Consider the following 144,179-nt stretch of genomic DNA (forward strand, 5'->3'; position numbering starts at 1 on the left):
TGCACACGTCCGTCAACCTGAGTAGAAAGGAAAGCATTCTCCTGGAGTCTGTCAAATCTTCTGCTTAGGAGAGACTAATATCCACCTGGCCTCTCTGCTACTGTCCTGATCTGGACCACTTTGGCTCTCACTGGGTTATGGCAATACCCTCTGCGAAAAGAAAAGCAGCAAATTTAGTGGAGGTTTTTTTTTTTTTTTTTTTTTTTTTTTTTAATTTAAAATTTATTTTGGTATTCCCTCCAAAAGTTGAACCCTGGGGCATTTTACCACTGAGCCTTTATTTTTTATTTTGAAGGCCGGGTCTTACTAAGTTGCTGAGGGCCTTGCTAAGTTGCTGAGACTGGCCTTGAACTTGTGATCTTCCTGCCTCAGGCTCTCAAATCCCTGGGGTTACAGGCCTGTGCCACCATACCTAGCAATTTAGCAGAGTTTAATTGAGCAAAGAATGACTCATGAATTAGGCAGCCCTGAAAAGCAGAAGAGGTTTAGAGAACTTGAACCTGCAATGTGGTCAGGCAGCATTTATGGACAGAAAATGGGAAGTGAGGTAGAGAGGCAGCTCGATTGGCTATAGCTCGGCCTTTGCCTTATTTGAACCTGGTCTCAGGAGGTGGCCACCTGTGGTTCCTGAAGCTCGGCTGCTGATTGGCTGACTCAGCTATTTGTTACAAAAGCACACTGGTAAGTTATGGGTTCAGAGAGTTTGCATACAGTTAGGATGTGGTTCACTCTGTAGGACGCCCAAATGGAGTCCACATTTGGTTTTTAACACCTCCTGATTTCTCAATATTTACCTTTACTTCCACTTCCCAGGTTCTTCTCAACACAGCACAAAAATGATCCTCTAAAAATATAATTAAGATTATGTTACTCCTCTATGGCAACACTCCAGTGGCTGTCATCTTGCTCAGTGTTGTAGCCAGAGCCCTTACCTTGGTCCCCAAAGCCCTACATGACCTGATCCTCCACTTCTCACCTTCTCTCCCTCACTCTGTTCCAACCTCACTGGCCTCTGTGATGCTCCTTGATCATACCAGTCCTGCTCCTGCCTCAGGACCTTTGCACTCACTGATCCCTTTGATTATTGAGCTTTTGCCAAGGGATTTACATAGCATGCTTCTGTATTTTCCTCAATTTTGTGCTCAGCTGTCACCTTTTGAATGAGGACCTCCTCAACTCCAAGTAAAAGCACGTTCCCTACTCTGCCATGTTTAACCCTCCTGATTCTACTTTATTGTTCCCTGTAGATTTTCATCATAAAATAAATTTATGACTTACTTATTTTGTTCATTGTCTGACCTTGTTGTTCTCATTACCATTGTTCAGGTAGCAAAGCAGCATGTACAGAGCTGAAGTTTGAGGGCACCGGATGGTAGCAGCCATGATGTCCACCAGGAGTTAGGGATAGTCAGGGACTGCATATTTCATAACTGAAATCCTAGAAAATGTTGGGTTTTTTTTTTTTTTTTTCCTTCTTTCAATTGTTTATGATCTCCTTCTACAAAGATGCAAGCTCCGTGGAGAACTGCAGGATTGCTGGGCAAAGCACTGTATCCCAAGCGTTTACAGTAATGACTGCCAACAGAGCCAATGCTTGGCAAATAGTAATTAAGTGAATAAGGGGGTCGGTGTTTATTTTCCCTTCTTTCCCGCTAAGAAGACAAGGGATTTGCACAAACATGGAAAAGACACCAGGGTGACGCATGGAGCCGGCTGCAGCAGCCCACCAGGTTGAGAGGCTGCAAGGTGACATCAACCCAGTCTCCAGCTGTCAGAAGAGCCGTGACTCCTCCCCGGGAGCTTCAAGTGCCCCGGCTGAGCCAACCTGCGCGTGCCCTCTGCTGTCTCCCTCATTCCTTTCTTGGCTCCGCCCTGAAGGCTGAGTGACGTTCCAAGAGGAAATGTTTTCTCTCGGGGAACAGCCCTCTAGGATTAGTTGTTGCAGAAAGAATGACCGGGGAGGACCCTGAGCGTGGAAGGTAAAATGGGCAGCGGGAGGAGAGCTGAAGGCGCGCGAAGTCACTTTGAAAAACGCTTTGCGCTTTGGGACTGGAGATGGAAGGGGCTGGGGCGGTGGAAGGAGTGGGCAGAGCGGCCCCTCCCAGGAGCCCCGGGGACCTGGGCCCTTTCTTGCAAGCTGTGACAACCCAGGCCCTATTTAGTTAAGTCCTCTGTAGATTCTAGGGTTTCTCTGATCACAGGGGAAAATGAAACTGAAAGCAGGACTTCCTTTTCTGTACTCTGTTTTGCTCAGGATTTCCTGATTTTCTTTCCTTCTCTGCTCCTTTATGGATTCCAGCTCTCCTTCTATTCCATGTGACCGGGACGGTCTACACTAACTTTGCTTCAAAGATTTCACTGCCGGCTGATCGTGTTTAAGTTGCACAACTGATTAGATCTCAAAAGGGTTGGCTCTGAGAATGCTGTAACCGGTGCCGTTATTTAAATTTTCAGAGACTGACTTGATTGAATGAGATCTTGGGTGTTCAGAGCTGAGCGCAGTTGGACGAAGGTGACAGGCCTGCCACTCTGTTTGTGTAGTACGGATATGCAATGGGTGGGGAGGTTAAGATTCATTACATTTTTTTTTCATAAAGGGACATGATTAACTCTGCAATTCATGGAGTGCCTGATATTTGCTACATGCTGAACTTTAATGCACTTTACACACATGACTGTGTTTATTATTGTCCCCATTGGAGGAAGTTGGGACTGAACAATCTCAGATTACACAATCAGGAAGTAACAGTCAAAAGTGATACTACCACATCCTCAAACTGAGAGCTCACTGGGTCAGAATTCAAGTTCTTTCCACTCCTACTTTGAATAGACACTCATAGGTGTACAAAGAGGACATGCACCCAGTCAACCAAGGTAATAAAAGACATGCAAATGAACAAAAATCATGAGGTACACTTTTCCTATTAAATGAGTTTTTTAAAAGAAACTATCTTTTGTTAGTAAATGCTTATTTAATGTTGAAAGAAATTTGTTAATATGGATTAAGAATGCTAAATGCAACAAAACTTTTGACCAGTCATGCAGTTCTTTGAAATCTACCATAAGAGCTATCAAAAGTTAACGAGTTAAATGAGCTGAGTTTTTAAAAAATATTTTTAGTTGTAGATGGACACAATACTTTTATTTTATTTATTTTTATGTAGTACTGAGGATTGAACCAGTGCTTCACACGTACTAGGCAAGCGCTTTATCACTGAGTTACATCCCCAGCCCAAATGACATTCATTCAGAATTATTTAAAATTTTTAATTAAAAAATATTATTTAAAACATTAAAAAAGCAGTCATAGAGAAATGAAACAACTCTATGATGGCCTATTACATACCACTAAAAATGTTTAAAAAGATTTTGTAACAGGAAATTTTGTATTGACATTAAATGGAAGGAAGCAGGATGCAAAGTTACTTACCCAGCATGATTATGACTGTTTTTTTTGAAGTCCACAGAAATATAGTAAAATATTATTCATGACTGTCATTTAGATATATACACAATATTCTGTAAGTTAGAAGTTCTGTAATAAGTAAGTAGAGGTGTTTACAACAAGTTGCTAGGAAAACTAATGTCTGTGATTCAAATGTGTTTTCCCTGTTCTGAAAGGACACAGTGCCTCCCTTGTGTCCAGGTGGGCTGTCAGAAGGCTGAGAGCATCCTTCTTCCTACTGCTGGCTGCAGCCAGGTAATCCTAGTGTGTACGCCAAGCCTGTGATCAAGTCCCAAGGAGAAAAGCTGTCATTTTCTGAAAGAAAACACAAAGAAGTTGCAGCCAGTGGCCTTTACCACCATGGAGACCAAGGATGAAAAGGCCATCCAGGAGGAACCCACGTCCTCCAGCAGTGGGACAGCGACAGTGGAAGACAAGCTTAAGGTGATTAAAGCTGTTAAAAAGGAAGATGCAGATGTCAGTGAAATCCAGCAGTTGCTGGACGGAGGGGCTGATGTCAACTGCCAGGAAGAGGCGGGCGGCTGGACGCCTTTGCATAATGCAGTCCAATGTGGCAGGGAGGACATTGTGGATCTTCTGCTCCGTTACGGTGCCGACCCTCACCAGAGGAAGCAGAATGGGGCCACTGCCTTCATCATCGCTGGCATCGTGGGAAACGTGGAGCTGCTGCAGCTTTTCCTTTCCAAAGGAGCAGATGTCAACGAGTGTGACTCTAATGGCTTCACAGCGCTCATGGAAGCGGCTGGGCGTGGTCACGTGGAAGCCCTTCGATTCCTTTTTGAGAAGGGAGCCTCGGTGAATTTGCATCGGAACACCAAGGAGCACCAGAAGCGGCTTAGGAAAGGCGGGGCCACCGCGCTCATGGATGCTGCCGAAAGTGGCCACGCAGAGGTCGTGAGGCTTCTCCTCGAGGAGATGGGGGCGGACGTCAAGGCCAGGGACAACATGGGCAGAAATGCCTTGATCCACGCTCTTCAGAGCTCCCCCGATAGCCATGTGGAGGATGTTACCCGCCTTCTGCTGCGTCATGGGGCTGATGTCAACGTGAGAGGAGAGAGAGGGAAGACGCCCCTGATCCTCGCGGTGGAAAAGAAGCACGTTGGTTTGGTACAGATGCTTCTGGAACAGCAGCACATAGAGCTTGATGATACCGACAGCGAGGGCAAAACAGCACTGCTGGTTGCCGTGGAGCTCAAACTGAGAAGGATGGCGGAGCTGCTGTGCCAGAAGGGGGCCAGCACCGACTGCGGGCCGCTGGTGAGGATGGCGAGGCGGAGTTACGACCATTCCCTGGTCAACCTTCTCCACCAATATGGAGCCAAGGAACAGTTCCACCCGCCTGCCGAGGACTGGCAGCCTCAGAGTTCACGCTGGGGACCAGCCCTGAGAAAGCTCCACGGAATGTACCGCCCTATGATTGGCAGACTCAAGATATTTATGGATGACGACTATAAAATTGCTGACACTTCTGAAGGGGGCATCTACCTGGGTTTCTTTGAGGAGCAAGAGGTGGCTGTGAAGCTCTTCCCGGAGGACAGCGCGCATGCAGAAAAGGAAGTCTCCTGTCTGCAGAGCTGCCGGGAGAACAGTAACGTGGTGACATTCTACGGGACAGAGAGCAACAAGGGCTGTTTATATGTGTGCATTGCCCTCTGTGAAGAGACTCTGCAAGAGCACTTGGATGTGCACAGAGGGGAGGCTGTGGAGAATGAGGAAGACGAGTTTGCCCGAAATGTCCTACTATCTATATTTAAGGCTGTTTTTGAACTGCACTCGTTGCATGAATACACGCATCAGGATCTGCAGCCAGGCAACATCCTGATAGGTGAGTCCCTGTCTCAGTCTTTTTGTGTGCTGCTAAGACAGAAGGTCACAGACTGGGTAATTTAATAGAGATTAAGTTCGTATGGTTCTGGAAGCTAGGAAGTTGGGGCTGTGTGTTAGAAGAGCGATGAAGTGTTCCAGTTAGGCCCCTTGGGATGCAAGTGCAGAAAACTCAACTCCAAGTGACTTCAACAATGAAGGAAGTTATTGGTTCCAGTTACTGAAAACCATCCCTGGATTTCCATCCACACCCTGTCTGCCTCTTCGGACTCACGTGAGCTACTTCCTGACCTTGTCCCTGTTCTCTGGACCCTTGGACCTTCTTTCCATCAGATTGGAATTCTCCAGGTTCCTCTCAGTTCTGGGAATTCCAGTCTGGAATTCTACTTAGCTTTTTAGTCTAAGTGTTTCTTCCTTAAGAAAGACCTCCCAACACACGCTAATCATGTAGCTTCCCTATGGCTAACGAGCAACCAACCAACAATGCTCTACATCCAAGACTGTCTTGGCATGGCGTTCCCCTAAATTAAGCCAACCAGCCACAGCCCACCTTGACATTTTAGATAGTAATCACAGAGCATCCTGTATTTGCTAGTATTTCCAAAATTGCAATGATTTTCACATTTATTTGTGTACTTACTCATTTAATATCTGTCTCCTTGTTTGGAGACAAATCTTAAACTCTTGGATGGTGTTCTTCTTCCCCCATCATTTTGACTCTCAATAAACACATTGAATAATTTAATGAATTCATTTTGGTTGAGCTCTTGATTCCCACAGTTTGAATGTCTAAGTTTGGAATCAAAGGGGTTCTAGAGGCAAGTCATTGCACTGGCCCTCATCTTGCTTGGGGTTACCCAGTCTTCTTTCTCTGACTCCTTCAAGCCAGAAGCAGGGACCATATCCTGAGGGATAAATCACTACCCTCCTTTTGTCTTGTTCCTGACCCCTCACATCCACCATCCCTCTGTCTGAGGGCTCAGTTGCTTTCTTCTCGGGAAGAAGAACCTGAGGGGACAAGGAATCAGGGACTCATCAAATGCACATCACTGACCCTTGGTAACTGCCTAAATTGTCAGAGTGGCAGTGGATGATTGGCTTAGTCTATGGATGGCTCTGCCAAGATGGTCTTGTGTGTAGAGTCTTGCTGGCTGCTGTTTGTTAGTCATAGGATGAACCCTTAACTCTCTCTCTCCAGCAGCTGCTTTACAAATCTGTCGTGCTTGCCTCAGGAACTGCACAAATGGGAAGCTGATTAAATTTATCTTCATCCTTTCCTACTCTCTGGCCTGGAAAAAATAAAATTATATCCTGCCCCTGGCAGATCCCTAGTAAATCAAATGTTAACTGCACAGGACAGTTTTGGAGGCGTAAATAACATTATTATTTACCTTCTTCAGAGAAGATGGATTATACCTCATGTTACATGTTTATTTAAATCAATTGACTGTTGCATCATGCAGAACGAATATTTTCCATGCGCTTCTTTGTACTATCCCTTAGATTCCAAGAATGCTGTTCGCTTAGCAGATTTTGATCAGAGCATCAAGTGGACTGGAGACCCGCAGGAAATCAGGAGAGACCTAGAGGTAATTTCTACAACCCGGTTTTCTTTTTCTTCTTTCTGCTTCCTTGTTTGTTCATTACCTGAGTGCCTATGGCCAATTAGAGGAAGTTACTTTTTAACCAGAAAGGAAAGAACTTTCAAAGTCCCTGGCTCCCAACACTCTGTCTTGCTCACTATCCTCCTCGGCAGTCACTGGCACGTTCTCGGGCATCTCCCACAGGGCTTTTGCAGTGCAGAGGAGAGGCGTGATGGCGGGGTCTGTGTGGCACTACCTGTCACCATGGCCCTTTTCTTGTCTCTTATTATCTCTCTCTCCCTCCCTAGCTAAATAAGTAACTAAATTGAACATTCTATTCCTTTTTTCTGAATAATTCCAGGAGGTATTTCCAAATATGGTCACAATTCCTTCAGGAGGGATTTTCTGCCTAAGGATAAGATGAACGAGACTTCTTTTCCCACTCTGTTCAAACTCACGTGCTCAGTTCCAAAGAACGTTAGCTATTGAGGCGCCAAGAAAACTCCAGGAAGGAATGGGGTCCATCCCCAACTGGAAAGAGACAAAACTTGGCCTAAAACTTCAATTCCCTGACATAACTGTTGCTCCTGACAGGACATGGAGCCTGGCCCTGCAGACCTAAGCCCCTGGTGGATCTGGCTCCTGTGGGGCAGTTCTTTTCTGGAGAGTAGCCATGGGCCCTTCACCCATGTGTCTGGCCTCTTGGTTCAGCAGCTGCAGATGTCAGCTCCTCCCATGACTGGTGCCTAGTGCAGGGGTCCTAGGCTGGCCTCCTTCTCTGTCTCTTCTCCCTGCCATGGTTTAACCCCTGGACCGCACTGTACTGTTTCTCACCTGGACAGTCTCTCTCATCTGCTGCCTTATGTAGGCCTGGACCCAAGATCCCAGTTCCCAGCCAGTCCCTCAGTATTTAGCTTGTTTAAAACCTTCTCCCTTCTCTAATTTCTCTATATTCCGTCAGTTCCTTTGACACCCAGCTCCAGCCTTACCTCCTCCACGTAACACCCCCTGAAAACTGTACCCTGGGATTACCTTTTAAACTGTGTGGACTGTACACTGCTTTGAAGAATTCCATGCATGAATCTGTGTCTTCTTTCCCTAACAAGCCTGAAGGCTCCTTCCAGCACACACTATCCAAGCTTACCAAAATCAAGAGGTTCTTCATAAGACCCTTTGGCTTGATTTGTGGTTTTTGTGTAGGCTCTTGGACGGCTGGTCCTCTATGTGGTAAAGAAGGGAGAGACTCCTTTTGAGGAGCTGAAGGCTCAAAGCAATGAAAAGGTGGTTGAACTTTCTCCAGATGAAGAAATTAAGGACCTCATTGATCACCTGTTCTGTCCTTGGGAAACCGTGAAGGACCATCTGGGTGACCTTCTGAGTCATCCTTTCTTTTGGACTTGGGAGAAGTAAGTGGAACTCAAGTGTGAATCTCAGGCCTCAGAATGGACAGGGTGGGGTGGTACTGGCAGGGGTCAGGGCCAGGAATCGGCAGATCCAGGCTGTTCTCTCTGCTTGGCATATACAGCTGTGTGACCTTAGTAAGGCGATTTAACCTCCTTTATTCTGGTTTCCTCTTCTGAAGAATAGGGGAAAGAAAGAGCTGCCTCTTCTATCATGCAGAATTTTAAAAACTTTATTGTCTTTATTAAAATCCAAAATCTAACAGTTTTCTCTTCCTGCAAATGATGGGAAGAATGGAATGACCATGATGATTTTGTCCTTCTTAGACGCTATAGGGCACTTCGGGATGTGGGAAATGAATCTGACATCAAATGTGGAAAAACTAAAAGTGAGATCCTCAAACGACTAAAACCTGGGTCATCTGAACCTCCCAGAAGTTTTGACCAGTGGACATCTAAGGTATGAACAATTTCTGTGGTGCAGGTGTTATTTGGAGATGAATCCATGTGATATTTTATGTTTTTTTTTAATACCAACCAGGAAGTGAAAGGATGATCATCCCTCCCTCCCTCTCCATCCAAGCCCCCCATCTCACCCCCAGCTCTTTCAGGTCTCTGCTCCCACTTCCAGAGACCAGCCTGTGACAGACTCCTGTTCCAGCTCCTCTGTGGGATGTCCTTGACCCAGCCCAGGAATCTTTCTCTCAAGCCTGGCCAAGGACCTATTACCATAGTGACAGCATGACTGATGGAACAGAGCCTAACGGAGACTGATAGAGCACACACTCTACATGGGGCACTTCCGCCCAGGGAGGCGGTTACCTCCTTTGCCTATGAATGCCTAGCTGTGGGCATCCACATACAGACCCACATGCTGCCCGAAGAAGCACACTACACAGAAAAGATGATCTTTCAAATTCTCCCTCTTCAAGAAAATCCGCTTGATTTGAACTAAGTGTAGTGAGTTCTACAGAATCCATCAGCATCTCAATCTGGCCTTCAGCATCAGAACTTTCATTAGGGTGAATTAACAAACATCATATAGGCCAAGGCAGATGAAGCTGGGCAGACAAAGCAGAATATGCCCAGTCCTTGTGGGGCTGGATACCTGCAGAAATAATGCTGTGTGACGTGGGCTGGGTGCCCCACAGACTGAGAGATCCATCCTGAGGCCTTCAACTAAACCAGCAGCTTCCCTGCCCCAGGCCTCTGCTTCCCCCATACTCTTTGCTTCTGGTTCTCTTTTTGCTTTTCTGCCCTCGCTTGTCTCTAGACTACATCTTGCACTCGTAATGGCTAGCTTAGCATCTGCTTTCTTTGCTAATCTCTAAGTTCCACCATGTCTGCTGTCTCACTCGCCTGAAGTAGGTCCGCCATGACTCTTTGCTAAATGAACATCTGTAAAACTTTATCTCAATCTTATGGAAACAGAGACATTTAAACTGGAGCAGATGACAGGGACAGTTGACAATTATGTAGCTCTTGACTACTATGTGGTGGCCATAGTTCTCAGGACTTGAAGTCACCATGTTTAATCCTTAGAAGAGCTTCTGTGGTAATAATCTGTTTTGCAGATAGGGAAGCTGAGGCATAGCCAAATGGTCTTTCAAAGGCAGAATGAGTAAGGGGTGCAGCAGGATTTGAAGCTGGGAAAAATGGCTGCAGAGGTGGAGTGCTTAAGACACTTCAACCCACGTGCTGGGATGACCTCAACTCCACCAACTCCTTTAATCGTGGAGGAAAGCGAGGCCCAGAGGTGGTAGCTAAAGTCCCTGGGCTGGGGCAGCGAGAGATTGGCAAAGCTGGGAAGAAACACCTGTCCCATTTTTTCCTAAATGCATTGGTTCTTTTCCCTAAATTTTATTGACTTATATTGGATTTTGATTGAGTTCAAGTCTTACCTTGTCATTCCCATTTCATTTATTTGTTTATTAGTACTTTACAGTTATATGTAATGGTGGGACTCATTGTTACATTTTCCTGCATGCACGCAACATGATTTATTCAATTTTGTTCCTGAGTACCTCCTCTTTCCCTACCCTTCTCCCCACCTTGGTCCCCTTCCTCTACTGGTATCCTTCCCATTTTCATGAGATTATCCCTCTCCTTTTCTTCCTTTCCCTCTCTAGCATTCATATAAGAGAAAACATACAACCCTTGACTTTCTGAGTCTGGCTGATTTCACTTAACGTAATGGTCTCTAGTTCCATCCATTTTTCCTGCAAATGACATAAATTCATTCTTCTTTATGGCTGAGTAAAACTCCATTGTGTATATATGCCACATTTTCATCGTCTGTTCATCTGTTGAGAAGCACCTAGCCTCGTTCCATTCCTAGTCTTTGAGGAAATTCCATACTGATTTCCATTGGGGTTGAGTTAATTTACAAGGCCAACAAAATTGTATATAATTGCTCTCTCTCCCCCTCCACATCCTCTCCAGCATTTATTATTTGCATTCTTGATTACTGCTATTCTGACTGGCGTTAGATGGAATTTCAGTGTAGTCTTGATTTGCATTTCCCTGATTGCTAAAGATGTTGAATATTATTTTTTTCATATATTTGTTGACCATTTGTATTTCTCCTTTTGAAAGGTGTCTAGTTCTTTTGCTCATTTATTGATTGGGTTATTATTATTATTATTTTGTCATTAAGCTTTTTGAATTCTTTATATACTTAGGCTTTTACTTTCTTGTTGATTTGCATGACTTGCTCATTTTCGTGGTCACATGGTTGTTTTCAAGAGCACATGTCTAGTGCCCGAGTTTTCCAGACCTTCTACGGCATGTGTTTCCCAGCCTGTCCACACCATCACCCTACCCTGCTCAGCATTCTCTCGAATACTCCCACAGAGAGCACTTGGGCACTCTTGGCAGGGTCCCCTTAGGGTTGGTCCAATCACCAGTGGCTCTTCTTAAGTGACTCTAGCTTCATGGTTGTTTCAACTTCTTCTCTTACCCCAAACTCTTTCCAAATGTGGGGATACCTACAGGGTGGCAGACATGAATATGAAGATGTAATTTTGGGACACTAGAGGCAAAGAGAAGTCTTGGAAATATACTTTAAAAAAACAGACAAAAAAACAACCATGCTAACTTTGGATGTGGCCGCCAGGCCTGCTCTCCATCTGAACAAGCCTCTTTAAGGAGGAAATGTAATCAAGTGTGAATTTGGAGGGACAGCCACAGGATAAAAATATGCATAGTTTAATGAGCAGATTTCCTACTGTAGTAGTCAAAGATGTTTTTAACCATGTTTTAATGTATTTAACTTCTTATGAAAACAATTCACTTGGAAAATTTAGGCACAAATTTAAAGCCACTTCTAATCTGCCATCCAAACAACTACATTTGACATTTTGGTGTAAAGCATTTACTTGCATTCTTTTCTTTATATTAATTTGTGTTAGCAAAGAGTAAAAGGCACCATATATTCAAATGTATATTTTGCCTTATGGTATTAACATGTCATCAGAATTTATTTGTGTCGCCACTACATTTTTGTGTAATGTTTCATTTTTTAGATTGACGAACATGTTATGAAAGCCATGAATAAGTTCTATGAAAAAAAAGGCAATTTCTACAAGGACACTGTGGGTGATCTGCTGAAGTTCATCCGGAATATGGGAGAACACATTAATGAGGAAAAAAACAAATGGTAAGGTTTTTTAGTTTTCCATTCTTATGGATCGTAAGTGAATTGAGAGTAACTGGCAGGGAGGATCCTGCAGCACTGTGACCCTGCTGCTGGAGAGCGAGCAGTTCCGGATGGAGCTGCCCAGGCGTCGGCTGTCGGGTAGGGCAGCGGGTACGTGACCTTGAAGCAGTATCACTGTCAGACTACACCTGCGTGGAGGAAGGTTTCTGTGGAAGCCATCGAGCCCTCAGACAAGTGTCTGTTGAAAGCAATGGCTGAGGAAAAGAGGATCAGCTCACGGGGGAGCTCCAAAGAAGTGTATGAGCTTCTGGTGGCTCATCCAAACCTCCCCAGAGCTTGCATGGATGTGCTGAAGGACAGACCAAAAGACCCCAGGAAGAGCAAAGCAGCCCAGCGAAGGGCTCCTGAATTCCCTGCTTTTACCAAACCACTGAATTACCATTTTTCCTCTTGTTGATAGTTTTGTCCATAAATTGAAGTTTCTGGTTTGCCCATTGACAACTGTTTTCATGTGATATTAGGCTCATTTTGGAGAGAAGAAAGGTTGCAGTGTTTACAAGATAGTTTTGGTAAGAAACGAGTTTATTTCAGATCTGTGGTGCATGGTTATACATTCCTAAATTATGGTTAACTAAAGTCTCTAGTCATTTCTATAAAGAGCAATGTGTCATTAAACACCTGTTTATCAGAAAAAAAAATCCAATTCTAAATTCATATCTGCATGGAAAGAGGGAAATTTATTTTGATAAATGCAATTCCTCTGCTCTTTTGGGAAAAGGGAGATCACTGTGGTCTTTCATCCTCCATCTTAGCTTTTGCTGTACCTCACTGAACAGAAACTAGTGACTTCTTATGTGACTAACACAGGGGATGGGACAGCTGGAAAAAGTGAATGAAGAGTTATAAAAGCCTATCAAAAGTTCCATGTTAGTTAAATCAGTTTTTTTTTTTTTTTTTTTTTTTTTGCAAAAAACATTAGCTGCAAACTTATGTGCATACACAAAACCTTGCAGTTCAGGGATCTTTCAGATTTGGGGATTGTACATAAGGGATTGTGAAATTGTATCATTTCCATTTTATGAATGAAAAAAACTGAGGTTCAGAAAGATCAAATGGCCAAAGTTTGCACACTTACTAAGGAGTCAGGACATGAGTCTGGCTCTGTCACTTTCCCAAGTCCTTTATTCTGCCGTGGAAATTAAGAGAGCAGAGAGTCTCCTGGACCATATGCTGTGAAGTGCTGAAGAAGATCTCGGGCAAGCATACCAAACCCCTTGTGTTTCATTTCAGGATGAAGAAGAAAATTGGAGATCCTGCCTGTTATTTTCAGAAGACATTTCCAGATCTGGTCATCTACGTCTATAGGAAGTTACAGGACACAGAATATAGAAAGCATTTTCCTCAGACCCACAACCCAACCAAGCCTCAGTGTGACAGAGGTGGCCGCAGAGAGGCTGGCCAGCCCTAAGGGCTGAGTCTTTCAAGTTCAAGGAGCCACTTATGAGCTGTGTGGTTCCTGGCAATCACAACTCTCTGAGCCTCTGAGCTACCCCGGTTGCTTGTGAGGGATGAGTTGGACAGCATGTGTCAGTTTCTGGCACAGGCATGCCACACATTGGTAACAAAAGCAGTGTATGTCCAGACGACACTAGTCCATTATAGTGGGCGAAGCTTATTGGCAGGGACTGGGAGGGCACCCTGCTAAGTTTCCTCTTGTCTACTTCAACAAAGGAACAAGTGCCAAGACCTCTCGGGCCACGTGTTTTACAATGATTATTCATTTAATTCTCTGAATGACCTCACATAATAGTAACCAGAATTTATTATCCCCATCGGAGGACCTGAGTCTCAGAGTAGCTCAAACTTGCCTGAGATCATACAACCTGCACAGAGCAATGCATAATTGAGTGTGTTGTTATCGTTACCTCTTACTTGGGTACTTTTAAAACTTAATTAGCAGCCCAGGGCTTCCTTGGATGAGACCCTAAAGGAATATGCCAAAAGAATCCCAGAGGCTCATTCATTCACTCACGTGTGTACGTCTAGGTACTAGTTGTGTGAATTCATTCCTATAAGCACCTGCACTGGTGTTCCATGACCTCAAGGTAGTAGCTCTCAACTGGGGCAATTTTGCTCCTCAAGGGGCATTTGTCTGTGGCTGAAGAAGTCTTTGGTGTCACAACTCTGGGAGAGAATGACACTACTGGCATTTAGTAGGTAGAGGCCAGAGGTGCTGCCAAACATTCTTTGATGCACAAGACAACGCTCCCCCTACTCCATTATGAAATACCCAGATCCGATCGTCAGCGGTGCTGGGATGGAGAAATCCTGTCCTAAGGCGCTGAGACCCTTCAGAACCGGCTAGGGGCACCCAGCAGAGGAGCGACTTGGGATTTCTTTTCTTGCTGCTATGTCTGTAATGGAGCAGCTCCTTCTGCTGTCGACCCCTTGGGAAGTCCCCCTCCACCCCCATCCCATGCCCCACTCCCTGCTCAACACATGCTTCCCTCCACCCAGTAGCTTCGATTTCCCGACTGGAATTGAAGTTCCTGAGGGCCAATGACCATCTATTTTGGAATTTGCGTCTTCACTGCTTAACAAAATAGCTGTCTCATGGTAATGCTCAATAAATAGCCATTGAATAATTACTATTTATTATTGATCATGTACAAAGAAGGAGCCACCTTTGTACATGAATAATAATGCTACTTTACATGTTTTATGGTGCTTTCCAATTTATTCATATCTCATTAGATTATCTCATTCGATTTTCAAATGAGATAATCTTGTCAAGTAAGCATTGAAATCCTTGTTTTGCTGATGGGGACTCTAGGGTTAGAAATACTTTGATGCACTCTAGGACATAACCAGGGAGTTGCCACTGTCTTTGAATAGATTTTCCGGCACTAAGTTTGGTGTTTGTTCCACTTACCATCATGGTGGCTAAGCTAAGACAGAGCTTTGGAATGGGAATATGATAGTATCTTAGGCTCTCTGTGTAAAGGAGGTGTTCAATGCTGGATAAATTGTTGTGCTAAAGAGAGGTAAGATGTGCTAGAAGAAACAAACTGAAGGACTTTTTAAAAATGAAGGTCTTATGAGCAGCAAGATTGCTTTAGGTTTCAAAATTAAGTATTGGTTTTCTAATATATAATGAATATTTGAATATGTCCGTCAAAATGCCCGTGTGTGAAAGGTACTCAATAAAATTTTGAATCATCTTATTAAATTTGATTTTCTTTGAGTGACACTTCTACTTTGGAGACTACTAAATAAGCAATTCCAGAACGTTTTAAGCAAGGACATCTTATTCTTTAAAAATGTGAAAAGGAGCCTATTTTCAGGCCTCCAGTAATTCTGGAACAATGTAGGTCCTGGGTGTTTTCATGCGGAGAGAAGGAAAGAATTAGTAATTTTACCCTCTGCTTATACTCTCCGAGATTTTTCTGTTGGTGCTCTGCAAATATTTCCCGTTCAGTTGTCATTACCACAACCAATTTTATTTTCAAGCACATAGCTCATATTAGGCCCGGTGATTCTGTGCCTGGCTTGCCATGCGGAGGAATCAGTGACACCCAGAACATACTGGACAAGCAACATAGGTGAGATGCTGATGGCAGATTGATAAAGCTGCCACTTGCTGAGCCCCTTCTGTCTTCTCGTATGTGACGGCCAGCGGTGTCCTTGACTGTGCTATGTGATTATTCTCATTCTATAGAAGAAACAGCGAATGCTCAGGAAGGCTCTTTAAGATGCCCCAGAGTCCACAAGGTGGTAAGCTGAGAGGCAGGATGCCAACCCAGGTCCGTGAGTCCGTAGGTGCGGTCTTTCTGGATGCCAAAGAGTGAGTTCAGACAGGCGGGACCAGTCACGGTTCAGATGTACAAGGGCTTTCGTCCATTCCCTTCCAGTGAAGCCTGAGAGGTCAGCATTACCAGTGACTGTCACAGAGCCAAACCCCTGGGTCCTCCCTCCCCCCAACACCGGCCTTCATTAACTTCACAGCGGCAGGTGAGCCCTCGCGTCCCCTGCGTCCCTCGAAACTCTTCTTTGGCAGCCTCTACCCCGCACTCACCTGCCTTTCCTTCCCACTAGGTCCTGTGCACAGCATCCTTTGTCAGCTCCTTCTCTGCTCAACTGCTAAATATTGAGTGCTCCCTACCTAATCCTCTTTTTGACCTTTGCCCTCAGATGATATTTTTGAACACCATGACTAACATCATCATAGGACAGGCAGGGGATTTCCGGGTCTTGAGATTTAACTTCCACCTCTTGATGTTACCACCACCCACCAGTTGCCCTTACATCTTCAGTGTTGTTTGACTGACACTGAAAATCAGATCAGGTCCCTTCCCAGCTTAAAACCCTCCAACAAGTGCTGGGGAGAGAGCTCAGTTGGTAGAGTGCTTGTCTCGCAAGCACAAGGCCCTGGATTCAATCCCCGGCACTGCAAAAAAACAAACAAACAAATGAAAAAACACAACCCTCCACCAGCTTCCCATTGTGCTTAGGAGAGCTCCTGAACTGTTCTCCACCCAGTCCATGAACGCACGGGCCAAGTCTATAGCTCCGCGCTCCTCACCTGGCACCTGCTTACCCTGAAGGCTAAACTTCATCTGTTGTGACCTTATCTCTGTTCACCATGAGTGCTGGGGCCACAACCTCATTGGTTTTGGGGTTCCCTCTGCTGGGAGCTTTAGACTGCCAGTTTCTGCCCGCTAGCTCCTTCTATTTTCTGGGCCTCAGCTACAGTGTGACTTCCTTAGATGAGACTTCCTTATCCAAAGTTGCTCCCAACCCTCATTATAGCTCTAATCACTATCTAAAAGTATCAAATTTTCATGTTTCTGTGTTCTTAAAAATATACATCTATCCCTCACCACGATGAGAACCTAAGTTCCATGTGGCAGTGATGTTGTCTTATTCCCCACCATATCCAACCCCCATTATCTGGTGCAACTTCCAAAACAAAAGAGCTTCCAATAAATATTTATTGAGTGGGCAGATAAAGGCTTCTATGGTTGTAATGCATCACTGTGTTATAACTACCTAGTTAGAAACTTGTGTCTTTAACGTGTGTGTTTCCACACACATTTCAGACAGAGCACTCATCTCCAAAGTTTATAAAGAACTTCAAAAACTTTACACCCAAAATACAAAATACAAATCAATAAATGGGCTAAGGAAATGGGCAGACACTTCACTGAAGAAGATATACAGGTGATCAACAAATATATGAAAAAGTGCTCATCATCCCTGGTAATTAGAGAAATGCAAATTAAAACCAACCTAAGATTTCATCTAACTCCAATTAGAATGGCTATTATCAAGAACACAAGCAATAGTAAGTGTTGGTGTGGATGTGGGGGAAAAGGTACACTCATACATTGCTGGTGGAGTTGCAAATTGGTGCAGCTACTCTGGAAAGCAGTATGGAGGTTCCTCAGAAAGCTTGGAATGGACCCACCATTTGACCCAGCTATCCCACTCCTCGGTTTATACCCAAAAGACTTAATATCAGCATAGTACAGTGATACAGCCACATCAATGTTCATAGCAGCTCAATTTGCAATTGCTAGATTGTGGAACCAACCTAGATGCCCTTCAATTGTTGAATGGATAAAGAAACTGTGATATATATACATAATGGAATATTATTCAGTCATAAAGAAGAATAAAATTATGGCATTTGCTGGTAAATGGATGAAATTGGAGAATATCATGCTAAGTGAAATAGGCCAAGCCCAAAAAACCAAAGGCCAAATGTTTTCTCTGATAAGTGCATGACAATATATAATGATGGGGGGTAGCGCGGGAAGAGAAGAATGAAGGAACTTTGGATGGTGTAGAGGAAAAAGGGGTGGGAGAGGCTGGGGATGGAAAAAAAAAGTTGCATGTTGAAGGTCATGACATTTTCTCATCCTTTGTGTTTGGCATAATATAATCCATTGCATTGAATGAGTTGATTCCCTGCTCATAGGGACATCTGGCATATTAAGCTGGTATTTTAATGAAGGAAGAGTTTTAGGACCCCAATAAAAAATATTTGGAAGGTAGACCTCGAGGCATCATGGCTGAAGGGAGGGAAGGGTATTTGAATGTTTTCTGGTACCCCCCCACCCCGTTATTTCATGTAGGCCTCTGCAGGTTAGAGCAGCAGCTCTCGAGTCCTTTACGCCCTTGGGCTGTGGGGCATCCAGGAAGTCCTGTCGCCAAGCTCCTGGTCTCAGTCAGGTTTCTTCTCACCAGCCCAACTTCCTCTTACGTTTCAGTTTGCAGATGATATTTCTTTCTTCGGATGTCACTCTGCTCTTTGAGGCAAATCTCTTCCTCGTGTGCTGTGTTCAGCAGTGATTGGCATTCATGCCCATCTCCCAACTGGCCTGGGCGGGCAGAGGCCATATCCCAGGGCCTTGCCCAGTGCCAGTGTGTTCTAAGTGCAGAGTGGACGCTCCTTGGATTCACTGGAATTGAGTAGCATCTGAAATGGGAGGTTTGGTGGGTCCCTGCTGGAGCTGGAGCCTGGGAGAAAGGTAAGTCCTGAGACGGACTCCAAGGCCAGCTCTCCACCCAGACCCGCTTTAGAAGACTGTGGGCTTCAAGGCGTTGTGGGTAAAGGACAGCAGAACCTCTCTCCAGAGGAGAACTGGGAAATTCAGCTTTCCTTTTTCCCTTCAATATGGAGATTCTCTCTCAGGACTGTCTGTCTAGAACAAGCCTGCAATATTCTAGACACTCAATTTTAGTTGTGGCTGCTCTTAATCGCTGCTAGAGAGTGAACCATGTCTCCCGAAATTCACATACTGAGGCTCTCACCCAGTGGGATGTTATTTGGAGATGGGGCCTTTGGAAAGTAATTAGGGTTAGGCGAGGTCGTGAGGGTGGGCCCCCTGGTGGGACTAACAGCCTTTAATGAAGAGGAAAGAGGCTCTTTCCTGGCTCCCTGCCACGTGGGCACATAGCAAGGAGGGAGCTCTCTGTAAACCACAAAGAAAATCCCCCATCAGGAGCCCAGTGAGCAGCTCCTTGATCGTAGACTTTCAGCTAAACCGTCAGAAATCAATGCCTGTTGCTTCGGGCACTCAGATTTTGTTATTGCTGCCCAAACTGACCACGCCAAGCCCCTGGCACATGATGGGCTTGCAGCAAATGTTTCTGACCTCCTCTTCTCCCCTGTCACAGGAAACAGGAAAAGAATTAAAGAAAAATGGGTGCAACTTCTCATCTCCCAGTGAATTTTCATTTGCATGATTTTCAAATTGACTACGGTCTGTATGTCTGAGAAGAAATGAGAGGTGAAGAAAAACCTAGGGAATCCTGACTTTTTTTTATTTTTCATTTTTTAAATAATTAATTAATTTTTTATTTTTACAGACTGCATTTCGATTCATTGTACTCAAACAGGGTGCAACTTTTTGTTTCTATGGTTGTGCATGATGAAGATTCGTACCATTGACTTTCTGAGGTTCTAGAAAACCATTAACAGGAATAGATAGATATGTTTATTTTTATTATTTTGGGGGCTTCAAAACATAACGTCATGATGTGGTTCACCAACGTTGGCTGATAAAAGCTGCCACGAGAATCTTGAAGTGATTTACTCTCCACCGGAAGGTGAACTCAGAGCAGTGAGCACCATACACACGGAATTTCACTTTTTTTTCTCCTGAAAATTCTGAATATTATTAGGCAGGAGGCTTTTGTATTTTGGGATTTTTAAAACACATGTTTTGTAAAATTGAGGCAATCAGGTGTCGTTTGTTTGGTGGTGACTCACACAGGCAGAGCTGTTTTCTCCTGTGTCAGTCTCAGCAGCTCGGCTGTGCAGGAAGCGGGTGCCATGCCGTGAGTCATCTGGAGAGCAGCAGTTTCCTACCCTGGGATCTAAATGCCGGAGACACCACCAGCAAATCAGGTCACAACCCCTCCTTAAGAGGCCTGGACTGGTCAGGGCGGGGTGGGGTGGTGATGGAGGGAGTGTAGAGATGTATCGATAAAGACACAGCACAGTAGGTGGGGATGATACCAGGAAGAGAGTGAAGTAGGGTAGGGGGCTGGGCAGTGAGTGAACAGGGATGAATTTAAATGTGGTAATCAGCTGGGCCTCATCAAGAAGGAACTAATTAAGCAAAAATTATAGAAAGCGAGAGAGTAAGTAAGCTTCAGAGATATTTGAGGGAATAAGGAGAGGGAACAGTAAGTTCAAAGGCCCTGGGGCATGTTCATACCTGACCTTGAACTAGCGGGACTCAGAAGCGGGAGAGAAGGAAAACAGGAAACTAGACAGGGAGGGCCCCAGGGCAAAAGAAAGGGTTTAGGTTTTTACTAGGAGAGATCAGAAACCCCTAGTTGACTGTGGGCAAGGGGTGACATGGTGTGGTTTAAATTTTACCAGAGTCCCTCTGGCTTCTGTGTGCAGAGGGGAAGAGTGAAACAGGACCTGAATTAGGAGATCACCAAACAGGGCGTGCAAATGACTTGGTGGCTTCTGTTGGGTGACAGGGTGGAGTTGAGCTCAGGGAGTCAGACCATGGATGTGTTTGGAAAGGTGAGCCCTCAGGATTTGCTGACAGGGAGGGCTGGTGGGAGACAAAGGGGGATCCAGGACAGCAACAAGCTGTGACCTGAGCAACAGAAGGAACGAGGCGCCCGGTGACAAAGACAGAAATGTCCTCGGAGGTTTAGGGGAAGACTGGAGTTTCCTTTTGGACGTGCTAGATGTGATCTCCCGGTTAGACGCCCAATGCAGATGCCAGGTGAGGTTAGCGTGCGCATCAGGAAGTCGGGAGAGTCCGGCTGGGGATAAATCTGCTGATCAGCTAACGGCCGTATTAAAAGCTCTGTGCCGAGAAATGATTGTGTGGACGATGAGTACAGCCAGAAAAAAGAAAGAAGAGGCAGAGAGAGACAAGGAATCGCTTGTGTCTCTGCTGCTTACGTTCTTCTGGCCAGAACTTCATTACGCGACCGTACCTGGCTGCGAAGGAGGTTGGATGAAATTTCTACTAGGATAACCAGGCACTCAGCTAAAACGCAAGGATTCTACCACTAAAAATAACAAGGAGGGGTACTGAGGGGTAATGAGCAATGGCTTCCAGCCTGGGGTTTATGATGCTCAGTTGAAATAGGATCTTTGTCTTTGCTTTTCCTTTGTTCTCTTTAGGTTGCTGCTGGGTTCTGTGGATAGGCTCTGCCACCCTGGAGTGCAGCCAGGTGGTCAAACCTGGCCTGTGGGACAGAGCGGAGGTGGGGCAAGGAGCACTACCGGGCTTGTGCCGCCTGCAGTGGCAGGGCCAGGATGGTTTGAGAGGCAGCAGCAGACGCTGTCATCGCCCTGTAGGGACCACAGATCTGCTTCTGCAGCTGCTGCCACTCTCGCCTTCCCTACTGCAACCAAGGCAACTGTTGCTGCTTCTCCACCTGCTGCTCAATGGCTCACGGCCATCGATCACTGCTGCTGTTTCTGCCATTGCATGGGCAACTACTACCATCGCTCTGGCAGCTTGTGGCTGCTGAGAATCTCCGAAGGATCTTCCCGTAGCTTCCTGGGTGGTGGTGGTGAGTACCGCCACCATCTCATGCCAGCAGAGGGCACATGGATGCAATGTGCATGTGTTGGTCATGCAGACTCAGGTACCAGGAGCAAAGACCCAGCACCATGGTGCAGAGACTCCACCAGCAACAGCTGACTGTGCACCTGCTCTTTTTGCCTTCACTCTTCATGTCCTTAAAGAACCAATCTGAGCACTGTTTCCCTCAGGCTTGAGCATGAGCCTCAATAAAGGCTTATGGTCTCGTCTCTTGCGTTTCTACCTTGAGCTGGTAACATGAGAAGCTGGTAACAACAGAGACATTAGCACGAAGAGCCACTAACACTGTGCTGATAACACTGAGAGCCAAGAGCCAATAACAGTAAAGGGAACTGTACTTTGCCTTTCTGTGATTTCTATATGAATTGGGCTAAAGAACCCGCAGGCTATTGGTAACCAAACAAAAAGAGGGAACAGAAGGCCAAGAAAGGGTTGACAAGAATAGGAAGAGCAAGAAGATGGGGTTGAGGGGAAAGAAAGTTGGGGGAAGGAAGAGAGGAAGCAAGGAGGATGGAATGCAGGGAAATCAGAACATGGAAGGAAAAGGACAGGTGAAGCAGGCCAAAGAGGAAGGAGGGAAAGCGTTAGGGAAAGATAGAGGGGAGAGGAAAAAGGAGAGAGAGGTGTGACTGAAAAGAAGAGACAAAAGATTAAAATGAAGCAAAGAGGTGGCGAAAATATTCTAAAAAGGGGAGAGTCAGAGGGCTCCAAGATGGTGGAGGTAAGGTAGGCTGTGGATCTCAAATCCTCCTCAGTTTGGAATAAAAGCAGTGAGAGAACAGCTCAATTGGAGAGGCAATGCTCTGATTCACAATATTGAAAAGTCGGGGACTTGGAGACATTAGAAATTCTGGCTACTGGAACAGGAAACAGGAAAGAATTTGCTAAACTGGAACCAGCACCTGCACCATCAGGGCAGGTCTCGGGGGAGAGGTAACGAAGGGAGAGAGAGGGAGGCAAAGTCGGTAAACTTACTTGGAAAGCAGATAGTCAGGCTGAGTTAAGCTGGGAGGGGAACTAACTGCAAAGCCACCTGTGAGGAGAAGTGCTCCACTTTTCTCAGTTTGCTAGTGGAGAACCTTGGCAGGCAGCCATTCTGAAGAGTCCACATCTAAGCTGACAACATGGGAGGCAATGAAATCTCTACAGCTTCATCCCACAGAGAGTACCTAGAGATACCAGCTAATAATAAAGGAAATATATTTGCAGTTGGCCAGCAGAGTAACCTGTGTAGTGGGATTGCTGCAAGCTGGGGGCTGCTGAATCCTCCACATCAGCCTTAGAGTCTGGAGTGGAACAGAGTAAAGATACTGACAGGGAGCCAGACACCTGGTGAGCAGTGCGTGTCTCTTTATGGTGGGCCTCTGCCCAATGCCTCTGTCAGGGAGGGTGGTGCACAGTGTGTGTGTGCATCTCTGCCATTGGCTGCCTCTGTGACTCCCAGTGTTGGCAGTGGCTGCCCCAGGTCCCAGACCCAAGCTCTGGCCACTGCCCCACACCCCAGCCAGTGCCCCACATGGTAATCTCTGGCCACTGCCCTGCACCTTAACTTTTGGGCTAGCCCACACCCCTGCCATGTAGGGTCCTGTCCCAAACCCTGAAAACTACAAGGGTGTTCTATAACTACCAAACCATGCAAAATAAGTGTCTCCATTTGAAATATCTCAACAAGGAGAAAACTGAATCTTTCTATGATCATTGATGCATTTGCTATTTTGTGTGAAGTGTTTTATCTTCTCATTAACTATCTTTTTATGGTTCTAACTAATTTTATGTCTTCTTTCAATTAATAAGATTTTTTTCTTGGTACTTCTTTTCTTCATTCTCATCTCCATTCCCCTCTCTTTTCTCTTTTCCTTCTTTCTCTCCCTCATTTTTCTTTTGTCTCCCTTTCAGCTTCACCCTTTCTTTCTTCTCTCTCTTCTTCCAATAGAACTTAGTATTAAGTATACTATCATTAATGCTTAACTTTTAACCCTGTTTTATACTAATTCTCACCCACTTTTCTCATTGGATAGAGAGTTGTAGATATCATTAATAATACAATTTTTAAGTATATGTTGAAATATGATTTGCTTTTTTAATTATCACTATTACTGGAGGTTGCCTTCTTGAAAAGTGATCCCTCAGTGGGAGGGAGGAGGTGGACAAGGGGAGGTACTGGGGGATTAAACAGATTAAATTATATTATGTGTATTTATGAATATGACACAATGAATCCCACTACTATGCATAATTACTACACACCAATAATTTTTTTTAGAAAGGGGAAATTTGACTAGTGGGCATCTGCTAATTATCTCTGTTTACATGGCAATGATGGCTTGCATTTTACTGTTTTTTTCATAATTAAATTCATCTCACTGATATGCAGTGAGCACCTGAATTTGCTGTGTCCTGAGCTCTGAGCACACAAGAATGACAGACAGCATTTGCTGTCAGAAAGCTCTCAGTCCATCAGGGTCCATCAATTTTTATTTGTTTGTTTGTTTTTTAAGATAAGGCACCAAATGTACAACTTCAAAAAATTAAAAACTTGACTATACCACAATCAAAAACTTTTTGTGCTTCAAATAATGCAATCAAGAAAGTATAAAAACAACCCACAGAACAGGAGAAAATATTTGCAATTCATGTCTACTAAGTGAATCGTATCTAGATAATACATAGAACATTTACAATTTAAAAATAAAAACACAAAAACAATCTAATTAAAAAATGGGAAAATAATTTGAATTAACATTTCACTAAAGAAAATGTACAAACAGCCAACAGACAGGCATAAAGTTGTTCACCATGATGATCCATTAGGGAAATGCAAACCAAAACCACAATGAAGTCCCACATTGTACTCATCGAGTGGACATAATAAAGAAGACAGAAAATGAAAAGTTTTGGTGAGGTTGTGAAGAAATTGTAACTCTTATACATTGCTGGTGGGAATGTTAAGTTGTATAGTTGCTCTGGAAATCTCTTTGACAATTCCTCAAAATGTTGAACATTGACATCATGTAATACATATATACACACACATATATATGTATATATACATATACGTATATATACATCTACATATATATATATACATACACACACACACACACAGAAGGAAAATGAAAACATACCTCAATACAAAACTTATACACGAGTATTCATACCAGCATTATTCATTATAGTCAAGAAAGTGGAAACAGTTCAAATGTTCACCAACTGATGAACAGGTAGATGGCGTGGTATATTCACACCACGAGACATTATTCAACAACAAAAAGGAATGAAATACTGATAAATGTTACAACTTACAGAAACATTGTTAAGTAAAGCATTCGATAAATGAGAGAAGCCAGTCACAAAAGGTCATATATTGTGTGATTCCAACTATGTGAAATGCCAACCTATAGACTTGAAGTAGTTTAGTGGTTGCGTAGAGCTGGGGAGAGTAGGGAAAAGAAGTGGGGAGTGACTGCCAGTGGGTATGGGCTGTTTTTTTTTTTTTTTTTTTTTTAAGGGGCAGGCAACAAAAATGTTCTAATGTTACACTGTGTTTGTGACTATTCGACCCTGTGCATACTCTTTCAGAACTTTGGCTATACAATCTAAATGGGCCAATGGTTTAGTAGGTTAAATATACTTCAGTAAGTTTGTTAAGAATCTTCCAAAAAATAAAAATGTGACATTGCTTATATTCTTTAGGGAGTACCTGCTACAGTCTTCTTTCTCTTTCATTTTCTTTTTAAAATTGGGGAAAGTTAGGTGAAGTCATAGAAAACTATTTAAATTTACCAGAGCTATTATAGTATTATCCAAGTAAAAGGCCACAGAGATGGTGTTAAATGGAGAGACTATATAGTCGTGAGAAAAAGGCAGAGACATTTTGTTGGGAGAAATAAATCATGCTGATTTTTAAGAAGTTGGTAAGTTTGTACATTTTTTGTCATGCACTTGGTCAGAACTCTGGAGTCATGTAGACTAAGGACCAAGGCAAACTGTCACTGTTCTTGAAACCACAGAAGTGTTGAGTGAGTATCAGGAAGGAAGCTTTTTGCGTTAGTAGCAAAGTCTAAAACTATCTACTTCTCTCATTCCTGACATAAACATGCAGACGGCACTGAGAAGGGCAGAGCCAGGAGTAGAGCAACAGCCATACGGACATTTCTTTTATAGGACCCCAAGAACTGGAGCCAACCAGAGAAGGCTGACCAGGGTGATTAGAGGAAAAGAACTTTGTGTCTACTGCACACATCAGTAGTTCTCCACCCTGGCTGCATGTTAGAAACACTTGTGTCCCAGCCCAGGCCACTGACATCAGAACCTCAGCTGGGCCCCAGCTGGTATAATTTAAAAAAATCTTCCAAGGACTCCTGATTTAGCATACAAGGAGCTTAGATGTCCTCACCACATCATAACAATAGCTAAATAGTCAAACAAACTGAAAAATAAACAGCTCTTCTTAGATCCTGCGTGAGGATCCTGGAGTGAGGTTATAAAAAAATGCTTGCCCCCAAACTGGACAGACAGACTTGGCAAACACAGAGAATCACAATTTATAGAAGAAACCCATCTCAGTGGGAACAAGTTCTGGGTCGGAAAACCTAAGCTGCAATTGACAAATTGCTGGAGGTTCAATGTGGGCAATTCTGAAAGAGAATGATGTCAAGAGGACCCAGTCCTGGCAGAGCCCCCATGCTTTGTAAGATCTACCTCCAGGAGCTCTATGGTTCTTACAGTGAAAATTAGAGAAAAAAAAATCCCATCAGGTTCCTAACATGGGATGGATTTTCTCCATTTTGAAATAGGCCAGAGCATTCTGCTCTTCTTAAAAAGCTCAGCCCTCAAGACAATAAACTATTTTCCCAGAATCTAACATACTAGGGTCTTATTAAAATTTAACCAACCCCGTCTCCTCAACCATGGTCTACTCTAACAATCCTGTAAACCTAAGAAAGTGGAAAAAGGAAAAACCTAGACGCACCTGTGAGGTTCACAGGGCACAGACTTAATGAAAGCCTAGGACCTAATCATGGACCTCTGGGATGCTTCCTCTCCTCCCACACCTTATGGCTACACTATAGAAGGCTTATTTACCACATTTTCTTTTACCTAGTAGATTATGTTTAGCTTTCAACAAAAAATTACAAGGCCCACCAAAAGGTGGGGGAGCATGGTTTAAAGAGACATAAGAAGTATTAGAACCAGACCCAGATATGACAGGGATGCTGGAATTATCAGACTATGAATTTAAAACTATCAATAAGATATTAAGGGGTTGAATGGAAAAAGTGGACAACATATGAGAACAAATGGATAATGTAAGTAGAGAGAAATGTTTGAGATAATAAAATAAAAATGACAGATTTCTTTGATGGGATCATTAGTGGATTGGATGTAGCTGAGGAAAGAATCTCTGAGTCTGAGGCTTTATCAATAGAAACCTACAAAACTGAAAAACAAAGAGGAAAGAGACCAGGAAAAAAAAAACAAACAGAACAGAAAATCCAGAAGGCATAACACACACATAAAGTAACAACTAAAAGAACATAAAGAAGGAACAGGTATAAGAAATATTTAAAGCAATAACAGCTGGGAACTTCTCCCACAATAAGAAAAAAAAAGTTTAGAGAATACCAAACAGACAAAAATCCTACAATTATTCACATCATATTCAAACCGAGGAAAATTAAGGATAAAAAAATCTTGAAGGAAGCCAGGGTTAAAAAAATTCTTACTTTAGAGGATCAAAAATAATAATTATATCTGATTTCTCCTGAGAAACATTGCAAGCTGAAGAGAGTACAATGATCTATTTAAAGCCTCAAAAGAAAAAACTCACCAAACAAGAATTCTATAGCCTGTGAAGCTATCCTTCAAAAATAAGGATAAGTAATTTCTTAGACAAACAAAAATTGAGGCAATTTGTTGCCAAGAAATCTTGAAAGAAGTTCTTCAGACAGAAGGGAAAGAATATGGGTCAGAAAAAAAAAAAAGAATATGGGTCAGAAACTCAGAATTATATAAAAAAGGAAGAGCATCAAAGAATGACCAAGTGAAGATCAAATAAAAACTTTTATTTTTCTTATTCTTAATTGATCTAACAGACAACAATACGTTATAAATGATAGCAACAATGTATTTGAGGCTCAAAGGTTATGTATAAGTGAAATGAATGATAGAAATTATATTAAAAATGTGAGGGATATAGTAGGAATATTTTACCACTGTAAGGTACTAACACTACTCAGGAATTGGTATACTATTAATTGAAGCATCTTGAATTAATTGTAAATGTATTTTGCAAAGGCTAAACTCCTAAAAAAAGTAAAAAGAGAAGTGAAATTGCTATGCTAAGGTGAGAAAATGAAATAATACGAAATGCTCAATTAAAATCAACAAAGGCAAAAAAAAAAAAAAAAAAGAGTGGAAGACAAAAATGGGACCAAAGAATTAGAGCAACAAAGAAAAATCAGCAAGAAACATGGCAGATGTTAATCCAGATATATCAATAAACATTTACATATTAGTGGTCTAAAGACACCAATTCAGAGATTGTCAGAGTAGATAAAAAAAACAAGACCCAACTATATTTTGTCTATAAGAAACCAGGTGTCAGAGCAGGGAACATTGATTAGGAATAAAGAGGGGCATTACTTTGTGATAGAGGGGCCAGTTCTCTAGGAAGACACAACTGTTCCTAATGTATAGGTACCCAACAGAGTGTTAGAATAAGAGGCAAAGCCAAAGTTAACTGCAGGGAGATGGAGAGGCTTTCACCACTATAGGGGAGACTCCAACACTCCTCTATCACAAGTAAATCCAGCAGGCGGAAGATCAGGAAAAACACTGTTGAAATCAACACCACCCATCAACTGAATACTCTGCCATCTGTAGGCTACTTCATGTAACAGCGGCAGAATACACTTTCTTCCCAACCACAAAGTAGACTACATTCTGGGCCATTAAGCACATTTTATCAAAATTTAAAGAATAGCCGGGCACGGTGGTACACACCTGTAATCCCAGTGGCTCAGGAGGCTGAGACAGGAGGAATGAGTTCAAAGCCAGTTCTAGCAATGGCGAGGTGCTAAGCAACTCTCTCTAAATAAAATGCAAAATACAAAAACAAAACAAAATAAAACAAAAAAAAACCAGTACTGGGGATTGGCTCAGTGGTTGAGTGTCCCTGAGTTCAATCTCTGGTACAAATAAAAAAAAAATTAGAGAATAAAAAATCTTACATGGTATGCTTTCAGAAATTACACTAGAATTCAAAAACAGAGAGATAGCAGGAAAACCCCCAAAACTTTAAGAATAGGAAACACGTTCTCTCAAGTTAGTCCCCAGAAGACTTTAGGAGGTACCTGTTATCAACTCCATTTCATACACGGGGTATTGGGTCTTGAGGAGGGTGAGAAATTCTGAGATCACAGAGTTACTCAGGAGTAAAGGTGGGAGCCAGCCTGCCTTGTGGAAAACCTTGAGCTCTGAAGGCATGCCAGCAGAGCCTCCTGGTCTGGATGGGGGTCAGGGGACAGTCATGTGCCAAAGCCCCTGGAGGAGACTGTCTGGCCCATGTTCTTGATGCGGGATGGGAAGTGTCATGTCCACTGATCTCTTAATTGGAAAAGATCCCAGGAGCCTCTGGGAAGCTACGTGTTGCTGCCCCTGAACCCCTTCTCTTAAGAGGAGCGTGGTAGGCCCACAGTGGTGAGTATGGACTTGATTTATTTTGCCTAGTGACCCACAGCCCTGATGGAGGTGTAGGGGTAAGGACTGGCACTCTGAAGTGCTACGTACGTGGGCCACCCCCTTCTTGGATTGACACTTGGGACAGTTGGAGCCACTCGAAATGAGGGGCAGATATTTTGTTATAGTTCTGTAGAAAAGGGGGAGATTTCATATCACCCTCTGACACAAGCATCTGCAAAGACTTCTCTGAGGGTGAAGGCAGATCTCTCAGTTCCTCTTGTTCTTTCTTCTTTCCTCTTCCTCTTGCGGTCACTCTTTAGCGTGAATGGGTTGTTTGTGCTTCCTAAAAAATAAAAAAGCTCTTAAAGCATCAAGAATTATTGGAACATAAAAAGTTTCATTAGGAAAACAGCATTTGAAGAACAATTTTTAAATTAAAAAAAAAAAGAAAACAGCATTTGATATTTCTTCTTTCTTGTGCTATCACAATTGTACTTGACGGTTGATTTGATTTTCTGGTAATAGCACTGCCTAAGGTCACCAAAGGCATAAACTTCACAGTCTGTTTCTTCTACATTCCCAGCAACCTGCACAATCCATTCACTCATGCATGCAATACATACCGACGGGGCAACTAGTACATGCATGCCACAGTGTTCAGTGCTGGCGGTACAGAGAAAAACAGGACACACCTCTGTCCTCAAAAGTACGTGATCTAGGTCTGTAAGGGTGTAAGATCACTATTTATCCTGTTAATAAAAGCGGGATCATTAGTATAAGTCACACTTTCTACTCTTTGCTCCCTCCAAATCAGACCATTATTTTATTATTTTCTCCTTTATCTCAAGTCTCTTTTTTTTTAACTTTAAACAAATTTTTATTACACAAAGGTTGCACATAATTGGATATTTCTTCTACTTTGTACACAATTATTCTTATTCTCCAGAAAGGCTGCTTCTGAACTTCTCATCTGATGATGGCAAGCACTAAAATCCTGTTTTTAGCAGAATAGTAGTAGAAATGCCTCAGTGATTTAAGTTGAAAGCAGTACACTGGTACATGGCTCTTGCACCCAGTATCAGGAATGTACAAATGTCTTTTTATTCAAAAATACAAAATAAATTATCTGTAGGCATGGACAATGACAGCAGTAAACCATTATATGTTGTCAACTGAAACCAGTAACTGATGGTTATAGTGATTTTCTTAAACATCAACCAGCCTTTTCTTCAGTCATTTTCTTCACTGACTTCTCTGAAGTTATTGGTGAGGAACCCTGCCTTGAGCTTCCTGTCACAGTTCATTAATAATGGTAAAGCATTATTCTGAGAGTTAGAACATGCCACCTCCCATACCACCTCCCATTCCACCCATTGCACCCATTCCAGGGTCCTTTTCCTCTTTAGGAATTTCTGTAACTACAACTTCTGCTGTAGTTAACAGAGAAGCAACTCCAGCAGCATCCAGTAGAGCAGTTCTTACAACCTTTGTTGGGTCAGTGATTCCTTTTTCCACCATATTCACAAAATCTCCAAGCATAGCATCATAACCAACTTCTGAGGAACTCTGCAGAATTTTCTCAACTATCAGAGATCCTTCAACACCTGCATTCTTAGCAATGGTCATTGCAGGAATTTTGAGTGTTCTTTTAATGATTTCTATGCCAATTTTTTGATCTTCATTAGCTGGAGTTAGTGAGTCCAAGACTGGAATGCACCGAAGCAGAGCACAACCCCCACCCAGAACAACGCCTTCTTCAACAGCAGCTCTTGCAGCATTGAGGGCATCTGTAACTCTGTCTTTCTTTTCATTCACTTCGACATCACTTGTCCCACCAACCTTCAGCACAGCTACTCCATCTGAAAGTTTTGCCAGTCGTTCATTTAGTTTTTCCTTTTCATATTCACTAGTTGTGGTTTCTAATTGTTCTGCAATTTCTTGAATACGCTTTTCAATTTGAGCTTTATCACCTTTTCCTTTCAAAAGCATGGCATCATCTTTGGTGACAATGACCTCTCCAACTTTTCCTAAGTCGTGAGGCTGAACATCTCCAATATTTAGGGTCAAACCCTCCTCACCAAACACTGCCCCCAGTAGCAATAGCCATATCTTTAAGTTGGTTTTTTTCTGTTGTCACCAAAACCTGGAGCTTTAACTGCAACAACCTGAAGACCAACTTTTAGCCTGTTCAAAACAAGTGTACTTAGAGCTTCTCCATCAACATCTTCAGCAATTATGACCAAGGGTTTCTGGTGAGCATTGGCAATTTCAAGAGCAGGTACGATGGACTGGACACTAGATATTTTCTTTTCACTCAATAGAACATAAGCATCCTGGAATTCACATTTCTGACCTTTTGATGTATTAATGAAGTAGGGAGAAATATAACCTCGATCAAACTTCATGCCTTCGATAATTTCTAATTCATCATTGAGTGTTTTTCCATCCTTTACTGTGATCGCACCCTTTCTTCCAACCTTTTTCATTGCGTCAGAAATGATGTTGCCAATTTCTTTGTCTCCATTTGCAGATATCGTAGCAACCTGGGCAATTTCTTCAGGAGTTGTCACAGGTTTAGACTGCTTCTTAAGTTCCTCAATTACAGCATCAATGGCTAACATCACACCTCTTCTGATTTCCACAGGATTAGCACCTTTGCTAATCTTCTCGAAGCCTTCCTTCGCAATAGAGCGTGCCAGTACAGTAGCAGTGGTGGTACCATCCCCGGTCTCTTCATTTGTGTTATTGGCAACATCCTGAACAAGTTTAGCTCCAATATTTTTGTATTTATCCTTTAAATCAATTGACTTTGCAACAGTCACACCATCTTTTGTTACTTTGGGACTTCCCCAACTCTGTTCAGTAATTACCGTTTTTCCCTTTGGCCCCATTGTAACAGTTACAGCATCGGCTAAAAGGTCTACACCTTGAAGCATTAAGGCTCGCGCAACCGCACCAAATTTTACATCTTTGGCATAAGCCCGAGTGAGATGAGGAGCCAGTGCCCTAGACACTGGTCTCATCTGGCGAAGGACTGTGGGTAATGGAAGCATTTCTGCGGGGCGTTGGCAGCGAGTGCACGCGGCAAGGCAGGCCGTCTGGGGTGAGTGAGGGCTATCTCAGGTCTCTTATGGAGGTGGTCTCAGGCTGAAGGAGTCACACTCCAGGTCTGTGTCATGTGATTTAGAAAAATCTTATTCTATGTATTCAAGTGATCCCATTTTTCCTTAGTCAAACAAGGATATACATTAATTTTTCTTTTTTCAACTCAAAACTAATTCATGGGTTTGCTTAATTCTACATTGTGATTTTTCCATGGGAATTGATTTTCATGTTGCTGAATACGACTGATGTCACCAGGAGGACTATGGAAGGAAAGGGCATTTTAGACAATCATGTTTGTTGGAGAGAGAGAAAGAGAGAGAGGAGAGAGAGAGGGAAAAGAAAGAAATGAACCTGGAAGCTTGCATTGGGGTCACATTATCCATGGCCTTGTGTTCTCCAAAAAAGAATGGAAGTTTTTTCATTCAGGAAAAGAAGGGGGATACATAGTTTTCTACATGGAACAGATCAGAGTTGGTCTTGAGGTGTGGGGTGAAGTAGAATGTGTTGGGTGTGTGTGGAGAGAGGAGCAAAGAGGCTAAGACTAGTAGGTGACTTCCCAGTGCTGGTGACACAGGTGAACTAGGCTGGATAGAAAGATACCTCCAGGACCAAATCACTAGGACTTCCTGCTTCCACAGCTGAAGTGCAGGAGGCAAGGCTGTGGGATGTGCTGAAAATGATGCTTATGTTTTCTATCTGGGCTTGAGAAATGGAGTGAAGGAGCCAAATCCAGTTTGGGATCTATTAAATTTGTACTGTCCCATGATGTAATGGGAAATTCGGATTCTAAGCTTGGAGGAGATATGGGGAGTAGGGGTTTCTATCCAATGGGAGAATGTGCATTGTAAGAAGAGAAATTCAACAGTAGAGTCATGGGAGCCCAATATCAGTGGAAGAAGCAGGAGAAGTTAAGGAGACTGAGAAAGGATAATCAGAAAGATATGGCAAGAAGACAGTGGTGTTCCCAAGGGTCTCGGAGCAGTGATGGCATCGGAGTCCTGATTCTGAGTTCCACATTCTTTTCTTTTCTAGGGAGGTTATTCTAAGGACTGTAGTAGGCAGTCTTTGTTGTGGCCACACCTAATCCCTGAAACCCATTAATATGCTGCCTTATATGGAAAAAGGAATTTGGGAGATGGAATCAAGGATAAGAACCTTAAAACAGAGATTATCCTGGATTATCCAGGGGCTCTTACAAGGGTATTTGGGAGGCAGAGGAGGAAGGAGGAGAGGAGTGAGGTGGTAGAGGCAGGAGAAACTGAAAGCATGAGAGGAACTTGATTTGCCAGCACTGATCCTAAAGATGGGGGAGGAAAGGAGGAAGGAGGCCATGAGCTAAGAAATGCAGGTGGCTTCTGAGTGACTGCGAATGGCTTGAGATGATGCCAGCAAAGGGATCTCATAGCTACTCCTGCGAGGACTGGGTTTTGCCAGCAACTTGAATCAGCAAGGAAGAGGCTCCATCCCAGGACTTCCCAGGAAGGAACACATCCCTACTGACACCGTGACATCAGCCCAGTGAGTCCCAGGTTAGACTTCTCTTTCTTTTTTTTTTCCTAAATAGAAGGTGGGCGGGGTTGGCTGGCCAGAGCTGGTTGTCACGGTCCCCTTAAAGACATGTTCTTAAGTTTACCACAGTCTCTACCACTCCCTGTTGCCTCTCATGGGCTGCTTTACTCATTTATGTCACCTCCTGCACTCTCTAGGGGATCACCTTTGTGATAGCAACCTAAACTGGTGTTAGAACATGTTAGAACTGGCATCTCTCAAGTGACAGTATGAGAAATCTGAAGAAGTAATCAACAAGGCTTGATGAAAGAGCAGATTCTTTTCCTATCTGGGGGTGGTCCTAGCAAGTGTCACCAGCCCTTTTAAATAATTTGGTTGTGTGTCCTTCCATACCTGCATCTGTGTATACTCAAGGTGAATGTGGAGAGGGAGGCAATTAAGAAATGGGAAAACTCAGTTTAAAGTGAGTCAGTTACACTCCTTTTTCATTCTTGAGTTGAATCTGCCTCCTGTCAATCTGTGGGTTCAGCCATGCCTGAGTCCCATACCTGAGGGCTTTTAGGCATGTGACCCTGGGTCAGTATTTTACTGGATCAATCACCTTGTTGCTGGCTTTACATTCTCTGTAGTCCAATGAGCAGGGCTCTTGATATGCTTCTTTTTTTTTTTTTTTTTTGGTCCTGGGGGATTGAACTCAGGGGTGCTTTACCCTCTGAGTCACATCTCCAGCTCTTTTTATTTTATTTTGAGGTGGGGTCTCTCTAAGTTGCTGAGGGCCTCACTAAATTACAGAGGTCAGCTTAGAGGTTGACTTTGAACCTGCGATCCTCCTGCCTCAGCCTCTGGAACCACTGGGATTAGAGGTGTGCACCACCATGGCCCATTGACTTGTTCCTTGTTGATCAAGCTCTTTCCTGGTACCTCAGTTCCATAACTGGACTCTTCTCCTTTCCTTTCCCGGCATCACGTCTAAGTCTTGGCCTGATTTTTAGGTATTCTTTTTCTTAACCACTTTTCCTTTGATTAACTGAAGTCCTGCTTTGGAGACCTGCCTCTGTCCTCATTTGCTGCTTCGAGGCCTTCCTCTGGAATGCTTGCCTGGCTGGGCCTTCTTCCTGGAGCCCCAAGGCACCCCCAGCTTCCTTGCATACCCCACACCTCCTCTGAAGTCTTGTCTGCCCACAGTCTAGGACTTCCTGAAATGACAGCCCCACTAGGTGATGTCAGCCCTGTTTGGACATCACAACATTTTCATCTTTTGGAAAAGTCTAGGAAATAAAGCACATCAGCCTAGCAGTGCACTTTGGCTGGAAAATTGAAAGGACTCTCCAATAAGATTTCTAGTCCTGCTGAATTCTGCAACCTACAGAGATGTCAAGCCAACCTCTCCTCAGTTATCTCCAGGTCTGAGACTGTTCAGGGAACCATGCCATTGTACTTGTGACGTTTTTTAAAAGATAGAAAATGAGCCTAGTTACTCTAAACATTAAGACTAGTGTTCAAGTCTTTAGGTTAATAACTTTACAAGGAACCTATGAGTCAGCAAGTGAGCAGAATTCCAGGGCAGAGCTATCTATTGGGCATGAAAGTTTGCATGGGTGGCTACCATAGAACAGGAGCAGAAGAGTGTGCAGACTGCCATTTATCAAGATCCCAAGTGATCTTGGGAAAGTGACTTGCCTTCTCTGTGCATCAGTTTTTTCTTCATCTCTTTGAAAACAATTGACTTCTGACATGGTTGCTCAGAGGGTGGTTGTGATGACTTACTGAGACAATGGATGAGAGATTTCAGCATTAAAAGACCCCCCTCTGTTATTGCTGCTGAGAATAACAGTCCCTTGCTTCCCATTGTGTTCAATGACATTTCCACCCATTGGTCACGCGATTCTTTAACAACCCTGAGCCAGGGTTCGCACAGGGCCATGCAGCTGCAGAGTGAGCCTGAGAGCCCAGGAGCCCAGCTCACTGTGGAAAGACCATCTCCAAGAGGACTCTCAGGCTCAGCGAGGCCAGGAGCACTCTCTTATGCTCTCTGCCCACATCTTACCCACTACAGTATGCTTCTGCCATGTCTGAGCTGTTGTTCTAGTCACTTCTTGATTTTTCTAGGGGTAGATGGCACAGGGCATTTCATTTCTGACCAGAAAAGGTTCTGCTAGCGTTGGGAGGCCTCTGAGAGATGATTTGCCTCAGTGGGGCTTGACTTGATTATTTTTCTTTTTGGGTTGGGGCAATTTTTGTCTCAAAGGAGAGAAAGAATAGCCAGTTATCACAATGGCAACAAGACGACTGGAGTTGTTCTGTCTTCTAGTTTATTGTCATTTTTTTTTTTTTCTAAGAAATAACCATGGCCAGACCTAGAACTCCTTGCCTTCAGGATGGGGCTTCCCGGAGGCTCATTCTCATCTTCCCACAGTTTTTAACCTCTAAGACTATGCATTTCTTTCCCAGTGTAAAGAGCTTCAGAGTTACCCAGATGATTCCCAGGCACCACCACTAGCCAATGACACCCAGGAAGCTCCAAGTCTTTACTGGAGCTTTGAAGTTGGTCAGAGAAAGTGGAATGGTTGCCAAGAAAATAGGCCTGCCATCCTCGGAGGTGCTGTCTATAACCTTGAACTTCAAGCACCTCTGCTCGGCTGTGGTTTCCATGACCCCTGAACCCTAACTTAGCATCAGTTTCACTTTTGATGACTGCACAGAAGTGAGTTGGACTGAATCTGATTTTGGTAGGCTCAAATCCTTTCTATCCTTATTGCCAATGTCCTGCCACAGAGCACAGCTTTGCTTTCTTTCCTACCTTACACATCTTATCCTAAAGAGCTAGATCAAGTGGGAGGTTGGGAATAATCATCTGGAACACTCTTTCTTCAGCAATAGTGTTCTGTTAGAAAGTGGGGCAGGGACTCCAGCTTCCTAAAAGTGCCTGTCCCAGTTCAAGGTGAGCAAGGACCCCCCTCAGAGAATTCCCTCCCTAGCTGACCCTATTCCAGGTGCCCCGCAGAAGCAGCAAGGTCAGCCAGGTTCTACATGTGGGAGTGTTGGAATGCGGAGTCTATTTCATCTCCCATTGTATTCTTGGACAGAGCACCTCTGAACTGAAGATTTCCAGCTTATGCCTACCCCTGGACAGGAAACAGCTGCACGGAAGATGTTCTCAGTTGGGTAAGGTTGCCAGATGAAGCTAGACAAATACAAAGAAAAACTTGGTTAAAACTCATGACACAGACTCCATCACTTGGGGACCTGTAGTCTGGGGAGGAACATTCAGGAGAACTTCCAGGGAACCCTCCAGGGGAGGTGTTGGGAAAGTAAGGGTAGAACCGTGATGTTCCAGAGATATTCAGGAGATCTGGTTTTCATGCTGTATTATTTTTTGTCTCTACTATATAGACACAGGGAAGTAAAATAAGATTAGGCCAGATGAACTCTAGACTCACAAGACCTTAGGACTGTTTGGACCCCAAGGGTCCTGGGCAACATTCCATAGTGACCTCCCCCATTTAGTTATGACAGAACATACAAAGTGCAGTTCATTCAAGCTGGCATTTCATGCCTATGAGAAGCAGAAAATCAGTATCCCCACCTTCTTTTCCAATTAAAAACTGATCATTAGTATAGAAAGGAAAGGTTTATTGGGAGAGGTCATATGGAAACTAGGTAGGTCTACTGCTTCAGAGTGGGGTTGACTCTTTGTCAATAAAACTGGGGGGAAAAGATATAACATGCCCCCAACACGGTAGGCAAGGACCATGGGGTTTGCTACAGGGATGAGAAGTCAGTAGCAGGAGCCTCCAGAAAGAGGACACATAGGACAGAAGCACTGTTCAAGCCAGCAGTTGGTCTTGGTGTGTGGGGAAATAGCTACTGGTAGTCTCTTAAGGCTTGTGCCTCATGCCTGAATTGGGCAGAAGAGTTAGCAGAGACAGAGAGAAGCTGAAGGTAGCTGTGTCAAGGGGCTAAAGAAGAATCAAGAAAACACAATTATTCAGATAATAGTTGTGTGTGGAGCCCAGGAAGTAGGCCAGGAAGAACCACTTTTCTCCCCATCTCTGCCACTCACAAGCTCACAACCTCGAGCAAGTCACTTTCTGCTTTGGGGTCTCAGTTTCCTTCTCATCAATTAAGTGGGTAGGCCCAGTTGGCCTAGGCCAGCCTCTAATTGAGTAGTAGTGGACTCTTGAGAGCAATGGATTTCCAACTCACAATTTTGGACTGAACTTGTATCCCCTCGCTGTTGAGGCCCAAACCACTCCACACCTCTGAGCAGGGTGAACCTTAGGATGCCTTGGTCTCCTGGGGAAGGAGGAAAGGAGTATGTTAAAAACCCTACGACACCTAAGATGATGAATCTTCCTAAGCAAGCAAAAAGCCCTTCTCTAACATTTCTCACATTGCAGGATGTAAGTGATAAGACATGATCTAAATACAAACCTTTGTATCTTAAATCCAGCACTGAGTGGGAAGAATCCTCAAAGTCCCTCAACCCATTTGAGGATTCTCTGGGTCTGGACCCTGATTCCTTAATTCTGGAAATTCCATTACTGCCTTCTCTCTTTTGATATCAGAGAAGATTTAGGGATTTACTTCGCTGAACTTAGTTACAGTAAATATGCCGGAGGCTGGGAGCTCTTCGGTTACCACTAGAGAGCACGGTCTCCTTCTCTGCATGAATATGGATTACTTGCCTTGCCTATCTGCTTCTCTCTCTTTAACCCTTTCCATTTTCTTTGTTGTCCTCCATCCCCACCTGACACTGTCTAGGGGTGCTGGGTCCATGTCTCCATTCCACAAAGAATTGAAGAACAGGACACAGAGACAGCAGGCAAGCAGCAGGTTTATTGCAAAAGTGACAGAGATAGACTTCTCCGAAGAGAAGGGCCCTGGAATCTGGTGGAGGAGTTTTGGCTTGTTCTTTTCATGGTCTCTGGAATTTCTTCCTTTCCTTATCTCCTCCCCTGTCCATACTCTCCTCACTATTATTGATCCGTGTCCCCTCTGTCCACACGCCTGTTTTAGTTTTTCTATCGGATCCCCCACCTTGGAGCACAAGTACAAAAGTATCTGACTGGGTCCACCCGTTGTGCCCACGAGCACTTCTGTTAACCAGGAAGTTGACCTCATTAGAAGACCTTCTCCAGGCTCCTTTGTTTTGCCCTGACTTCCGTGCTCGCCATCTTGCCCTGACTGCCTGAGCCCTTCTATATCTCCAGTTCCCATCTCAGTGAATACCCTGATTACTCTTGGAAGTTGGGTTGATGACTGCTTTAGCTATTTCAGGCTGACAAGGGGTGTCATTAGAGTAATCAGGATATCCTTCTGAGGAAGTTCTAGGGCAAGAGGGAAGCAGCAGGCTGGTCCAGAGGCCAACACTGATGATACACCTCAGTGGGTCTCTCAGTGGGTCCGTGTTAGAAGTCTGGAGTGATGTCCATTAGGGTCTCCGTTTGTAATACCATCTGAAGTTTTGTTGTATCATCCTCTATGATCTAGTTGGTATCCTTGTGTTACAGCCTGTTGAGCCTCTTCCATCGAGTACTGAGGGCATTCAGAGGACAGAAAAGAATTTTCCCATAGGAGAAGGGCAACTGTGGAACCCTGTAAAGCAACTGCCTTGGCTGCTACATCTGCTGTCCTATTTCCTTTAGTTAGTGTGTTCTCTCCCTTGTGATGTCCAGGAACATGGATAACTGCTACCTGAGAGGGCAGGAAGATCGCCTCTAAGAGGCAAAGACTCTCCTTGGCATGCTTAACAGAATCGCCTCTAGCAATAAGCAATCCTTGCTCTTTCCGGGTAGCTTTGTGAGCTTGAAGTATATGGAAGGCATATTTAGAATCTATTGACTCTCTCATCTTTAGAAAACTCCAGTGCCCAGGTGAGGGTAACTAATTCTGCCAGCTAAGCACTGGTAATTAGTAGGAAGTGACCCTGACTCAAGAACCTCAAAATCTGTGCCTATTGCATATCTGGATCTCCAAGTCCCATCAATCACGGATGAACTCCCATGGGTGTATAGAGTGAGATCAGGATTAGCTATAGGATGATCAGATATATCTGGTCTGGCTGCACAAGTTAACATTAAATCTTCTTCACAAGAATGGAAAGGTCTTTCCACTATCTCAGGTAAGAAAGAAGTTGGATTGAGGTTATGAAAAGTCCTCTTTTAGGGAGTCCTCTTTTACAGAACCATTTGATCAGGGGTAACTATTCTGATAAGAGGGACAAGATCTCCACATAAGGAAATGTGAATTAGGAGCGACTTTGTCTCAACTGACATGTGGTGTTCCCATAAGGAGGAAAAGAAATGTTGCTGATTCTGTCGTGGACTGTGGGGCCCATTATTCGTGTTTCTGTCTGAGAGGTGAGAAGGAGAAAAAAAACCAGTCGGTCTGGGAATTCGGCAGTGCTAGTCCTGGCTGGGGGCTTCCTGGCCTCAAAGAGCCACAGAAGTGATGGCTGATCAGTGGTCACTTTCCAGGTCTCATCAACTATTTAGCATGATTGTTACTAACCTTTGATTTGATGGTTTCTATCTCGGACGAGCCCCCAGTTCTGTTACCGCCTGGGGTTGCTGGGTTCATTGTCTCCATTCAGCAAAGAATTGAAGAACAGGACAGAGACAGCAGGCAAGCAGCAGGTTTATTGCAAAAGTGACAGAGACTTCTCCCGTGGCTTGTTCTTTTCATGGTCTCTGGAATGTCTTCCTTTCCTTATCTCTTCCCCGTCCGTGCTCTCCTCACTATTATTGATCGGTGCCCCCTCTGTCCACATGCCTGTTTTAGTTTTTCTATTGGATCCCCCACCTTGGAGCACAAGTACGGAAATGTCTGTCTGATTGGGTCCCTCCTTGTGTCCACGAGCACTTTCGTCAACCAGGAAGTTGCCCTCATCAGAAGACCCTCTCCAGGCTCCTTTGTTCTGCCCCTGGCCCGACTTCCTCACTCAACATCATGCCCTTGCTGCGTAAGTCCTTCTACATCTCCCTCACCCCCATCCTAAATAAGCCCTCTTGTCCACAAGGACACTTTGCCCCACGTATTGAAGAGGTTCCTGATTTCTGGCTGCTGACCTAACATTTTGCAAGGCACAAGGCTACTGAGGTGGCATCCACTGTGCAGCTTCAGCCAGGGAGGCAGGTGATGGGCTTCCTAGGGGCTAGAGTCCTATCAGAGGAGCAGGAGTCAGGCCCTGCGCGGGCCCAGGGTCACCTCCCCGGCTGTTCCCGAGGGCCTTGGCCAGCAAGCTAAGAAGCAGGTGTGACGTAGGTATGTGAGAGCTGACATGGGAGCAGGGATAGGTCTAGCAGGGATAGGGGTCTGGGAAAATGGATCTGAGAATAAAGCAGGTTTCAGCCAAATCAAGAGAATGTTCTGCTCCATCATGGGACCAAGTTCCTGTTTTTAATATTCCTGTCCTACCCCTGGTTTTGTTCTGATGCTAGTCTTATCCCTAGATTCACAGCTGATTTTTAGAACTTTCCACTGAGAGACATCCAACTTTGTCCTCACTGTGCACTGACCCGTCCCACACTCCTCTCTTCATTAAAATTCCCTTGCACTAAAGTACTAATCTTAGTTGTATTTCCATTTTAGGAAAGGGACTGGGTTTAATGGCTTTGTGCCAAGAAAACGTGTGTGTGTGTGTGTGTGTGTGTGTGTGTGTACACGATTACACATATATATAGATTATATATAATAAATGTATTTATTTGCAAATATTTATAAATAAGTATACATATATAAGAAGGGATATATATGCTTATTTATTTAAATAATAAATATAATATTTTATAAAATATATACTTTATACTTATTTATAAATATATACTTACTTAAGTATATGCTTAAATAAGTACATACACTTATTTATATTTAAATGAACATTAATAATATATTTTAAATAGTGTGATATATTACAATGCTATTTATTATGTATAATTTTAAATAAGTATATGAATAATACATGATTATATGATATATAGATTAATAAATATACAGAATAATCTATATAGATTAATCTATATAGATATATATAGATTAATTAATCCCTCACAATCACACCTTCAAAAGATAACTCTGTTGACACTTTTATCTTTATTTCTAAGTTTTTTCCTATGCTTTTATACAATTACATGTAACTGTAACAAGATAGCTATATATAAATATGTATCATATTAAAACTATGCCACTAATACAATTTTAAATTTTTTCCTCACTTAACTCTTTAAATTAAGTGGTTTTCAAATGGTAGGGTTTAATGGAGATAGTAGGGGCAGGGAGCCTCTTAAACAGCAGTGAAGCAGGTCACTGCCTCCAGGTGCCACCATGTGGACTGTGGCAGCCATGCCCAGAAGCATCATGGGAGCCAGTGCTGGGAAGCAGTAATGGATGGCTATTCCCTTGCTAGTACTGGAAGCCAGAGATAACACATACTTTTCCCTGAGTCCTCCTGCTTCTCTAAGGACCAAGTTCAGGAGCTATCCACTGTCCAGCAAACACCCTGTGCCCTGTGAGTCTGACAGCTGGCTCTTCAGGCCCTGCTTTCTCTTCACAAGTCTAAGTTGCCAGAGGGTGAGGATGAGTGCTTACCTCCACTCCCAGGAGAGCTTTTGTACACAGGTTTAGGAGCACTTCTTCGATCTTTGAGCGACTTTCCTGTGTACTGCAAGTAAGAGCGGGCAGCCTTCCAAATACAAAACCTGTGGGCAGAAGGGCCTTGGGTCACAGGGAGAAAACCACCAGCTGGGGGCCAGAATGAAGAGGCAAGCGGAACCTGAGTGGGACCAGTCCTCATGGGAGTGTGGGGTGTCCAACAGAGAAGAGCAGAGCGCCCGGCCTCCAGTGTTATTCTCAGAGACCCTTCTGCTGAGGTCTCCTCTGTCCAGACCTGACTTCAGCAAGGGCCTGGCCTGGGCAGCACACTGGGACTTTCTTCTGGAACCACCAGTGAATGGAGTTGCTAAAGAATCAACCGTGCTGGGGCGAGGTTAACTCTTAGGGCGCTTGCTTGAGTGTCTGACTATAAAATCTTCATTTAGCCCCAGCTGGTGCAGCCGGAATGTCCGACTGTGCTCCATCTGCCCCTTCCTGAGGTCCCGGCTCTCCTACCTTATTCTCATCAGGCCTTTCTCTGGCACAGACTGTGGCTCCTCAGGCTCCTGAATCACTGTGACCTGAGAACTGTTGCTCCCTAGCACCCCTGAGCATTCACCATGGTTTCCTCCCCGGGCCCTTCCCTCCACCCTACCCCCAGCTAGTCCTTGGGTTGGACCCCTTGGCCAGTCGTGGCTAAGCTGGATCTATTCTCTTTGCTCCCTTGGCTGGGCAGTCCTGCCTGCGGCGGTCCTCGCCACTCTTGAGGGGCAGCTCTGCTATCCAGTTGCTTTGTCCCATTCCACCTGCCACTCGGTGTTCCTCCCCACCAACCTTCCAACATGCTACAGGTACATTACTTATGCTGGAAAGAGACCAAGAGAACTGGTTTCTAATCCTGGTTTTACCACTTACCAAGTGGTCCTGGGCAAGTCCCTTAACTATGCTGTGCCTCAGTTTTCTCGTCTGTAAAACAGGAGTAATAATGCTTTGCCCCACCCACCTCACAGCGCTGTTAACAGCTTCTTCGAGATAATATACGTGAACACAGTTTGCACAACATGAATCTCTTTGTAAGTGTATAAAGCAAGTAAAGAACCAACTGCGAGAGGATTAAGGATTAAAAACCTCCTGAAGCAACTGTAATCTTCCTTAAGACGGAGTGGGGAGTTGAGTACTGAGTTGAGCCAGGAGAAGCATTCTTCAGAAGTTTCTAATCCCCAAAAAGGATGAGTTTCTATTGAGTCCTGATTAGGAGAACACTAAAATTAGGTGCCATCAGATAGCAATTGGTATTTGAAAGGTTAATTAAATACCAATATGGATTATGATTTTTATATTTCTATAAATCTGTTTTAAATAATTTATTATTTTAGGGATTTTAAAATAAAGGTTGGTGATTGGTAGGCAGATTTTACAATTTTATTTTACTAACGTCGCATTTGGGAAGGAAGGAAGGGAAACTAAGGAGACAGAGTCAAATAATGATCCCCATTAGCCTCGTCTGGGGAAATAGCACAGTTGTCATTGCCACACACTGTGTGGAAGACATGAACGGGGACTGTGGCAGAACACAGGAGACTTGGGAGGACTGAGGCCCGTCTGCCAGTGCACACCTTGGGGCAGGTTAGGAGTCAGTGGCCACGGGTCGCCTTTGGTCTGTGGATATTTTGTTCGTTTTCATGTTTTGACCTTTGTAGGCTCCTCGCCATGTTTTTGTTTTGAGTTAGTTGCCACATTTGCCACTTTAACCTTGGAAGAGATGTCATAAAATTGAATTTCTACTTCCTCTTGAAAATGGAAATATTTAGCAGATTATCTGTGGTAACAATTGGGACACAGCAATAAAATGCTTCTGTCTGGCTCCCTGCACGAGGCTCCCAAGCACAAGCAGCTGTGTTCGTCCGCTTTGACACCATTTCTCCCCACGGAGCTACGGTCCTCTTCGCCCTTGGGTGAGAAGCACAGGCCTGAGGAAAGCTCACACTCTTACTCTGAGCACACACAGGAAGAGGAGAGCAGAGGACTAGCGTTCTGTTCCCAGGCTCACCCTGCCTTCCATCCTCCAATTCAGTGTTCAATGTGCAGCAAGGGACAAAGTACAGCAAGCAGGAGAAGAAGAACCATCCTGTTACCCACAAACCGGAAACCAAGCCCCAGAGGCCCAGAGGGAGACAACGGTCTGTCCAGAAAGCTAAGTGTGTTTTCCTGACTTGGCAGTTGCCAGGTAAAGGGAGATGGTTACCTTTTCCAGAAGTACATAATGACGGGGAAGACGGACATGACAGCCCCGTGGAAGGTGGTCCGATCTAGGTGGCCCTCTGTAACGGCAGCAAGGATGGCTTCCTTCTGGGACTCAGAGATATTCACCTACCCACAGAATGGGAGCCTGTCACCAACAGAGCTTCCAGGAAAGGCAGGCCATCTCTCCAAGACCCCAGGACCCTCAAGACCACCCCTTTCCAGAAAGCAGAGCTTTCTGTGGGCTTGCTTCATAGGACATTGAGTTGGTCCAAGACTTAGGACCTGCCTGGCAATTAGCTTTCAGGGTCATTATGGGGAAAATGCTTCTTGGTGAATGGCAGAGGAGAGTGGGATCCCTCCTTACCCTCAGCCTTGGAGGGATGTCGGAATTCAGGAAGAGCCTTTGGATAATGTTAATCTTGGCCCGCAGCAGCTGTATATCATTCTCAGTGTATGTCCGGTTGACCTGCAGCATGTAAGCCGAACTCACCAAATCATTAAATCTAAAAGAGACATGAAGCAAGAAATCACAAGGGGAAGACGAGAGCAGTGACCGTGGCGGGCGCCAGACCCATTCCTGGCTTATAAAAGGCAGGGTCAATTCTGGGCCAGGTTGTGACTTCATTCAATCTTAAGGCACTCATTGACAAGTATTAACTGAGCACAGAGGACATGCTAAGTACTCTTTCAAATGCATTTTTGTTTTTTTAAAGGAGATTTGAGGAGATTACTGCTTGGTAGGGCCAAATCACTACACTTCTTACACCAAACCACTCTATGCTGGGAGGTTTGAAGGATGGAAAGCCAGGGGAGGAAGGAGAGGAGGAGAGATGGGAAACTTACTTCTCCATTTCAGATAAGAAATATAAATCATTAATTGCAAAGTTGACGGTGATGACCCTGTGGCCATATATACGGCGCTTCATAAGGATCATATCTCCATTTTCCAGGTCTGCACTCCGGATATTTGTGGACAATGAGATTGGACGTAACGATGTATGGGGTGACGTGGAGAAATCTGGGGGAGGGATGAAGTAATTATAATCTGGTTTGATGAAGTCACTCTTAAGTCTGGAGTTTTCAGCCTGGGTATAACTACAGTGAAGAAAGAAGCTGTGGACCCACCTTTGAGCCTGTTGAAATAGTCACTCCCTCCCACTGGGCGACAGCCTGTTACTTAGACTTGAAGGGCTCCTGAAAAATTCATCTGCTCAGATGATGTGACAAGGCTCAACTGAGCACCAAATGATATTTTCAAGGAACTTGTCTAGGTGAAATAGAATCGCAAGTGTAGTTATGCTAAATCTTAAGGTTTCTGCAGAGACTGTGAAAACTGAACATGCAGACTTGACCTTCTGCTTATCAAGGAAGCAATTTGGAGTAAATGGGGAAAGAACATAAAGGAAAAGGCAAAACAAAAAAGTGTATTAAAGAAACTGAGGGTAGAGAGCTAGAGTAGAAAAGAGGTAAGAATAAATAAAGGAGAGCATAGAAGTTTCTAGAATATTTGGATTGTTTCAGAAAGTTCTCAACTAGGATATGTCCAAAGAAATCCACGCACAGGGATTCATGTCTGAGAAGAGGCTGGATCCGACAAGCAGACCCTGGTTAGTTGCCCGGCTGGGGTTAAGAAAACTGTCTAGCCCATCTCTAGAGTCCACGCTCCTTTCTACAAATCCTTTATTCTGTGGTCCTTCGGGCATGACTGATGTGGGTGTGGTGCTCCCTGTGGTACAAGCAGGATTCCTTTTGGACATGTGGGATGGGAAGGTGACCGCAGCACCCAGCGCTTGTTCTGTCCCAGGTTCTATGCTGGGTCCTAAAGGCTACTGCTGCACCGGATAAGGCCCCTGCTCCCTGATCTATTTATTATCTTACAATCTCTGCATTTTCCCAGCCACTATCATCATCTTTCAGTTACTGTAAAAATCCCCGAATGTTCTCAGGGTCCAGCCTAGGTAAGGAGACCGAGGTGCACAGGACACAGGCCTGAAGGACACACCCTCACTCAAGGTGGTACGAGGGCAGAGTTGGCCCTTGTGTGACCCTGACAGTCACAGCCTTCTTAACTTCTATATGCCTTATATGGCCACTGGCCTCACCCTGGTCCTTGCCCTGGCTGTTCTTCCTCTGTTTTGCTGCCTTGCAGTGCATTCTTTACATTATAGTCAGTGCAAACATTCTAAAACATGAATTGATAAACAGTCTGGAATTTTCTTATAAAGTTAACACACAGTTAACACATGACCCAGCAATTCTGCCCCTAGGTATTCACCTAAGAGAAATGACATATCTACACAAAGACTTCTGCTTCAATATTCACAGCAGCTTTGTTCACAGTAGCCCCAGAGTGGACACAACCCAAATATCTATCCATTGGTGAATGGATAAACAAGTTTTGGTATGGTCCAGCGGAATACTACTCAGCAACCAAAAGGAATGAACTCCTGAGACATACGATAGCACAGAGGACTCTCAACAGCCTTATGCTGTGTGAAAGGAGCTAGCTTGATTCCATTTATACTAAATTCTAGAAAAGGCTAAACTATAGTGAGAGAAAGCAGATCAGTGGTTGCCAGGCCAGGCTGTGGGAGTAGAAAGGGGAGGATGCTGACTAACGAGGGGCTTGAAGCGATTCTTTGTGGTGACAGAAACATTCAACAACGTGATTGCAGGAGTAGCTGCATTCACCAACACTCACCCCCTTGCACACCAACGCTCACCCCCATTCACAACCGGTGAATTTTGCAATATGCAAATTACGGTTTAAAGAGTGACTTTTGAAAGTCATCTAAAATTAAATGGGAAGAAAAGAAAAAGAAAAAAAGCAGCCCACATGCATAATTCTTGAGAGTTTTCGTTCAAAAGGGAAATGAACAAATGTGCCAGATAACTGGAGGGGAATATATACCAGGGAGAAATTCTTATTAATTTTTAGTTGAGAGGTACTGGGCCATTATTGGTGCTAATTCAGAAACAACCACAAAGCAAAATAAAAACAAACAAACAAACAAAACCCCTAAACTCATGCAGGAGAACCAGCAAAACTGGCTCAATTAGTGGCCTTGGGAAGATTCGAGTGGAGCTTGCTCACTTCCTCCCTGTGACAAGAGAGAGCATTGAGTTCAGGGTTGCCGAGCAGGCAACGTGGTGGAAGAAAGCTCTAGAAGGTCTCTTCCGGTTGCTTCTGTTTTCTCAGGTAAAACAAAAAGCACAAACTGGCCTAAGAAAATCAGTAATAGGAATGGAGCAGAGGTTCCAATGGGAACGGAACTTGTATTAGTCAGGATACTCTAGGAAAGGTATGGAGACACGTATACATTTTAAAAGGCAAACAAACACTATGTTCAAGACAGCGGTTCCATCTGTGGTGGGTGAAGGGGAGCATGGAGTGCCATCTGAGTTACCCACTTTTCTATTTCTCTAGAAAAATGGACAAAGGACACAAAAAATCCAAAAAAGAATACAAATGACTAATAAATAAAAAGGCTTAACTACTGGAGAAATATAAATCGAAATGGTACATTATTTTTCTTTTACGAGCTGGCAGTTTTTAAAAAACATTTACTACTCCATGTTGGTGAGAATTTGAGGAATCGGACACTAGATGATGCTGTTGGTGAGAGTATACATTCATACGATGGTTTTAGAGCACCAAAATTAAGCCATGTTTAACCCTTTACCCAGTACTAACATTTTAAGGGATTTATTTCAGAAAAACACACACAGTTTCACTTTCTCTCTCTCTTGTAATTTTAAGTGCATGATAGAACAACTCAAAAGTCCTCAAGAGAAACAATTCATCTCTGCCAAACTCTTGAGTCTCATCTTGGGGACTTTCCAAATTGCACTGCTCTAGTTCAGCTGGTCTGATGCAGTTCCTGATTTGCCCACCCTCTTTCTTATTCTAGGGTCTTGAGTAGGTTGACCTAGCAACCCTTGCTTCCATTGCTTCCCTTCTACCCAATCTGCCTAGCTTGCTCATTCTGAAAACTCAGATTTATGCTGTTTTCTGGGAGGAATCTTCCCTGAGCATTCCCTCACTGTTAATTAGGGTCTCCCTATAACTCTCACTGGGATCATGCATCAAAATTATGTAATAATAGTAATAGTCTGGTTAGCCTTTTAAAGCACATGCTATTGCCAGTAGTTCTAAGATGTTTTAAATGTACTACCTCAATTCATCTTCACAACAATAATTATTCCTCTCCTATGGATTGGGAAACTGAGGCACAAAGTCACTTTCCCACGTAATTGAAACCAGGCAATGCAGCTCTAACAGCTGCGGCTCATACTTTCTATTTGAAAACTCCAGGTGCCTTAAGGGCAGATCCCTTGCTGCATGTTCACCCCTGCATCCCCAGCACCTGGAGTGTGTGTCAGAGTGGAGTCTCAGAAAGCATGATGAGTGAAGGAACTGATGAATGAAGCACTTAAATAAATTCATACAGTGGACACTTTATGACAGTCCAAACAAGACAGACGTATGTATACTGACATAAAATGACATCCAAGGTATGATGTTAAGCAAAATGAGCAACTTATAAACAGAGAGCACATGCATTTTGGGGGAAAAATATATATTAAGACATATATAAAAAATAACCAGGAAGTACTGATTTGCAAAGCAGTAACAATGTTATCTCTTGAAGGATTTTCACTTCTATCCTATATATTCCAGTAATGTTTATAACCTCTTTATTAATATTATGTATTAATTTCACGAGCAGAAAAGTTTAAAAAAGACTTTTGAAAGACCAAATTAAGCAGCAACAGGAAATCATTTTATAAACTGTGAGACCTCACAGAACCTTAGATTACTCATCCTCCAAAGTTGCCAGTTCCCTGAGCAGAGGTCACTGTCCAGGCAGGCCTGGGTGAGACTTAATACTCAGAACCTGGGGCTCTTGCTAGACCCCAGGCTGACAGAGGCATGACACAAAACAATAAGCACAAAGTTTCTGATAAGAAGCTGAACTATGGACATCCCTGTCCAAACAGAGAAGTAACTTACTTTCTTTGGTATTGTACATTTCCAAGTGAAGATAGTCTATAAATTCCTGGAGCTTACTGGGACTTAAAATAAATTTGCGGTATTTGCAAAAGCTCTTGATAAAGCTGATCATTTTCAGCCACCCTTTTTTCTGGGAAAAGAGAGAGGAATGTTGCATTCATTAGCAGAGTTGTTCACTGAGAATCTTCTGTGTGCCAGAAACTTAACATTCATTACATCTAATCCAACATTCCTACAAAGGAATAATTTTTAGTTCCAATTTCACGTAAGGAAACTCAAGTCAAGGAACTTATTTAACCTGCCCCAAATTAAGCAGCTGGTGGGTGGGAGTCCAGCTTCCACTAGGTGTAGCTGGGGCTGTTGCCCACTCTCCTACCAGTCTTTCAACAGTGACTGGAGAGACCACTGGGTGAGGGGGCATGAATCTCAATACAGGAGGAAACACAGGACATAGAGGGCAGCTTACAAGAAAGGCATGATGGTTCAGGCAGATTTTGAAATGCCGAAAAAACAAGGAAATGAACAAAACCATTGCCAAGCCTTTAAAAATGAAAAATATGATTGTATGCACCCACTAATATCCCCCCACTCACACCCAAAAAACTGCACCCATAAATTTTAAGTTTCTTCACGTCTCTGTCTGTCTGTCTGTCCCTCTTTTTGGTGGCCCACACAGGGAGTGAATCTTCCATCTCTTTTTAATAGGTACCTAGTCATCATTCTCCAGTTCATTAACCCCTAGGTAAATGGATATTTATAGCCAGAAAGAATCTCATTGATCAATAACTAGCTCAATTGTCTCATTCTACAGAGAGGGGACTGTCGCGACCAGCGCAACCAAACTCTCGGGTCCAGTGAGGGGCAAAGGGGGATTGGAAAATAAAGATTCACAGACACAGATCTTGAAGACTAAGCTGGAATCAGGTGGAGCCTGCTCTCTGATGGAGACGCAGGTCTAAAGGGTTACACCAGCAATCTTTATTTATATACGTCTCATTATCAGGTTAAAGACTAAGCAACCATTATTCTTTGTATTCAGGAAAGTTACAGAAACTAGGATATCTATGTAGCTTTTCCACAGTTGCAATCCACAGTTGCAGAGTGCAATGTTAGCAGCTCTGTGTAGCTCTCAAGAAAGTCCATGGTTTAAAGTTACTGTAGGGCTTGCAGGAACTGGAGAAGGGAGTCGGTGAAACATTGTGGTTGTCTAGCATATGAATTCCTTTCTTCCCGGGAGCTGTGTGCCTGAGATCAAGGTTAGAACTGACAGGGCTCTTGCACAGCCTCCTCATGCAGGGCATTGCCACAGCAGCTAGGCATCCTGTGCCCTTGCACAGAAACATTCCCAGGAACCAGGCATGTCACAGCCATGAGGGCATCAGAGACCCCTGATCTGAGTACCTGCTCTCCCATCCTTTGTCACCACTCTCAACAGGGGACCTCAGTGTAAGCCTGACTTTAGACAGCCATAGTGAGGTATGAAAAACACAGGATTTGGGATTAGAAGCTTTGAGTCTGGAGCCTAGCTTCTCCCTAATTATGTCATTTAGTTCAATTTCCTTGACCTGTACCCAAATATCACCATGCATAAGATAGAAACATAGCCTTCAGTGTAATGATGAAGATTAGTGGTTACAAAGGAAAACCCTAACACAGAGCTTGGCACAAAGTAGGTGTTAGAACATGTTGGTTTCCTTTTATCTTAACTAAGAGCAACCGGAAGACCTGAAATGAAAGCCAAGTGTCCCGGTTCTGAGAACGGTATTCTTTTGAACATCCTAGGTAGTTGTTCACAGTGCCCCGACACAGAGTCGATCCAGATGGAAGAAAGGGAGAAGAGAAAGGAGAGAGCAGCACATTTTCATCTCTGGAGTTTTGGATCAATGAGCTTAGGCACTATTTTCAGAGATATCTTAAACAGCTGGGCTCAAATTTTTATGATTCTAACCAACTATAAAACACATTGAACAAGTAATTATTTAAGGGGCCTGTGTCTTTTTTCAAGCCATATGAAGAGATTTTCCCGAGTAACATTCTGGCCTCTTTTTCCCTTTTTTTCTTCCTGCTGGGAGAGAGAAGTGAGCGAGACAGCTGTGTGCGAGAGAAGGAACCGGGCATGCGCTGCTCTCAGCCCCTGGCATGTGCCTCTGGGATTTGCTCCTCTATTGAACTCTTGTTTCAGGCCCCCCCTTGTCATACAGTTTGGGGCTCACCCTGGTCAGTGGAGGCTTAACTTGTCCTCCTATGCCAGCGACTAAATGTGGAAATCAGTCTAACTGGGGTGCATAGAGGATGGTAAAACCACCTGGCTACAGGGCCAACCACGTCCTCCAAACCGCTTTTCAGCAGTGAAAGACTGACAGTGTGATCCTGTGTGTCCACCTCTTGCGCTTGTCATTCAGCTGGTTCTAATCACAGGTAGAGAAGGAGGGACTTTAAGTTTCCAGTGTAACCATTTCTCTGAGCCTCAGATTCCTCCTTTTCAAAGTGGGGATTTAAAAACCTCCCCCCAGGGGTCACTCTTTGGGGCAGTGGCAATCATGTACAGCTGACCATGCCTAGGCAGGGGCTTTCTGGTCTCCAATGTCTGCTTTTCACTCTCATCTCACTGACCTGGGAATCCTGCAGGTAATCTGTTATCTTTGAGGGCTTCTTAGGCAGAGGTGGTACATCAGGTTCCACCTCCGGAGGATGAAATGGGAACATATCTTGGTAATCTTTAAACCTGCCAGAAGGAAGACCAAGAATATCAAATAAGGCAAAACCCTGGGACAGAGAAATGAACGATTGAGGCGAACCTAGCTCAGCTTTTGGAGGGAGTGCGGTGGGAAACGGGGAATGGCGAATCACTCAGAAATACTCTTCTCGCCATTTCAATCCTCTGCAAATGCCAGTCTACCTTTACGGTCAATACTGGAGCTCTTTAAGGCAAAGGAGCAGAAACTCTGCATGTGTCTGTGTCTGTGTCTGTGTCTGTGTCTGTGTCTGTATGTGTGTGTGTGTGTGTGTGTGTGTGTGTGCGCGCGCGCGCACGCGCGGGCAGCTATGCGCACAGGTAGAGGGTTCAGACAAGCTTGGCTTTTTCTTTGCTCCCGGGTCTGGGGCAATGAGCTGTGAGAGGGGATTGTGAGACCCTTGATTCACATGGCTTTGAAAAGCCAATGAGTGGTTGCGGAAAGAATCCTTGCCTTCGCACTCACCACTTTTCTTCCAGAGATCTCATGACGTGGCTCTGGGCCATTAACAACGTGCTTGCCGTGACATTACGCATAAGGGGGATTTCTTTGATGAGAGGGACATCACACTGCAACATTTCTTCTAAAAAATTGCAAGAAAGAGAAAAGGGGGCGTCACCCTCGTGCCCCCCCCCCCCCCCCCCCCGTCCTGAGGCAGGGGGTGCTTTCATGGCAGAGGCTCCCAGTCCCCTCTCTCAGTCTGGTTTGACTCTGAGCCTTCCACAAGGTGAAAATCTAACAAATCTATTGGGAATGGGATATGCGAGTGTATTTGTGGATAAAACAACTGTCCTGGTTTCGTTCCATTCATATTTCAAAGATGAGTGCTTAAGGGAAGACAATTTTTTTAATTTAAACTTTTTCCCATATTTTGGGAAAATAAATGTTTAAAGGACTCATTTCTGCAGCTGGTGGGAATTTTCAGTTTCGGGGCACTGCATAAAAGTGAAGGACTAAAGTTAAATTGGCAGATGGGGAATCCAGGATTAGCAAAAGGTTGGGTAATGGCAGTTGGTGCTCCGGGGGCCAGAGACTGCTCTGGGCTCAAGGGTGGACCAGGAACGTGATCTGCGTACTCCTCTTTCTCTTCTGGTTCATTCAAAACCATGTATAGAACTCAATATCCTGAGGCTCCACAAAAAAAGTATTTCTTACGAATAAAGACTTTACCCTCTTTTTCTATTTTCCTATTTATGCCCTAAACTTGGTTAACTAAAAGCAAAATGCCCACAAATCCCATTTCTGTTCATCTGTGCTTAAATGGGAAGCTCTGCTTTCATTATTTTTCTGTGGATTTGATTACCTCCAGGATGGAACTGTTCTCACCCCAGAGTCAGTATTTTATTTGCAGCCAGTGCTTCTGGCCAAGGTGAATTTACATGGGTCAGGTTTACCCTCCTGTCTTAGGCAAGACAACAGGACAAAATCTGTGGAAGATTTTCAGCCAGGGAGTTCTCTCTGATTGGACTGGAACAACTGTCTTTTCAGTTCACACCAGCTGGGTGGGGGGTGGGGGAATGGGGGGGTGGCAGGGGTAACACTCCAGCTTTGCATATGGCTAGCCTTGTCTTCACATCGAACTCGAGCCTAGTTGATTTGATGATCAGGTGACTTGGTTCTGAACTCAAGTTCTACTAAGCTGGTTCTATAAGCTGGTTAACTTTTCATCTTCATTTAGAAAATGCAGTGAATTACTCCTGCCTCATAGGGATTAAATAAAATTCTGCTTTTAGGATTAAATAAGACCAAATGAGAGGATATACGTGAAAGTATTTTACACTTGGCTTCTTTTTTTATTTTTAGAGACTGCATTTTGATTCATTGTACACAAATGGGGTACATCATTTGGTTTTTATGGTTGTGCACGATGTAGATTCATACCATTCGAGTAATCATACATGTACATGATGTCTGTCTCATTCCACCATCTTTCATACCCCCCTCCCTCTCATTACCCTCTACGTAATCTAAAGTTCCTCCATTCTTCTCTCACCCCCACCCCCTCCACCCTCATTATATATCATCATCCACTTATCAGGGAAAACATTCCACCTTTGGTTTTTTGGGATTGTCTTACTTCACACTACAGAACACTAAAGAAAGAAATTGAAGAAAACCTTAGAAGATGGAAAGATCTCCCTTGTTTTTGGATAGGCAGGATTAATATTGTCAAAATGGCCATACTACCAAAGGCGCTATACAGATTCACTGCAATTCCAATTAAAATCCCAATGACATTCCTCATAGAAATAGAGAAAGCAATCATGAACTTCATCTGGAAGAATAAGAGACCTCGAATAGCCAAAACGATCCTTGGCTTCTTTTACTAGTATTACAACTTTGATTTAATATTGTTCTCTCACTGTCCCTCTTGGTCTTTGTCTCAATTCTGCCCCCCTGTGGCCACTGCTCTGTTAGGCTCTCTCAGGGACTTATGTGAGACAGGTTATTTCTCTGGACACTAAAGGGAGAAGAAAACAGGATCAGGAGAAAAAGACACATACCAGGAGGCAGTTTGCCGTGGAAGAAAGTCTTGATTATATTTTCCAGTGTAGACTTGTATGTCTTTTCACTGGATTTCATATTCATCTTCTGTACCGCTATCAGGAATTGCAATGGGCCTTCCGCGTTGTGTTCTCTGAGGAACTCCTTGAAGAGCTCCAAGTGCTGTGAACTTAAGAGGACTTCTGCCAAGTTCCTGGAAAACAAGAGAGCCTGGCTTGTGGACAGGAAGGGATGACGGCCCTGGGTTCTGCTCCTATTAGGGACAGGAGGGCATCTCTTGGGCTGCAGAGCCTTCAGCCACGTGTGAAGAGCATGGCTGAAGAATTGTATAACTGATTCCTTGGAGATGAACTTGAATTTTCATCTGCCCTTCCTAAACCTGGTCCAATGGTTTGACAACCAGGTCGAAGAGGAGGGGAGGTATTTTAAAGAGTGGTAACTTCTTTTTAAGGAAACTCTTTTCACATTATGGATTCAAAGCTACTCCCAATTGGCACGGTCATTTCTGTTACCCGGAGCGTAACTGATCAGCAGTTATTGGTCCATTATTTCAAAATTTCCTACCTGATTCCTTCTTTCACTGCTCTTTAAATACAAGTGACTTTAATGTTTCATTTGCAGTCCTCTTTCTTTTTGCCTTATGGTTTTTCTTTCCTTTTCTGGGTAACCTTTGGGTTTCAATTTTCATGGATGTGGTGAAGCTATATTCCCAGTTCTCAGAAGCTCCACTTCCACATTGAAATCGTCCACTGAACCTCATCTTTATATCACAGCTATTATTTAAGCCTCTCTATATGCAAATATATATTGATCAATTAATTTGTTTTATGTACCTATTTTATTATGTGTGATATCAGTTACAGGTTTTTGATAGATGCCCTTTTTCAGAATGAGATAGTTATTTTCTATTCTAATTTTATTTAGATTTTCATCATGATGAGGTGGTGAATATTGTAAAAGGTTTTTTCTGTAGCCATGGAGATAGTCAACTTAGTATTATCCCTTAATTTTTAAATATGGCATATTATTTTAATTGGTTTTTGGATGTTATACCAACCTTCCATTCCTTGGCTATATTATGCTGCATAATCCTTTTTTTAATATGTTAGTAGGTTTGGTTTGCTAATACTTTATTGAGGATTTTTATACTAAATTCAAAGGGCTATTACTTCATGGTTTTATTTTTTTATGATGTCTTTGTATGGTTTTGGAATCCAGAAAAAACTGGCTTCATAGAATAAGCAGGCACATATTATTTATTCCTCTATTTCCTCAAAGAATTCTTGGAATATTGGTATTATTTATCTTTTAAATACTTCATAGACTTTTTCAGTGATGTCATCTATGTCTGGGCTTTGTTATGTAAGAAAATTTTAAATTACTAAAAACACCATTTGATACAGTTCAAAGAAGGAGACTCAATTTTGTATCAGTACTTATTCTGATTTTTCAATTGTTTGTTGTTATAGGTTTATTCATGTTTTTTACTTCTCCCTGAGTCAAATTTAATAATTCAGGCATTTCTAGAATATTATCTATTGTATCCATGTTGTTTAATGAGTCCCTTGCATTTCCTTATAATCTTGATGATTTCTGTAGAGTCTTTAACACCACTGAAAGTCTTCAAATACTGTCTTTTTATTACTAAGTTTATTTTGTGTCATTTCTTCAGCATGTAGGTAGGGTTTAACCTTACCCACAAAATACTCCTATTTCCTTGCAACTAAATTTATACATGCAGTCCAGGGTCTCTTCCAATAGTTTTTTTTTTTTTTTTTTTTTTTGGGTGCTGGGGATCGAACCCAGGGCTTTGTGCTTACAAGGCAAGCACTCTACCGACTGAGCTATCTCCCCAGCCCCGCAATAGTTTTAAATTGTCCTAATCTAGACTCAAAATTTCTTTCTCTTTCTGCTATACCCCTAGAATAATTAGTCAATATTTTATGAAAACATTTTAAGATGAGCCTTGTATTTTACTTAGTTATATATTCAATTAGGGGCAAGGGCTATGTCTTATTTTTGTTTATTAGCACTCAGAGTGTCTGGGACATAGTATATGATTAATAGCTGTTTATTACATTGAAAGAGGATGAGGGACAAGGCTTAAGAAGATCACAACTATAGCATCCCTGATCTATTCTGTTGTGATCCTAACTGAAGTCATAAATCTGGACTACTTCTGCGATAGTCATATTCAACTAAGTTGGAAAATTGGCATTTATGTAGACTTGGTAGAGAACAGAGGAGGTGGACAGATTGGTTGAGGCTGACTCTCAGATTGGTTCAAAAGGGAAATGCAAACTGAACTAGAAAAGGAATAAATGATTGAGCTTCAGGGGAAGAGGATCTATTTCATGAGAAGGAAAGGCATTCCAGAGCGTTTGAGAGAGAAACTTACCACCTCCAATGAATGTTATCAATAATTGAAAGCATTCCTGTGGGAGGTCTTTTTTCTATGAAAATATTCTATCAGAGATTGACCACCAAATTCAAATGTACTACTATATTCTCATAATCTAGAAGATGACCTTTCAGGTATTTAGCCATCAATAGAAAATAACTAAGTACAAAAATGAATGAATGCATGAATGGTATGAACTAGGAGAAAACTATAGTCAAATTATAGTCAGAAAGGAAGATAACATATCTAAAGCATGAAAAGTACTAAAAATAGTACATGGTACATTTTGGTTTATACTTTAGGGATGTAGGGTTTCAGAGGGGAGGAAAGTCCTAGCAACCTTGAAACTTGGAGAACTTTTCATGTGTAGGTGTCACTTGCTCTAAGAGGAATGAAAGGTGGGTGGGAAGCTCTGAAAGAAAAGACCACAGATTCTTTGCCTAGCATAGTCTGACTCTCTTATTGATTAGAAAGTGGGGAGACATGAAGTAGAGAACCAGTTAGGAAGTTACCACAGTAGTACATAATCCAGAAATAAACACAAATGGGTAAGGATACATGTACCAAGAATGCTTATTAGAGTACTATTTATAGTGGTACAAAATTAAAGACAGTGGAAATGTCCATGTTATGGTTTAGATCTGAAATGTCTCCCAGGAAAACTCATGTGTTAGGCAATGAGCAATGTTCAGAGGTAAAAAGACTGGGTTATCCATGTTGGACTAGAATGGAGAGAACCTTATCAGTGGATTAATAAATTTGAAAGATTAATAATTTGAATGGACTACTGGGTGGTAACTATACACAGATGGGTTGTGTCTGTAGGAAGTGGATCACTGGGAGCTTGTGGCTGGGGACAATATCTTATCCCTGGCTCCCCCACCTCTCTCTTTGCTTCCTAGTCACCATGAACTGAGCAACTTTCTGCTGCCACAAACTTCCACCATAATACTTTTGCCTTCGAGCTGACCAACCATGGATTGAACCTCTAAAACCAATAAGCCAAATAAATCTTTCCTCTTCTAAGTGGTTTCTGTCAGGTATTTTGATCATAGTGGTAAGAAGCTAACAACAATCCATAAAAAGAGAATAGTTAAATCACACAACGTTCATACTATGGAAGTAGATCTATACATAGTGACATAAAATGATGTTCATGATAGTTTAAGTTAAAAATTTTATTGCATGATATATATCACATGGTGCCAATTTTAGGAAATAAACAATAATTTAAAATGCAAAGTGTGTTTGTTCATACACGTATGATACATGGGAAAAGGTCTGTAAACCTACATACAAAAGGAAAAATTGTGCCTGGAGATATTGCTATAACCAGATCCTACATCTTACCTGGGTCTCACTGAGGGCTTCCTTAAACCAGCTCTTTTGAGGAAGGATAGTTTCCTTTGTGGGGGTGCAACCCCCTTTGGTTCCTTGACAATTTGCACCTTAAAATCTAAGAAAAATTACAAAGTTGGGTAAAATTACATGATAAGGAATTAAAGACTCCCTCTGAAATTAAGGGAATCCCTCTAAAATTAAGGACGACTTCCTTAGACTGAAAATAAAAGAATCTCCAAATTGTTTTTAACTTCTGACTTCCTCACACAGAGAATAGGGAGGTTACCCAAGTGACATTTGCCAAAAGCATTTAAAGGCACAAGTACTGCCCATAGTAATTTGGGCCTAGGAACAATAATTGGGACAGAATTAGATCAAAAGTTGGAGCCAAAAAAGATGAGGGTCAAAGTTGGATCAAAAAGTTGAGGCTCGGAAAGGAGATGAATAAGATAATAAAGGTTGTTAAAATCCTTATACAACCAGAGATTCCAGAAGCCCATAAACATGTCCAGAACAGGATGCATGCCAAGAAAAGGCATTAGAAGACCCCAAACTTCTGGAAATGTTTTGGAATAATAATAATACAAACTGCTGCTTATGATTGAGAAAGTAATATGATCCAGACAGTGTTAAAAACTGTTTGAAAGATCTCTTGGAAGCATCTTGGGAAGATTAAGAGCAGCCATTACTGAGCTCATTGGAAGAGGAGCAATGAGCTCAGTGAGGTCAAGAAACTCAATGACATCTTTAGAAGTAAGTGATAAACTAAGGACCTCAGTTCTACCAAACCCCCAAGACCATGTTCTTATCTGTCAGCTGAGTAGAAGTGCTATAGAAAATGGTAAGATGCTTAGCACTCAGACTGGAAAGAAGTTGGAGAATTGAGATCACTCATGTTTGACAAGAATGGAGAGAACCTGATATCCCCATGTCCTGTTCTTGGACAGGTAAGTTTGTGCATTTGTGCATCTATTTTGGATGTGAATTTGACAATAAACATCCAAATCATATTGCATATACACAAAAGAAGACCCCAAACCTCCATCTTGCTGAATTTTAGGTTCCAGGCAAGAACTGTCAGTGGTCTGGTTAAATGTGAAATGTTGAAAGAGTAACCCAACATGGAACCAATTTGAAAAGACCAGTCAATTTTTTTCCCCCTTTTTTGGCTCCTGGAATTTAAGGAAACTATCAAAATACTACTTGAAAACAAGCTAAGAGAACGTAGATTTTAGCCTCATCATACAATGAAGGATACAGACTTTATAAAAGACATTGAGAAAAGTCACCAAACAAGTAAATACTACCACCCACAAAAGCAGTAACAAAACTCTGGGGAAAGCATGGAGAATCTGATTTCCAGAGATGCCACATCATAATGTTAAAAACAACAAATCTTCAACAACAACAAAACAACAATAACAACAACAAAAGGAAAACTTTGAGCATACAAATAAGAAAATGTGACTCACTCATGTTGCTCAAAGGAACTTAGTAGTCATAAGTGCAGATATTAAAGAGAAGGTGCCACATCGACTTTAGGAACTAGATAGGCTTACATTTTCAGGAACTAGATAAAGAAAGCAAAGGTAAACTCAAAGCTAGTGGAAGAAAGGAAATAATTAGAGAAAAGAAATTTGAAAGTGAATGTGTTCAAATGAAAAGTTTGATAATTGCAACTGTTACTAGTTTCATAGGCTTTAATTCTAGTATGCATTAAATATCGGGTGAAATTGCACTTGATGAATTTTTTTGAAGAAAAGTAATTTACTCTGTCAAGAAATTAAGAAAATAGGCTTTGTGTATGGTTAAATGATAAATCTTATGTTTACAAAATACTGTAATTTTCAGGGAATCACTGTATTAGGAATGTTTAATGACATATAAATAAAAGTCATTTTTAAACCTGAAAAAAAAATGGAGAAAAGAGTGGAGATGAAAAAAAAAAAAAGAGATAATAGGAAAGCAGTAGAAGCAACATAATGAACAGTTTTTTTTTTCTTTAAAAATTCAACAAAATTTACAGACATTCAGTAGGCTTATCAAGATGAAAGACTCTAATTACTAAAATCATAAATAAAAGTAAAGACATTACCAACTTTACAGAAGTAAAAAAGATTATAAAAGAGTACTATAAACAATTGTATGCCAACAAATTAGATAATCTAGCTAAATGGACAAATTTCAAGAAATGCATCAACTACAAAAACTGACCCAAGAAGAAATAAAAATTTGAAATGCTCTATAATAAGAGATTGACTCAGTAATCAGAAAGACAAGCCTAAGACCTGATGACTTCATTGGGGAATTCTACATAAGATTTAAAAAGAATAATTAACAACAATCCTTCTTAAATTCTTCCAAATTACTGAAGCAGAGGTGATACTTCCTAACTCATCCTGGGAAAATGGCAGAGACCGGCTCCACTCTTTAAAAAAACTGAGAGATCCAAGATGGTAAGCTAGAGGGAGGCTGCATTTCTTGTCTCTTTGTAACTTAGGTTTCAAGCAGAGGATATCTGTTTCTCTGTGAGGCAGTCTTCGCTGCTTATTGATCCCCTGCTGTTTACCCCATTTGTCCACTATGGTCACCTGCAGTCTGCCAGCATATTGACTACTTTTTGAGTGCAGATTGCTCACTGACCAGCACCTATTATCCACCATTTGCCTGTTTGCCTGCCTCTTGCCTACCCATCACCTCCTTTCACCTACTCATCACCCACTGCCCAAGGTCCCCCTGCTGATCATCCACTGGTAGCCAGCAGACTGACTGTAGACTGCCAGTAGATCACCAACTGCCTGCTATTGCCTGGAAGTCCATTGTCACAGTACCCACAAGTTTGGTTACACATGGCTGCCGCCATTTTGAGACAATAGCCAGGACCTGAAGGACCCTGGGCCGGACTGACTGCACCCCATCTCCAGGACCCCTGCCCAACCAAACACATCCCACCTTCAGGACCCCTGGCTGACCACACCCATGCCCCAAGCTGCAGCTCCCATTTCCCAACACATTTGGAAGTCAGTGTGGTCATCTTGGATTATCCTGGAAGTGGAAGCTCCCATCTTTAGGAGGGGCAAATCCCATCCTGAGATGCCTGCTGGAGACTGGAAGTTCATTGTCAGGAACCTCTCATGCATCAGGCTACTGAAGACTGGGAGGTTTGAATACTATATGACTATTATAGTGTAGGTTTTTTTTTTTCTTTTTCTTTCTCCTTCTTGAAAATTTTTAAGTTTTTATTTCTTTACTTTTCTTGCTCTATTTTCTTTTGTTTACTTGTTTCCTTAGAGTCTAGTTCTCCCTTTTCTCATGCTAACAACCAACTTACTTTTGATTACACTTTCACTCCTTTCTATGATCTAGAACTTCTATATATTCTTTTTTTATCCCTTTAACAGTTACATCCTACTCCCCTCCCCATCTTCTTTGTTCTCCATTAGAAACTGAGACCTTATTGAAAATCTATTTGTTATACTGTAGATAATAATTGAATTCATTCTCTCCATTTATTATGACAATATTGTTAAAGTCTTCATAAGGGCTATTTGGTTTAGGGCTGCATATTGTCTGTACTGGGCACTGCTAATATTGATCTCCCCCTTAAAGAAGAGGTTTTGGAAACCTATAGAGTCATTATAAGCCTATAGGGGGAAACTGCAATACCCCAGATCTGCACTGCTAGAGGGGAAGGTACATAAACAACATGAAAGAACAAGGAAAGAAAATGTTCCAAACAAACCTAGATTCTATATTAATAGAATACAGTGACAGCATGGTAGAAGAAATGCCAGAAAATGAGTTCAGAATATACATGATTAAAATGATTCATGAAGCAAAGGATGAGATAAAAGAGCAAATGCAGGCAATGAATGATCACGTCAATAAACAGCTGAAAGAGCAACTGCAGGAAGCAAAAGGTCATTTCAACAAAGAGATAGAGATTCTCAAAAAGACCCAAACAAAAATCCTGGAAATGAAGGTAACAATAAACCAAATAAAAAAACTCAATGGAAAGCATAATCAACATGCTAGATCACTTGGAAGACAGAACCTCAAACAATGAAGACAAAATATTTAATCTTGAAAATAAAGTTGATGAAACAGAGAAGATGGTAAAAAATCATGAACAAAATCTCCAAGAACTATGGAACATCATGAAAAGAGCAAATTTAAGAATTATCAGGATTGAGGAAGGCATAGAAATATAAACCAAAGGAATGAACAACCTATTCAATGAAATAATATCAGAAAATTTCCCAAACCTGAAGAATGAAATGGAAAATCAAATATAAGAGGCTTACAGAATACCAAATGCACAAAATTATAATGATCCACACCAAGGCACATTATAATGGAAATGCCTAACATGGAAAAATAAAGATGATTTTGAAGGCTGCACGAGAAAAGCATCAGATTACGTATAGGGGGAAACCAATTAGTATATCAGCAGATTTCTCAGCCCAGACCCTAAAAGATAGAAGGATCTGGAGCAACATATTTCAAGCTCTGAAAGAACATGGTTGCCAACCAAGAATCCTATACCCAGCAAAACCAACCTTCAGATTTGAAGATGAAATAAAATCCTTCCATGATAAACAAAAGTTAAAAGAATTTACAAAGAGCCTGCACTACAGAGCAAAATATTCTATGAGGAGGAATGAAAAACAATAATGTAGGTCAGCAAATGGAGGAACTACCTTAAAGGAAAAACCAATCAAAGAGAAAGCAAGTCAAGTTAAAAACCAAAAATAAGCCCAAATGACTGGGAATACAAATCATAACTCAATAATAACCATGAATGTTAATGACCTAAACACATCAATGAAAAGACATAGACTGGCAGAATGGATTAAAAAGAAAGATCCAAAAATATGCTGCCTGCAAGAGACTCAGAAAATGACATCCACAGACTAAAGGGGAAAGGATGGGAAAAAACCTACTATGCACACGGACTCAGTAAAAAAGTGGAGGTTTCCATCCTTGTATCAGATAAAGTGGACTTCAAGCCAAAGTTAATCAGAAGGGATAAAGAAGGACATTTCATACTGCTTAAGGGAACCATAAATCAGGAAGACATAATGATAGTAAATATTTATGCCCCAAATGATGGTGCATACATGTACAGCAAACAAATCCTTCTCAATTCCAGGAATCAAATAGACCACAACACAATAATTCTGGGTGACTTTAACACACCACTGTCACCACTGGATAGATATTCTAAACAAAAACTAAACAAAGAAACTGATCTCAATAACACAATCAATAACTCAGACTTAATAGACATATAGAGAATATTCCGTCCATCAGTGAGTGAATACACTTTCTTCTCAGGAGCACATGGATCCTTTTCTAAAATAGATCATATGTTATGCCACAAAGCAGCCCTTAGTAAATGCAAAAAAGTAGAAAGACTATCTTGTGTTCTATCAGATCATAATGGAAATTAAAAATCAATGACAAAATAAAAAACAAATTACTCCAACATCTGGAGACTAACTAATATACAATTGAATGAAGCATGGATAACAGAAAACATCAGGGAGGAGATAAAAAAAAATTCTTAGAGGTAAATGAGAATGATGATACAACATATCAAAATCTATGAAAGCAGTACTAAGAGGAAAATTCATTGCATGGAGTGCATTCAAGAAAAGAATAAAAAGTCAACAACTAAATGACCTAATATTACATCTCAAAGTCCTAGAAAAAGAAGAACAGAACAACACCAAAAGTAGTAGAAGACAGGAAATAATTAAAATCAGAGCTGAAATCAATGAAATTGAAACAAAAGAAACAATGCAAAAAATTGACAAAACAAAAAATTGGTTTTTTGAAAAAGTAAACAAAATAGATAAACCCTTAGCCACACTAACAAAGAGGAGAGAAAAAAACTCAAATTAATAAAATTTGTGATGAAAAAGGAAATATCATGACAGACACCACTGAAATACATAACATAATGAGAAGCTACTTTGAAATCTATACTCCAACAAAACAGAAAATATCAAAGACATTGACAAATTTCTAGAGACATGTGATCCTCCCAAACTGAACAAAGAGGACATACACAATTTAAACAGATCAATTTCAAGCAATGAAATAGAACAAGCCATCAAAAGCCTACCAACCAAGAGAAGCCCAGGACCAGATGGATTTTCAGCCAAGTTCTACAAGACCTTCAAAGACGAACTCATTCCAATACTCCTCAAAGTATTATAGGAAATAGAAAAGGATGGATCCCTTCCAAACTCATTCTATGAAGCTATTATCACACTGATACCAAAACCAGACAAAGACACATCAAGGAAAGAAAATTTTAGGCTGGTATCTCTGACAACTATCAATGCAAAAATCTTTAACAAAATTCTGGCAAATTGCATACAAAAACATTTAAAGAAGATAGTGCACCACAATCATGTGGGGTTCATCCTGGGGGATGCAAGTTTGGTTCAATATCCAGAAATCAATAAATGTAATTCATCACATCAATAGGCTTAAGGTTAAGAATCATATGATTATTTCAATAGAAGCAGAGAAAGTGTTCAACAAAATACAACACCCCTTCATGCTCAAAACACTAGAAAAATAGGGATAGTAGGAACATAAGTCAACATTATAAAGGCTATTTATGCTAAGCCCACGGCCAATATCATTCTTAATGGAGAAAAACTGAAAGCATTCCCTTTAAAAACTGGAACAAGACAGGGATGCCCTCTTTCACCACTTCTATTCAACATCATCCTTGAAATACTAGCCAGAGCAATTAGACAGACCAAAGAAATTAAAGGGATATGAATAGGAAAAGAAGGAGTCAAACTGTCATTATTTGTGGATGACATGATTCTATACTTAGAGGATCCAAAAAACTCCACTAGAAAACTTCTAGAACTAATAAATGAATTCAACAAAACAGCAGGATATAAAATCAACATGCATTAATCCAAAGCATTTTTATTCATAAGTGATGAAACATCTGAAAGGGATGTTTATTGATTGGGTTATTCACAATAACCTAAAAAAAATAAAATAAAATACTTGGGAATCAATCTAATTAAAGAAGTGGAAGATCTCCACAATGAAAACTACAGAATATTAAAGAAAGAAATTGAAGAAGACTTTAGAAGATGGAAAGATCTCCCATGTTCTTGGATAGGCAGAATCAATATTATCAAAATGTCCATACTTTCAAAGGTGCTTTACAGATTTAATGCAATTCCAATTAAAATTCCAATGACATTTCTCATAGAAATAGAAAAAGCAATCATGAAATTCATCTAGAAGAACAAAAGACCCAGAATAGCCAAAGCAATCCTGGGCAGGAAGAATGATGCAGGAGGTATCACAATACCAGACCTTCAGCTATACTACAGAGCAATAGTAACAAAAACGGCATGGTATTGGAACCAAAATAGACAGGTAGACTAATGGTACAGAATAGAAGACACAAAGACATACCCACACAAGTACAGTTATCTAATACTAGACAAAGGTGCCAAAAACTTACAATGGAGAAAAGATAACCTGTTCAACAAATGGTGCTGAGAAAACTGGAAATCCATATACAGTAAAATGAAATTAAACCCCTATCTCTCACCCTGTACAAAACTCAACTCAAAATGGATCAAGGATCTAGGAATTAGACCTGAGACCCTTCACTAAATAGAAGAAAGTGTAGGCCCGAATCTCCATCACGTTGGCTTAGGACCAGACTTCCTTAACTAGACCCCCATAGCACAAGAAATAAAAACAAGAATCAATAAATGGGATAGATTCAAACTAAAAATCTTTTTCTCAGCAAAGGAAAAAATTAATAATGTGAAAAGAGATCCTACAGAGTGGGAGAAAATCTTTTCCACACACACTTCAGACTCCAAAAGTTTATAAAGTTTATATCTCCAAAGTTTATAAAGAACTTAAAAAACTTTACACCAAAAATATATAGAACCCAATCAATAAATGGGCTAAGGAAATGGGCAAATACTTCACAGAAGAAGATATACAGGTGATATATACAAATATATGAAAAAGTGCTCATCATCTCCAGTAATTAGAGAAATGCAAATTAAAACCATCCTAAGATTTCATCTAACTCCAATTAGAATGGTTATTATCAAGAACACAAGCAATAATAAGTGTTGGTGTGAATGTGTGGAAAAAGGCACACTCATACATTGCTGGTGGAGTTGCAAATTGATGCAGTCACTTTGGAAAACAGTATGGGCATTCCTCAGAAAACTTGAAATGGACCCATCATTTGACCCAGCTATCCCACTCCTTGACCTATACCCAAAGGACTTAAAATCAGCATAGTACAGTGATGCAGCAACATCAATGTTCACAGCAGCTCAATTCACAATAGCTAGATTGTGGAACCAACCGAGATGTCCTTCAATTGATGAATGGATAAGGAAATTGTGGTATATATACACACAGTGGAATATTACTCAGTCATTGAGAAGAATAAAATTATGGCATTTGCTGGTAAATGGATGAAGTTGGAGAATATCATGCTAAGTGAAATAGGCCATGCCCAAAAAACCAAATGCTGAATGTTTTCTCTGATAAGTGGATGACGATACATAAAAAGAGGGGAAGGTGGGGGGGGGAGATAAGAATGAAGGAACTTTGGATGGTGTAGAGGAAAATGGGGTGGAAGGGGGTGTGGGAAGAAAAGATAGTAAAATGAGACAGTATTACCCTATGTATATGTATGATTACATGAATGGTGTGAATCTACATTGTGTACAACCATAGGAAAGAAAAGTTGTACCCCTTTGTGTATAAGGAATCAAAATTCAGTGTGTAAAAATAAAAAAAAAGTTAAATAAAAATTAAAAAAAATAAATGAAATGATGACTTTATAGTCTAAACAATTAAGTTCTGAAATTATTAGGGCGGAACAAGTAAGTGATAACACCAAACGGAAGAACGAACCAAAGTAACACAGAAGGATGTCCGATCCCAGGTAGGGTGAGAAGAACTTCCCCATGAGACTTCCCTGCCCTGGGTTCTGAAGCCCAACCAGGTGAGTAGGGTCAGAACTGAAGCAGGATGAGCAGGACATAATGGAAATTCTGGCCCCATGTGGGGAGTCTGAGTCGGGCGAGATGAACTCAGGCTGGAGTACAGGGGGCAAGCCGGTGCGCGGTACTGGAATTTGGGCAGAGTGAGAAGGATATCCCACTCGGTGTGGCCCATGAGGGACCAAAACCTGCACAGGTTGGGACTCCATTTAAAGGGCTAACTTGGTGAAGGGTGACAGAGTAAAAGCGGAAGGAGAAAAGCATCCACAGAAGGAACGGATAAGGCCAGGCATGCGGAAGGTGACCACGCAGAGTGGTGGCCCGGCACAGGTAGTCAGAGGGAGCAGAGTGAGGAGGGATCTCCTCAGAGAAGGTGCCTGGAGGTGCTCGGGCACCCGTGCATGGAGCCCAGGTAAGGGGAAAAGAGCATTTGGGAGGAGAACAGGGTGGAGTGGAGACAGAGGATCAGTCACAAGACGAGGGTGAGTCAATTAAGTAAAATTGAGAATATGGGAGTCAGGTTTCTCATCGTCAGAGAAGAAATATGGAAAAAGAGAAAACTAGAGTGAGCCAAATAGTGTTGGATTGAATCGAGGGTATTAATGTTAGCTCAAAACTTTCAATGTATGGAGAGGATCAGAAGTAAGCACAGACATCAATTTATCTCTATGGGCACACATACGTATACATGCTCTCCGGCTCTGTCCATTGAGAAGAACCGATTGCAGCAACATCCTCAATAGCACAAAAACCCAACTAGACAGGATCAATCAGCCAGTTGATGCCAGCAAGTCTCTGAGCCCATTAACAGTACCAGTACCTAGATGGCCAGGATGGAGTGTTCATAGGGTTGGCTTAGCTATGGCTGCTGCCAAACATTCAACCTGCCACCAAGAGTGACAAATACAGAGCCCCCAGTACATTAGCATCCATAACAAAGATAATTAAAATTAATTCCACCCTTTTCCTATAAGCTACATTTCTACTTTCATTAGACCAATTATCTACTTGGTGATAAATAAATTACCCTTGCATCCCTTACAGTTCATTACCATTGCATCCCTTATAACCTGGAAGGAGTAGCAATTCATCTCCACTGAAACTGAGAAGGAGGCCTACTTGCAAGGCCTCAGTCAGCACTGTTCTCCAGGGCTGATGAGCATTTGATCCCTAGACAGAATCTCACATAACTCTCACCAGAGAATACGCTTGCAGCAAAGCAAGCATGCAATGCCACTAGGTCCCAGCATGATGGGATCTGCCTGTTCTTTGAGAGCTGCTGGCTTGATAGGGTGATAGAGTTATTTTTTGAAAGTATAGCCACGAATCTGGTTTGGAGACGATACCTGGGTAAAATGGAACATCAACCCCTAGAATAAATCAAAGACTATATGAAGCACTGTATCCCTAGCAGGTAGAGTACATGGTCCTGAGAACCAAAGAATGAAAGTAGAAATGTTCCATTTACCAATAATCAGTGACTTACCTAGAGAAATCTGTCATCCTCAAAACTTGAGGTTCTTTTAGGTCTAAACTAGTGCTTTCCAATAAAATATTGTGTAAGCTACATATATGATTTAAAATTCCCAGGAGACACATTTAAAAAATATTACAGGAAAAGGGTGGAATTAATTTTAATACCATATTTTATTCAACCCATTTTTTTCAGTCACATTTCAAAAACTCAGTGACCACATGGTGTGTGGATCCTGTATACAGTGCCAGTCTAGAGATTCTGCTTCCTTGAGAGGGAATGTTCCTAGAAGACAGAGTAGGTGTCCATTCACTTTAAACTCTTCATGCCAAGAGGCCAGCAGGCAACAAAGGTCATTATACTGATAGAATAAGTGACCCTAATTACTGGGATCATGAGAATTCACTTGTCACTTGTGGTACTCTCTAGTTCAATTTTGATTATAAATTGATGAAGGAAGTGTCCATAGCCCAAGAAGTCATGATGACCAGAGGCTCAGAGACATCAGGGATGAAACTCGTCCCCGAAGACCAGCAGAGATACTGGTTGTCCAAGAGGAGAATATAGGATGGAGGAGAAGAGAAGAATTAGCATTAGAAAAATTATAGTAGTGTAGGCCAACCTTTCTAGAATAAGTTCCCAAGGAAAAGAAACCAACCCAGTCCCCAGAGAAGGTATTCTGGGATGGGATGAAATTACTATACAAAGCAAGCAGGCGGTAGTAGGTGCTACTGAATGCTGTCTACGTCCTCTCTTTAGGATCAAAGCATTCACCCCTAACTGCCTGGAGTGCTGGCTGCTGGTGGTTCCCACTGAGCTCCCTCTGGGAGCTGCCCAGCCAAAGGAAACTGGCTGACCCAAATTATATCCGCCCCAGAGGTGTCCACCTCCCATCTGGGTCCACGTCAAAGTTCAAAGACTCAGGTCCCTTGCTCCAGTGAGGGACAACTCTGGAGGGCCATCCTAGCTTTGGGATTTCCTATGTGATCTGCCAACTGCCTCACAGTTGACAGTCCACCTCTACCTCTGCCCAGTGCTGCTCTCCTCACTCCTTTAGAGGAGCTGTTCCCAGGAAGACCCCTAACAAACGTCCTTCCACAATCCCTGACTCCAGGAAACTTGGCAGGAGAAGAATACACAGCATGTGAAACCCCTAGTCGACAGGAAATTAGGAATGAATAATCTTAATCATCACTATGTTTGATAATTTATAATTACATCTCATTTTCCTAATACCCTCCCCTATGGTGTTGTGGGAGGCGAAAAAGAAAGAAAAAGGGAGGAAGGAAGGAAGGAAGGAAGGAAGGAAGGAAGGAAGGAAGGAAGGAAGGAAGGAAGGAAGGAAGGGAGGGAGGGAGGGAGAGAGGGAGGGAAGGAAGGAAGGAAGGAAGGAAGGAAGGAAGGAAGGAAGGAAGGGAGGGAGGAAAGGGAGGGAGGGTCAATACCTTTTGACCACATCTCCGTGACAAAGTATGGTTCCTCTTTGGATTTTTGTCCCCCGAGTTTGAAAATTTTCTTAGATTTGAGAAAACCTAATAGCTTCAAATCTACCCACGAGTTTAAACACTTGCCTAAGTTAGGTACTTTCTCACAGTATAATTTGTAGTCCTCACTGATCTTCTTTATGGCCAGCTTTGGATACTTAAAGCAGAGTTCCTCGAAGGTCAATTTGTTTATGTCTGTGAAGTAAGAGAAAACAGAGATAGTGTCTAGTTATCCACTCCAGGTTCAAAGACTTATTTACTTTTCTTGGGCATATGGCTGTAAAACGTAACTTAAATAGGACAACAGTGTTTTGGTGGAAGGCTTACATAAAGAACACAAGAGTTTTCTAAGCCAAATTAGGAGCAAGGAAACACAGGCTTCTCCCCTCTAGAATGGGAGGATTCTGCCCTCTGGAGGGCCTGGCCCATGGAGATTTTCTGCCTGAGAGAAGCTAGCATACAGATACATGATGTAGAAAGAGCTACTAATTGTTGACGCATATATAAGAGACATCTCATTCAGATGACTGGTGACCATTCAAAGCAACCATCTTTTGTAAGGTGGAGTTTGGAATGACTCTCAAATATTTTGCTATTTCTTCAGAAATTTGATGTACTTAAGGATAATACATGGCAAATAATGTGAGGACCATTCTTGTTCTTGGCCTTGACTTCTGGAATTAATTTTAGAACTGGCAGTTCATATATCCAAATAGCATCAATAATGGCAAATCATTGTACTTTAGGGTGTTTTTTTTTTTTTTTTCTTTCTAAAAACAGCCATACATGATTTCTGGTAATGCATTGTGAATTGAGAGGTAATATCTTTGTATCAAAAATGTGGTGGGACAAGAAGGCTGAGCTAGCAAGGGAAATTTTAGAATGTTCTGGACTGTAGAAACAAAAACGCAGCACTTGGTCTCCTCGCAAGAGGAATCCACTGCTTTGTGTTGACTTCTGGTGTTCACAGTTCATCCAGTTGCACAGAGTTCTTCTGGATGGCTCCACTCAGTCCAGTACTTAATGCCACTCTCCTCTTGTCATTCCCGCCATCTGTCGGTCAGGACCATCCAGCCACCGCGGTGAGAGTGGCAGGTTGTTTCTCAGTGGATCCAGGTTTCTAGGCCCGGGTCAAACCCTCCCTCACCAAGCAACCTTGGCAAAGTCCCTTCACCTTCCTGGGACTCTGTTTCTCCACGTAAAAGGTGAGAGCATCCTAGCTCTGGCGCTCTGTGACTTTATAGTGCAGTGTGAGTGGAAGCTTCAGCCTGCCTGGGATTCAAGGCCCCGATTTGAACAAATACAAAGAAAGTCTTCATCAGGGCAGACTTGTGCTCCCGGGAGCAGTGGTAAAGGAAGTGAAGCAGCTTGCTGAGAGAGGAAGGAATCTGTGGAGCACGGTTCTCCCTCTTCCTGGCCATGCCTGACTCTCCAGAGGCCCCCAGCTAATGCCCATCACCCAGCATGCTTGTGGTGTTGTTCACCGCCATCCTGTCTTCCACTTTTGTCATGGTTTCTGGGAGAAATTCTGGAAAGTTCAGGTTTCAGAGGGAAGGCATAACTGCTGAGGTAAAAAAAGAGGGCCTGTTCATGCTAGATTTAAATAACTATGCCCAAGCATGGCTCCAAGGGGTGATCTTACCCAGCATTGAACTCAGAGGCACTTAACCTCTGAGCCACATCCCCAGCCCTTTTTTACACTTTATTTTGAGACAAGGTGTCATGAAGTTGCTTAGGGCCTTGCTAAGTTTCTGAGTCTGGCTTTGAACTTGCAATCCTGAGCCACCTGCTTTCTTTTATTACCACTAATCTTCTCAGTGACCCAGCCAACTACAGGCCTTTCTCCCTATTCTATAGCTGCATAAGTGAAGTTCAGAAAGATGAAGTAACCTGCCCAAGGTCACCAAGTAAGTGGCATTTACAAAAACTTCTGCTTATTCCTACTTTGACAGTGTTTTTCAGAGTATAGGTCAGGACTTATTAGTATGTCCAAAGATGAACTGAGGCATCGTTAGCTTTTACAACATGAAATAGGATCAAACAGAATGCTAGATACCTCTTCTTATGTAATAAGGGTAACTATTACTTTGTGAAAAAATTTTTCCGTGTATGTGCATACATTTATGTAGTCATATATTTCAGGAATCGTGAGGTCAGCTGTATTTAATGTGGATTGAAGTTTGAGAAATCTTGCAGTTCTCCAACTGCCTCAGCACTGATAATTCAATAATAAAATGTATTTGAACTTGAATAATGCTTGCCAACATTAATTGGGCTCTTGCCATTGCCAAACACTGTGATGAGAGCTTTCATAGATGACCTGGAGTTACCTTCAGAAATCGGTTATTATTTCCATTTTGCAGATGAGAAAACTGGGAGTTAAGCAGAGGTTAAGTACATTGCTCAAGTAAACACAGTCCACAGTGGAGCCAGGATATAATCCCAGACCTCAGGGACAAAAGTGCTCCCAACCTCTTCTCTCCTCTGCCTGGGTGGGCTGGTGAGATATGTTAGGGGAGGTAGGTGGCTAAAATCTTTCATAGAAACACCCTTGGGACCTGGTTCTGGGAGTCAGGTGGTGAGGTGGAATGTTAGATGCATCAACCTAAAAGTTCGTTGTTAACAGTGGAGATGTTTGAATGGGCAGGAGTCTGCCAAGGTGAGCTGCTCTGGCTTCCTCAGAACCAGTAGGGGGCGCAGCAGTCTGCCAGAATTCAAAGCTGGCCTCTCAGGGTGGTTGGGACTTTGGGGAGATAATCCTCTCTGGGCCTCAGTTACTTAGAAAATTAACTGCCTAGGTTATTTTAAAGATCAAACGTGGTAATTTTTGTATCCCACAGTGCTGACACACAGTAAATAATCACTGTTAAATAATTAAAAATTTTCAGTTTCCTAGAAGGGTAAACAAACAAATAACAACAACAACAACAAAAGAAGCCCCAGCAACATATCTTACCTTCCAGAAACACTGGAGACTGCAGTTCTACCCGGAGAGACCCAGCTTGGCGGAGGTCCTCAGTAGCTACCTTTGGCCACTGCATAGAATCCATTTCCTCCATGTTCGCCAAGGCCTGGCTTAACTCCAGAGATTGCTGAATCCTCTTATAAAGAAGAATGTTCTCTTCTTTGCTTATAGATTTTCTTTTATGCCCCCGGGCTTTGATGAACCCAGTCTGAGTCTAAGAGAAGCCGGTGGGGAGCCGGCAGTGTTTGACACAGGAATTAGACCAGAAGCAGGAGTTTTGTAATGCCTCAGTCCTCCTTACCCCGTTACACAGCCTTGTGCTGACTGTCTTCAGTCTATTAAGAGCCAGTGCTCTCTTACACACTGGCCCCCACCCTCTTTTAATCAAACCCATTTTCCAAAAGGGAAACATTTCTCTGTGAGTCTGACTTCTTCAAAGTCAGCTTTACACTGAGTCTTTTTCCTTGAGTGGTTTTTATCTTTAGAATATGGGGGACTGTGCCAATCTCCAGTTGCCTCCAGGAAGAAGTCATAATTTCATTTACTTTGACAAGTAAGTCTTCTAAAACCACCTTCTCCTGTTCCCTCAACCAAATAAGACTTCTCTTTCCTCAATCCCACAATTCCTCCCCAACCCAAAGTCCCTCCTACTGTGAAAATGAGAAACCAGTAGTCCTCTTCATTCAGGAACTCATTATAGTAGGGGCTGAGTATCTAAAATCCAAACACAACACAAGAATTAGGAGGTGATGCTCAGCTTGCTGAATCTTTCCATTTTGTGTCCCCTGTGGAGCAGTTAGGCTGTGGATTCTCGAGTCTCCAAATTAGAGATCCGAAGGCACTGCACACATCAGCTATGACCAACCAATAGGTAAGCCTGCATTTCTCTGAACATAACAGCTCATAGACTAAGCCTCCAAGGAGAGCAATAAATACACACTTAAAAGGAGACATAATCATCTACACAACAATTATGTAACATCTGCATACCACTTGGTTCTTTTCCAAAGTACTGTCTTATGATTCTCAAAATGACCCAGAAAACCAAGCAACTCCTTTGATGTTCCTGCTCTTACATCTCCCACTTGAAGATCTTACACCCTTGGGAACAGCATTTCATACCTTAAATGACAAAAGCTATGCATTAGTGCTTGGCTAAATTTGTTAATGCACCCTCTCATTTTCATTTATTTCTTTGACAAATATTTTCAGAGTGGCTGCTCTGTGCCAGGTGCTGTGCCGATTGCTGGAAGTACGGAGATGGATGGGCTCTGAGCCCTGTTCCAAGGAGCTCGCCTCCCAGGAGGCTGGGCAGCAGCATGACACATGCTGTGATAGATACATGGACAACATTACGTGGGCACAGAAAGGAGGGAACTATGGCTCACGCTCTAGTCAGGAAAAATCCAGGAAGAATTCATAAAGACGGGGAAATTTAAATTAGAATTTGCACTTTGCAGGATAAGCAGACGTCCGCCACAGGCAAGTTGAGTACAGGGCACTCCAGGCAGCGGAACGGGCTCAGGCGAAGGTACAGAAATGGGACAGGTTGGAGAATGGTGGGAAAACCACAAGGACCTGTGGAGTGGCAAGAGATGAGGCAGGGAGGGTGGCTGTACTGTGCATGAAGGACGCGAATGTCTGGCTAAGTAAACGGGGCATGATTTTGCAGGTAATGAGTTGCCAGTAATAACATTTTAAAAACATAAGATTCTCTCCATAAACCACCCCAATCATGCTGCCAAAAGGTGAGTTTAAAGGTACAGTGTGTACATATATATATATATGTATATATATGTGTGTGTGTTTTGTGTGTGTGTCTGTGTGTGTGTGTGTGTATATATATATATATATATATATATATATATATTTTTTTTTTTTTTTAGCGATGTAACAGATCTGAGTTCTTGGGGGACTGGAGTGAAGATTATTCCTGAGCAAACACAGCTCACTTATTGAATCCTGGCAGTAAATATATAATGTAATATAATGCCATTGACTAATGAATAAGCTCTAAGCTCTAAATATATATTAAATATGAATGGTAACAGAGCATAGTGAAGTGAATACCCTATTAGTGTCCCTTCCAGTTTACAAGATTTATGACTGTAATATTTAATGAATAAATCATCAAACTGGCTTAAGAAGTTATACTTAATAGAGAATTTTTCATTTGAAAAGATAATCACGTAACAGCAAAATAACAGTAACGGATAATAAATACAATAAAATAGTATTTAAAAACCTTATCCTTGTTTTTTGTAGTGGTATATTAGAGTTTCTTTCAGATCGAGTGTGTTCATCACTTGATAAACTTCCCTGGCCCCTCCTCAGAGCAGTGTGTGAGGTGATAGACCAAGAAGCACGTTTTATTTCAGGTGTTTGGGGTATCTGGTCTCTGTTGGAAGTACTCTGTTCTGCAGTTGTGGCATGTGACAGTGTGTAAACAAATGGGTATAGTTGTGTTGCAATAAAACTTTATTTGTAGATGTGGAAATTTGGATTTTATATAATATCTCTGTGTCATGTTACATTTCTCTTTTCATGTTTTTCTACCATTTAAAATATGTAAAGCAATCTTGTAGGTTGCTGGTCACACAAGTGCACATGGTAAACTGAATTTGGCTCCTGGGTTATAGTTTGCTAACCTTGCAATAGACTGAGAAGGAATCTGATCACTGACTCAGCACTTGTCAGCAAACCACAGAGAGGCTTTTGGTCTTGGTCCACTGTCTGTATAATAAGAGGGAGGATGAGAGAAACTTGAGAGGCCCTGTTCTGGTCTAAGGTTCTATGGGTCTGAAAAGGGTTGGAAGAGAGTAAATATTTGTGTACATACTACTTTCTGGACATTGTATACTTAAGTGTCTTTATTAAAGAGAGTCATATAACCTCCAATGTACTGATGAGGAAATCAAGGATCAGAAGTGCCCAGGTAGAAACCTAAGACCAAATTTTGAAAGTAGAGATGTTATAATCAAAACTCACTTTTGTCTGCCCCTCTCACTAAATCTCAGTGTTCTTTGTACCTTTAGTCTTATTTTCTTTAAAGTTTTTTAATCATGGTAAAATATATATAACACAAAATTTTCCAATTAACTATTTTAAGTGAACGATTCAGTGACATTAACTATATGTACAATGTATGTACAATCATTTCTTTTTCCAAAGATTTTTCATCACCCCAAACAGAAACTCTAACCTCTAAGAAGTTACTCCCCATTTTCCTCCTCTACGCTCTTGGTAACCTCTAATCTACTTTCTGTTAGATTCTCTCTTTATCTAATTAAGGAACTTTTTGTTTAATTACTTGCCATCCTAATTAGCCTCTCACATATCTCTGCCAGTGTCTATAGAACTCCTTGCTCTGTGCTGAGGATGAGAGTTGTTCTAACAAGGGGAGGGAGGAGTGGTAGACTTCTGCATAGATTTTTCAGGTTAAGCCAACAGGATTCACCAATATGTTAGACCTGGGTGTGAGAGGAGTAGGTGGATCAAGGATAATATCAAGAGCTTTAGTCTGAGAAACTGTGATAGTCCAATCTTACCTATTTATCAATATTTTCAATATTTTTGCAGGTAGGGGGCTTTACTGTGAAAATCTGTTGATCCAGGAAATACAGCCCCAATCTAAGCCTCTGATCCCACCTCCACAAAAGACAGGGAAGCCCCTAGGGTTTCATTAGTCAAGAATTAGGCTTAGGAAAACTATAGCTGTGGATTTACTGCACTGCTCTGGTCTGATACTCCCTGGATGTCTATCCCCTGGTAATCATGACGTGGGAAATCGAGAAGGACTTGACACTGAGAACACCTGAGTTCTGATCCTGGTTCATCTACTAGCCAGTTTGTATCTTTAGGCTGATTTACTGAGCCTCCCTGAGTCTCAGCTTCCTCATCTGTACAACAAAGACCACAATACAATGCTGTCTGCCTCTTGGAGTTACTAAGACACAGAAGGAGACAAGGTGCATGCACCTGATTTATAAGGCAAATGCATTGTAAGCACTAAATAAGTACATGTTTATATCCATTTTTGCTCCTCCAGAATCTACTCTCTACCCTTTATCTTGCCACACCTTAGCAGATTAACCTGCATAGAGTACACCAAGAGGCTCTCCTATCCTCTGATTGGGTTCACCTCGTGAGGTATCCTGGCAGGAAATAGGAAAGCAGAAGATCCCATCTGGATCACTGTGGACTGGGTATATCTCTTAAGCGATGACTACAGTTCCTGCCGTGTCTCACTCCAGATAGTTTTTTCTCTCCTGATTCTAGTAATTGCTCTCTCTCCTCAGTTCTTCAGGTCTAGGGATAATAAAATGCCCCATCCTCAATAGCTTTGTGGTAGGGATTGTGCTGTCCCCGTGGTTCCCCCACCCCACCCATTGCTCTGTAAGCAGACCCTTTTATTTGGCTCCCATCTGTTATCCAACTTGACTTTTCCAATTTGTTTTCTGTCAAGCCTCTGGTTATACAATAATCATGGGCCTCACTTTTTGTATTCAGGATATTCCTTGGCTTTTATGTAATGTGATGGTATAATAAGTCATTCCTCCCAATTGGTTATCTCCTTGATGGCTCGTTTAGGAAAGGAGGACCCAACTTTTCAATACGTAATGTGTATAACAGAGTTCTTAAAACTTACCTTTAAAATATTCCAATTTTTATAGTTTTGGAAGCCTAAAAATAAGGAAGTAGAGGAGGAAGGGAAGGTGGATACTGACCACTCCCTTGCCGCTCTATTCCACTTCAGAGTTTTGGCTCATTCATGGAAATTTGCAAAACTTGTGCCTTAAAAGATTGAGCAGCTTTTCAATATGTGAAGATTTATGTGGGTATATATCATTAACTCAGCAAGTACAGATGACCAGATAAAGCGTTTGGTCAGTCTCAACTTGAGCTGCAGGAACTAACCCATTTCTTTGAGGCAAGGTTTACCTTGCAGATCTCCTTCTGGGCTTTGGGAATCCAGGGGCTCACATCCCCAGAGGGCAGCAACTTCTTCAGGCCCTGAATAGTTTGAGATTTGAGTGGTAAGCATGGTCCAATCTGCTCATTCAAGTAGAGCTCACAGATCCTGTGGCCCAGCATGTGACGGAAGATGGCGTTCCCGTGCTGCCTGTTACTCATCAGCACACTGATGAAATGGTGCAGGTCCTGCCAAAGGTCCAGGAGTTGTGTCTCCACTTTCAGATTCATCTTCTTGAGGTAGTGCCGAAAGGGACTCCCTGCATAGACATCAGCACACAGGGCCCAATATGTGTACCCCAAGGGGAAGCTTTTCTTGATGGCCTCCTGGATGGTCATCTGTGAGGAGTGATTAATGATAGGGGTGGAAGTCCTCAGAAGGGTAGAGAACTTTGTCTCAAAGAGGCCCTCCATGTGGAGGTAGCCCTTGGATTTCTTCATTGTGGACTTCTTAGCATAGAGACAGTCATTTTCCAGGGAACTGATTATTGTCTCCTTCGGAGCCACTATCTGGGAAGGCATTTGCACAACCGTCTTCTCCTCCGGAGGACTCATCTCCCCTGTTGGCATAGTCCTGCTATCTGGTTTGGGATTTGCTTCCAGAGACCAACGGCCAGTTTCTATCATTTGCCACATCATCTTCTTGGCCTTTCTGCTTGAGTAGTGGTTTTGGCAATGGTGGCTTTTCCTGATGCTCATGTTCAGAGGGAGCTCTCCGGCATGGGTGCAGCAAATGCTGTACAGGCGCGTCTCATACTCCTGCATCAGACACTGGCATGCTTCCTCGCTGGCCATCGCCACCTTGGCATGGGTGTAGAAGTTGGGGAGCCAGTAGCTCTGGAGTTTGAACAGAGCCACTTTCTGCATGTGGCTCAGGGTCTCCCTTCTGGTGGTTGACTGGTTGGGATGCCAGATGGAGAGGTTCAGGAGGGACTCTGGAAAGAATATAGAGAGACGAAGGTGAAAATGACGTAATGATGGCGATGATGATAAGAGAGGTATTAACATTTTCCCGAATGTCTTTGTATATAGCATTATTACATTAGTTCCTCACAGAATTCTGAAAGGTGACAGGGAAGACATAGAGTGGATGCATTTTTAGGTTTTTCTCAGTACACAGTGACCTTTTTCTCTGATTATCTTTCTTCTACCCCATAGAAATGAGGCATATTATGGAACTCCTTGAATACCTTTTAGACTAATGAATGTTACTGTAAAGAAGAGCAAAAAGTATAAGAAAGGATCATTAAGAATAAGTGATACATATATTTGAATGGGATTCTTCAGGATCAGATATGACCAAAGGAAGGGATTTGGACTGGATAATTTGAAAGAGTCAAATCCTTCAAATAATGGTCCTTACTAGCCTGGGGATTTTAATGTTATCATTTTTTCAATTATCTATATGAATAGAGAGGAATATAGCTAATCCCAAGCAGCGGATCTTCTGGAACACATTGGTATTTGGGTTTGAAATGCCTTCTTATTTAGCAAATAAATAAACACAGGTGGATCTGATGTTCTAAAGAGAGGGTTGACAAACTTTTCATGTAAAGGACCAGGTAGTAAATATCTTGGGCTTTGTGAACCACATGTAGTTTGGGTTGCATAGTCTTCTTCCTCTTCTTCAAACTCTTTAAAAATTAAAAACATTCTTTGCTTATAGGCACATATATTGCTTTTTGACCCATGGGCTATAATTTGTTCTAGGGAATCCCAGAGAGAGCTGTGCAGGCTCAGAAGATATAGGAACTTTTCAATTACTCTGTTCCAATTCATCTGCTCTCCTTCTAGTCAACCTTTGCTGCCAGGTAATATCTCAGGTAGAGGCAAGCACCAGCCTACCTGAGGATGATTGGTCTTTTGTACTCTTTACCCAGTTAAGGGTTGGGGATCCCCGCCCCCCCGATACCTAGCGAATGCAGAGGGTGGCAGTCTGAAAAGCAGAAGACTAGGGGCTCTCAGATGCTGGATTGATTTTTTGGTTCCATCCCCCAAGAATTTCACTTCAAATATACTTTATAATTCTTACTGATGTTCACATTGCAGAGAGTTACTACCCTGGATCCCTCCTGCAGATGGGTGGCCTTCAGCACAAAAAGGAGGGACAGGTAGTAGTCTCTCATTTTCAGGTCCGTCTCATCTATGCTCAGGATCTTCTCAGCAAGGATCCAGAAATCCACCAACTCTTCACCTATGGATCAGACAGGATGGATTTGGAGCAGCCTAGTCTTGCCCCATTGGTGGTTGCATCTGGGTGGAGTCCCTTGTATCCCCCACCAACCTATCCAACCACATCATTAGTGATTCCTCAGGGTAAGACATCATCTCCAGAAAAGTCCTAATGTGGGGGAGGATGGGAGCATGGGGAGAAGGGACTTAATGGGTAGTGGTTCTGTGTGACTTTTTTGTTGTTGCTTTTATTAGAAAAACTATCACTTCAGGGAAAACTACAATCATGAGATAGTTGAACTTGGTCCAAAAAATGAAGATCAGAGGGAAAAGAGCATTTCCTAGACCATGGGACACCCTGAACAGCCTGCAGAAGGACACTGGAGTCAAAAGGCAACAAACACCCACATTCCCTATGTTACAGCTTTGCCAGAGCCAAACCAAGTGGCCAACGGAAAGATAGAGCCCGTCTAGTTCTTCTTTACCTGGACAGCCAGGGTTTCACCCTTAAAACGAGGGCCTGTTCCTGTATAAAACTCAACCCTGCTGAACTGGAGTGTCTGACAGTGCCGACGTTTCCAGCTTCCCAGCTCCCAGAAATGACTGGACCCACCAGAAGAGAAAGCAGTGGCCATTTGTTCCGTCTTTCCCCAGCACAGTGGCAGTTTTATAAAGCCCCTGCTCTTTATAGAGCCCTTAAGGGCTCTTGTTCATCTTTAAATCCCAACCTACTAACCCACAGGCTGCCACAAACTGATACCCAATAAATAAAGCTAAGTGATTAAATGAACAAAAGGGACCCCGATTGCTATTATGGATCCCAGTTTTACGGAACTTTTACCCAAACTGTATTATTATTATTATTATTATTATTATTATTATTATTATTATTATTTTGTGGTGCTGGGGATTGAACCCAGGGCCTTGTGCTTGCAAGGCAAGCACTCTACCGACTGAGCTATCTCCCCAGCCCCCAAACTGTATTATTAAACATTTCTCATATTTACCACAGACACACATAGCTGTCCACACGGTTTGCAGGACAACCTGGAAACTATTAAGAAGTCCCCAAGTCCCCAGGAACAACCCAGGAGCCTACCTGCACTGCCCTTGAGGTAGGAGCAGAAGCGCCACATCCCTCTGACTCCGCCAATGCACTTCTCCAGGAGCCACTGGTCTGCCTTCTTCCATCTCATCATCTTGGCTGCCAGGAAACGTCCATGGTGAGAGAGAATGAGTGCTTCCCCTGCCCCAGTCTCAGTCCTGCTCACAGCAGAGCCCCATTCTCTCAGTGTGGGTAAGGAAAAGTGGTCCTGAAATGGGGTGCTTTTGACGTGTGTCAGGTGACCATAGACAAGCGCCCAGTCCACAACTCCAAACGCCCTCCAGCCCGGGCACCTCCCCGTACAGTCTCCACCTGACAGTGATTTTGCCCTCAGTGTATATTTTAATCCACCTTTGCAAATGTCTGCACATAATGAAATGGTAGTTGAGTGTAGCAGGGTATTTGTTATGTTTTACTCCGTGGATGCTCCTGGACCCTAACTTTGCCTGTGGTAGCACATAGTTAATTTCCTTTAGTTAGTGAGCCAAAATTTACCAATGTAACCCCAGGTGGAAATTCTGTTTATTCATTCTTTCAACAAATATTTATTACATGCCAACTAAGTGCCAGACACCATTCTAGGAGATTTGGGTACAACAGCACAGAACAAAAATCCCCAGGAGCTTATATTCTTGTGAAAGAGACAGACAAAAAGCAATAAGCAAGACGAATAAATGCATTCTCCTCTGAGATTAAAGGTTACAAGCACCATAGAAAAAAAGAAGAGTAGCACAAGGTAGAGAAGTGTTGGGAGTGGTGATGGAGGATGGGGGAGCAGTTACTGAGATCAGGGGTCTCTGATGCCCTCATGGCTGTGACATGCCTGGTTCCTGGGAATGTTTCTGTGCAAGGGCACAGATGCCTAGCTGCTGTGGCAATGCCCTGCATGAGGAGGCTGTGCAAGAGCCCTGTCAGTTCTAACCTTGATCTCAGGCACACAGCTCCCGGGAAGAAAGGAATTCATATGCTAGACAACCACAATGTTTCACCGGCTCCCTTCTCCAGTTCCTGCCTGCCTTACAGTAACTTTAAACAATGGACTTTCTTGAGAGCTACACAGAGCTGCTAACATTGTACTTTACAACTGTGAATTATAACTGTGGAAAAGCTACATAGGATGTCCTGGTTTCTGTAACTTTCCTGAACAAAAGAATATTGGTTGCTTAGTCTTTAACCTGATAATGAGACATATATAAATACAGATTGCTGGTGTAACCCTTTAGACCTGCATCTCCATCAGAGAGCAGGCTCCACCTGATTCCAGCTTAGTCTTCAAGATCTGTGTCTGTGAATCTTTATTTTCCAATCCCCCTTTGCCCCTCACTGGACCCAAGAGATTGGTTGTGCTGGTTGAGACAGAGGAGACTGGGGGTTCTGGGGGTATGGACTGGATGAGTGGGAACAATGTAGTATTAAATAGGATCATCAGAGTAGCTTTCATCGAGGGGGTAAGATTTGCACAGACATTTGAGGTGGTGATGGGGAGCCATGTGGACATCTGGAGGAGCATCCAGGTAGAGGGAACAGCCAGTGCAAAGCCTTGAAGTGGTAATGTGTCCTGCATGTTTGATCAGTGTGGCTGGAACAGAGTGATTGAGGGTGGTGAGAAATAGGAGGAGGTGAGGTCAGAGAGGAAGGGGAGCCAGGTCTCTAACACCCTGAAGGTCACTGAAAAGGTGTTGTACTTTGCACTGAGACAGGAGCCACTGGTGGTATGTGTGTGGGGTGGTACTGGCAGAGCAGCAGAGAGACATACTTTGAATTACATCCCCTCCTCCCAATTGTTTATCATGGTAAAATACATTTAACATAAAATTTACCATTTAAACTTTTTTGAAATGTATAGTTTAGTGTTATTAAATAGATTCATACTGCTGTGCAGCCATCACCACCTCCCATCTCTAAAACAGTTTTCTTCTTGTAAAACTAAAACTCGGTATCCATGAAACAATCACTCCTCATTTCCTTTACCTCCTAGCACCAGACAATCATCATCCTGCTTCCTGGGTCTGATTTTGACTACTGTAAGTTCTTCATGTAATGGAATCAAACAGTATTTGTCTTTTTCTGATTGGCTTATTTCTCTTAGCATAATGTCCTCAAATTTCATCCATATCATAGCACATGTCAGAATTTTCTTTTTAAGGCATTATACTATTCCATTGTGTGTATATAGCATTTTTGCTTATCTATCTATTGATGGACACATAGTTGTTTCCATATTTTTGTTATGTAGATAAGGCTGCTATGAATGTGGGTTTACAAATATCTCCAAAGTTTCTGATTATAAATCTGCTAATAAACTTATGAGATCCCCTTGTGACAAGTTGCTCTTTCCTTGCTGCCTTTAAGATTCTCTCTTTGTTTTTGTCTTACAAAAATTTAATTATTGGGTTTTCAAGATGGCGGACTAGTGGGCGGCTGCATTTCATGTTGCTCCAGGACGCAGGATTCAAAAGAGGAGATAGAGAGAAACTTGGGACCAACTCAAAGCTGCCGGGTGAGTCTCTCCAGTTGGGGAGGCATCCCGTGTGGGGCGGTAGCCCCAGAACACAGGGAACTTTGTGAAGTAGAGTTGCTCGGCAAGACGCCCCTCCCCGCACTGGAGTGGTAAACACGAACAACTGGGATCATCGTAGAGGAGGCGGCTCAGCACAGCGCTTGGACTCGGAGCAACCACTGGGGCTCCGAGCGGCTGCCTGAGGAGGAGCTGCGTGGCAAGCTGTTTGGACTCAGAGCAATCGCTTCTGAACACCGGGAGGCTGCCTGGAGGAAGAGGAGAAGTGCAGTGGGTCACTTGGTCTAGGAGTGACTGCATCAGAGCCACAGGCGGTTGCCGGAGGAGGAGGCGAGTGGTGAGTTGTTTGGACTCAAAGCGACCGCTCCTGAACACCAGTGGCCTGCCTGGAGGAGGAGCACGGTGGGTCGCTTGGTCTCTGAGCAACCACTCCTGAACACCCGGGGGGCTACCCTGAGGAGGAGGAGGAGGAACAGGGCAGGTCACTTGGACTCGGAGTAACTGCCTAGGGCTACGGGCTGTTGGCGGGAGGAGGAGACGTGAAGTGAGTTGCTTGGACTCCTAGTGACTGCGTCGGAACACTGGGCGGCTGTCCAGAGGAAGAGGTGTGTGGAGGGTCTCTGGGTCTCGGAGCTATTGTACGGGGCTCCAGGTGGCGGCTCAGAGGAGGGGCCACATAGCCAGGCGATTAGGTGCAGAGCAGGGTCCCAGGACCTAGGCAGCTTCTTGCTGGAAGAGCCACACAGAGACACACCTAGGAGCAGAGTGAAGGTTCCAGGACTGCAGGCAGATTCTCTGAGGAGAGGCAGCCTAAGGAGACTCGTCTGCGAAGGGTGAGGCTCCCAGGCCCAGGAGGTAGGTCTGGGCCCCTGGGAATGCTGCAGAGGAAGACAGTCCAGTCCATGTAGGTGGTAGCTGTAGATTGAGGGGAACCTCTAGGAGGGGAACTGACCAGCGAGACCTCCCCACAGGGTGAGTCTTCCCTGCCGGGTGAGGTTTTCCCACAAGGATGGTAAAACCAGAGACACAGGCCCAAACAGGCCTTGCCTCAGCCCACAGCCTAGTTCCCCTTTGGATGACCATTGGTCAACAAGTGGAGGCACCTCTGCCCACTATCAGGGAATATACCCCACCTGAGGGTCACCAACCCTAGAGAGGCAGCTTCCTTGTGGAGTACCGCATTATCAACTTCCTCCAAGACTGCAGGCTACTGAAGGATAAGAGGGGATATACTAGCAATCTTCAGGGACATTTTAAGTCAATAGAGGAAATCTGCAATATCTTAATGACCCACTGATTCCTGAACAATATGAGAAAACAAGGGAAGAAAATGCCCCAAACAAATCTAGATGTTACATCAATAAAATCCAATGACAGCATGGCAGAAGAAATGACAGAAAGGGAGTTCAGAATGTACATAATTAAAATGATCAGGGAAGCAAACGATGAGATGAAAGAGCAAATGCAGGCATTGAATGATGAGATGAAAGAGCAAATGCAGGCATTCAATGAAAGCACCAATCGACAGTTAAAAGAGCAAATACAGGAAGCAAAAGATCATTTCAATAAAGAGTTAGAGATATTGAAAAAAAACCATACAGAAATCCTTGAAATGAAGGAAACAATAAACCAAATTAAGAACTCCATAGAAAGCATAACCAATAGGATAGAACACCTGGAAGACAGAACCTCAGATACTGAAGACAAAATATTTAACCTTGAAAACAAAGTTGACCAAAGAGAGAAGATGGTAAGAAATCATGAACAGAATCTCCAAGAACTATGGGATATCATGAAAAGGCCAAATTTGAGAATTATTGGGATTGAGGAAGGCTTAGAGAAACAAACCAAAGTAATGAACAATCTATTCAATGAAATAATATCAGAAAATTTCCCAAATCTGAAGAATGAAATGGAAAATCAAGTTCAAGAGGCTTATAGGACTCCAAATACACAAAATTACAACAGACCCACACCAAGGCACATTATAATGAAAATACCTAACATACAAAATAAAGACAGAATTTTAAAGGCTGTGAGAGAAAAGAACCAAATTACATTCAGGGGGAAACCAATACGGATATCAGCAGATTTTTCAATCCAGACCCTAAAAGCTAGAAGGGCCTGGAACAACATTTTTCAAGCTCTGAAAGAAAATGGATGCCAACCAAGAATCTTATACCCAGCAAAACTTACCTTCAAATTTGACGATGAAATTAAATCATTCCATGATAAACAAAAGCTAAAAGAATTTACAAAAAGAAAGCCAGCATTACAGAACATTCTCAGCAAAATATTCCATGAGGAAGAGATAAAAAACAAAGAAGCAAATCAGCAAAGGGAGGAATTATCCTAAAGGAACTGTCAAATAAAGGAGGAACCTAGGTGTGTCAAAAAAAAATGAATAAATAAATAAAATTTAAAAAATGAACTAAATGACCGGGAATACAAATCATATCTCAATAATAACCCTGAATATTAATGGCCTGAATTCATCAATCAAAAGACATAGACTGGCAGATTGGATTAAAAAGAAAGATCCAACAATATGTTGCCTGCAAGAGACTCACCTCATAGAAAGAGATACCCATAGACTAAAGGTGAAAGGATGGGGAAAAACATACCATGCACATGGACTCAGCAAAAAAGCTGGAGTATCCATCCTCATTTCAGATAATGTGGACTTCAAGCCAAAGTTAGTCAGAAGGGATAAAGAAGGACATTTCATATTGCTTAAGGGAAGCATAAAGCAGCAAGATATAACAATCATAAACATCTATGCCCCAAACAGTGGCTCATCCATGTATGTCAAACAAATCCTTCTCAATTTTAGAAACCAAATAGACCACAACACAATAATACTAGGTGATTTTAACATGCCTCTCTCACCACTGGACAGATCTTCCAAACAAAAATTGAACAAAGAAACCATAGATCTCAATAACACAATCAATAATTTAGACTTAACAGACATTTATAGAATATACCATCCAACCAAGAGTGAATACACTTTCGTCTCAGCAGCACATGGATCCTTCTCTAAAATAGACCATATATTATGCCACAAAGCTAATGTTAGCAAATACAAGAAGATAGAGACACCACCTTGTATTCTATCAGATCATAATGGATTGAAGTTAGAAATAAATGAAAGAGTAAAAAACAGAAACTACTCCAACACCTGGAGATTAAACAATATGCTATTATATGATGAATGGATAACAGAAGATATTAGGAAGGAAATTAAAAAATTCTTAGAGGTAAATGAGAACAAAGAAACATCATATCAAAATCTCTGGGACACTATGGAAGCAGTACTTAGAGGAAAATTTATTTCATGGAGCGCATTTAATAAAAGAAGTAAAACTCAACAAACAAACAACCTAACACTACAGCTCAAAGCCCTAGAAAAAGAAGAACGGACCAACACCAAAAGTAGTAGAAGACAGGAAATAGTTAAACTCAGAGCTGAAATCAACGAAATTGAAACAAAAGAAACAATACAAAAAATTGACAAAATAAATAGTTGGTTCTTCGAAAAAATAAACAAAATTGATGAACCTTTAGCCACACTAACAAAGAGAAGACGAGAGAAAACCCAAATCACTAAAATTCGGAATGAACAAGGAAATATCACAACAGACACGACTGAAATACAAAACATAATTAGAAGCTATTTTGAAAACCTATACTCCAACAAAATAGAAAATTTCGAAGACATCAACAGGTTTCTAGAGACATATGAATTGCCTAAACTGAACGAGGAGGACATAGACAATTTAAATAGACCAATTTCAAGTAATGAAATAGAAGAAGTCATCAAAAGCCTACCAACAAAGAAAAGTCTGGGACCAGATGGATTCTCAGCCGAGTTCTACAAAACCTTTAAAGAAGAGCTCATTCCAATACTTCTCAAAGTATTCCATAAAATAGAAGAGGAGGAAACCCTCCCAAACTCGTTCTATGAAGCCAATATTACCCTAATACCTACACCAGACAGAGACACATCGAGGAAAGAAAATTTCAGACCAATATCCTTAATGAACATCGACGCAAAAATTCTCAACAAAATTTTAGCAAATTGCATACAAAAACATATTAAAAAGATAGTGCACCATGATCAAGTGGGTTTCATCCCAGGGATGCAAGGTTTGTTCAACATCAGGAAATCAATAATGTCATTCACCATATCAATAGACTTAAAGTCAAGAATCACATGATTATTTCAATAGATGCAGAAAAAGCATTTGATAAAATACAGCACCCCTTCATGCTCAAAACACTAGAAAAAATAGGGACAGTGGAAACATTCCTTAACATTGTAAAGGCCATCTATGCTAAGCCCATGGCTAATATCATTCTAAATGGTGAAAAACTGAAAGCATTCCCCCTAAAAACTGGAACAAGGCAGGGATGCCCTCTTTCACCACTTCTATTCAATATCATCCTTGAAACTCTAGCCAGAGCAATTAGAGAGACCAAAGAAATTAAAGGGATATGAATAGGAAAAGAAGAACTCAAACTATCCCTATTTGCTGATGATATGATTATATACTTAGAGGAACCAGGAAATTCCACCAGAAAACTTTTAGATCTCATAAGTGAATTCAGTAAAGTAGCGGGATATAAGATCAATGCACATAAATCTAAGGCATTTTTATACATAAGTGATGAATCTTCAGAAAGAGAAATTAGGAAAACTACCCCATTCACAATAGCATCGAAAAAAATAAAATACTTGGGAATCGATCTCACAAAAGAGGTGAAAGACCTCTACAATGAGAACTACAGAACACTAAAGAAAGAAATTAAAGAAAACCTTAGAAGATGGAAAGATCTCCCATGTTCTTGGATAGGAAGAATTAATATTGTCAAAATGGCCATACTACCAAAAGTGCTATACAGATTCAATTCAATTCCAATCAAAATCCCAATGATGTACCTTACAGAAATAGAGCAAGAAATTATGAAATTCATCTGGAAGAATAAAAAACCCAGAATAGCTAAAGCAATCCTCAGTAGAAAGAGCAAAGCAGGGGGTATCGCAATACCAGATCTTCAACTCTACTACAAAGCAATAGTAACAAAAACGGCATGGTATTGGTACCAAAATAGAAGGGTGGATCAATGGTACAGAATAGAGGACACGGACACAAACCAAATAAATACAATTTTCTCATACTAGACAAAGGGGCCAAAAATATGCAATGGAGAAAAGATAGCCTCTTCAACAAATGGTGCTGGGAGAATTGGAAATCCATATGCAACAGAATGAAACTAAACCCATATCTCTCACCATGCACGAAACTAAACTCAAAATGGATTAAGGACCTCGGAATCAGACCAGAGACCGTGCATCTTATAGAAGAAAAAGTAGGTCCAGAGCTTCAACATGTCGGCTTAGGACAAGACTTCCTCAATAGGACTCCCATAGCACAAGAAATAAAAGCAAGAATCAATAACTGGGATAGATTCAAACTAAAAAGCTTTCTCTCAGCAAAGGAAACTATCAGCAATGCAAAGAAAGAGCCTACAGAGTGGGAGAAAATCTTTGCCAATCATACTTCAGTCAGAGCACTAATTTCCAGAATATTAAAGAACTCAAAAAACTCTACACCAAGAATGCAAATAATCCAATTGACAAATGGGCTAAGGAAATGAATAGACACTTCACGGAAGACCTACAAGCAATCAACAAACATATGGAAAAATGTTCAACATCTCTAGTAATAAGAGAAATGCAAATCAAAACCACCCTAAGATTCCATCTCACCCCAATTAGAATGGCGATTATCAAGAATACAAGCAACAACAGGTGTTGGCGAGGATGTGGGGAGAAAGGTACACTCATACATGGCTGGTGGGGCTGCAAATTAGTGCAGCCACTCTGGAAAGCAGTGTGGAGATTTCTTAGAAAACTTGGAATGGACCTACCATTTGACCCAGCTATCCGACTCCTTGGCCTATACCCAAAGGACTTAAAATCAGCATACTACAGAGATACAGCCACATCAATGTTCACAGCTGCTCAATTCACAATAGTCAGACTGTGGAACCAACCTAGATGCCCTTCATTTGATGAATGGATAAAGAAACTGTGGTATATATATATATATATATATATATATATATATATATATACACACAATGGAATATTACTCAGCCATAAAGAATGATAAAATTATGGCATTTGCAGGCAAATGAATGAAATTGGAGAATATCATGCTAAGTGAGATAAGCCAATCTCAAAAAGCCAAAGGACAAATGATATCGCTAATAAGTGGATGATGACACATAATGGGGGGTGGGAGGGGTTAGTGTTAGGGTTAGAGTTAGGGTTAGGGAGGGGGGCAAGAATGGAGGAAGGAAGGACTGTATAGAGGGAAAAGAGGGGTGGGAGGGGTGGGGGGAAGGGAAAAAAATAACAGAATGAATCAAACAACATTACCCTATGTAAATTTATGATTACACAAATGGTATGCCTTTACTCCATGTACAAACAGAGAAACAACATGTATCCCATTTGTTTACAATAAAAGAAAAATTATTATGTGTCTTGGTGACAGTATCTTAGAGTTCATCTTTCTAAGAGTTAACTGAGCTTCTTGGATGCTTATATTCATGATGTCATCGGGATTGGGAAGTTTTCAGCAATTATTTCTTTAAATATTATCTCATCCCCATGTTCTTCTCTTTTAGAACACCTTGAATGCATGTTTTGGTTTGCTGGATTGTGTCCCTCAGGTCCTCAGTGTCTTTTCTATTGTTCCTCAGATTTTATAATTTCCTCTGACCTATCTTCAGGTTTACTGAATCCTTCTTAAGTCTGTTCTATTCACTGAATCCCTTGAGTGAATTTTTCATTTCTGTTATTAAAACTTTAAACTCTGGAATTTCTTTTTTATTTCTTTTCAGCTTTTCTATCTTTTCATTGATATTCCTGTTTTGTTTACGTATCATTTTCTGAACTTATTCTATAATGTCCTTTAGTTCTTGGAGTATCTTAAAGGCAATTGTTTTAAAGTCTTTGTCTAGTAGATCTTTCATCAGGTCTTTTCCCAGAACAGTATCTTTCTGACTTATTTTTCCATGAAATGGGTCATACTTTCCTGTTTCATTGTACGCCTTGTGACTTTCTGTTAAAATTTTTTTCTTCCCCCCCCACCCCTCCCACCCCTCTTTTCCCTCTACACAGTCCCTCCTTCCTCCATTCTTGCCCCCTCCCAGCCCCCATTATGTGTCATCATCCGCTTATCAGTGAGATCATTCGTCTTTTGGATTTTTGAGATTGGCTTATCTCACTTAGCATGATATTTTCCAATTTCATCCATTTGCCTGCAAATACCATTATTTTATTATTCTTTATAGCTGAGTAATATTTCATTGTATATATATATATATATACCACAGTTTCTTTATCCATTCATCAAATGAAGGGCATCTAGGTTGGTTCCACAGTCTGACTATTGTGAATTGAGCAGCTGTGAACATTGATGTGGCTGTATCTCTGTAGTATGCTGATTTTAAGTCCTTTGGGTATAGGCCAAGGAGTCGGATAGCTGGGTCAAATGGTAGGTCCATTCCAAGTTTTCTAAGAAATCTCCACACTGCTTTCCAGAGTGGCTGCACTAATTTGCAGCCCCACCAGCAATGTATGAGTGTACCTTTTTCCCCACATCCTCGCCAACACCTATTGTTGCTTGTATTCTTGATAATCGCCATTCTAATTGGGGTGAGATGGAATCTTAGTGTAGTTTTGATTTGCATTTCTCTTATTACTAAAGATGGTGAACATTTTTTCGTATGTTTGTTGATCGCTTGTAGATCTTCTTCTGTGAAGTGTCTGTTCATATCCTTAGCCCATTTGTTGATTGGGTTATTTGTATTCTTGGTGTAGAGTTTTTTGAGGTCTTTATATATTCTGGAAATTAGTGCTCTATCTGAAGTATGAGTGGCAAAGATTTTCTCCTACTCTGTAGGCTCTTTCTTTGCGTTGCTGATAGTTTCCTTTGCTGAGAGAAAGCCATTTAGTTTAAATCTATCCCAGTTATTGATTCTTGCTTTTATTTCTTGTGCTATGGGAGTCCCGTTAAGGAAGTCTGATCCTAAGTCAACAAGTTGAAGATTTGGACCTACTTTTATTTCTATAAGATGAAGGGTCTCTGGTCTGATTTCAAGGTCCTTGATCCATTGCAAGTTGATTTTTGTGCATGGTGAGAGGTAGGGGTTTAGTTTCATTCTTTTGCATATGGATTTCCAGTTTTCCCAGCACCATTTGTTGAAGAGGCTATCTTTTCTCCATTGCATATTTTTGGCCCCTTTGTCTAGTATGAGAAAATTGTATTTATTTGGGTTTGTGTCCGTGTCCTCTATTCTGTACCATTGATCTACCTGTCTATTTTGGTGCCAATACCGTGCCGTTTTTGTTACTATTGCTTTGTCGTATAGTTGAAGTTCTGGTATTGCGATACCCCCTGTTTCATTCTTCCTGCTAAGGATTGCTTTAGCTATTCTGGGTTTCTTATTCTTCCAGATGAATTTCATGATTGCTTGCTCTATTTCTGTAAGGTATATCATTGGGATTTTAATTGGAATTGCATTGAATCTGTATAGCACTTTTGGTCGTATGGCCATTTTGACAATATTAATTCTGCCTATCCAAGAACATGGGAGACCTTTCCATCTTCTAAAGTCTTCCTCAATTTCTTTCTTCAATGTTTTGTAGTTTTCATTGTAGAGATCTTTTACCTCTTTGGTTAGATTGATTCCCAAGTATTTTTTTTTTTTTTGAGGCTATTCCGAATGGGATTGTTTTCCTCATTTCCCTTTCAGCTGTTTCGTCGCTTGCATATAAAAATGCTTTAGATTTATGTGTGTTGATTTTATAGCCTGCTATTTTGCTGAATTCATTGATGAGGTCTAGAAGTTTTCTGGAAGAGATTTTTGCATCCTCTAAATATAGAATCATGTCATCTGTGAATAGTGACAGCTTGAGTTCCTCTTTTCCTATTCGTATCCCTTTAATTTCTTTGGTCTGCCTAATTGCTCTGGTTAGAGTTTCGAGGACAATGTTGAATAGAAGTCGTGAAAGAGGACATCCCTGTGTTGTTCCCGTTTTTAAAGAGAATGGTTTCAGTTTTTCTCCATTAAGAATGATGTTGGCTGTGGGCTTAGCATAAATAGCCTTTACAATGTTCAGGTATGTTCCTACTATCCCTATTTTTCCTAGTGTTTTGAGAATGAATGGGTGTTGTATTTTGTCGAACACTTTTTCTGCATCAATTGAAATAATCATATGATTCTTATCCTTAAGTCTATTGATATAATGGATTATGTTTATTGATTTACGGATGTTGAACCATCCTTGCATTCCAGGGATGAACCCCACTTGATCATGGTGCACAATTTTCTTAATATGTTTTTGGATACGTTTGCCAATATTTTGTTAAGGATCTTTGCATCTATATTCATCAAGGATATTGGTCTAAAATTTTCTTTCCTTGATGTGTCTTTTCCTAATTTGGGTATGAGGGTGATATTAGCTTCATAGAATGAGTTTGGTAGGGTATCCTCCTTTTCTATTTCCTGGAATACTTTGAGAAGTATTGGAAGGAGTTCTTCTTTGAAGGTCTTGTAGAACTCGGCTGAGAATCCGTCTGGTCCTGGGCTTTTCTTGGATGGTAGATTTTTAATGGCTTCTTCTATTTCATTGCTTGATGTTGATTTGTTTAAATTGTGTATGTCCTCCTGGTTCAGTTTGGGAGGAGCATATGTCTCTAGAAATTTGTCAATGTCTTCGGTAGTTTCTATTTTGTTGGAATACAGATTTTTAAAGTAGCTTCTCATTATGTTCTGTATCTCAGTGGTGTCTGTCGTGATATTTCCTTTTGCATCATGTATTTTAGTAATTTGAGTTTTCTCTCTCCTTCTCTTTGTTAGTGTGGGTAAGGGTTTATCTATTTTGTTTACTTTCTCAAAGAACCAACTTTTTGTTTTGTCAATTTTTTGAATTGTTTCTTTTGTTTCAATTTCATTGATTTAGCTCTGATTTTAATTATTTCCTGTCTTCTACTACTTTTGCAGTTATTCTGTTCTTCTTTTTCTAGTGCTTTGAGCTGTAATGTTAGGTCATTTAGTTGTTCACTTTTCATTCTTTTCTGGAATGCGCTCCATGCAATGAATTTTCCTCTCAGTACTGCTTTCATAGTGTCCCAGAGATTTTGATATGTTGTATCGTTGTTCTCATTGACCTCTAAGAATTTTTTTATCTCCTCCCTGATGTTTTTTGTTATCCATGTTTCATTCAATAGCATATTATTTAGTCTCCAGGTGTTGGAGTAATTTCTGTTTTTTATTTTGTCATTGATTTCTACTCTCAGTCCATTATGATCTGATAGAACACAAGGCAGTATCTCTATTTTTTTGCATTTCCTAAGGGCTGCTTTGTGGCATAACATATGGTCTATTTTTGAGAAGGTTCCATGTGCTGCTGAGAAGAAAGTGAAATCGCTCGTTGATGGATGGAATATTCTATATATGTCTATTAAGTCTAGGTTATTGATTGTGTTTTTGAGTTCTATGGTTTCTTTGGTTGGATTTTGTTTGGAAGATCTATCTAGTGGTGACAGCGGTGCATTAAAGTCACCCAGAATTATTGTGTTGTGGTCTATGTGATTCCTGAAATTGAGAAGGATTTGTTTGATGTACAGGGATGTACCATTGTTTGGGGCATAAATATTTACTATCATTATGTCTTCCTGATTTATGGCTCCCTTAAGCAGTATGAAATGTCTGTCTTTATCCCTTCTGACTAACTTTGACTTGAAGTCCACTTTATCTGATATAAGGATGGAAACCCCCACTTTTTTACTGAGTCCATGTGCGTGGTAGGTTTTTTCCCATCCTTTCACCTTTAGTCTGTGGATGTCTTTTTCTATGAGGTGAGTCTCTTGCAGGCAGCATATTGTTGGGTCTTTCTTTTTAATCCATTCTGCCAGTCTATGTCTTTTGATTGATGAGTTTAGGCCATTAACGTTCAGGGTTATTATTGAGATATGATTTGTATTCCCAGTCATTTGGCTTATTTTTGGTTTTTAAGTTGGCTTGGTTTCTCCTTTGAGTGGTTTTTCTCTAAGATAGTTCCTCCCTTTGCTGACCTACATTGTTGTTTTTTATTTCCTCCTCATGGAATATTTTGTTGAGAACATTCCGTAGTGCAGGCTTTCTATTTGTAAATCCTTTTAACTTTTGTTTATCATGGAAGGATTTTATTTCATCTTCAAATCTGAAGGTTAGTTTTGCTGGGTATAGGATTCTTGGTTGGCAACCATGTTCTTTCAGAGCTTGAAATATGTTGTTCCAGGCCCTTCTAGCTTTTAGAGTCTGGGTTGAGAAGTCAGCTGCTATCCGTATTAGTCTCCCCCTATATGTAATCTGATGCTTTTCTCTCACAGCCTTCAAAATCTTATCTTTATTTTGATTGTTAGGCATTTTCATTATAATGTGCCTTGGTGTGGATCTGTTGTGATTTTGTACATTTGGTGTTCTGTAAGCCTCTTGTATTTGATTTTCCATTTCATTCTTCAGGTTTGGGAAATTTTCTGATATTATTTCATTGAATAGGTTGTTCATTCCTTTGGTTTGTATCTCTATGCCTTCCTCAATCCCAATAATTCTTAAATTTGGTCTTTTCATGATGTCCCCTATTTCTTGAAGTTTCTGTTCATGATTTGTTACCATCTTCTCTGTTTGGGCAACTTTATTTTCGAGATTAAATATTTTGTCTTCATTGTCTGAGGTTCTGTCTTCCAAGTGGTCTAGTCTTTTGGTGATGCTTTCCATTGAGTTTTTTATTTAGTTTATTGTTTCCTTCATTTCAAGGATTTCTGTTTGGCTTTTTTTGAGAATCTCTATCTCTTTGTTGAAATGATCTTTTGCTTCCTGCAGGTGCTCTTTCAGCTTATTGGTATTATCATTCATTGCCTGCATTTGTTCTCTAATCTCATCCTTTGCTTCACGAATCATCTTAATCATGTATAATCTGAAGTCCTTTTCTGACATTTCTTCTAACATACTGTCATTGGATTCTATTAATATAGAATCTAGATTTGTTTGGATCATTTTCTTCCCTTGTTTTTTCATGTTGTTCATGTATCTTCCCCTCTAGCAGTGCAGATCTGGGGGATTGCAAATTTCCCCCTATAGGCTTACAGTGGCCCTATAGGTTTCCAAAACCCTTTCTCTATGGGGAGATCAATATTAGCAGTGCCCAAATCAGACATTATGCAATCCTAGACCAAATAGCCCCTATGAGGACAATAACAAAATTGTCATAGTAAACAGAATGAGTTCAAATATTATCTTTGGAAAAACAAACAGGTTTGCAATAAGGTCTGCAGTTTCTAATGGAGGACAAAGAGGATGCAAGAGGGATGTAGAATGTGGCTGTTAATGGGATAAGAAAAGAATATACAGAAGTTCTAGAAAATAGAAAGGGTGAAAGTGTAAACAAAAGAAATTGGATATTAGCATGCAAAAAAGGGAGAAAGAGACTCTGAGGGAACAGATAAACAAAAGGAAAAGAGAGCAAGAAAAGTAAAGAAATAAAAACTTAAATTTTTTAAAAAGGAAAAAAAGAAAATCTACAGTATAACATTCATATACTAATGAAACCTCCCAGTGTTCAGTAGCCTGATCTCTGTTAAAATTTTGACATTTGATTCTAATAATGTGGAACTCCAGAAATCATATTCCCCACTTACCCAGAGTTTTCTGTTAATTATTGTATTTATTTCAGAAAAAAAATTTTTAATTGTTGCAAACTGTCTCTGTTTCAAGATCAGTTTGAATTATAAGCTTAGGTCTTCTCAGGTCTCTTTTGAACTTGTGCTTCTCCCTAGGCATGGATGGTTACTTTCTAATTAGTTGCTTTTGAATGTCCTAGTTCTCAATCACTGTTTACCAAAAGAGAAGAAAGTGAAAAATAAAGGTGGGACTAGACCCTGAAATGCTGAAATTAATCAGCTAGGTGGAATGGGCTTATAGCAATGGGGGCATACAACAGAAATGGCTGCCCGTGTTTGTGCACCTCTGTAATCAGAAGCAGCAAACAGCACACAGGTCCTGAATATGTGGAGGACAAGGTCTTTTCTGATTATGCTGACCCTCGCAAGCTGTGTCCAAGCTGCTCTGTGGGCTGGGGTTATGATAGCTGCCAGTCATGGGGCTGGAGCTTGGAGATAGGCAGTGGCTACTGTGCTATTTACTGCCTGAGCCTTCCCCTGAGAGTTACAAACCTCAGCAGACTCCAGAATAGTTACATCATATAGATTCTGCCAATGTACTTTTTTTATTAATTTAGATTCATTGTACACAAATGGGGTACAACTTTCCTTTCTCTGGTTGTACATGAAGTAGAGTTACATCATTTGTGTAATCATAATGTACATAGGGTAATGATGTTTGTCTTATTCTATTATGTTTTCTTACCCCCGCTCCCTCCCTACCCCTCATTTTCCTCTACATAATTCCTCTACATAATCCATTCTTCCTCCATTCTTGCTTCCCCCCCCCACCCCATTATATATCACTTATCAGAGAAATCATTTAGTCTTTGTTTTTTTGGGATTGGCTTATTTCACTTAGCATGATATTCTCCATCTCCATCCATTTACCTGCAAATGCCATAATTTTATTCTTCTTTATGGCTGAATAATATTCCATTGTGTATACATACCACAGTTTCTTTATCCATTCATCTGTTGAAGGGCATCTAGGTTGGTTCCACAATCTAGCTATTGTGAATTGAGCTGCTATAAATGTAATTCTTATCAAGATATGAGAAGAGATTACCAGTGCTTCCTACTCTACCATCTTCCTACAATCCTCACCCTCTTCTCCAAAATTATGCTTTTAAAGACTCTCTCTGGTTGCTGTGAGCAGGACAGCAAGAGTAAAGCTAAGGAGATTGAGACGATTTCAGTACCCAGATAAGAAATAATCATGGTGCTTTAGACCAAATGGTAATAATGAAGGCCTTAAGATTTGTTTGATTCTGTACATATCTTAAAGCAATTTTATCATGATCTGTGACCACCGTTAACTCTATAATTTCTGGCTACTATGAGATAAATAGACTATCCCACCTGACTTCTGCTTATTGTTTTAGGTCCCAATTTTTCAGCCTAAGATTCCACCTATGACTGCAACATAGACTGAACCACCCACATATCTACAAAATGCAGCTGGTATTTCTCTGATTGACAGGCATAGGATCATTATGTAGTATGGCTGCCCATATTTACACACACACACACACACACACACACACACACACTTCTGCTTACCTCCTTCTTCAGACTTAATGAAACTGATGAATTCCCGACAGAGAATGTAGTGGAAACACAAGTTTGTTTTGCAGAAGAAAGGTAACCGATATTTTTCCAGCCAGGTCAATAATCCTTTGTACTTGGAAACCTAGAGTAAAATCAAAATAGCAACAGAAAGATACATGAAACTTGATTGGAAGTAGGGGTGTGTTGCTTAAAAATCATATCCAAGTTCAGTAGAAACTCCCAAAGAAGTGAATGGACTGGTAGAGATTAATAAGCTTGGCCACTCTTCCAAAATTCCTCCTTACTTCTGGGTGAATTTCTTTCAGAAAAGATCTGTGTCTTGATTTACAGAGGAGAAACAGAAAGGGTTTCAGTCTATGGTTTCAGGTTATAAACTCTGTTTCTTATAAACCTTTAACCCTTATCAATTGTACAACATGTACAAAAACACCTGTAGACTCACACACACCACCATTTAGAATACACAAGGGATCCCTGAGAGATCAGACCCCTGGAAAAGGGAGAACAAATTTTAACAATTTAAGCTTCATAGTTGTCTCAGGGAAACCCAATGTAAGAATTAGAGCAGGGTATCTCCTCTTAGCAACTCAGAGAAAAACAAACCTTACTGTGAGCAGGGCTTAAAGTGTCCTTTCTGATCCCACATACCACTGGTAATGCACCTGGAAGCCATTGGCAGGTTTAAATCTTAGAAAAGGAGAAAGGGGAAACAGGAGAAGAGAAAGATAGTCGCTAAGGAAAAGGAAAAGAAATACATGAAGAGAAAAAAGATGAAGGGAAAAACTTGCCTCTGGAAGAGAATTGCAGAGTGGGATCTTACCTTGATCTATATCTGATAATACGTATCTGATCAGACCTGTGTGAACCACAGGCAACACTTCCTATCCATACCCACCGCAGCCAGTGTCAATCAATTCCTGGATACTTTTTGTTTAGATGTGGCCTCAAAGATTTCCTCAGCATCATAGCCCAAGCATCTACCACCCCCCAATCATCGTAGACACGAGAGATGAATTCCAATTGCTCATAATGGACTAGAGTTTAAAGGAAAGAATTTACCAGAAATTTCTTGCCTGAGGTAAAAATGGCTTGATGCTGTTTTTTTCTACTCACCTGCTTTCTGATTTCTTTCACAGTTATTCTCTGATCTCCTTCTTCCTTTCTCTCGCTCAATCCATGCTTCAAATACAATTCTCTCTTTCTCTGCCCCAAACCCTCTGCCACGCAAGACTCCTACTTACCAATTCAAGAGGTATTTCTGGCCACAAGCTCCACTGTGACTTCTCAACAGTATACAATGGGGTCTGACCAAAGACCTGCAAAAGGAAGTTAGGAAACAGCCAGAGAGCAAGGGCTTCTCTTCATATTCATGACATGGTCCTGCAGCCGGGAGGAGGAGAGGCTCTGCTGCTTTCCTATTTGAAGGGACATTAACTCTTATATTTATTACACCGAATCAGCTTACCCTGCACAAAAGGACTTCAAATAAAACTGCAACATTCATTCATCTTTTGACTGAGTCCTGCCGAGGCCTGGGGGCGATTGCTGATGTGGGCAGCCAAACACCCTTGATATTGGAAGACATTTACTCTGTGGGTTGCACTGTCCACTTCCCTCATGAACTTAGAGAACTAAGTCAAAGTTCTACTACCTTTCCTAATGAGAAGTAGCTTTGGATTTACCTAAACTCTTGAACTGGAGAAAGTAGAAAGGAAGGAAGATATGAGGACCAGGGGTACAAATTACACACTGAGGCTTTGAGTGTCCAAAATCGATAGAGATTCTAAGCTACTGTTCTCTGTTGTCATGCAGGTGGAAGGGACTTATCATTGTAGAATAAGATTTGAAACTGATGGGAAAGGGTTTCCAAAGGGAATTAAATGGTAGACGTGTAAATTGACAGGAATATTCGGTATGAAATACTACTGTCTTTCTCCATACACCATAGCTGCCTAAATGACCAGGGTTTAGCTTACACTTGGCTGGAATTCCACCTTTCTGCATCGCTTTGTTTCTAGAACCTTGTCTTGGTAAACTGAGTGATTAATGTGTCTTCAGATTACTTAGATCTCAGCCACTCAGGAGGCTGAGGCAGGAAGATTGCAAGTTCAAAGTCAGCCTCAGCAACTTATGGAGGCCCTAAGCAACTTAGCGAGACTGTCTCAAAATAAAAAATTAAAAGGACAGTGGGTGTGGCTCAGTGGTTAAGCATCCCTGGGTTCAATCCCTGGTACCAGGAAAAAAAAAAATTACTTAGGAAACCTTGAATTAAGACAGTGGCAAAGGCCATAGTGTGAGGACCACCTGAAAGACCCAACCAAGGAGATTCTTCTTCCTCCTCCTTTTTAAATCACTGTGGCCAATGCACTTTACTGCCTCTCTGGTGTCTGTCTGTGAGGCCTTTTCTTGCTACTCAACTCCCCAGTATTTCCCGCTACTTCTTTATCCGTCCTTCCCAGCCCACCCTCTGTCCCTGGTCAGGTCTCAGATATCCACTCCTAAGACTGGGCTTGCATCAGCTTCTCCTGACTCTCTCGGGTTGGGTGACCTCCCTGTTCCATGTCCTGTTCTCCCACTGCCTCCCGGAATGTCCATCACTGTCACTCATACCTTAAATACCAGTCTCTCACTTTAGACTGGGAACTCCTTGAGGACAGGGATGGTACATTAATATGTGCATCCCCCAAACTAATCCCAGTGGCAGTTACAGAGTAAACTGCTCAATACCTGAGATAATACAGTGTCTGATAACACACTTGTCTGAAATTTCACCTTTTAACAGATGACATTCCCTGGGAAAGGGTGCACTAAGACGAACCACAATTTATAAGGTACCAGCATTAAAATGTCATCAAAAACTTATCCAAAAAAGATGTAGGATGAGCCTAGGTCTGGGTTAAGAAGAGTTTGATTTGGGGGTTTGTCTTAGTTGGATAGAGGGAGGAGATACACAGTTTGATTCTAGTCCACAGCTTAACTGCCACAGGCTAAACCTGGCCAGGGGAGTAGAACAGAATGAATAATCCTTAGTCCTTGTCCTGTGGGAGTTCACAGTCTGACGCTTCAGTGGGACACAGACACGTACACATGCATGCAACACAAGACAGCTGCACATTGCCAAGGGACACAGAGGCTGGAGAAGTTCCACCTGGAGGTTCCAGCTGTGAGGGCCTAGGAATTCCCTGAGAAGAAGAGAATTTAAGCGGAGATTGGAAGAGAGGTTTGGAGGTGGGGATGGGGGTGGCAGGCGCACTCAGCCGGGGTAGAGTAGCAGTCACTAGTGCACTGGGGATCAGCAGCTGGTGTGAGACGACCCTGGACAGGCAGAGGCTGGACAGTTAGGGAGGCTGAGGCTTTAGGATTTGATTGTATTAACAGTAGAAAGTTCCTGGAGATTGTAGAGGTGGTTCTGTGTCATATTTATTGTCTCAAATGGGAAAAGTTTGGATTCGATAAGGCATTTAGTAAATTTGTTTTGGTAAAAACAAAATAACAAAAGGGCACTTAGCTCAGTGAGGTTTATTATTCAGTCATAAATAAAACATTGGGATTTAAGTCTGATTGTGCTTACCGGGAGAGAGAGAAATGTGTTGAAAAAATCGGCAAAGATCTCATCCTCTAGCAGAAATATAAGATTTGTAGAACGAATTATCTCTATATGGGGAGAGAAGAACACAAAAAGAAAACCCATGACCAGGACTGCATTCATGTTGAGAAAATGAAGATGACTTCCCATGGCTGACTCTCAGCCCGATGACATCCCTTAGGGCTATCCACTCAATTCCCCTTCTCCAGGACTCTCCCGGGTCACCCTGCTTAGTACTCCGAGCCGAGGGGAATGCACTTCCTCACAGGGCTGTTCCATGTGTGGAGAGAGAAAATGTTAGGAAGATTCTCCTTCCTGTGAACTGCCTTCTTTTGGTGGAAATTCTACATTTCCTCTAAGTCCTCCTTCCTCAGATAGCACTTCCCATGTTTATAAAGACATCACAGTCCTTGGCTTACCTCCAACCTCTCTGGCTAGTCACTAGGTAATTCTTCAGCCATCCTCCTTTCTGCCAGGCTCCTCTCTCAGGGTGGGAAGCCCTGTAACTGCTTCCCAGGGCAGATGAGGACTATTGCCCATGTGGCATGTTGCATTAGTGTGGCCTGAAACGGGGCCAGCTCAGGAGCTCTCACATTGCACCACTAGCTCCACCATACTGTCTTTAATAGAGCCACTGTTAGAAACCAGGGGCAGGAATTTACACGCACCACAGCAGGTTAGTTTAGGCCCCGCATTACAACGAGGCAAGAGCTTTCTTGCATCTTGATTTGGTCATGCAATGTATTTATTACTCCTCTCAGGTTTGATTATTATTTTACCCAAGTTAGTCAGAAGATATAAATGTTGAATGTCAAAAAAACTAAACATGGAGACCTAAGTGGACTAGTGACCCCTCTAAATTTACTCCAATTCACTCTCTACACCCTTCAGAGCCCAATGCTGAACTAGAGAGTAATAAGCTAATTTTCATCTCATGGGCCAACATTTCTCCATCACACCCGAAGTTCATAATAAAAAATTATAAAATTAACAATCTGAATCCTATACAGTAGACTATGGGTCTAGTTAAGTGTCTGATGAGGTTAGTGAGTGCCATTCACAATCACTACAGTGCAGTTCTGAGAACATCAGAAAACCAGTCACCTCCATCACCCTTCCTGATGACACCAAGTGACTGCTGTCTTTGAATAATAGAAAAAGAAACCCAGACAATCAAACACTACTAGGAGCCGTGAGCTGGTGCCACTCTTGCTTTCTCTTCCACAGATACAGTTTTTCTTACTGTCTAGTGTCGTCAACTTTCAGCTGAGTGTTCTCAGCTCTCTCACCAGCTCTCTGCTCTTCTTTGTCTGAGCATTCTCTGGTTGATTTAACCTATGACACATAAATGATTCTAAAGTTTGTGTTTTCAGCTCAGAGTTCTCTCTTTGGCTCTAGCTGTAAACATCCAACGAGCAGTGGGACTCCTCTACACCACATCCACAGCACTTTCATCTCAAAGTGTTCGAAATGTCCAGGTCCCAACGTGCCCCCTTTCCTATATTCTCAGTCTCAGTTACTGGAATCATCACTCATTCAATTATCTACATCCAGAAAATTGAGATACATTCTTTTTTTTTTTTTTTCTCTCTCTCTTTCTTGCTTGATCTCTCTTCTTTTCACCCCACCACATCCAACATGGTCCATGCTGTGGTTTCTTCCCTTGTTTGTGTTTCTGGAACCTAGTTCCATACAGTCACTTTTTTATTTCTGATGCCTATCATTTCTCTCTTAGAGAGAGATGCATTTGTTTTTTAAATGGTCTCCCTAGTTCCTGTCGCTTTCTTCCTGTTCCTTGCACTGCCACCATAATGTGTTGAGTTACTATTTTCAGAACTCTTCAAAACTCCCTCCATGTCCTAAGATAAAGTCTAAGCACTGGAGCTTTGACCTACCTGACCTTTGCCTGGTAGGCTCATCTCCTACCTTGCTGCCTGTTTTCCAAGCCCAAACAAAGGCACTATTATTTCCTGAATATGGTATGTACTCAAATTTCAAACTCCATGTCTTCGTTCCCACATTCCCATTGCCTAAAATGTCCTTTCAATCCCGGTCAGCTTTGCAAATTTCTAGATATTCATCAAGAACTGATTAACACAGCATCTTATTGAATCAAGAATGGCAGAACCGCCCGCAATGGCGAATGAACCCCCACACCATCACATGTGTCTTCCACTCGAACGATTAACGAGCCATGCTGTTTCCGCCCATTGATGGACGTGTCTTCTTCTCTAGACTGAGTCTCTGAGAGCAGTGACTTTGTCTTCTCATCCTGTTCTCCAAGGCGCTGAAAATGTTTGCACAATATCCAAGGTCTGTAAGAGCGGAATGACTTATTCTTTCAAGAGCTGATCTTTAATCTTCTGGGATTTGTTTGTTTCTCTGTCATTTATAAAGCCTAACTTGGATTTCTAGGATGAGTGTGCTATTGAGACTGTCTGCAAGCAGAAGAGTGGGTTTGGCAGAAATTTCTCAGTGGCTTGTTTTCCTTATCTACACACACTTCTGCTGCCCCTGGAGCCCTGACCATGGTAGGCTCACTGTCCAAAAAATAGTCTTAATGAGGTAAGGGATCAAGGCTGCCCATGTTGCCTTCCCCATTTCTTCATTCCTGTTTCTCTGCTTTCTTCTGTTCTGTATTCAAATGTCCTTACTAATTTGAGAAAGGCTTCTGTGCTCATTCTACACCATTGTAATATCGACTTGCAAAAGAAGTCACTGGAGGATTCCAAACCCGGTTCAGGCCTCCTCCCTGGAGGAGGTAAGGCACGTGGAGGCCCAGGCGACACAACTTTCTCCTCAAGCCTTAGCTGTCTCATGAACAAAGGCCTAGCCTTAAACATCCGGTAGCAGAAGTAGGAGAGAAAGAGGAGGAAAACAAAGGACATGACTGACACAGAAGTCCCAAGCAGTACCCCGAATGGCTCACTCCAGTGAGCTGGGAAGGCAGGTGGTTTGCCGCCAGGGCTCACAGCCTTGGAGACCCTCTCAGACACTCACCGGTGCTGCTCATGCTGCCATGCTTTCCCTGCCACTGTGATTGAGTAGAAACAGAACTAGCCTGGAGTCAACAGAAACCCACCTTTGTGAGCACACAGTGACTCTCCCAGGGGTTCCGGATTCCATTGGCAGGGGCCGACTGGTCTCTGAAGGAGACCCCCCTATCCTGAGGTAAGTTTTTCTCTTACTTGACCTTCCGGATTCCTGTGTGTCAGAATCATCCTGGACTCAGTCCATGCTATTTTGTGGGGTTGGCAGGTTCTTTCTAAGTGCATCCAAGCCCCCCTTCATCACTCCATCCTTTGCGACCTCATCGCGACTTTTTGCATGATTCACTTCCAAAGACCTGGGAACTGTAACACTTGAGGTAATTTTAATGAGCATTACCTCTTGGATCTTTTGTACCCTTAAAACATCAACCTTCAAAGGACTGACTTCCCTGTCTCTGAAAGGTTTTGAGGCACCTGGTCTTTTCATCCACTCTTTGTTTCTCTGGTCCTCTTCTGATACAAAGTGAAAGACCATCAACCCTATAAACCCTAATACTTTAGCCAGGAATGTTCCCCAAACTTGTGAGAATGGAATTGTTCAATGTACACCTATGAGAGGAGTTAAAGAACTCTAAAGTTCTAGAATTGTTGGGATGCTTATACAATACCTAAAAAATCCTTATTCCATGGGGGGTGGAATAAAACTTTGAAAGTTGAAAGGAATGTTAATAATGAATTGTCAATAATACATTACTTACATTTGAAAAGTTATTATATTTTGTTTAGTATATATAAAGACCAGATACTGTTAAAAGTTATTTTAAATGAGAAGAGATTCTTTCTTGATGTTTTACTAGTCTCAGACTGGCTCATAGTCTACTGTATTTCTTTAATCTATTATAACCTCACTTTTCAGTCATTGTAACACAAAGATCTTAAGAGAGTAGAAGATAAAGTTCTGAATGGTTCTGTGATATCAGCTTATTCCTTGGATTATCATCCCCTTTTGGAAAAGTCTATCACAACCTGAGCAAAAGAAATAGAGTTGTGATCTCTTCCAAAATTAATGGCACACACAGTAGTGATATGTAGTCGTATTCCTTAAGACAGTATGCTTTCAGGCTAGTCTTCAACCAAGCTGTGTGAGGCTACTCTCTCGTCCTAAGTCCTGCCCCACCACCTTGCCCACAGCTCAAAGAGGCCGACTATTTGAACCATCAACAACCAAATGGTGGTCACACCAAAAATGGTAAGGACAAGAAACCCACATCACTGGCTAGAGGTTTGAAGTACATAATGATTGCATATGACCCTGACTTTTTAAAGAACTTCTAGTTCCCCAAAAGAAGATAACCAGATGTCTCCCAAACTTGTGTGATAATAAGAATTACCAGGGTGCTTGTTAAAATCATAAATTTCCAGGTTCTTCCCCTTGCAATTCTGACTGGAAGGGTGGGGTTGAGCTCAGGAGTCTGTATGTTTCACAAGTACCCCAGATAATTATGGTTATCAGGAAAACATAGGAAAGAAGGTTTTTTAAATTAGATAGACCCGACTTCACATCTCAGCTCTGAGATTTACTAGGTGTGTGTTGTATCAGGTCCAGGTTGAAATGATTTCCCAAAGTACTGAGCATCTCCTTTACTCCAGTGCATAGTTACTCTGAAAATGGCAGCAGATCTCTTTGACAAATATTAGGAAACAGGTTAACAGTAAACAGTTGTAAAAATATGACATTTTTCTTCCTCATGGTAAACATGCTTTCTTTTTGAGAGTTTTTAGAGTCTGACAACTGCAAATTAGATGATGACCTGATTCTCTGTCACAACGGCTCCTTTTAGTTTCCTATTTGTTAATTAATTTACTATTGAGCACTTCTCTGTGACTGAGACTTTTCTAGATGTTTTGGATGTGTCCATGAGTAAAACCAGTCAAAAATTCTTACCTTCATAGAGTCAATATTCTCCACTGAGCTTCCCATTCACTTCCTCAAGATGAGAAGTTCTGAGTGGAGGGTCTGCTTGCTGAGCTTAGGACAGGTGTCCATGTCTAAAACCTTACTGACAGGGCCAGGAGGGGACTGTTACTCTTCCTGTGGCATCCACAGTAGGAGACAGTTTTTCCTGAAAGACACACACACACACACACACACACACACACACACACTCACTCTTCTATCTCATAGATTGGATTCTGTGCTCATTCACGTCTACACAGCTGAGTTTAACTGGAAACAGGTGTAGGTGATGTTTACTGATTGCCTGGACAACACTTGCTTATGTGCTTTCCTTGCTCTCCTCCCCAGCCCTGCTTCACTTCTTTTAAATTGATAATTATAATACCAGAGACCAAGTGCCCCTTCCAGTCTCATGTGGAAACGGCGCCCTCTGGTGGACGGTGGGAAGGACTACAATCTTCTCTCCAAAAACTACTCTGTAATTTAGGGAGTTTTGGTTTTTCTTTCCCAAGTGATTAGGATTAATTTCCAAGTGCTCATATCTACTGTGACGCAAGGAGTACAGAAAAAAACCTTATCATATGAAAAGTAGGCCTGCCGATTCTGCCACAGTATTACACGTTGGCTATAATTATTTGTGGCTTTGCAGGCCCCTGCTGATATTGCTAATATTTAGTATTTTTCCCTGAAGATATGAGTTTTAAGGCATAATAATATTGGGGGAGGCATTAATTTGCTACGAGAGATGAATCCATCAGTATTTAAAAGAACTTCAAAAGTACTAAAATGGGACAAGTCTGCAACTTTGGTTTCCCTTCAACTCTCATCTTTGTCAGAGACAATATCTTGAAATCCTAATATTCTGGTCTTGCTTTTCATCCCTTGTATATGGCTCTTCCCCTTGTTTAGTCAAAGATAATCACTTCACGTAGAGGTCAGATTGTAGTAACAAGAGTTAATTTTAATTTAAAAAATTTCAAAAATATGCTCTTAAAATTTAAAAACAGAGAGAGAGAGAGAGAGAGAGAGAGAGAGAGAGAGAGAGAGAGAGAGAGAGAGAGAGAGAGAGAGAGAGAGAGAGACCCAAGTGGAGAAGAAAGAATATAGAGGAAAAGCAAACCTCCTGTCACCTCAGCTTCAAGGCACTAGAGGAGGGTCAACCAGGCTAGAGGAAGGGGAACTCTGGACTGTGCCAGGGCCTGGAAGGATGACCAAGGTGTGGGAGGACAGGGATAGGACCAGAGGTGACCACCAGGAAAAGGACCGAGCCCCACTGGTTCCTAGGACCAGGGGGAAGCATGGAAGCTAAATTATGCCTGAAACATATTTTATTTCCACACCAGGGTCCTCTGCTAGTCTCCACTGGACAGGAGCGTTGTTGCCTGATGATCCTACAGATGCAGGTATAAACCATCCACAGAAGCTGGTCACAGGCTGGATGTCCAGCACATGCTAAGACTTGGCTGAGTCCCATCTAAAGATTCCAGAAAGTACCACCCCACTCTGCAATAACAAGCCCCCGGAAACCAGAGGGTGAAGGTCCTTAACCTTATTCCTGCTGCACCCTAACTTTGAATAAGAAAATTAATATGGAAGGGTAGGACCAGAACCGAAGGACACATCCAGTTGTCCTAGGAACTAGAAGGACAAAGGAAACGGGAAGGATGGTGGACTCTCTGGAACCCCAGCCTCACGTGTCCTAACCAGATGCTTTAGACTTAACCAGGAGTGAGGAAAACTCGACAGAGTCTTGATATCCTCTTGGTTCCCAATAACTTTAACTCTAATGCTCAGAATTCCAGCCCGACACCTCAGAATTCCAGCCCTGACACCCAGCAATTGCACTAGGTGACATAGAAAAATGTCCAGCTACCTTAAGCTACTTTCTTAACCTTTTGAGTTTTAGATTACTGTAAACTTCACTGATAAAAGAGTTGTGAAGATTAAAAAAAAAAAAAAAAGCACCCAGAAGAAATAATCCATTGGATTTTATTACATATGAGAACCAGAAGAGAGTGAGTCCAGGAGAATCTACTACTTGGAACTTAGTTCTAAAGGGTACAGAGCCATGGAATGACAGCCGGAGGGAGAACCCCTGCAGCAGACGAGCCCTTGGAGCCCTCTGTGACTGGGTGCTGCTCTATATTTCTAGATGCCACAATGCAAGCAGCTGCAACACGGTTGAACTTTCTAATTGATAAATCACAAAGTAATCAAAATAAGGAACTCAAGAACAGTTCTGAGGGACTGGAGCTGTAGTTCAGTGGTAGCTCACGTGCTTAGCATGTGTGAGGCACTGGGTTTGAATCTCAGCACTGCATATGAATAAATAAAATAAAGGTCCATTGACAACTAAAAGATATATTTTTAAAAAAAGAACAGTTCTGAATTCTATTTAGTCAAAACATGATTTAGCACGAACATGGAAGAGATCCAGAACCAGAAAGGATGGGGATGGTTATTATGCTGGGTAAATTATTATCTGCTGAATTTGACTGTGGTGGATATCCCATGCGGTGGAGTGAGGGATGTTAGTAAATTTTCAAAGGCAGGGTATAGTCCATTTTTTACATGTTCTCACAGGAGAGGGGTGAGTGATACAGAGGTGCAGGGCACGCGGGCGCTGTGACTGGAGCTGAGGGAAATGCTTGGGGAGCTCAGAGAGGAGGTCTTGGTTGCCTGACTCTCTTATTTCATTCAACTTTCCTGTACACACTGTTGAGCAAATGAGACTGAGAGAAGCCAGGGAGGAGAGGGGGGCACGTCCGTCCGTTCCAGCAGGGTCTGCTGCTTGGGGCCGGGACACCTGTGAAGGAAGGACACCTGGTTCTGCTCCCTGGCCGCTCACCTCCCGCGACTTCTCATCTGACGTCTTGGAGCGTGCAGACAATAGGGCCCACCGGGGGGCGCATCAGGTTCAGTGGATATAACAATACCACACAAAAGAGAAGCCGTAGATCCAGATCATCAAACTGGCATTGAAGATCACGTGCCAGCAGAAGAAAGTGGCGGTGAATGCTAAGTCGTTTTTGTCATTATCCATCCACTTATAGCCAGAGATTGGTTTGAACAACGAAAAGCCTATCTGTGCCAACCAAGAGCCTGTGACCATGTACAGAAAGGCCTTCATCATCCATACCAGCATCACATTGGGAGCCCAGAGCTCTGCAATCACTACGACTGTCAGCAGGAACATGGCCTGGGTGAACAGGATGTGGAACTGCAGTTCCACTCCCTCTGTGTCCTGCATGTGAGACACCATCAGGGGCAGAACCAGAAGGATGCCCACGGCCTGGGCGCCTTGCTCCAGAGCCACACACCTCTGGGGCAGCAGGTTCTGGCTCACCATGTCTGCACACCCAGTCAGGAAGAAGACCAAATAGAGAGTGAGGTGCTGCCACTGTTTGTGGTACATAAAGTCTCTCTCATGATATAACTTGCTGATCAGAACAAGCTGTCCATCAATGCTGTGCAACTCTTGGGCTACTAAAATGCAGGCGCTTAAGATCTTCATCAGGCCAATGTAGTATATTTGCCGTAGCTTTGCCCATCTTCCTTTGTTCCAGGGACGGCTTGGTGGATATTGGACGGGGTTGTTGCAGATCAAGGCTCTGGAGACCAGCTGTGCGTGGTAAAGTCCATACAGGAAAAAAGACACCCCTGGGAACAGATGACCCTCAAAGCCTCCCATGAACTGCAGGGGGTGTGCCCAGAGGCAGAAGCAAAAGTTTCAGGGGTGTCCTTTCACTCAGGGCTCTGGGTGCAGAGGGAGCCTCCTGAAGCTTATATTGTCTACCCAGCCTACGGCATGCACACACAAAAGGGAAGTGGTTGTGGAGGAAGGCCTCACTGTCGGGTGGGTGTCTTGTTTCCGTTCTGGTCTTCTGCTCTGGTTCGCTGATAACCACCTAACCGTTGACAATGAGATGAGTATGTCCTCCAGCACAGGGCCTGGGCCTCCGCCAGGCCTGGATCCTCAGCAGAGGGGCCTCCTCGCCTCTCCACCCACTGCCCGTGATCCCAGTGCTACCTTCCCTACGTCCCTCCTCTTAAGTCTGTTCAGGCTATAAAATAATAAATATTATAAATGATGCCAGTAACAAAACACCACGAACAGTGCAGCTTATTAACAACAGAAATTTATTTCTCACCTTTCTGGAGGCTGGGAAGTCCAAGATCAAGATGGCAGCGGGTTCGGAGTCTGGTGAGGGCCAGCTTTCCCAAAGATGGCCCTTTCTTGCTGTGTCCTCACACTGTAGGAGGGACAAGGCTGCTCTCTGGGGCCTCTTTTACGCAGGCACTAATACCGTTCAGGGGTGTTCTGCCCGCATGGCCTAATAACCCCCCAAAGCTCCTACTTCCCAATACCTTATCTGGGGGTAAGGATTGCAATACATGAATTTTGGGGAACACGGAATTCTGATTATAGCACCTGCAAATTCACAGGGCATAAGAATCCAAAGAAGACATAGCAAATATGCTGTAGGGTACAGCCCTTAAGATTCCTTACATATTGTTGTTAGATTGTGTCTTGTATGCACATATGAATGTGTAACAGAAAATCCCATCAGTATCTACAATTCTAATGCACCAATAAAACATATGAGAAGAAAAAGATTCTTTACATATAACCTGGTACAAACACGAGGTCCACATGCAGTCCTGTAGATGTAGAAAGGTTTAGGAGCCACAGGTGAACCTATGGAGTACCCAGTTTTCCTGATGTGATCTCAGGGTTGCTAGAAATATGCACACCCCTAAGAATGTCTCTTTGCTGATCTCCAGAGAGGACTTGGAGGCCGCCATCTGAGATTCCTTCCTTTAGACTGAAGCAATGTTTTTCCAAGTGAAAATGCAGGTGGATAGGTTCTTTTGAGTTAGAACTTTTGACTCAATCTCTGAGGGTGGTGTTCTGTGTCCTACATGTGAGACACCACTGGGGACATCTAAATTTCCAGATGCACTGAGTAAAATGTTAAGCACTGGTGAGAAAGAAAGCTCATTAAGCTGGTAACTTCTTGAGAATTTGCCTTTGAACATTTTCTGTATTGAAATATGCATTTATTTAGAATGTAATGGTCATATTACCTCCATGACAGCCAACCAAGTATAGGGGATACCTCAAATTTTGTTTCACATAGATCTTACATATTTCCATTTTTGTTGGTAAATTCTTTGTTTTTATGCTGCTGTAAATGGATTTATTTTGTAACTTTTTAAAATTATGTTCTAATTTTTATTTTTACAGAATGCATTTTGAGTCATTGTACACAAATGGGGTACAACTTTTCATTTCTATGGTTGTACAAGCTGTAGTCACACCATTCATATAATCATACATGTACATGATCTTTGTCTCATTCCACCATCTTTCCTTCCCCCTGCCTCCTCCCCTCCCTTCATTTCCCTCTACACAATTTAAAGCTCCTCCATTCTTCCCTTACCACCCAGCCCCCTTTATGTATCAGCATCCAGTTGTCAAAGAAAATATTCGACCTTTGGTTTTTTGGAATTGACTTATTTCACTTAGCATGATATTCTCCAACTTCATCCATTTACCTGCAAATGACATAATTTTATTCTTCTTTATGGCTGAAAATATTCTCTTGTGTATATATACCACAGTTTCTTTATCCATTCATCTGTTGAACAGCATCTAGGTGGGTTCCACAATCTAGCTTTTGTGAATTGAGCTACTATAAACATTGATGTGGTTGCACCACTATAGTATGCTAATTTTAAGTCCTTTGGATATAAACTGAGGAGTGGGATAGCTGGGTCAAATGGTGGGTCCATTCCAAGTTTTCTGAGGAATCTCCATACTGCTTTCCAGAGTGGCTGCACCGTTTGCAACTTCACAAGCAATGTATAAGTGTGCCTTTTCCCCCACATCTGTGCCAGTCCCTATTATTGCTTGCATTCTTGATAATAGCCATTCTAATTGGAGTGAGATGAAATCTTAGGGTGGTTTTGATCTGTATTTCTCTAATTATTAGAGCTGTTGAATACTTTTTCATATATTTGTTGATTGCTTGTAGATCTTCTTCTGTGAAGTATCTGCCTAGTTCCTTAGCCCATTTATTGGTTGGATTGTTTGTATTTTTGGTGTAAAGTTTTTTAAGTTCTTTATAAATTTTGGAGATTGGTGCTCTATTTGAAGTGCATGTGGAAAAGATTTTCTCCCACTCTGTAGGCTCTCTTTTCATATTATTGATTGTTTCCTTTGCTGAGAAAGAGCTTTTTAGTTTGAATCCATCCCATTTATTGATTCTTGCTTTCATATCTTGTGCTACAGGAGTTTTGTTAAGGAAGTCTGGTCCTAAACCAACATGATGAAGATTTGGGCCTACTTATTGACATAAGAACCTATAATTTTGTATTGATCTTCATATTAATCATTTTGTCAGGTTGTCATTGTTTTAATTTTCAAATAACTTTATATAGTCATATTATCTGCAAAGAAAAACATTATCTCCTTTTAGACATACTTTTGCCTTTCTTTTGTATCTTCTATATGATCCCATATTTAAAATTTGAAAGCGCACAAAACTACCACAAAAAAATGTGTTGAACTCTATAATCAAAATTCAGGAAAGTGGTTACTTCTGAGAGGGGAAGAATAAGAAATATTTGAGAGGGACACAACAAACATTGAAAATAATGAGCATGTTTTTCTGTTTTTGGAGTTAATAGTGTGCATAGGAGTATTGTGTCACAACTTACATGTATCCTATAAATGTTATTATATACTCAATATTAAAATTTTAAATAAAGAAATAAGGGAACTAAGTAACACCTTGTGGGTGAGTGAGACTTGATATCTAACAAGTCTACTTTAGGGTGAAAAGTTGGGAAGATGATTGTAAAGGGGCTTCCATAAATGCCAAAATGAAATAAATTTGTTGTTGTTGTTGGTTTTTTTTTTTTTTTTTTTTTTTTTTTTGGTACCAGGGATTGAACCCAGAGGTGCTTAACCACTAAGTCACATCCCCAGCCCTTTTTTATATTTTATTTAGAGACAGGGTCTTGCTGAATTGCTTTGGGTCTTGCTAAGTTGCTGAGGCTGGCTTTGGACTGGTAATCCTCCTGCCTCAGCCTCCTGAACTGCTGGGATTACAGGTGTGCACCACCATGTCTGTCTAAAATGAAATTTTATTGAGGGCATCAACTCCTATTGTATGTATCATTCTATGATAAGCTTTGCTTTTTCTTTTCCCCTCAGTCATATAATATGTCAGAAAAAGAATTATTTTGTTACATAGAGGTGCTTTTCATTAACTTTTTTCTTTATCCAGATCCTTGTTGATTAGACACATTAGTCTTTTTCTTTTTAATGAATGTTGGTGAGTAAATTTTCTTCTTCGGGAAGATAGCCATAAGTGAAATTTCTGGGTCACAGACCATGTTAGTCACCACGATAACCAATACCTAAGTTCCACCAACTTTCCATAGTGCCGTGCTGGGGATCAACCTTCAACACAGGGGCCTTGGGGAACATTCCAGTTCCAAACTATAGCGTAAACTATTCTTTTTATGGTTTGACTAGATAGTGACAAATTGTCCCTCTCAATGGGGATACTAATTTTCACTCACTCAATAAGTTCTCTGGATTCTTCTTCCCAAGAAAACCTTCCGGTCAGTTCCTTCCAGTTCATTCCTACCCTTGTTCGGGCATCACCAATTCAGCACCATTGAAAGGTCTCTCAACAAGGTTCCAATCCTCCTCTACTCCTATCCACACTGCAGCCAGGTCAGTTTTGGGAAAAGGGAGCTAATTATTCCACTGGCTAATTTAAATTCTCCAGTGGAATTCCACTGCCTCAGAGACGAGATTCATGTCCCTAGAATAAGCTTCAGGACCCTGTGTGCTCAGGCCTGGTCTCATTTCCAGGCCCTTTCTACATGTACCAGAAGTTCTGGTTCAGCCTGGAATGGTTCTCCTGTTCCCCATCCATTCTCTACCTGGAAAATTTACTCTTCCTCATTTCTCCTTCAAGTCTCCATTTAAGACTGCCTCCTCCCAGCTGGGCAGGATACTTTTCTGTTCAAATTCAACATATCTTAATCATATTTGTCAGAACAGTTCGTAACTGTTTATTTGCTAGAAATTTTAAAAATCAGAGACCATATCTTTTTATCTTTGTTTTTTTATTTTTTGGAATTTACTCTGGCCCTATGCCTAGAGGTAATCAATGCTTGCCTGTTAAATGAATGAGTCAATTAATGCACTATCAGGTGAACACAAGGTCTCTACCATAAAGATCTCTCTTTATAATCTAGTTATGAAGACAAAACAGACACATACAAAAGATGTCAGGTCACGAATGCTAAGTGCTAACTGACAAATGAGTGGAACAAATGACTAGAGCCATGGGATTAAAAGAGAGAACTCTCCCTAACTGTACAAGTCAGGGCAGATATGACCATTCACAGTTAATGGATGGAGAAACTCTAACATGTAAATTCAGATCTTATCTTTGGTCCCATTGTCCATGGGCACAGAGAGGCAGAATGACAGGGTGTGGTTGACTTGGCATAATTTTAACTTCTCAGCAGAAACAGACATTCTTGCATAAACCAATGTTTCTCAACACTTTTTTTTCATTTTTTTTAATTATTGCATAATACTTGTACAGAATAGTGGGTTCCACTGTGGCTTATGTATATATTTATATAACATACCTTGATTAATTTCTCTCAGTACCTCCCCTTGTCTTCCCCTCCTCCCTCTCCTAGGCTCCTTCCTCTACCCTAATGATCTTCCTTCAGCTTTTATGATGTCCTTCTCTCTCTTTCTCTCCTTTCTCTGATGCTTGCCTGAGTCTTATTTTTGCATAACATAATCATCTCCAGATCCATCCATTTTCCTGCAAATGGTATAATTTTGTTCTTTATGGAGTAATTCAACTCTACTGCATATTTGCACCGCATTTTCTTTATCTAGTTATCTGTAGATGGACACATGGGATAATTCCATTACTTGGCAATGGTGAATTTTGCCAAAATAAACATAGACATCCATGTTTATTACTGCCTGCTGACTTTAATTCTCTTGGATAAATACCAAGCAGTGGTGTAGCTGGGTCATATGGTAGTTTGATTTTTGCTTTTTTGAAGAACTTCCATATTGATTTCTGTAGTGGCTGTACTAATTAACATTCGTACCAACAGTGCATGAGTTCCTTTTTCCCCCACATCCTTGCCAGCATTTGTTATTTGTGGTCTTAATGATTGCTGTCCTGACTGGAGTTAGATGGAATATCAATGTAGTTGTGATTTGCATTACCCTGATGCCAAAAGATGAGTATTTTTTCATAAATTGTTATCCATTTGACTTTTTGAGAGGTGTCTGTTCAGTTCATTTACCTATGTATTAAATGGGTTGTTTGTTTTTCTGATGATGAATTTGAGTTCTTTTTACATTCAAATATTAATCCTCAGTTGGAAGAGAAGCTGGCAAAGACTTTCTCCCATCCTGTAGGCTGTTTCTTCACAGTGTTGGTGATTTCCTTTGCTGTGCAGAAGCACTTTGATTTGAGGCCATCCCACTTGTGGATTCTTGCTATTTGTTTCCTGAGCTAAGGGGTCCTATTCAGGAAGCCAACACTTTCTCACTTTTATCTTCCCTAAGGAGCTCTTCAACATGTTTTTCCTTATTAACTTCTCCCTATGAAAATTCACTATCACTCTGCTTATTAGAACAAGGAGTTCTACTGACTGAGCCAGATGTATCATGACATGTAAGATGAGCAAGTGCCAAACTTACTAAGTGGCGTCCGGTGACCTCCATGTATGCTGCCACCTGAGACGATCCTCCTGGTACCCTTGTGGACACTTACCACTCTCTGGCTCACCCTGCAGGGACAGGGCCCTGGTGGGCACAGTATCACCTTGTTGAAGCTTTTTGAAAATAGATTACAAGTCTCACCCAATCCTAGTGAAAAGTCTCTGGGTTGGGGCCCATGCATCTGCATTTGAATCATACTCTTCTTCCACAGAAGTGACTTGATTTGATACAGGTCATTCCTCACCTTATGCTTGGAAACCAATGAACTAGACTAGAAACTACCACCTGGTTATCAGGCCAACCTCTAGACACCTTCTTCCTGCCTTCCCCAATCCACAGATTCACCCCAGCTGTGTGGAGCAATGTGTTGTTAGTCAGCTTTTTCATTGCTATGACAAAATACCTGAGACAATTAAAAGAAGGAGAGATTTATTTTGGCTCATGGTTTCAGAGGTTTCGGTCCATGGTTGGCCCAGTCACCGTGGGGTCTGTGGGGAGGCAGCGTATCGTGGCCATGGAAGCATGCAGCAGGGAAGCTGCTTACCTCATGGTCTCCAGGAGGCACGGAGAGAAAGCAGAAAGGGCCAGGGTCCCAGGAGACACTTCCAGGGCATGTCCACAATGATCTGCTTCCCCCGACGAGGCCACACTGTGAAGTTTTCACATTCTCCCAACAGTGCCATCATCTGGGAACCAGGCCTTCAACACGTGAGCCTTAGGGACATTTAGGATCCAAACTGTAACAGACCACATCTTCCTAAAAGAAGACCCCAGCAATCAGAGAGGTTGAGAGAAGCTGGCCCTCAGGAGGAGGGGAACTGAGGAGGCAGGAGGCTCAGAGGGCAATAAATAGGGGATGGATAGAGAGGGAGGAGGCAAAAGAAACATGGAGAATTCAGAAAGAACAAAAGAGGAGAAGAACAGTCCTGAAAGGGAGGGGCAGGAACCGTGCTTTCTCTCTCAATGAGGGAGGCTACCTGCCAAAAGTTTGATCAAATGATTGATGGGTGTCTGAGGCCCATTCAAGCATTTGCTGAGTGGATTTTTTTTTTTTTTTTTTTTTTTTTGCAGCGGTAGGGATTGAACCCAGGGCCTTGTTCATTCAAGGTAAACACTCTACCAAATGAGCTATATCCCCAGCCCCAGATTGCATGTTTTAAGACAATCTATTCATCATCTTTCAGACTCAATCTCCTTATATGTAAGTGTAGAATTAGGAGGATCTCATGGAATACTGTATTTGAAGGCAGGTTATAAATAAAAATACTGTTAAATTATATATATTACATTAAATATATTAAACAAACATTAAATGAATCAATATTTTATCTTTAACCTTAGTGCTGGATGAGACTGTGAAGCTCATTTCTTTTAAATCCCCTCCTTTTGACAGATGAAGAAACTAAAGCCCCCAAAAAGTGGCTCACAGGATGCCACACGATTATGGGACTAGTTGGTGACAAAGTACATTCTGATATAGTCTCACAGGCCAACGGTGAACAAGACCCCAGCTGAGTACCAGGCAAGAGTGAGAGAGGACCATGATTGTCCCTGCAGCCCTTGAGAGCCATCCTTCCAGTGAGCACTGTGGCCCCTGCAGCCCAGATTCACGGGAGAGCCCAGCACTGGTCCAGTCAATAGGCTGAATCTTGATATCATAGGTCTTCTGTCCAACACTGCTCACATGCTCAGGGACTCTGTCAGGAGAAGAAGCCAGGATTAGAGGACAGGAGAGTCAGCTTTAGAGGAGAGCAGTCACCTCTGCAAAAGTGCCCCACACTGAGATACCAATGCTGCATGCCTGCCATTAAAAGGCCCCCTTTAGGGTCTCCTCCAGCCTAGAACATAACGGGAAAAAGCTACAAGCAGACCAGTTCTTTTGAAGGCAGAAAGGGAGAAGCTGGTCAGAATGGAGTCCAGAAACACAGACACTTGAAAGCAAGAATTTACCAGACTTTATCCAGTGCTGCCCAAGGAGAAGGACTTTATTTGGGAGACAATAAGTACTCTTTTACAGAAGTGAAATCATCTTCAAGAAGAATATATTTAATGATATCTTTAAGAATATATGTGGCAATATCTCAGCATACACTTCGTTACCTGTTAGCCCAATAACCATGTGACATCCTGTGAACCACTTTTTCTGGACTTCAGTTTCTTCATCTGTAAAAAGGAAGAATTTGAAAGAAATGAGCGTCATGGTCTCATTCAGCACCAAGATTAATAACTTAAAATACTGACTTATTTAATGTTTAATATATTTCAGCTTTTCCTTACCTGCTGAATTTTTCCCACAAGTTTATCCAGTTAATCTAAGTTTTCCATCAATGTTCTGCAGGAGTACTAACTGAATCATCCCTAGAGTCCAAAGACAAAATTCTAACAAAATCAAAGAAGTGAATTGATCTTTATTTGTGACTTTAGAATCAGGTAACATCTCACTCTATCCTACTGTTCTGATTAGTTGAGCTGAGGACACTGGCTTTGTAGAGAGAAGAGGGCTGAAGACAGCAGAAGCAAAGAATGAAAAGTGTATCTCCTACCGAAGTTACTTTTCTTGTCAAGATTAGAGCAGCAGGGACCTCCTTATCAGTTCTCCTGATTTCTTGGAAGGTCAGATAACAATCCAGTTTCAACTGAGTGGTGTGGAACTTAGGTGTGAGTGGATATTTCTGTTTGATCTGTTGGGTCTATTGCAGGAGCTCAGATCAAACCAACAGCCTATAAATTTGATTTAATGGTAGCAGCCCTGAACCCAGGGTGCAAGGAAAAGTGTGGCTGAGCAGGTGCATGGGGCAGGGGGTCTCTTCTAAGTAGGCCTGGGTATTTCAGCCACCACCACATCCTTGAACGCTAATGAATAAACTGGGCTTCTGCTAACATTTATTTTAGTGTCTCAGTCCTTTGGAACCTAAATAGACACCACTGAGTTTATGGATCAATAAGCTGCTTTCTTGGTGGTTCTCAGGATTTATCCTTACCCCTGTGAGACCTCCATACCTCCTCGTCCCACCTTCTGTCATCTCAGCTACAAGAATATTCTAATATTGACCAGATCACCTGTTTGCATTTAAGCTTAATCCACTCCATTTTGATTTAGCAAATATATATTGACCATCTATAATCAGCAAAACACTGCTGAAATCTGGTATTACAAAGATTAATAAGACACATTGCCTGTCCTTAAGGAACACAAAAGCAGTACCTTATCACTCAAAGTGGTCCACAGGCCACCAGTGTCGGTATCACCTGGGAGCTGGAGAGGAACCGTGGAGTCTCAAATCTACTGAATGGGAATCTATATTTTACCAAGATCCCCAGTTGATTTGTGTACATAATAAGTTTGAAAAGCACTGTCCTAGTAGGAAACACTCAACGAAGTCATCTTGAACTGAATTTTACCATGGCAGTATAAACGAAGTCAGTGGGATCACAGAGAAGGGTGTGGTTAATTCCAGTAGGGGAGGGGTCAAGATAACACAAAGCAGTGGACATTTACACTGAATATTCTGACAACATGGAGGGAGGGAGAAGGCGAGGGTGGGAACGTTCAGGTTGGGTGGGAAGGAGGCCACCTTGGGAACAAGACTAGGACAGACTAGAACAAAGGTCTCTTAAGGGCTCCCACCTCTCACCCTGGGATGGCTGGTCCCACCAGCCAGTAGGTGCCATGTTCTCCTTGGCACTGACGCAGATGACAAGTCCTTCGCCACCCTTGTCACCTGACCTCCACCCTAGGAGCTCATCTGTGTGTGAACAGGGAGAGGCCTCTTCCCAGCTCCTGGCCCTCGGTGACCCCTCAGGGATGAGGGGCTGATGTTTGAAGTCAGCAAAGGATGCCGAATCTCAGATCTCATGCCAAGCCATCTGGTCCCTGGCAGCAACTCTGCAGAGCGACCTTGGTAAGAAGTGGATGCACGAATTCACACGGATTCCTGGCAGCCCAAATAGCCTCTGAGGAGAGAGTTTCCCCCGTTTGGACTGAAAGGGAAGTTGACTCTGGAGAAAGTAGAAAAATAGTGAAAAATAATGGAAAGGGATTGGGTTGGAGTCCTGTCCTGGCCCCTTGCAGTGTATCATTTCCCTGATAGCCTGCGATTCTGGCACCTTTTAGACTGTTTTAGAAAAGTCCGCCTTTTCCCTCCTTTCAAAGATATTTAGGTTCTCTTGGGATTCACTTCCCAGTGTCAAAGTGAAGCACTCTTCACGGGGACATGATCTCCACCCATATCTCAAGAGCAGTACCTGCCGTGTTGTCCATCAGGGTTATGTTTAGGGAAAAAAATGCTAAGTAATAATGAAATAGTTATTAAACACGTCCTGTGTATTTGGGGGAGGAGGCAGCTGAGCGGGGCACTAAAGAAGCAGAAGCTTGAGTTCTGGCCAAAAAGTTCTTTTTTATTTTTTTTGAGGTGCTGGGGATTAAACCCAGGGCCTTGTGCTTGTGAGATCAGGACTCTACCAATTGAGCTATATCCCCAGCCCCCAAAAATTCTTATATTTGGAGAAATATGGCATATTTGTGTGGAAGAAAGCAGTATATAATTCCATAATCAAGCGTTCCATTAATGATAATTGTTAACAGTTGACAATGCTAACTAAGCACTTTACAGGAATTATTTCTTTATTCCACACAGATCTATGAAGCAGCCATTTAGGAAATTTTGGCAACAAATAATAAAAAATACCTTGACTTCACTGGCTTACACAGTTAAAAAAAAATCCTTTCATTTACTGACAATGTCTGAGGAAGCGCGCTGCCTGAGCTGGGGACCCGGGTGGAAACGAAGCCACCAGGAGCCAGTGACTTCTAGGTTTCCTCCTGCCTTCCTCGTTGGCCTCATCCTCATCAGCAACCACCATGGTGACAAGACGCTGCCATGCTTCCAGATACCACATCCTCGTGTGTAGACGCAGAAAGGAGCTTTCTTTTCTGTTTATGACATATCAGTAGGGCCGACAGTACACTTTTTCGTATTCTTCATGTTTATGATAGGGGAGGGCCTCGCCCAGGGATTCTCCAGCCAGCCACCCTGCGTCTCCCTGACTGAACCTGGATTTCCCACCTGCACCTCAACCCACCACCAGCAAGGGCACCACCAGCCTGGCTGGGCCCCACCTGCTTCAGACCCTGCAGCCACAGCCGGTGCTCCAGCCCCGGCTCTCTGACGCACGTTAGAGGATGGAGGATAGATACCAAAACAGTAATTAAAAACGGGGTTCTAAGAAAAGGCAGAGGGCTATGAAGGCCAAATATTCCACTTTGCAGTTTAAGAAACTGAGATTTGGAGAATTCAAGTAGTATGTTCAAGGTTACACAACATATAAACAGCATTAAAAGGAAAACTCCTTTGACCAACTAAATTTAGTAGATTATTGGAGCAAGGAAAAACAAAAGCAAAACAAAACATAAACAAGTCATGAATCTCGCAGTCACCAGAATCAAAACAGGCTCTGACAACTCCAACGAACAAGGTCATCTGACAGCATTTATAGATGGTGGGAGGGACACACAGGAACAATTCACGACAGTTTACCTGGTTAACTGGTCATAGAACCTCCTGCAGTAAGGTAAAGCTCAGGGACTGTGATTAAGCTCTATTTTGGTTTGGTCAGCTGGGCCCAGTACAGGAACCTAGTCCACACTAATGGCCTCCTACAAATTTTATTTACTGTCAATAGAGTTGGAATTTAAAGCATAGCATAAACCCTGGCACACCCCAAATCAGGACAATGTCCCCTTTCCCTTTAGGCATCCCTGCCTTCCGGGCCCCTGTCTCCCACTCTTCTCCACTCTGGGGCCACGCCTCCTTTGCACCCTTGATTCTATAATGGACATCTATTTATTTGCGTTCTCAGTCTCTTCTGAGGGAGGAGACCAGGCCTCATTCTTTGTTCTGTTTCCCTCCCTACACCCTTCACTGGGCTTATTTACTTTTAAAATCAGTCTCCATTTACCATTCTCACTAGAGTGGATTTTCCTCCTTTCTTTTGCTTCTTCCTCTGCCTCACCAGTCCCAGAACACAACCCTAATACCCAGGAAATATTCGGAATAAATAAGGGCTCAAACTTTAGACTCTGACAGACCAAGGTTTCAGTTCTACCTTTGCCACTTACTAGCCATGTGACCTCAGGCCAAATGGCTTATCTTAGCCATAATCTCCTTATTCACAAAATAAGGATATTTAACACACAAGACCTGAATGAAATAATGTGGGTTTAGCATAGTCTTGAATAAATGGGAATTATTATTTTTAATTAAAATAAAAATGAAAAGTAATGTTAACGCAGTGTATCAGTTTACAAAGTGCTTGTCTGAACATTTTCTAGTCCAATCCTCACAACATTAGGTGAAGGACCCTCCCTCTCTGTGACAGCTGAGGAAGTGGAGCCGGGAACCTTGACCTTTTCATGTTGTTCTATTCCATTTCTGGAGAGCTTGTCTCCCGCCTTGTATGAAGTATCAGCAGACCTTCCTGGTGGATGCTCTGTAGTATGGGTTGAATTCTGTAACCCCAAATTCAGAGGTTGAAGGCTCCAGGACCTCAGAATATAACCCCATGTGGGAAAAGGGTCATTGCAGATGTAATTTCTAAGTTAAGATGAGGTCATGCTGGAGTAGGCTGGGACTCTGATCTCACATATCTGGTATCTTTATAAAAAGAGAAAATTTGGTTGCAGACACAACACAAGGAAATCATGATATCAAATACAGACAGAGATCTGGGCGATGCCTCTGTAAGCCAAAAAATGTCAAAGATTGGCAACACACCGATCTAGGACAGAAGCTAGGAGAGAGACATGGAGCAGACCCCCCATGGCCTTCAGAAAGAGTCAACCTTGCTGACACCTTGATCTCAGAATCAACCTCTAGAACCATGAACAATACATTTCTGCTGTTTAAGCCACTCAGTTTGTGGTACTTTGTAACAGCAGTCCTAGGAAACTAGTAACAGCATCCTCAGGCAACACTATGAATTTGACCATGAACCCGCTTCAGTTGGAGTTGCGTTTTCCTTTGGGAGACTCCTTTGCTTCTGCTGGGCACCCCAAAAGTTTCACTAATCCTGTGACATAGTTTACATTAATATCTTGGTTGGGATTCCTGCATCCCTTAAACCTAAGCAGTGTGATCTGGGAGAGGTATAGATTCTCACAGGACCTTCATTTTATTTTCTACCCTAAACTCTCAGCAAAGAGCAACTTCTTTCTCTTTCCTTAACTGGTAGAAGTTTCAGTCTTCTTCACATTGAAGGGGCCACACTTCCAAACCCAGCTTTAATGTAGGAATATTGCTTAGTTCCCTAAAACTGTATCTCCTTTCCCCTATCAGCATAAAATATTGTTAGGACCTGTATTTGGGGTCCTGTCCCACTCCAGTTTGCTTCAGGGTCAGCTCATGAGCTTGTAATCTACGAATTGCAATCTGTATTTTATCACCTGGGGATTTGGGTTGTCTCCTTAGATCCTGGCTAAACACAAATATATATTTTCCCCTGATTCATCTTATTTATTTTATCCAGCGTGCCTTTTTCTGCAGAGGTGGGAGGTCAGAGGTCAGATACATCACAGTTGCCAAGTTGACACAAATGGAAGCTCCTGGTGTAAGAAGTCCATCTTTGAGGGAGAGCGAGGATGTCTGAAAACCAATGGGCTTTTTTGTCAGGACAGGGTCCAGCCAAGCCACTGTGTGCATGTCTGCAAAGAGCTGCTTCTGGGATGGAAGCTCCTCCCACAGGAGGTCTTCAGTGGGACCTTCTTCCTTCCCTCATCCATTCCCATCAGGAAATTTCATTATTTAGGAAAAAGAAGAAACCATTACTGGACTTAAATTGAATCCTGGGCCACCTGAAAAGAATTTCTAAGTCTCTTCTTTTTGGGAGGAAAGACATAAGGAAGCCAAGTACAGAAGACCAGGATTGGAGCCATTAAGTAGATCCCAATAAACCCATGATCTGTGTGGGCTGATCAGGAAGGCCTGCCCACTCTCGTTAACATCATTTCCATCATGAGCTAAAGGCATTCAAATCCATCCGAGTCAGTCCAGTTTCTCAGGTGGGGAAAGCAGTGGTGGAGGGATCCTTTACTTTCAGGTCTCTGAGAATCTGAAGTCTCCTCCTAAGCACATCAACAAGATTTGGTATGCAAAGCTTCAGCCAACTAGTCACTAAAGATGTACCAGAATGGCCTTGTGTCACAACACACTGAAAATCAGCTCTGGACCCCAATGGGCCTCTCAGAGAGGAAGCTGAAATCAAGAGAAGTGAGAATTCCCACATTACTGGGAGCAACAATTTCTAGTTATTCAGGTCATTCTAAAAGAAGACCCAGGGGCCAGCACAGTGGCATATGCTTGCAATTCCAGTGGCTTGGGAGGCTGAGGCAGGATGGTCGCAAGTTTAGGGCCAGCCTCGGAAACTTAGCAAGATTCTAAGCAACTCACCAAGACTTTGTCTCAAAATAAAAAATAAGGGCTGGGTCTACGCTAAGCCTATGGCCAATATCATTCTAAATGGTGAAAAACTGAAACATTCCCCCTAAAAACTGGAACAAGGCAGGGATGCCCTCTTTCACCACTTCTATTCAACATCATCCTTGAAACTCTAGCCAGAGCAATTCAACAAACCAAAGAAAATAAAGGGATACGAATAGAAAGTAAGAACTCAAACTATCTCTGTTCGCTGATGACATGATTATACATTTAGAGAAACCCGGAAATTCCACCAGAAAACTTTTAGAACTCATAAGTGAATTCAGTAAAGTAGCAGTTTACAAGATCAATGCTCATAAATCCAATGCATTTTTATACATAAGTGATGAATCTTCAGAAAGAGAAATTAGGAAAACTACCCCATTCACAATAGCCTCGAAAAAAATAAAATACTTGGGAATCAATCTCACAAAAGAGGTGAAAGACCTCTACAATGAGAACTACAGAACACTAAAGAAAGAAATTAAAGAAAATCTTAGAAGATGAAAAGATCTCCCATGTTCTTGGATAGGCAGAATTTATATTGTCAAAATGGCCATACTACCAAAAGTGCTATACAGATTCAATGCAATTCCAATTAAAATCCCAATGATGTACCTTACAGAAATAGAGCAAGCAATTATGAAATTCATCTGGAAGAATAAGAAACCCAGAATAGCTAAAGCAATCCTTAGCACAAAGAGCGAAGCAGGGGGTATCACAATACCAGATCTTCAACTCTACTACAAAGCAATAGTAACAAAAACGGCATGGTATTGGTACCAAAATAGACAGGTAGATCAATGGGTACAGAATAGAGGACATGGACATAAACCCAAATAAATACAATTTTATTATACTAGAAAAAGGTGCCAAAAATATGCAATGGAGAAAAGATAGCCTCTTCAACAAATGGTGCTGGGAAAACTGGAAATCCATATGCAACAGAATGAAATTAAACCCCTATATCTCACCATGCACAAAACTCAACTCAAAATGGATCAAGGACCTCAGAATCAGACCAGAGACCCTTCATCTTATAGAAGAAAACGTAGGTCCAAATCTTCAACATGTCGGCTTAGGATCAGACTTCCTTAACAGGACTCCTATAGCACAAGAAATAAAAGCAAGAATCAATAACTGGGATAGATTCAAACTAAAAAGCTTTCTCTCAGCAAAGGAAACTATCAGTAATGTGAAGAGAGAGACTACAGAGTAGGAGAAAATCTTTGCCACTCATACTTCAGATAGAGCACTAATTTCCAGAATATATAAAGAACTCAAAAAACTCTATACCAAGAATACAAATAATCCAATCGACAAATGGGCTAAGGAAATGGACACTTCACAGAAGAAGATGTACAAGCAATCAACAGATACATGAAAAAATGTTCAACATCTCTAGTAATAAGAGAAAGGCAAATCAAAACTACCCTAAGATTCCATCTCACTCCAATTAGAATGGCGATTATCAAGAACACAAGCAACAATAGGTGTTGGCGAGGATGTGGGGAAAAAGGTACACTCATACATTGCTGGTGGGGCTGCAAATTAGTGCAGCCACTCTGGAAAGCAGTGTGGAGATTCCTCAGAAAGCTTGGAATGGAACCACCATTTGACCCAGCTATCCCACTCCTTGGCCTATACCCAAAGGACTTAAAATCAGCATATTACAGAGATACAGCCACATCAATGTTCATAGTTGCTCAATTCACAATAGCCAGATTGTGGAACCAACCTAGATGTCCTTCAATTGATGAATGGATAAAGAAACTGTGGTATATATATACAATGGAATATTACTCAGCCATAAAGAATGATAAAATTATGGCATTTGCAGGCAAATGGATGAAATTGGAGAATATATTGCTAAGTCAAAAAACCAAAGGATGAATGATCTCGCTGATAAGTGGATGATGACACATAATGGGGGGTGGGAGAGGTTAGTGTTAGGGTTAGGGTTAGGGTTAGGGTTAGGGAGGGGGGCAAGAATGGAGGAAGGAAGGACTTTACAGAGGGAAAAGAGGGGTGGGAGGGGTGGGGGAAGGGAAAAAATAACAGAATGAATCAAACAACATTACCCTATGTAAATTTATGATAACACAAATGGTATGCCTTTACTCCATGTACAAAGAGAGAAACAACATGTATCCCATTTGTTTACAATAAAAAAAGTAAAAAAATAAATTAAAAAAATAAGGACTGGGGATGTGGCCAGTGGTTAAGCACCCCTGGGTTCAATCCCCAGTACCAAAAAAATAAAGAATAAAATAAAAGCCCACCTGGGGCATCATAATCGCTCCTATCACTTGAACAGCCTTCAGAATCAACAGTGTGGCTACCTGAACATCAAGCAAGAAAGGACATTTCCTTTTTTCTGGGTTTCCTGCCTATGCAGATATGAAAGTCACACATAAATGGTTTCATACCCTCTGGACAAAAATAGTGTTACTGACTTCTGAAATGAAACTGGCTTCAGTCACCAGATTGTCAGGAAGTGGAACCTTTGTCCTCCACCACAATCCATTCCCCGACCCCTTCCTCAAAAACCCCACAGCTAATCGTTTCTGCAGTCCCATTAAATCTGTTGAACAGTCATTCTCAGAAAAGAAAGCAGCATGAAGAATGCACTTGCTGTTGCTATGGCAACAAGCCCCCCATCCCTACTCACCTCGCCCCAGGTCCCCCATCTTCCATGGGGAACTAACTCCGGGTCTCTCTCCTGCTGCAGCCCAGTGAAATGGAAGAGGTTACCATAGCCCTAGTCCCAATTCCAGTCAGCAGGGCTTCTGAAGGAGGAGAGCCTCTGAGCAGCCAATTCATTCCACAAAACCTCAGGCATTGAGCTCCTTGCCCCAGGCCTATGTCTCCCACTCAATCCCATCAGCCTCCTGCTGTCCCCTGTGAGGTCTGCACAACATGAGTGAGTGCATCTATTCTCAGCCGAATCCACAGTCTTGTGTTCTTTCCAAGCCCTGGAATTTCTTCTAATCCTGGATTGCCATTCACTTTTTAAGCCTCTGAGATCCAAAAGTTCTGTTCTGTCTCATCTCCTTCCTGAGTACACAGGAAGGGTCTTCACTGCCCACCCTCCCAGGAGACGAGACAGATCCAGACTTTATGAACATAAAGAATAAAGAGTATAGCCAGGACAATTCCTTTCATTCCTTCTTGATGAGCCTCCATCTCCTTAGCTGAGAAAGGGGAACTTTTGTCACAATAGAGACACTTGCGCACACACACACATACACATTGCAAGTTCTGTAGTCCTCCTGCTATACCGAAACATGAAATTCAAGCTAAGTTTTTGTCGATTTGCTCTATTACACCAAAAAATGAGGAACCATGAGTTTGAGGTCTGACCTTTCTGCTACTTTTCTAAGCTTGATAATGTTCAGGCACATTAAATTTCTCTTAGTGGCAAGAAACTTCAGTTTATCTGCCATCAAATTGTTCAGGAAACCGGGAGGAGGGTGGTTTTTCTTTTCAGGTTTTAAACATGAATATTGCTAAAATGTATTGGAACATCTCTGCCATCTTTAATGACATTCTGAATTTAGTTGAACTTTTATTTTTTTGGCTCTCTTACTTGTCCTGTTCTGTTGCACAGGAACACCGTGAGTGACAGGAACAGGGTGGAGAGTGATTATCTTGTGAAACCCCAAATTGTTAAGAACCTTCAGGTTTTGTTCTGCTTGTCAGAGTTAATTCTCCCCATCAGGCTGCCATCTAGCTACTCCTGCCGTCAGTATCAATTTTCTTCTTCACTTAAGATCTTATAAATCTCCCATTACCTAGGAAATGAGTTAGTTGGGCAAGCTGGTTAACACTGTGTCTCAAGAGAGAACAAGTTGGCTGTGAGTGAGGGGCTCTCTGCATGACTTCCACTGCTTCAAAACATTAGAACACTGAAGTTTTTAAGAGTGACCTTTTGTTCTTTCTTGAACATTCTCTGTATTCTGGAAGTTTCCTCCATATGATCTTTCAAAGGATAGTGGAGCATAACTGCATATTCTCAGAGATTCCACTATTTTGCACCTAATTCAATGCATGACAATGTGGACTTGGGTCCTGTTCACCCTCCACCTTTCAGTGAGCATTGCCTGCCCCTTTCTTTCTAAGCATGCAGTATTTTGTAATGAATGAAAATCAGTTTCCAAAGTTGAATTCCTAATTTTTCTTACTAAGTAAACTTGCAAAGTCACATGGCTGAACTGAACCTCAAAATCACTATCTATTTCAATCATATAGCATCATCATTATTAATTTATTTAGTTTTGGGACTGGGGATTGAACCTGGGGCCTTGTGAATGTTAGGTGAGTGCTCTACCACTGAGCTACACTCCAGCCCTCATGTCTAATTGAAAAGAGTAATAATTCTTCTTAGTTACTAAGGCATTGTTAAAGTTGAAAATGATAATGCTTATAGAAGCATTTTCTAGAAATATTGTCATTGCTTCCTTGTTCTCACTGCAGGCTGTGTTTTTAGACTGACTGCACAGAAAGAGGAGGTGGAGAGATCCTACCCTATATGCACCTCAGCCCAATTCCTGTTCCGGATCTGCACAAGAATGGGGAGAGAATGGAGTTAAAAAAAATTATCATTATCCCATATAACATTTTCACATGTCCTTATTGAAGAAATTTGTTTTTTCCAGTTCAATAGTTTTTTATTCTGAAAATTCTGGTACTAATCCCATATACTAGAGGTAATAATTACTTCTTTTTTTAAAAATTTGTCCTAATTAGTCAAACATGACAGTAGAATGCACTTTGACACATCATATGTAAATGGAGCATAACTTCTCATTCTTCTGGTTGTACATGATGCAAAATCACACAGGTCATGTAGTCATACAGATACATAGGGTAATAACGTCCCATTCATTCTACCATCCTTCCTACCTCCGTACCCCCTTCCTCCCATCACTCCTCTCTGCCTAATCCAAAGTAACTCAAGAAGAAACGTTTTGCATTGCATTGCAAATACTTATTGAGAGTTACTCTGTGACAGTGAGACTTTATGATTTTTCTTATTTAATAATAATAATAATGCTAATGATTGTCCTCATTTTGAAAATGAGGAAACTGAAACTTAGCAAGGTTAAGTAATTAGCCCAAGTTCATGCAGCTCATAAAAGGTAGAGTCAGGGTTAAGTTCACCTCTAACCTCTGTGTTAATCCTCTAACACCATCATTTCTTCTAAAACTAAAGGAAAAGACCCCTAGAAGACTTTCCTGAGTAGGCCCTATCCCTACCAATTTATTAGCACCTTCTCAGGAGGCCAACGTTTACTGAGCACCTCCACAGCTCATCAGGCCCCTTTTCCTGAGCTTATTGAGCCCCTTAGTGCTAGGCACTAAGTAGTCACATACTACCCTATTTCTCTGCTCCTCTGTGCAGGGCATCTCTGCAAAGAAGTTGTTTATACTTATGTCTCAATTCCTGTCCTCTCATGCTCTTTGAACCAACTTCAAAGAGACTCTTGCCCCACCTTTCCAATGAAATTGTTCTTTTCAAGGTCAGTAATGATTTCTATGCTGCTAATCCAATGGTTGATTTTATTAACCTCTTCATTAACCTCTCAACATTATTTGACACAAACATCTGACTATAACTTCTTTAACAGAGAAAGTTTATTTAAGAGAAGTAAGGTAATAGTCACGAAAATATTTTTTCTTCTATTTGACTTTATGAAATGAAGGCAAAGTAAGTATTTATACACACACACACACAAATATATATACATTTGAGTATATATAAGTATATACAAATGTCATCTGATATGAATGTGGTGATTTAAACAATTGGTAATGCTGCTAGCAATTTGTCTCCCTGCCTCCAATGGTGAATAACTTTGGGCAAATTCTGAATGAAAATGGACGGTTTCTTTGATTTAACTAATTTGATAGTAAGTGTATATTAAGCTGTACTCAAAATACTTTGCAATGTGAAGATAGGGTCTAGACTCTAATAATTATAGGTTGTTTTGTTGTTTGATTTTAAGTGAAGGCTTGACAGGACATTTAAAATTTGTGTGGGGTATGAGATAATTCTTTTTGCTTGATTCTGTCTCATACACTGTAGAATATATCAGGTCCCTGACTCTGGCCCATTGTTGAAAACCAAAAATGTTCACAGTACTCTTTAGCAGGGTGACACTGTGTTTGGAGCTAGTTCTCCATGGAACCCTCTGGTTTCTACATGGCTTGTGAGCAGAGACACCGACGGGCTTTATCTGGACTCTTTTCTTAAGAATATTTGCTTCACATACAACTTTGGACACAGGGACAGTGGCCCCTAGGAAAGTTGGTGTGCTTCTTGTCCAGCACAAAGGATTCAGGTTTCCTCAGCCCAGAGTTCCTTGCCTATATTGCAACCCACCATGTGTACAGGTATCTTCCAGCATTCTCCACGCTGCCTTGGGGGAATTCAGACTCAGGGAACTGAGCAGGAAAATTCAGATGCTGTGAATATTGCTATTGCTACAGTAAAATCCTTTATCTATGACCCAGGAGCCTGTGGCAGGCCAACTTGTGAGGTTGTAAATAGGGTAAAAGCTCAGCTCCCTCACAGTCTAGACAACTACTCCACTGAAAACTCCCAAATTTATGTTTTTGTCTTGACTTCTCCCCAAACTCCATATATAACTCATGGTCATCAACAATTGAAACAAGTAGGTATCTCAAACATAAAGCGTCCCAAATAACCTCTTGATTTTTCCCTAAAATCCGATTCCTCCTGCAACTGTTACCGTATCAATAAAATGCAAATTCATCTTTCTGATCCCTTACACTAAAACTCTGTCATCCCTGATGTTGCTCTTTCTTCTGTGCTGCACATCTAATTGTTCTCTAAAGCCTCTTGATACTAACTTCAAAATAATATGAAATATGACCCCTTCTCTTCATCCTCATCTCTCACATCCTGGTCCATGCCTCGATTACCTTCCATCTGGATAATTGTCTACGGCCCCCCAACTGGTCTCCTGCTTCTTTCTGAACTCCCTACAGTCTATTTTCAACACAGTACCCACAATAATCTTATTTAATCTTATGTCTGAGGAAGTTACTTCCTGTCTCAAAATTCCTTAGTGACTTCCCATCTCACTCAGAGCAAAAGGCAAAGGTCCATAATGTCCTGCAAAGTCCTTTGCAGTCTGGCCCTCTCTGCTCCTCACTGTCCTGGTCTCCCACCAGTGTTTCCCTGGCTCACTCTGCCTAAGAACACTGCCCCTTTCAAACTCTGGACATGTACACACAACTGCCAACAAAACTTCATTTAGATGTCGAATAAGCACCTTAAGTTCAACGTATCTAAAATTGCTGATCGTTTCCCTAAACGTACTAAACATGCACCTGCCTTAGGGCCTCATACCGACGGTTCCTTCTTCCTGGATGACTCTTCACATATATCTGTGTAACTCATTAGCTTCCCCTTTTAACTTTCTGCTCAAATGTCATCATTATCACATAGACCTTCACTGACGACCCTATTTCAAATTAGCAGGCCCCACCCCTGCTTCCCGGCTCATGCTATTTCCTTTCTCTACTTCATTTTTCTCTCCCCTCTTCCCTGGCGTCTAATATTATGTATACACATGCTTGCTTGTTCTTTATCATTTATCTTCTCCCACTGAAATGTAACTATTTGTTGAGTGAAAGGATCAATCAATAAAACCTCATGGCATGCTCCTATAACTCCCAAAGTAAAAATTTTAAAAAAGGTCCCTACCATTAAACTGCTCATAACATGTTTCGGGGGAGGGGTCCTGATTAGATGCCATTAAGTGGCTAACAGATAAAACCTGAAGCCAGGAAGCCTGGGTTCAGATCTTAGTTATGTTACTTTCTAGTTCTATATTGCTGAGTCACATAACAACATAGAACCAGTTATCCCATTTGTTAAACAAGTATTGAGAGGAAATTCCTGCCCATTCCATGGGTTGTAGTCATTAGCAAGTGAAACAAAATAACCAAGAGAGCTTTGCAAACAGTAAAGCACTCTTTACTTTGCTCTTATACCAAAATCTCAGCCACTAAGATAATAAAGGTCCAGTCAGTATAGTCATCAAACTATGCTGTGCCCAGGGAAGAAAAGACTGGAGGAAAGAGTTAATATCTTCCAACGCTGGCACATCTGTCCATGTCCCCTGGGTGATCTCTCTCCAGAGAAGTCTCTGTGGCTTCCTCAAATATCATGAGGTCATGAGCTAAGGCAACTCCATGTCCACATCGCCCCTCGTCCAGATGGTACCTTCAACAACTCCTCTCAACCCCGAGGGCACCTTTCACTCTTCTGGGGGTTTTCTCTTAGGGGAGAACCCTTGAAGGAGACCCCAGTCTTCTGACTTCCATGGGGTCCATGTGTAGGCCCTGCACACAACAGTCACTGTGCTGCTTCTGACAGTGGGCATAAGACTGTCCCCTTTTGCTCAAGGTAAGAACAGCTCCAGGACAGCCTCTTGCAACTGAACTTCCCAGGTGAGAGTCACACAGGGCCCCTGGGACCTGCAATTCTGGAGCATACGTGGCCTGCTCTCCACACAACACCCCTGAGGCCAGTGCATTGCATTCAACTGAAGGAAAGGGGAAAGGCACCCTTCGTTCTGTCTACCATCCCGTGGGAAGCAGGGTACAGGAAATGCACGGGACACCGAAGCACATTTCTCTGCAGGAAATACCCACTTCCCATCTTTGAGCAGCCCAAACTTCTAGGCCTGGAGCTGGGTAGTGAGCAAAGGCCACGACACTGACCCTGTGCCTCTCCTAGACGCTAGCCCATCCCCCCAGGAGTCACAGTGGGACTGTCCCGTGGACAGTTTATTGCTAGCCTTTGAAGCCTCTGCTGAAACTCAGACAAGAGGAGGAGCTGCAGTTAAGATCCTGCTTCAGTGTCAAACAATACCACGAATGAAAATGACAATGGCAGCTCCAGAGGGGTCCACCACTCCTGAGACCTGTCCACAAGGTCAGTGTGGCTACAAGCAGAGCATCTGATGAATGCTTAAACTCCTTGCTGGGAAAGTCTTCAACCAGAAGACGGGGCAGTAGGGAAGGAACTGTGAAAAAGAGCCCTTCAGAGACAGGAATATGGCAGGACATGTGGAAAGGAGGACCACGTCACTCTGGAGTTTGTAACAGGAGGACTAAAGTGGGGGCCGTCAGAAGGTTCAGTTCAGAACTCATTCCACCCAGGACACTGGGGTCCTTGTATGACAGAAGGGCACTGCCCTTGGTGGGGGCTACCTGTGCCAATCCTAAACCTCCTGTCTAAATATCCGCATTGATCTTCGGCTCCTTTTTTGCACTCAAGCTCCATATCCCAGTATATATTTGTGAGAATCTGCTTTTCACCAACTTAGGGACTGGATAAAGGGGAAAACCAGTAACAGGTGTGGGAGACGCTAACTACTATTACTTGAGAACATATAATGAACTTGACACCTTGACTATTGCAATGCGAATCATTTGATCTCCACAATTAATATAGACCTAGCCTCAATTTTCTTATGGAAAAACTGAGGCTAAAGTTGATTGAGAGATTTTTGCCATCAGAACACAGAAGGTACTGCGTAGGTACAACTTGCTGTTGCCAGAACATTCTCAGAATTTCTCTGTCAGTACTCACAATGTGTGCTCCATCTAAAAAAATACTGCACTCCTGTCCAAATCCCACTGCTCTGAAAAGGACAGTTCCCATCTAACTTCCTAAATATGGTCATTCCAGTTCCCTCCAAGGTGAGAGAAATCACAGCTTTATTCAGTAAATTTTGTATCTCTTTCAACATGTCATAGTCCCCCTCCTACTATGGCTACTTGGGCGCATACAATTTCCTGTCCTAGAATATGAACTTCTCAAGGGCAGAGACAGTGTCTTATTCACCAGATATTAACCTGAAGCATTTACTCACAGCAGCAGAGCGAGCATCTTGCTCACAACAGATGTTCAACACGTTTGTTGAATGAGCAAAAGATGGAGCCTCAGGTATTCTGGTACCATAGCCCCTTGTTTGCAGCCCAGATGAACAAGATCTGAGGGTTTGCTGTCATCCAAAAGCAAACGCTGGCTGATTGCCAGAGGGCATCTACCCCATCCTGGCTTCTGCTTCAAAGTTTCCCGAAGTTCCAGTGGCGGGTCTCTTGATCTTTCCTTGTTTGCTCATTAAAGTTAATTTGGGACATGAAAAGGCCCAGGACTGAATATTTCATTAAGGCCAGTTCTTCCTACCACAACAACTGCGAATAGGTAAAATAGGGCAAAGGTTGCAGGGACGAGACAGCGAACGCAGCACCTGCTCAGCCCTCAGGCCTCTGTTCACGGCTGCCATCTCAGTCAGCTCTGGGGATGCTGAGGTGTCAAGGCAAGCGAGGCCTCTCTGCAGAGAGTTATGTGCCTTCCAGAAACACTGCTGTCCTTCTCAGGGGACTAAAGAAACGATAATTTGTGTGAAAATAGTCTTGTCTATTGTTCTGCAGGTGGTCCAAGATACTTATTATTATTAATAGCATCAGCTATCATTTTCAGAGTTCTTACTCTGTGCCAAGGGTCTGATGAGTGTTCTTACCTAAGTTCTCTTTGAATCCTCCGAGCTGATTCTATTGTCATCTCACTTAACATATGAGGAAAACGGGACCTAGAGAGGGTATTGAGCTGAGGTTTCATAGACAGCGAATGGCAGAAATGATGACAAAGTTGAGGTTCCAGTAGCCTCAGGGCATTCCTAGACTCTGTACTCCTAACCACCTCACTGCATCACTTCTTAGAATATAGCAGAATCTTCTGTCCTTTCTTGGTGACAGAGAAAGCCAACCAGTAACTGCCATGTTAGACTGTGCTGTTTCAAGGGAGGTCCAGCCAGGTGAAGCCTTAACTGTCATTAAATCTCAGAATGTAAAGTTCATTTACTTGAGGAACAAAAGAATAAAAACTATCACAAATTTATGGTGTCCTGAGAAGCCAAGGACAAGTTTGCCTATGTGACCTGTCATATGATTTTAAGAGTCAGTGGGGTTGTTTGTAAGGTTTTATACAGTTGGAGCCACAGTGTTAAGGACATTCAGAGGACATAAAATGCAGTGATGTGTCACTAGCCTCCAGTTCCTCCAGCCTTCTATCCTAAGAGACCTAGCTTTGTTTTAGGGGGGATTTTAGTTCTAGTAAATGCTTAAGGCACTCATTTTTATGGAACTTTTTAAAAAGGAAAAGCTAGGGTCCAAAATACAATGGTAAGTCCAAATACATCAAGGGTCACAATAAATTTAAATATCTTAACCGCCCCCTACATCAAGGTAACACATTTTCAGAACAGGTTAAAATTCTTAGACAAACTACATAGTATCTGTAAGACATATGCTTAAAATGGGGGGATACAAAAAGGTTAAAACACAGACAGGCATCTCTACTGGAAAAATAATTTTTAAAAAGCAGATGCTGCTATGCTAGTATCAGACAAAAGAAAATTAAAGGTGAGACACATTAACAATTAAGAGGGACAAAGATGTTTTCTTCTTTCTATTATATTCAACTCACCAAGAAGATGGAATAATTATGAACTGTAAGGTATTGACAATGCAGCATTAAATTTATGCATATACCATTAAACAAAACTTGATAGGAATAAAGAGAAAAATAAACGGTCTGGGCCAAAGAATATAACACTCATCTCAGATATAGTCAATCATGTAAAAAAATTAATGGAATAGAGAAGGTTTGAATACTGCTCAAGGAATGTTTATGAAGAAAAATATAAAGAGCAGAAATAACATCAACATAAAAAGAATAGTAAAAGAAAAACCCAATTTATTCACAAATTAAAAGACATTTTTCCATATAACTTTTGGGTTAAGGAGGAAAAAAATAGGAATGGAAAAACTATTCAAAAGCAAAAGATAATAAGCACATATCAAGCCTGGAGGCCCAGCCAGGGTGGGCTCCAAAGCACAAGCAAGTCTCCTCCAAGCCTCACAGGGATTATGATGAAGGGGTGGCTAAGCAGGTGGCCCTTAACAGGTCCATTCTCACGTTCCCATTCTCCTGAGCCTGCCACCTCCTTAAACTACAACAGCACCACCCAATACAGTAGCCACCAGAAACATGTTAAAATTTAATTTAATTAATTTAATTTCGCTGTTAAAGCGAAATTAGATTTAAAATCAGTTTCTTACTTGCACTGACCGCCTTTCAAGTGCTCAGTAGCCAGAGGTGGCTGGAAGTCTTCGTCCTGGACAGCATGAATTATAGGAAATTTCCACTGCTACAGAAAATTCTCTGTGACGGTGCCTCTCTAGAGTTTGTCAGGAAAATTCCGGAATGTCAATTTCACTGAACATAGATCATGGTTGAGTCCAGGTTTCAACCGGCTGACCCAGCAGGTGATTTCTACACTCCTACATGTTCAAGTCAACATGTTAGATCCAGTATCTCTGGAAGGCAGCCTCGCACCGTGACCCAGTCCACTCCTCGATCTCACGTTCCACCTGCAGCGTTCATTCCGCCCGTGCTCACCACACTCTGGCCAAGCCTCACTGGTGAGGACCTATCATACTTTGGCATACTGATTTCCTCTCCCACCTTAGACCAGGTCTTGTACAGCCTCACTTGGGCTACACTGGGACCTACCCTTGTTATGGACCTGGCGGTTGGTTATCAGAGTGGTGGGAGGGGGTCCTACATAGATTGCTGTCCCCTGGTGATGGCATCCTCCTAGGTGTGGCTATTGACAGGGCAGGGTGCCGAGGAAGGCTTTCTCTCTCCAGTGGGAGAAAGAGCCTAGGGAATTGGGGAGTTCTCACTTCACCTGTTCTCTCTCCCATACACATATCTCTCAGGGGCCCATTCCTTCTCCCACCTGCACCTTTGACTTGGCATTAGAGACTGGCATGGGCAAGCACTTAATTGGCTCTGCTATAAGCCATAAAATGCTGCCCCTGGCAAGATTCTTGACCACATCTTCCCTGCAACTCTAAGAATGAGGGGTCCCTTTAAGATTGGCATAAATGCTTTTCATTTTCCTCGCATCTTCTGAATTGAGTGTTTGAGGACTTCGGTGTTTTTCTCTCTTCACTCTATGCCCCCTCATGGGTAGTGCTCTTCAACACAACTCCATGATGATGACATGTCTATGCTGTCCTATGACATGGCAGTCACTAGCCAGACTTGACCATTGAGCACATGAATGTGATTAAAGAACTAAATTCTAAATTTCATTTAACTTCAACTAATTTTTATTTCAATATAAATAGCCACATGTGGTTAATGGCTCCCACAATAGATAGTACAGCTCTAGGGTCTCCCAAAGAGTCAGCTGACCCCCAAATTTTGAGAATCACTATTGTTATCATGTGATCAATTTGCCAAAGTCATTTTCTCTGCCAACCTTTGCCTTTCATTTGTACTTCAATCCATGCAATTGGATTAGGAAACTATGATGCTACTGTTTGCTAAAAGTTAAACATCCCATTTTCCCTACCAAGGAGGTTACTCATGCTTTTCTCATATGTATATGGATAAACGCATCCCAAATTCCCATCTTGAAGGTCACTCCTGCCCATTCTTGATATAAGTTACTGTATCATTTACTGATCCAGAATCACACACTTGAATGGGGTAAAATTATTAAGTGGGTTAATTAAAGGAACCATTTAAAGCAATGCTTGCAGGAATGCTAAAAACACTTGGCTTTTCATCACTCTGACTAAGATACCTGACAATAACAACTTAAAGGAGAAAAGGTTTATTTTGGTTCATGGTTTCAGAGATGTCAGTCCATGGTCAATGACTCCATTGCTTAGGGCCTGAGGTGAGGCAGAACATCATGGTGGAAGGATGTGGAAAAGGAAACTGCTCAGTCATGGCAGCCAGGAAAATAGAGCAGGGTGAAAGGGGAAACAGGGACAAGTTAATAGTCCCCAAGGTCACGTCCCCAGTGACCTACTTCCTCCAACCATTCTCCACCTGCAGACAGTTTCCACCTCCAGATAGATTCCTCCTCCTCCCAGTAGTCCATTCAGATTATTAATCTATCAAATGGATTAATCCACTGATGAGGTCAGAGCCTCGTGATCCGATCACTTCCCAAATACCCCACCTCTGGACATTGCTGCATTGGGGACCAAGTTTTCAACACATGAGCTTTTAAGGGACGTTCCAGATCCAAACTGTAACAGGTTAGCATCAGTGAAGAGCTGCTAACCACACCTAGCCTGAAGGCCCAAAGATGTGTGTTTATGGGATGTGGAGAGGTAGTTTTATCCATAGAAGGGGACCTTCTGCAGGAGTTATGACCTTCTATAGATGATGCAACCAACCTACCACAATCCAACAAAAGAGGGAAGTCAGGAATAAACATGTTGGACCCACTCTCTTCCTTTTTAGCACACCCTCATCATGCTTTTTGTTAGCAAACCTAACCAGAAGCCATGAAGGGAAGAAGGTCATTATTACTGTCCATAAAGCACAGCCTCCTGAGGCACAGAGGAAGATGCATAAGGGTGGAGAGGATTCTAGAGTAGTAAACTAAATATCCTTCACATCCTGTTTCAACTACTAAGAAAAGTCTGGCCAGATGAGGCTTAGACTCTGGCCTTGTGCCGATTCCCCATAGAAATGCCACCTCTGAATCCCTGACTTAGCCCCTGGCCACACAGCTGGTCTCTCCTGGAGTCATTTCCCAATGAAACAAGATGAGTTACGAACATTGACAAAGACGAAGATGACAAGGACATAAGCAATCAAAAGGAGACAGATTAAAAGGAGAGCTTCTAAAAGAACCTTACACTAAGACCTCCCCCCAGTAACCTGCCACTTTGTATGGCATGGCTAGGGGTGATTCTAACCAACCACCACCTCTCCCATGACAACGCTTGCCCTTGAATCCTCTAAACTGCATTCTGCACAGCACTCATGACACGTTCTAATTCTAAAGAACTCTTTAACTAGTAATGCATATTTGTATATTTTGTGTGTGTGTATGTGTATACTAGGCTTTTTACTGTATTATAGTCTCTGTGAGGACAAAGAGTCTGTCAGTGCAGTTAAAATTCATGTTTACTGAATTCCAGAAGTCTCTCTTGCTCACTCTAGCAACTCATGATGGACAAATGGCACTGGCTATTCCCAGGGACCCTCAGTAATGTGGGGGAGGCAGGTCTGAGGTGGGTGGAGAGCCTCCACAGGCTCCTGTGGTCAAGCTGAGTTTCCCCTATGGAATAGCTGTCCAGGTGCTCCCCACCCACAGACTCTTCAGCAGTCTGGCAGTTCTGCTAATCATTCACCACACTTGGCTTCTCTTTCCACTACTGTGGGCAGTGTCTGGTTTGGGATGTGTGATTCCTATCTTCAAAGTCCTGAGACCAGGATGCTCAGTTTAATGAAGAACACGCAGCCTTGAGGCCTGGCCAAATGCAGTACTGGACATCACAGATGGGATGTTTTGTGGGACTGCTTGTTCTGCATATGTGCCACTTTCAACCTTGAACTTCAGGTGTTCCTTTGCTTGCTCTGCCCTCTTGTCCCAGCTGCCAAAAATGGTCATGAGTGGAGGTAAACGTGGTGGTCAGGAGATGACTGGTATTAGCTTGTCCCCCACATTCACTGTGTCCCCAGATCAAGAGCCCCAGGGCACCAGAAGTGCCATTACTAGTGAACTAGTGCAGCTCTTCCTTATGCCCACAGTCTATTCCAAGGGGACCTGAGCTCCTCAGAAACATGCACTGTCTGTTGCTCATAGAAATACTCAGTGGAGCCACAGACTGCAGCACCAGGGGCCGCTTTTACTCACAACAGCTCAGCCATGTTCCAGAGCAAAGGCAAGAACCAAAGAGAATACCAGGGGTTTCTCTGCCTTGGTCCACTCCACTGGTGTCCCACTCACAGCTTCCCTTTGTACCTCTTCTCTCTGGGCATTCAGCCCTTCAAAGTTTCCTCAGTGTTTTGACCACCAACTAAAGAGGAGAATGTCCAATAAATATACCCCTTCTATCCTATCCTATGCTTAAATTTTCTCTCTCTTTAGAGAACACAGATGTCAAAATACTTTTCTTTTTCTAATAAAGAAACAGAGAGATTGCTAATTAGGGAAAAAATTGGGACTGGAATCCTGATCTCTCAGTTTCCAGTCACTTTTTATTATTTGCCAATCACTTTTTTCTTCTTCTTTTTTTTTTTTTTTCAGTTTTTTTTCTATTTTTTTTTTTTTTTTCCACAGCCTTGCCTTCCTAAAGCTGGGATCCCACAAATGTTGTTATCATCAGATTATGGTATTTCAGGTGCTTAATTTTTTTCTCATTCTTTGCTTGTGCATTTGTCCAAATTTTTCTGTAAAGTCTATGTCTTAGTTTTGCATTAGCACAGAAAAATGAGTTGAGATTAATGACAGGCATTGTTAGGCTACGGTGTAAGAGTTACCTGAACGCAAACGCTGTGATACCATGACAGTCACTCTCATAACTGAGATGGCTACTGAGGGACTAATGGCCAGCTACATATAGTTCAAATCACTGGACAAAGGAATAATTCATGTCCCAGGCAAGACGGCTGATGGCACAAGATTTCATCATGCTACTCAAACAGAACATGACTTAAAATGAATAAACTGTTTACTTCTGGAATTTTCCATTTAATATTTTTGAACCATGTTTTACTACAGGTAATGAAAATTGCAAAAAAACAAAATTGAGCATAAGAAGGGAATACTGTACTAAGTATAGAAGATACTGGCATGGGAGGGATTAAGTGGGTAGATACTTGCCTGAGAGTTAAGACTCAGAGGCAGTGAAGACTCTGCTACACACTGGGAGTACTATCAGCGTATTGATTCTGCCTCTCTGCTCGACAGCATTGCTTATATGCGGCAGGTAGATGATTATGCAGAGACATAAAGTCAGGTGGTTCATTTTCTATGACAAACTTCCTCTTCCCTCAGCACAACAACTGCAGTAATCTCATAATCATTTGTTTACCCATGGATTCCTCACCTTGTTCTCCACCATACTCTCTAAATAAAGACTATGTATATTTTGGCTTTTAATTCCTTGTCAGATATATGATTTGCAAATATTTTTGCCCATTTTGTAGGTTACCTTATCATCTTGTCAATTTTTTCTTTTGCTGCCTGAAGCTTTTTAGTTTAACATAGACCAATGTATATACATTTGCTTCTTTTGCCTGTGCTTCAGTATCACATCTTAAAAAATCATTGCCAAGACAAAAGACAAGGAGTTTTCCTGTTTTCTTGTAAGAGTTTTATGTTTTAAGGTTTTATACTTAAATTTTTAATCAATTTTGAATTGGTTATTGTGTATGGTGTAAGATGAAGGTACAAATTTCATTCTTTCGCATGTGCATATCCAGTTTTCCTTCCGCTAATTATTGAAGAGATTATTCTTGGCTCTCTAGTCAAGACTAGTTGACCATAAACATAGGGGTTTATTTTGAGGCTCTCTATTGTTTTCTATTGTATATGTCTTTGTTTTTGTTCCAGAACTACACTATTTTAATTATTATGGTTTTGTAATATAATTTTACATTAGGAAGTATGATGCCTTCAACTTTGTTATACTATCTCAAGACCGATTTGAATATTCAGGGTCTTTTGTGGTTTCATTAAAATTTTAGAATTTTTTTATCTTACTTCTGTGAAAATGCCATTGGAAGTTTGATATGAATTGTGTTGAATCTGTAGAGTACTTTAAGTACTATAAACAAGTAAACAATATTAATTCTTCCAATCCATGAACATAGGATATATTTTCATTTATCTATCTTCTTCAATTTATTTTGTTAATGTTCAATAGATTTTAGTGTACATATCTTTATTCTCCTTAATAAAATTAATCCTAACCCAATTACAAAACATCAAATAACCCAATTTAAAAATGGGTAAAAACATATAATGTCAGCAAGATGGCTAACTAGAGGTGCCTCACATACTTTCTTTCATAACAAAGGCCAAAAAGAAAAAAGAAGAAAGAAAGAAAGAAAGCCATTTCACTGGAGTGTTCGAAGTAAAGCATCAGAATTCAGTGGGGATGAGACAAAGATGATGAACAGTATGGAGATACATGATGACCTTATAAAGAAGGGAATAAAGCACACAGCATCTACATTCCATATCTTGAGATCAACTCTGAACCAAAAGAGACTTTGTTTGGTGGGGAAAGGGTAGGTAGAACACTCCTGGTGGTCTCCATTTGAGCCACAGACACCTAAGGCATTTTGCTTCTGGAGAACCCTGTGAGCCTTGCAAGCCCTAAGCCCATTTTAGGGAGTTGCTGGGTTACCACCCTGCTGAGTTGCCCCCAGAGAAACATCCTGGCCTATGTTGTACCTGCCTTTACCTGGGTTCCTGCTGCAAGATACTATCTTTAGATGCTGCAGACCCAGGCTCTATGATGCAGTTGGGCAGCTGCTCCCAGCAGCTCCATCAGCTTATTTCTGTGAACTAGTCAGGAGGCTTTCCAATCCTCCCACAGCCCCAGGAAGCACCTGAGCAGCAGACCAAATGATTTGACCTGCGTATGCACCCAGAAACCACTCTTGCAGCCTCAACCATACTTCCATTGTCCCAGAAGCAGCCAGGCCCTGCCCAGCCTCCTGTGTTGACCAGCTATTCTTATAAGTTTGGGTAACCGAAGTCCTAAGAAGCAGATGTTTAGCTCTTTCTA

General features: G+C 42.0%; 3 protein-coding genes, 1 non-coding gene and 1 pseudogene across 5 annotated transcripts; 2 read left to right on the top strand and 3 right to left on the bottom strand.

The window, feature by feature from the left end:
• The first annotated feature begins 1,883 nt into the window (after positions 1-1,883).
• Positions 1,884-15,115, top strand: Rnasel (ribonuclease L). Of its 2 annotated transcripts, XM_047520830.1 has the most exons (8): positions 1,884-1,979; positions 3,622-5,291; positions 6,794-6,879; positions 8,074-8,279; positions 8,601-8,733; positions 11,798-11,931; positions 12,453-12,500; positions 13,222-13,358. In XM_047520830.1, the coding sequence occupies exons 2-7, from the start codon at positions 3,806-3,808 to the stop codon at positions 12,493-12,495; spliced, it is 2,088 nt and encodes a 695-aa protein (XP_047376786.1). In that variant the 5' UTR covers positions 1,884-1,979; positions 3,622-3,805; the 3' UTR covers positions 12,496-12,500; positions 13,222-13,358. The 2 variants fall into 2 exon arrangements, with proteins under 2 accessions (XP_047376786.1, XP_047376785.1); XM_047520829.1 differs by lacking the exon at positions 12,453-12,500 and having other exon boundaries at positions 13,222-15,115.
• A 14,941-nt stretch (positions 15,116-30,056) lies between these two features.
• Positions 30,057-32,257, bottom strand: LOC124962080 (60 kDa heat shock protein, mitochondrial-like; annotated as a pseudogene).
• Positions 32,258-36,937: 4,680 nt separating this feature from the next.
• Rgsl1 (regulator of G protein signaling like 1) lies at positions 36,938-105,833 on the bottom strand. Its single transcript, XM_047519985.1, has 22 exons — positions 105,696-105,833; positions 104,466-104,595; positions 102,294-102,376; positions 99,964-100,038; positions 98,714-98,843; positions 81,845-81,949; positions 80,606-80,767; positions 78,544-79,508; positions 74,254-74,316; positions 73,594-73,816; positions 70,725-70,832; positions 58,660-58,765; positions 54,908-55,101; positions 52,869-52,986; positions 52,282-52,393; positions 49,669-49,798; positions 45,498-45,672; positions 45,019-45,157; positions 44,656-44,780; positions 42,408-42,517; positions 38,025-38,114; positions 36,938-37,002 (listed from the first exon to the last, which is right to left on the bottom strand). Exons 1-22 carry the CDS (start codon positions 105,831-105,833, stop codon positions 36,938-36,940), a joined length of 3,546 nt encoding a protein of 1,181 aa, XP_047375941.1.
• Positions 105,834-110,172: 4,339 nt separating this feature from the next.
• LOC124961441 (transmembrane epididymal protein 1-like) lies at positions 110,173-110,946 on the bottom strand. The gene has a single exon (XM_047519986.1). It carries the CDS (start codon positions 110,944-110,946, stop codon positions 110,173-110,175), a length of 774 nt encoding a protein of 257 aa, XP_047375942.1.
• Positions 110,947-129,967: 19,021 nt separating this feature from the next.
• Positions 129,968-130,098, top strand: LOC124962495 (small nucleolar RNA SNORA51). Its single transcript, XR_007104510.1, has one exon. It is a non-coding gene; the product is annotated as a small nucleolar RNA SNORA51 (small nucleolar RNA).
• The last annotated feature ends 14,081 nt before the right edge of the window (positions 130,099-144,179 follow it).

This window comes from Sciurus carolinensis, chromosome 12 (assembly GCF_902686445.1).
Source record: "Sciurus carolinensis chromosome 12, mSciCar1.2, whole genome shotgun sequence".
In the NCBI taxonomy this organism is placed as follows: Eukaryota; Metazoa; Chordata; class Mammalia; order Rodentia; family Sciuridae; genus Sciurus; species Sciurus carolinensis.

Bases quoted from the DNA above. Each gene is read 5' to 3' on its own strand.
- Rnasel (XM_047520829.1), top strand. From the start codon at position 3,806: ATGGAGACCAAGGATGAAAAGGCCATCCAGGAGGAACCCACGTCCTCC. The intron at 6,880-8,073 runs GTAATTTCTACA...GTTTTTGTGTAG, and splicing joins AAATCAGGAGAGACCTAGAG to GCTCTTGGACGGCTGGTCCT. The intron at 11,932-13,221 runs GTAAGGTTTTTT...GTTTCATTTCAG, and splicing joins AATGAGGAAAAAAACAAATG to GATGAAGAAGAAAATTGGAG.
- Rgsl1 (XM_047519985.1), bottom strand. From the start codon at position 105,833: ATGGTCTTTCACTTTGTATCAGAAGAGGACCAGAGAAACAAAGAGTGG. The intron at 100,039-102,293 runs GTAAGCACAATC...TTCCTTTTGCAG, and splicing joins ACACATTTCTCTCTCTCCCG to GTCTTTGGTCAGACCCCATT. The intron at 52,987-54,907 runs GTATGTGTCTTT...GCAATTTTTTAG, and splicing joins CCACGGCAAACTGCCTCCTG to AAGAAATGTTGCAGTGTGAT.
- LOC124961441 (XM_047519986.1), bottom strand. From the start codon at position 110,946: ATGGGAGGCTTTGAGGGTCATCTGTTCCCAGGGGTGTCTTTTTTCCTG.